This window comes from Gymnoscopelus braueri (genome assembly GCF_963280865.1).
Source record: "Gymnoscopelus braueri genome assembly, chromosome: 8".
Taxonomy (NCBI): domain Eukaryota; kingdom Metazoa; phylum Chordata; class Actinopteri; order Myctophiformes; family Myctophidae; genus Gymnoscopelus; species Gymnoscopelus braueri.
Window position 1 is genome coordinate 34,343,416 of NC_137609.1, and position 113,747 is coordinate 34,457,162.

Genomic DNA, 113,747 nt, shown 5'->3' on the forward strand with positions numbered 1-113,747 from the left:
CATCAGTCAGTCATAACTAATATTGTGCTAGTGATGTGAATGCTGATTTGGTATTCAGTGAATGCAACACTCACGAGTAGTGGACCTTTCCTCATGACTTGATCTGTCCCTGCCAACATTCCTGGGAGAACCTGATGATTCCAAAGAAGAAACATTAGTCAGTCATAACTAATATTGTGCTAGTGATGTGAATGCTGATTTGGTATTCAGTGAATGAAATACTCACGAGTAGTGGAGCTTTCCTCCTGACTTGATCTGTCCCTGCCAACATTCCTGGGAGAACCTAATGATTCCAAACAAGAAACATCAGTCAGTACTAATATTTTGCTAGTGATGTGAATGCTGATTTGGTATTCAGTGAATGCAATACTCACGAGTAGTTGACCCTTCTTCTGGACTTGATCTGTCCCTGCCAACATTCCTGGGAGAAGCTGATCAGTCCGAACAAGAAACATCAGTCAGTCATAACTAATATTATGCTAGTGATGTGAATGCTGATTTGGTATTCAGTGAATGCAATACTCACGAGTAGTGGACCTGTCCTGTCCAAGAGAGCTGGGTGTACCTGAGCAAAAAAATAACACAAACAGCAGAGAATATGAAATATTGGTTTAAATCTTTATTTTGGAAAGAATGCAGAAATCTGAGAGAGCGCATAATAGGCTCTATGCACAGCAGCCACATTGGAAATAAATTGGGCCTCTTCCTTTCTTACTTCACAGGTTATTATAATAAAGGCTCTGTTCTATTGAGTGAAGCAGTGGTTACATTTTTTATTATTTCAAGGACCCCCAAAACTCTGTACAAATGGAACCAAGGGTCCATTTGTACACTCAGAGCACACCTCTAAAGGGGCCATTTGGAACCCCCTCAAGGAACCACGAGGGTCCTTGGACCACACTTTGAGACACTGTTGTAGCAAAGTGTTTCCAGTAAGCCAACGTGCCCAATATCAGCACTCGTTGGAAACACCTATGAAGGAAGTAAGGAAGACACCAAATTTCTTTCCAATATGGCTGCTGTGCATCAAGCCTATTACGTTTGGGGTGCTCGGGTGGCACCGGGGTAATGTTAATCTCAGCAACAACTCACCATCGTTTGATGACTCCATCGCATTTCTTGGGCTCGGTAAGGTAACGTAATTGCTTGAACCAGATGCACCTAAAAGCAGATTCAGTGTGTTGTAATACTATTTCAAAGAATGACGTATGAACATGTGTATGAACATCTCAGTAACAACTCACCATCCTTTGATGCTTGCATCATTGGTGGGGTTGGAAAGGGGGGTATTTCAGAGTTTACATCTAAATACAGAATGACGCATGTCAATCACTAATTCCAACAGAGCATGAGCAAACTACTTGATTTTTCTATCAACTGTTAATGAATGCCAAAACATTTACCTTCTTGTCTCTCTTCAGTCTCCGCCTCAGTCGCATCAGAGTCCAGTTCAGATCCTTAATAAGTATTAAATATTTCATTTTTATCATCATCATCATCAGCATTTTGTTTTACATGAAAATAACGTACCTCGAACAAATCCCTCATACAACTTTTTTTTCAGCTTTCTCTTAGGAGCAACGACCTCATCATCCAACTCCTCTGCATGGCTGGTTTCTGCATAATTCTCAGAGTCCCTGAGATTTTCTGAAAACGGACACTTACAGTTCATACATGACATCATAGATTAAATATATCATTACTCCACACGATACCATTGTATGAAAAGTATAAGGTTACCTGAGGTGAATTTCACTTTCACCAGTCGAAATTTTAGCCAGTCATCTTTTGGCATGACATGATTGAGAAAACAGTATTTGGTCTTTTTTATTGGCCACCTTACTGTCCCCTCAGTCAGATCGAGCCATATTTCAGGGATGACCCCCTCCATTACTTTATCATTCTCCTTCCAAACTGCCCTGGCGTATTGCATGATCTGCAAGCAATAAGGGAGGAAAAAAATGGAATCATGTAGTGATCTGCAAAGTTATTCACGTCCGTCAACATTTTGATGTATAAAAACATTATTAAAGTCAAGCAAAGGCGAATGGCATGTCAACCTGTATCTTCAATGTTCGATGCCATGGCGCAGAGGAATCAGGACAGAACCATTGTTGTAAGCTAGATAGGCCACCTTGCGAATAAGTTCCGTTTCATCAACTTCTCTTCTTTTGAATACAACACTATTCTTTATATACACAATGTTCAAGAGCTTTGACTGACATGGTTTGTCAAAGAAGTCCACAGTGTGGCTCTGCTTTATCACCTGACAAACTACTGTCCCATCTCCTCTCCTCTCTTGAACAAAGGCAAACCCGTCTTCCAACAGGAAACAACTGTCCCTCTGACGTGTAGAAATGTACATTTTTGGCCTTGCGTCTACCGGGGTATTGGGATTCCTCTGGGCGTGCTCAAATTCAAACATTCGTTTGGACACCTGTGCTAATGGGTTTCTTCCAGTCCTCACTAGTCTCTTTAACAGCTGCAAGTGGTTCTCAAAAGGAAAACAACTAATGTCATTCAAAGAACACTTGAAATGATAGACATCTTCGGGAATATGTAACAGACCATGCACATTGTACACATTGAATGTTTTGCCATACAGTAAAGGGCAACTATACACAAAGTGCCTGATAAGTTCAGAGGCATAGTCCAGATAGGCAGCTCTTCTTTGGTCGTCAGAGTCCAGCAGGATGGATACTGCCACGGTCAGTGTCAGGAAATGAACGTACAGCTTTGAAGACACAATGTTTTTAAGTACTATGGGTCCTGTATAGAGAAGAAATTGACGGAACTCAGTGGCTTTCCACCTGTCTAACTCCTCAAGGCCACGGGGCTGTCGCACAAACTCGCTGGGCATCTGGCCTGTAAGCATTTTAAGTTTTTGGGAGATTTCAGACTTCTGTCTCACAGACAGCCTACATACTTTTGGGCCTCTGGTCAGATACACCAACATGCGCCTCACAACACCCAAGCAAATCATATGCATGTAATCCAAAACAAATGCACTCACACAGGGAATGCCAGCAGTGACTAAAGGACTGCTCTCAGTTTGATGGTTGGAATACTCTAAATGAGAAAAGGCATCATCTGTGCGCAATGTAGATGTCAGTTGAACACTACTCTCCTCTCAACATATTCCCCTCTTGCTATACACCTCTCACAACTGTGATATGCAGTATGACCTTTTATGCATTTTAAAAATGCTCTCGCTGGAGCGTCACATACTAAGGATTGGATATTCACAGCATAAGTTTTGTCTTGATATACAAGGCCATTCTGTTTTAGATGCACAAACTCCTCCAAAAAGTCCTTGAGGTAATCATCAAGGGGCTGTGGTTTACTAACTCCACAATATAATGCCACAAAGGGTTTGAAATTGTTGAATGTCACCAGTATCGGCCAGAATTGTAGGTTTCTACTTTTATAGATGGGTAGCCCATCTACATTTCCATCTAAGCTGACAGTGTCATGTTCTCGTCTAAAAGCAGCATTTTGGTGAAGTACACGGGAAATGCCCCGCTCCAACCCATAGTACACATACTGTCCACTGCATTTGGACTGACTGTCAATGGCTTGAGGGGTTTTAAGTAAAGTACGAGCATCTTTGGGGAGTACATGTCCATGATTCCCAAGAATGTGCAACAAGTCAGTTAATGCCCTTTGAGTGATGTTATGTTTAGTATGCCAGTCTCTCAAATCGTCTCCCAGGCTTGGCATTTCTCCATCTGGTTCAGGTTCGGTGTTCAATGTTTCAACTTCAGAATCAGACATTTCAACGTCTGTGTCAAAGTCATAGTCGTTAGCATCAACACCATCATCATCATGAGTAATCTCTGGGTGGTCACGGTCATCATTTGACGCCACTGGGTCGCGGTTTGTCGCAACTGGATCGCTACTGGTCGCCAGAGGATCGCTACTGGTCACCACAGGGTCATCATCGCTGACAGACAGGATGAGCTTATTGATGTCTGCTTTCCTCTTGCGCCACATTCTTAAGTAAGCCATCTGTAACCAAAACCAATAAAGACTAAACAAGATCCAATAACATTGGAAACTAAGAAAAATCCACCACCAACACCCAAACGTCAGAAAACAATCCACATTAACTTGATTTCTAACAGACTCCTACAATAAATGTGAGATTTTTTATATATATATATATATATATATATATATATATATATACACACACACACACACCACAATACTTCGTTAACTACATTATCCTTACAACTACTGTATATAGCAGTCAACAGGAGCTTACTCCTGAATCAAACATCACACTATATCCCAAATCTACCAGCACCAATTCTCCAAAATTACAACTATCAAAACAAGGCAATCATTTAATTGACAAGGGTAGATTAGTATACCCTCTGCCATATGTTGTGTGACTGTTTTGACGAGATATGGTCTTTGCCATGGCTGCATTTTCCGACTACATGCCATGATCTGCCTCATATCAGTATGGCTATGAGGGTTGATCCCAACACTGGTAACCTGTATGGTCAATGAATGACTGACAGTTACAAAGATTGACTGCAGTGTCCATACTTAGGCGAGATGACAGATCAAGCTCACATATTACCTTACTAGGTCAAAATGTACCCGTGTGGGTCACAGCAAAAATGACCCTGAACCAATATTCATCTACAAGACAGAGAAGTCCATTTCAAAACCCACCATCTCAGATGTTTCTGAATTCATTTAGAATTTCCCATAGCTTAAAAAAGGTGGGTTACCTAGCCTTTAATATTGGGTAGGAACCTACAGTTCACATTGAGAAAAAAAAAGAAGACCGCTCAAACAAAATCTTGCATGACTCGAATGATATTCTGTATAGACCCAGCATCTGATTAGAACAAGAGTCCTTCTTAATCAAGTCAGGTTTGATTACATAGCCCCTGGTTATTTACCTGTCTAAATTAATTAGTAATAATGTTAATTCTGCACAACATTATACAAAGTCTGTTCCCCACTGGATTAAAATCAATCTGTGGTGGTAGATGGGTTGAAACAGTGATGTAACCGGTGGTAAATGTTCTGTTTCTTTTGTCTAGGTACAGAAACTAGTGAAGTGTTGGACTGAAATAGTCTTTCCTGCGCCTCTGCCCAGCTACAGTACATCTGTGCCATCGTCTCCACTGTATCCACATTGTTACGTTAACCTTCACATTGTTAAATAATTTTACTGCTTAGCAGCATAAATGTCCTACATACATGCTGTATCGATTTGCAATGGGTATTTTTTAGGTTTAACCACTTTCTGGGATTGCGCAGGGAGTAAAGCTGCCCGAACACTGCGTGTTCGAACCAATCAGCGGCTGCTAGGGGCGGGATCATCCAATCACCTGCCTAGTAGCTTGAAAAAAAGAAAAAACGTCTGTCATCGATTCTGCGACCGGAGTCTCAGATGGGAAGTAGGCTGTGAAACAAATGTGTGTCGCAAGCTTCTTCCATTTGACGGTGTCAGGTTAGGACAATACCCAAAGCTTTAAAACCAGACAAATAGAGCAAACTACCCAGTCACAAACTTACTGTGCTCTTTAGATACCTTGATATTGTGCAATGTGCATATTGAGCTGCATTGTGAGCTTGTAGATCTGCCATTTGGTGTAGAGGGAAATAGGGGCCCAGTAAAGAGCCCTTGGGGATTCTCATCAACACAGAATATAGGGCACTTGTGGCAATAGTTCACTCACCTTGGCAGGACCTTGGCCTGGAAATAGAAATCCTTGGGTGGGAAGTAGAAACTCCTTGGATTGGAAGTAGAAACTCAGTCTGTTGGGTAAAGATAGGATAAAATCAGCCGGTTTATTAACAGTACAGAACACATTTTACACCAATATCTATTGTTGCATGTTGGTATGTACAATAAAACACATTAGAATAGCTGCATCCCGCTCAAAAACGTGGGACAAAGAGGCAACATTGTCAATGTGTTAACTGGCAAACAGCAATGCTTGTATGTTGGGCAAAGATGGAATAAATTCAGTCAGCTTGAACATGCCTGAAAACATTGAGCAGCAAACTATTGCTACCTTCCATCAGTGCTTTGCAGTGTTGAGCTTGTACATCGCCTATCTTTCCACCAATGGAACCAAATGGACCCGTAAGGGTCCATTTGGTTCCATTTGTACCCTCAGAGTTCTGGGGGTTGAGGAAATTGATAAATCTGAGAACCACTGTGCTACACTAAATGGAACCGAGCATTCATTATAATTATTGGTAACTCCTGTGAAGGAAGTGATAATATGGCTGCTGTGCAGTGAGCCTATTATTGTAATTTGACTCCAGTACAATTATTTGAACACTTCAGTTACAAGTTAATTTGTAGATTTTGGCCATTTGAAAATAGCCGATCTACAAGCTCAATGCGACATATTGTGAGCTTGTAGATCTGCTATTGTCAACACAAGTTTTTGTATTTAAACTTGTTAAATGGGACATTTTGCATAATGAGTACTTTTACTTTTGTTAATGTACATTTTTATCACCCGTATCTTCCGTATTGTTCAATAAAAAGCGTTTTAAATCGATCGCCGGGCATTTTTTTACTATGCTTTCAAGTACGCGCCCCTATCGGTTGGGGGGCGTATTGCACCCTGATACATTATTAAAACAATATCGAATGGCCGGCGATCGGATTAAAACGCTTTTTATTGAACAATACGGAAGGTAAGGGTACTTAGACCGATGCGCTTTAACTTGTTACATCCATTGCCGTGGGGTCAGCACTTTATACTTGAAATATGAACGTTGATGTAGATGTAGTGGTTGTAAAGGTTACATTTACCCAAAACAGGAACAAGTAGCGCCATGACGCTTGCGACAGACGAGCGTCATGTGAACCATGGCTATGAAGAGATGCAATCATCTACCAGCTAACCACCATGCTCTCCAACCTCAAACCAAATATAAACTATACTTAATCTTTGAGTTAACATTAATGGCGTTTTTCTGAAGGCAGAAGCATTCAGAAAAAACGAAAGAAAGAACCTCGAAAGTTTGTTGTTTGGCTGTGGAGCTTGGTGCAAAACTTAACATTCTCGGTTATTATGCCCATTTCAAGCTAAAAACAATTGAAAAATGGATTAGCTTGATCATCATAAAGAATAACTTGATAAAAGTTTGGGATAATCGCTTAATTTTAACTCCTTACCGTAGTAATCTCTTTGAGCAGGCGTGCAGACGAAGCAAGTGTGTGAGTGTTTGTACAGGCGACAGCGTTCAGATGAAGCAAGTGTGTGCGTGTGTTTGCTAATCAAGCAGATCAGACCCTGGTGTGTTGATGGCGGAGGGATCTATCTCCAATGATATGATACTGTGGCGGATGAATCAGCCAGTGCCACTGGATGTTAACTGAATAAATATCATGTGATAAAAGTTTAAACATTCGTTAGAATGTACAGCCTGAATTTACAGCCTGAAACAAGACCCTGTCCCTATCCCTCCTCTATCCCTCCTCTGGCCTCTGTGCCAATTCCCACCAGAACAAATAAGCTAAATAGGGTTCAATTGTGTTTAATCATCTGACACATGACCTCAAAGAGATAATTCACCACATTAACAAATCTGTGAATTAAGGTGGAGACTACATGGTGACTTTGGGACTTGAGAACATGAAATGGACAATCTTTTGCAGATTTGCCTGAAATTTTAATTTAATAAATGAAGTGTGTGTGTGTGTGTGTGTGTGTGTGTGTGTGTGTGTGTGTGTGTAATATATATATATATAATATATATATATATATATATATATATATATATATACATTATAAATACATTAAAAAAAAAAAAAAATAGAATATAATAAATATATACAATCTTTTGGAGATTTGCCTGAAAATGTAATTAAGATATGTGTGTATATATGTTACAGGGAAAATGGCATTCCAGGGAAATTGAAAGGGGTACGCTTGTTTTCATGCCCCTCATGCAATTCTGTAGAATCAACGCTAGAGGGCAATGCAAGCCAGACATGAGCCCCACACCACACACGCACGCATGCACAAACCAGCACGCACACACGCATGCGCACACGCGCGCGTGTACACACATACACACACACACACACACACACACACACACACTCTCCAGGGGGCGGGCCTGGCGGGCTATGTTAGTGCAGTGAGTGGCACTTGGGGCAAACGCAGTCCCCACACAACATCATTTACGATTCTGTGCCTATCGGTACATAACTCGGACGGCGCTTAAGTCGACTAGCAGACCATCGGCAGGTCGTCGCGGGCACTCGCGCCTGGAGGCGCTCGGGCGCGACTCCTCTGCCTCAAGGTCTGCTAAGTCGGAGCGCCTTCCGTCATGGTCCAAAACTATACTTTATCAGCGAAAAAAAAGTAGTCCGCGGTTGTTTGAAAAAGTAATGTCCCAAGCTGGAGTCAAACCCCGGCTCCCAGTGGTAGTGGGTGGGGAGTCCAATGATTATCGAAGTGCGCCACTGAGGCTTGTACTAGTGGTGCAAGTAACAAAGTAGATTTACTCAAGTACAATTTTGAGGTATTCGTACTTTACTTGAGTATTTCTCTCATATTATCCATTTTATTTTCAGCGTTTCCCTAGCGTAGCTTCCTGGTTAGTATGTTGTTGTTGTGGTCGTCGTCCTCGCATCAAAGCCCCGCCTCGCAGCACCACCCCGTGCCTATAAAACAAGCGCTCCCCTGTCAATTTCCCTGGAATGCCATTTTCCCTGTGACATATATACTATATTGCGCCACCCCGATCAAAACATTTCCTTCTGGCGTGATGGTTCCTTGGGCCGTGGTGGTACTGCAGGCTCCACTTGGGCTTGCTTGAATGACCCTCCTTAAGACCTCACCGTGGATTTGCTGGGCTTTTTACTCACGGAAGACAGGCGCTAACCCATACTACTCCAGAATACTGTATACATTCCGGCTGTCAACCGTCTCTCCAGTGGTCACCCAACCATTGCTGGTTGTCACGTAGTCTAATTCCTTTGAGCCACTATAAAAAGAATCACTAACTATAAAGAAAACAACATCACATTGATGCACCTGGGACGTATCATTAGTGTTGTAGCCTGCGGTCATAGGGTGTTTCGGGTCTCGCAACAACATACACCCTCGCCCAGGTGACCCAGCCGGGGTTGATCAAGCCCCGACTTACGTCCCAGTAGCTACCCACGGTCAGTCCTATAGGGAAAGACATGGCCACTCATATAAGCCACTATATAAGTATATACATAATAAATAAATAAATATAAATAAATAAATAAATATGTATACAGTCAGGGACGGATTAATCCCTGCGCGGGCCCCTCACTGCTCGGGTTATAAGGCATGTTTGGGTCGAGAAAGCACTTTTAGACATTAGGTGAAAAACAGTCTGTAACTAATGTACAGTATGTGCATGTATTTGAAAGTAATAATAACCACTGCTGTAAAGACAGAGGAGGGGCCCAAATATTTGATATTTGATTAACCATTTCATTTGAGTAAATTGACGATGGTCTCTCTGCTCAGTTCCCCCCAAGTGCGTTACAAATATCTGGGCATATGGATCGATGATATCTTCACCTTCAAGTTCCATTGAGAATCTTAACCTTAAAATAAAACATTGCAGGCAAAACTTGGTCCCACTCTCATTCTTAGACTATATATACAGTATGAGACATCATTTATAGATATGCTGCTGCCACCACCCTTAAGCCCCGAGATGCCATCTACCACTCTGCTCTAAGGTTTATCACAGGTGACCCATATAATACCCACCATTGCACTTTCTGCACCAAAGTTGGATGGTCCCCCTCTCTCTCCATGAGACGAGACCATCATTGGTACATCTACAGTACATTTATATCACCAAGCACTGTTAAAACCAAATACTTTCACCCATCAAACACAATCTCAGGAATACATCCCATTATTGGTCCCCAAGGCCAACACAGAGCTAGGTAAAACAACCTTTGGTTTCAGCGCTCCCTTTACCTGGAGTGAATTACAATGCACATTAAAAATGGATTCCATGTTCTCACTGTGTCAATTTAAAAACTTGACAAAAAGGCTAGATAGCATTAGTCGGGTAGCTAGCTATACATGTAAACAGTCTGGCTGCAATCAGGCAACATTATCCAACCCTACAGTAGTTGTATGTCAAAACGCAAAATTATCAGATCTACAAGGACTGTCACACATTGTGATCTTGTATATCTGCTATATTTGCTGAATGTTTTCCTATTTTTGCCAAGTGATTGTCTACGTTCAGTGAATGTAGTATTTTCATATATTATAACATGCACTAGGGCAGGGGTATTCAACTAGATTAGACAGCAGGCCAAAATTGTTAAATTAATTGAGGTTGGGGGCCACAGGCCTTTGTAAACAAAATAAATAACCAAATGTTCATGGTTAACCGTTTTAACCGGTAACTGTTAAGAAATTTAACCAACGGTTAAATAGTTCATATTTATTGTCTCCGCCAGGCCGAAAGGCATGGCGAGAGTATGTATTACCCCCTGTCCGTCCGTGTGTCCGTCCGTGTGTCCGTCCGTGTGTCATTCTGTCATTCTGTGTACAGCTAATCTCCGGCACCATTGGCTTGATCGCAGCGAAACCCTGCACACACACTCCCTGGATGCCAGAGCAGAACCTCTACCCCAAATGTTTCACATTGGCCGGTTATAGCGCCACCAGGAGGCCGCTTTTTGCAAACACATTTTTTGACAGTACTCCTACAGATTTTATCCAAACATCACGCAAATAAGTACACAGTATCTCTATATGTGATCAACACGGATCTGTCCGATTTTCCATATACCATCCTCATGAACGCAGCGTCCGATTGCGGTGACACTTTGCACGCACATTCGCACTCCGTTGAAGAACACCCTTTTAACATTGCCCTATTATAGCGCCACCAGGAGGCCGATTTTTGCAACACTTTTCTTTTTTATCCTACAAATTGGCGAATTCAAAACATTGCTGGCCCACAATAACCTATCTGACCCGGCGGAGACCTGTGCTCAGAGGAGAACTTTTTCTAGTTTTTCATTTAAATGTTAGTGCAAATGCACTTTTCCCCCCCAACATAAAGTGGTGCCTGGAGGCAGATGCACAGCCATCGTAAGACTGCAATTCTGCCTTGAGTTAAACACAGGGAAATAAAGTACCATGAGCACTTCAAGAAGTTGATAAACTGACATATAGACCTGAAGGCTGTGGGAAAACAGAATAACACCATGTTTTGCAATAAAAACTATGATCTGAATTCATATTTTTTCTTAAATAAAAAATCTTGCAGTTTGATAACTGAGGCAATTATGTACTATGCATGATAATGCGTCATGGCAGCATGGCTGAACTCCAGAGTGACCAGCCAACTACACTCTCTCCATTTTGGATGCCGGAGGCCTGGGCTGCTGTTCTGGCTGTTGGAGGTGGCGTTGGGCTTGAACTGTTGCAAGGGCTGCTTGGATGGCCTGGGAGGAGGAGGCTGACACAGTCGCTGCACTGCTTCCCCGCCCAAGAACTTAAATAATGATAGCTTGTCTGGCTGACATCTCGGAGTGGATGTCGAGACAACACCTGAAGCTCAACCTGGACAAGACAGAGTTGATGTTCCTCCCAGGGAAGGGCTGTCCGCACCGAGACATGGCCATCACCATTGATAATGCTGTGGTGACGTCAACTCGGACTGCGAAGAATCTGGGTGTGACCCTGGACGACCAACTGTCGTTCTCGGCAAACATCGCATCAGTGACACGGTCCTGCAGATTCCTCCTCTACAACATCAGGAGGATTCGCCTCTTCCTCACAGAGAAGGCAGCCCAGGTGCTCATCCAGGCTCTTGTCATCTACCGCCTGGACTACTGCAACTCCCTCCTTGCTGGTGCCCCGGCGTCTGCCATCAGACCTCTGGAGCTTGTTCTGGTGTTCAACCGCCCCAAGTTCTCCCACACAACTATCCTTCTCCGTTCTCTACACTGGCTCCCCGTAGCGGCTCACATCCAGTTTAAAACCCTGGTGCTAGCCTATAGGGCAGTGAAAGGAACAGCTCCTTCTTACCTCCGGGCTATGGTCGATGCTTACACCCCTGCCCGACCACTTCGGTCTGCCGCCACGGGGCGACTGGTTGCCTCGTCGCTCAGTGGTCCTTCTGGCCGATCTACACGGTCACAGCTTTTTTCTGGCCCCACAGTGGTGGAATGAACTCCCCACTGATGTCAGGACAGCAGAGTCACTGCCTATCTTTCTGCGCAGGCTGAAACCCCACCTCTTCAGGAAACACTATCCTTCCACTTCGCCTTGCCTACTTGTTGCTAACTAGTTGTACAAACTCTTTTTTTATTGTTTTATTGGATCTTGTTTATTCGATACACTTATTTGTTTTAGCTCTTGCTCATTTGATTTTCCTATTCTGTCTCATCTGTTTATGAAAGTAGGTAGCTGATATATTGCACTTTTACTTTAGCGCTAGGTATTCTCTTAGTTGCTTGTTTTAGAAGAGAATGCACTTAATACTTTTTTTGGTCCCTACTTATGTTGAATGCACTTATTGTAAGTCGCTTTGGATAAAAGTGTCTGCTAAATGACCGTAATTTAATGTAATGAGTGTCTGGGCATTACGGCTAGTACTGCAGGCCGCCGAGGATGCTGTTGATCTGCTGGGGCTTTATAGCCTGGCTGATAGCCTCACTTCTGGGGCTAATAGCCAGGCTGATATGGTGCACTTTACTGCCGTCACACCAAGCCGTCACACCAAGCACATAACAGCTACCAGACTGGTAGCTGTTACATGAGATGACAGCCAGACTGCTACTCCTTGTAGTAACGCATTTTCTAAATGTAAATTATCAACTAAATCTGGTTGTCAATTGACGTCCGAATGATGGCCAAGCATGAACGTCTTTTCTAAACTAAATATGGTTGTCAATGGACGTTTATATCATGGCCCACTAGAAACGTCTATTCTCAACTAAATATGGTGGTCAATGGACGTTCAGATTCGGGCCTGTCGGGACGTATTTGCACAATGTCATTTATCAACTAAATCTGGCTGTAAATGGATGTCCATATGATGGCATAGCAGCAACGTCTTCTCTAAACTAAATATGGTTGTCAATGGACGTTTATATCATGGCCCACTAGAAACATCTATTCTCAACTAAATCTGGTGGTCAATTGAGGTTCAGATTTGGGCCTGTCGGGACGTATTTGCACAACGTCATTTATCAACTAAATCTGGCTGTAAATGGACGTCCATATGATGGCATAGCAGCAACGTCTTCTCTAAACTAAATATGGTTGTCAATGGACGTTTATATCATGGCCCACTAGAAACGTCTATTCTCAACTAAATCTGGTGGTCAATGGACGTTCAGATGAGGGCCTGTCGGGACGTATTTGCACAATGTCATTTATCAACTAAATCTGGCTGTAAATGGACGTCCATATGATGGCATAGCAGCAACGTCTTCTCTAAACTAAATATGGTTGTCAATGGACGTTTATATCATGGCCCACTAGAAACGTCTATTCTCAACTAAATCTGGTGGTCAATTGACGTTCAGATTTGGGCCTGTCGGGACGTATTTTCACAATGTCATTTATCAACTAAATCTGGCTGTAAATGGACGTCCATATGATGGCATAGCAGCAACGTCTTCTCTAAACTAGATCTGGTGGTCAATGGACGTTCAGATTAGGGCCTGTCGGGACGTATTTGCACAATGTCATTTATCAACTAAATCTGGCTGTAAATGGACGTCCATATGATGTCATAGCAGCAACGTCTTCTCTAAACTAAATCTGGTCGTCAATGGACGTTCAGATCACGGCCTGTTGTAACGTGTTCACCCAATGTCACATATCAACTAAATCTGGTCGTCAATGGACGTTCGGATTACGGCCTGAACGGACGGACGTGATATCAACTTGATTTGGACGTCCACAGACGTCGCTTGCTTACTGGTGAAGTATGTCAATACATACTACATCTATAGTGGTTGGAGGTGGTCTCCCTATCGAGACATTTAGACCCTGGTGTTGGGTAGGACACGAGTAGTAATGCCTGAAGCTCACAAGTGCAATATCTCCCCTGACCCAAGCAGGGAAGTTTGGTCTCCCCACGGAGACCTGGGTTCAAATACCAGGTACATGAAACATATTGCAGCTTTAAACAGTCACTTCAAAGCTTCCTGTGTTTCTAGTGCTTGTGGTTTCCACTTCCCCATTAAAAAACCCATCTAAACAACTGGTTCTCAATGTGGGGTCTGGGGGCCCCCAGCGGTCCTTGGGGGGGGTTCCATGGGGTCCCCGGCTAAATGATAGTTAGGAACTAAATGGAGCCTCATGGGTCTGTAACTCTGAGAGTATACAAATGGACCCAAAGCACACACTTGAGAAAGACACTGAGGGACAGTTAGGGCCTAACTGTCCCAATGAGGTTTGTGCCAAAGTTTTGCAGGATTGGCCCGTTTTGAACAAAATGCCTAAAATCATGAACACAGCGTCCGATTGCCGCAACACTTTGCACTATAGGCCAAGGAAGAAATGCCACCGTACATTTTTCAAATTGGCCTCATGGTGATGCTATAACAGGCAGACTTCTGTGCATCCAAGTCTTCCCAAATAATCCTCTTCTTTCGGATCATCATTTAATAACTTTTGAATTTCCATTACTGGACTACTCGCCATTAGACAAAAACATTCTTAGCAGATAAGAGATAACTGATAGTGCTGTAGCTAAATTTAAGGAAAAATACCATCAGCCTTTAACTCAGTATGTTTCATTTAGTCAGTTTGTTTAAATCAACCTATAGTCCCTCTCAAATGGATCAACTTATTGATAGTGTCACAGGCTTGCTGCAAATGACACTCGACTCAGTTGCTCCGTTAAAAAAGCTAATAAAACAACAGAGTAGCTCATGGTATAACTCTAAAACCTAAAGCAAACGTCACGTAAACTTGAAAGGCTATGGCGTTCAACCAAACAGGAAGCATTTTTCAATTATTTCCACCAATGGGATTTCTTAGGACTTTTAAAATGTTATAAATAAAATATTTGAGACTAAAACCATTTGATTTTCTGTTGCAATTTTATCTAGGTTCACTCCTTTTTTTCCATAATATTTTTTCTCAATGTATTATACTAATACATTGAGACTGTTTGGCTCCACAGCTGGGGCTCTGGTCACAAACTCCTGTTGCTGTCATTCAGTCAACAACTGTGTTTCCATGTAAGGACTGCTCAATAGCTGCACTCAGCATAACTACCGGTATTATTGTTATAATATCCATTAGTGTAGCGTAGCATCATGCTTACGTGAGCATTCAAGGAATGTTACAACTGGCTCACAATTGTAACAAATGGGGAGACACAGGCATGATTGAAACTATAACAAAAATGTCTTTGTTAGATATAAAGTAAATCAACAGAACCAAAGGATCAGCCGCTGCTAGCGGCTCTTCAAGTCAAGTCAATTCAAGTCAAGTAAATGACCGTAATTTAATGTAATGAGTGTCTGGGCATTACGGCTAGTACTGCAGGCCGCCGAGGATGCTGTTGATCTGCTGGGGCTTTATAGCCTGGCTGATAGCCTCACTTCTGGGGCTAATAGCCAGGCTGATATGGTGCACTTTGCTGCCGTCACACCAAGCCGTCACACCAAGCACATAACAGCTACCAGACTGGTAGCTGTTACATGAGATGACAGCCAGACTGCTACTCCTTGATAGGACAGCTTCGCTGCCATGTTTCCAGCCAACGCATTTTCTAAATGTAAATTATCAACTAAATCTGGTTGTCAATTGACGTCCGAATGATGGCCAAGCATGAACGTCTTTTCTAAACTAAATATGGTTGTCAATGGACGTTTATATCATGGCCCACTAGAAACGTCTATTCTCAACTAAATATGGTGGTCAATGGACGTTCAGATTCGGGCCTGTCGGGACGTATTTGCACAATGTCATTTATCAACTAAATCTGGCTGTAAATGGATGTCCATATGATGGCATAGCAGCAACGTCTTCTCTAAACTAAATATGGTTGTCAATGGACGTTTATATCATGGCCCACTAGAAACGTCTATTCTCAACTAAATCTGGTGGTCAATTGACGTTCAGATTTGGGCCTGTCGGGACGTATTTGCACAACGTCATTTATCAACTAAATCTGGCTGTAAATGGACGTCCATATGATGGCATAGCAGCAACGTCTTCTCTAAACTAAATATGGTTGTCAATGGACGTTTATATCATGGCCCACTAGAAACGTCTATTCTCAACTAAATCTGGTGGTCAATGGACGTTCAGATGAGGGCCTGTCGGGACGTATTTGCACAATGTCATTTATCAACTAAATCTGGCTGTAAATGGACGTCCATATGATGGCATAGCAGCAACGTCTTCTCTAAACTAAATATGGTTGTCAATGGACGTTTATATCATGGCCCACTAGAAACGTCTATTCTCAACTAAATCTGGTGGTCAATTGACGTTCAGATTTGGGCCTGTCGGGACGTATTTTCACAATGTCATTTATCAACTAAATCTGGCTGTAAATGGACGTCCATATGATGGCATAGCAGCAACGTCTTCTCTAAACTAGATCTGGTGGTCAATGGACGTTCAGATTAGGGCCTGTCGGGACGTATTTGCACAATGTCATTTATCAACTAAATCTGGCTGTAAATGGACGTCCATATGATGTCATAGCAGCAACGTCTTCTCTAAACTAAATCTGGTCGTCAATGGACGTTCAGATCACGGCCTGTTGTAACGTGTTCACCCAATGTCACATATCAACTAAATCTGGTCGTCAATGGACGTTCGGATTACGGCCTGAACGGACGGACGTGATATCAACTTGATTTGGACGTCCACAGACGTCGCTTGCTTACTGGTGAAGTATGTCAATACATACTACATCTATAGTGGTTGGAGGTGGTCTCCCTATCGAGACATTTAGACCCTGGTGTTGGGTAGGACACGAGTAGTAATGCCTGAAGCTCACAAGTGCAATATCTCCCCTGACCCAAGCAGGGAAGTTTGGTCTCCCCACGGAGACCTGGGTTCAAATACCAGGTACATGAAACATATTGCAGCTTTAAACAGTCACTTCAAAGCTTCCTGTGTTTCTAGTGCTTGTGGTTTCCACTTCCCCATTAAAAAACCCATCTAAACAACTGGTTCTCAATGTGGGGTCTGGGGGCCCCCAGCGGTCCTTGGGGGGGGTTCCATGGGGTCCCCGGCTAAATGATAGTTAGGAACTAAATGGAGCCTCATGGGTCTGTAACTCTGAGAGTATACAAATGGACCCAAAGCACACACTTGAGAAAGACACTGAGGGACAGTTAGGGCCTAACTGTCCCAATGAGGTTTGTGCCAAAGTTTTGCAGGATTGGCCCGTTTTGAACAAAATGCCTAAAATCATGAACACAGCGTCCGATTGCCGCAACACTTTGCACTAGGCCAAGGAAGAAATGCCACCGTACATTTTTCAAATTGGCCTCATGGTGATGCTATAACAGGCAGACTTCTGTGCATCCAAGTCTTCCCAAATAATCCTCTTCTTTCGGATCATCATTTAATAACTTTTGAATTTCCATTACTGGACTACTCGCCATTAGACAAAAACATTCTTAGCAGATAAGAGATAACTGATAGTGCTGTAGCTAAATTTAAGGAAAAATACCATCAGCCTTTAACTCAGTATGTTTCATTTAGTCAGTTTGTTTAAATCAACCTATAGTCCCTCTCAAATGGATCAACTTATTGATAGTGTCACAGGCTTGCTGCAAATGACACTCGACTCAGTTGCTCCGTTAAAAAAGCTAATAAAACAACAGAGTAGCTCATGGTATAACTCTAAAACCTAAAGCAAACGTCACGTAAACTTGAAAGGCTATGGCGTTCAACCAAACAGGAAGCATTTTTCAATTATTTCCACCAATGGGATTTCTTAGGACTTTTAAAATGTTATAAATAAAATATTTGAGACTAAAACCATTTGATTTTCTGTTGCAATTTTATCTAGGTTCACTCCTTTTTTTCCATAATATTTTTTCTCAATGTATTATACTAATACATTGAGACTGTTTGGCTCCACAGCTGGGGCTCTGGTCACAAACTCCTGTTGCTGTCATTCAGTCAACAACTGTGTTTCCATGTAAGGACTGCTCAATAGCTGCACTCAGCATAACTACCGGTATTATTGTTATAATATCCATTAGTGTAGCGTAGCATCGTGCTTACGTGAGCATTCAAGGAATGTTACAACTGGCTCACAATTGTAACAAATGGGGAGACACAGGCATGATTGAAACTATAACAAAAATGTCTTTGTTAGATATAAAGTAAATCAACAGAACCAAAGGATCAGCCGCTGCTAGCGGCTCTTCAAGTCAAGTCAATTCAAGTCAAGTGTGCGCCTGTCAGCAGCAGTGTTGAACTATAGGAATTGGATGTTCCTTAGCCTGGGTCCCGCAGGCCTGTTCAGGGATCCAGCTGTTCACCACCACCTTTTCAAAGGATGACATGTTTGGATCAACTCTATGCCTTTTAGTTGATGACACCTGAGGTACACCCTGTGTCACCTGATGTTGACTGGTGTGGACTACCTGACTCTGGCTGGGGGGGGGGGGGGGGGTCCTGGCTATGGCTGCTGTGCTCACAATGGTATAGGATGCATGGTTTGGGATTATGTTGAATGCCTGCCCTGGCTCGTCTGGATGTGTGGGATGCCTCGTTCTCACTAATATAAGGTTCAACAATAGGGCTTATACATAAAATAGAGCTTATTACAATGTGAACTAACAATCAGTATTAAGCTCTAAACATGCTTACATTTTAGCATCCAAATACTGAATCAAATATGATACTCATCATCAGCTTAGCTGAACTACATGTGATGGTGAAATACAGTTATTTCATTTAGTAATTAACAATTAAAATTGTACATTAAAAGGATGTACAATCCAAGTAGACTATCTATTTCTCCTTCTCACAATAGGCTATACACATAGTCACTAATTGACCAGGATAATATAATGTCATTGCTCAGAATTATTGGAGTGATTATAATACCTTTTCACAGTATTTCTGACTAAGAATAAGAGACACTTTATATTAAGTTAAAAAAAAACATGGCACACACATTTCAACTGTAACTAACAGTCCAACAGTGCCACTCAGCAATTGACAGCAATCTTTGTATGTAGGCTATTAAGTCTAAGAAAGGCAAAATGTTACGCCAGAATTGGGTACCCGGTAATGTTCGTTGACTGCTGTGGCTCAAGCCTTTTTTTCTTTCACTGTTCCATTGGCTGGCTCCATTGGCTGGCTCCTGATATTGCATAATAGTGACCTGGGGTCACAGAATTCAATATGGGTCCAATGGTTTAAATGTTATCACATGAGATTCAACCACTGGTCTGGTCAAATCTAATCATTCAGTGCAAAATAACATCAGACAGGTTTAGGATTCCTCGCTACCGGAAAAATGCACACAAACCACATGTTCATTCTGAAAGGTGCATCATGCCTCCTTTTCTGCTCTCTATATGCAATTCATCACCAAATGCTGGTCATTTACATGTTGCCTCCTATAGAGTCAGTGTGGACACATCACATAACACAACAACAAAAGAGACCACCACTGTGGTTGCAAACAGCAACGTTGCCATATGGCTGTAACTATTAAGTTGCAGGAATCCGTGGCAGGCCAAATTCATCCACCAGAACGCCATCCTTGTCGGTGGTCACGTCACTGGGCAAGTCCTCTGGGACGGAGGGCGACGAAGAGGCCTCATCCAGGTAGGAGCTGTCGTCATCCAGCAGCAGCTCATCACCCAAGGCATCGAGCTCCGCTTCCAGGTCCTCTTCATCTATGTCAGGCGTGCCATAGCTTCTGCTCAGTGCCTCCTGCACCTCGTTGGCATCTTCCATCATTTCTTCCAGCTGGTCCTGAAGATCCTCGATCTGGTCGATGTTCACTTGCCTGTACGCTTGCTTCATTTCCCTGGCACCCGTCTTCATGGCGTCAACTGTGGTTTTAGTGTCTTTGAGAGTCTGGATCGTGTAGTTTGCTTGTTCCATGTTAAATGACTGCTGCATGAGGTTGTCTCTCTGGCCCTCATACATTCTCTTCTGCTTCAGAACTCTCAGTGCCTTCTGCTTCACCGTGTTGTTCGAAGGCCCGTCTTTCATTGTTTTCAGCTGATTCTTGTACTTCACCAGCTCAGCATCTAGTCTGGCAATTTTCTTGTCAATGGACTCGGCTCGAGAGTCCACGTTTCCTATGCAGTCTGTGAGGGTGGGTGGTGCATTCTTGGTTTTTGTGGTCGAGGTTCGGCCAAACATACGATTCATTTTTTATGAGAATGCTGGTGGTTACAGAAAACCAAATAATGTAGATTCTTAGCTGTCTCTAAACACTTAGAAATACACCCAGACAGATGTCAGCACAGCCACGTGGTTTACACTATGTGCTCCATGCCTCCATGAGACATTCTGCTTATTAATACTCTTGGTTCACCGATGCATGTCATATAGCCTCTTAGCCAATCACAATGTGACGTTGGAACTGGCTGACATCACCTGCTCTGCACCTAACGTGCATTTCTTTACCGCATGGCACAGCCATCTAGAACAGTGTTTATCATGTCATTTTGCCCAAATTTGGAGATCCGCACATCATCAATATCTATATTTATAAATGTGTGAAATCTGTGTGTGTGTGTGTGTGTGTGTGTGTGTGTGTGTGTGTGTGTGTGTGTGTGTGTGTGTGTGTGTGTGTGTGTGTGTGTGTGCGCGTGTGTGTGCGCGTGTGTGCGTGTGTCTGACCGATTGGTTTCAGACTTGGTGTGTGTATTGCCGAGGGCGCAATAGTGTGCAGAGCCCGGTGACAACTCTGTCGGATTGGTGGTTGTCCAGAACCGCTTATCTGAACGAAATGCCGGTATGGGCATACATACATACTGTATACTGTATATGGGCATACATACATACACATGCCCATATGTGGGCATATATAGAATTACGGTTGTCCAGACCGATATGCCCATATATGGCATAGGAGGAATGCAAGTTGCATTCCCAACTTGCATTGTTCCTGATCACAGAGGACCTGAGGGAATGATGTGCCGAGGGGGAAGTCAGTATCACCCATTGTCCAGAAGCAAAATCAACACACACACACACACACACACACACACACACACACACACACACACACACACACACACACACACACACACACACACACACACACACACACACACACACACACACACACACACACTTATATAAAAATATTGACAGACAGAAAAGGTCCTGCTATTACATCATGCATGCACTGTGTTAAAAAGTTTCTGAGACCAAGGCAATAGAAACTATATATAGTTTGACCACGGCCCAGCCATCTGATCACGGCAGCCTATCGGTTGCCTTGTTAAGTGGTCAGATGGGTGTGCCGCAAGCAAACGCTTTTGAGATTTGAATGTCCGGACGTGCCGATCTCTGCATTCATCTAGGAATGAACAGATAAGGCACATTAGTTTTAGGACTCAACAGTAGCAGCATACTTTGAAATTGACATGTATTATTGTAAGATTGGTGAAAAGGAATGGAATTCAAATCTCTGATGTCTAAACTTACCTTAGTCTCCCCCTCCCTACTTCCCTCAGTGTTCGGGCCAAAAGATTTCCTCCGGGGACACGGATGAATTACAAGGACTTACAAGAATTACAAGGACATGATGAATTTAGGATTAATTAATGCTTCAATAATGTATTAGTTAAACATTAATTAAGCGTTATTTAAGCGTTAATTATGTACCCCTTATGAACAAGTGTTACCAAAAAAACCTCTCCTTCAGCCCTCCTCTTCCGGTGGTGCTCCTTTATTTTCATTCCTAATAACAACAACTCTACACGTTGTAATGGGGTTGCCGACAGATTCAGCTGCGGGACTCTGAATTTGTCTTGAGAGATTACTATAACTCAGACATATCAGTCGGATCGGCGGTGCGACGTAGGCGTGAGGGCTGCGTAGCGGCCTGAACCTCCAGTAACAAATATAAGAGGCTATTATTTTATATGGCGGCTGTCTGTCTTTAGGTACTACAAAATAGTGTTGTCTTACCTTCCTAAATCTGAATGATTTAAAGGGATAGTTTAGTAACATTATAACTAAACTATGGGGGGGAGAGGAAAACGTTATATACTCTCACGTTCAACTGATCGACTGCACGAGGGACATGCTTGCCAAATACGTTCCTTTTCATGAGTAATGCCGTGTACAGAGTTTTCACTGCTGGGAAGTTGATTTAACGTTGGATATACTTTTTATGGTGTTAAACTGTGCGTGGAACAATGAAAATGGTGCAAACCATGCACATGCATTTATTTACGAACGGTTGGAATTCATCATTTGATACATATTTGATCCGTGCAAATAAGGCTCTACATGCCCTGAATCACTCTGACTGTACTTAGTTGCAAATCTGCACAAAAATAGATAGAAATTGAAGAACAGCTTTGTGAATGAGGCCCAATGTGTTTATTGTGTGTGATGGGGTTCTTAGAGAGAACCTCTTGGTTTGATGTTTGTCACAAATAAAAGATTATTCCTAAATAAGTCATGACTAATAACGAATGATCTGAAACCCACTGTAGTTTATTTAGATATCTACATTTGGGGTATTTTGTATTAATAATAATAATAATAATAATAGCTTGAATTTATATAGCGCCTTTCATAAACCCAAGGACGCTTTACATCAGAACAATGAACAAATAACAAACAACTGAACAAACAAACAAAAAAACAACTATATGCCATAAGCCTGAGAGAATAGGTGTCTTTTCAAGGCAGCTTTAAAAGAGTCCAGTGTTGGAGCATGGCGAATCCCTATTGGGATGGAGTTCCACAGGGTGGGGGCTGCCACACTGAAGGCTCTGTCCCCGAAAGTTCGCATTTTTGCTTTGGGGACAGCAAGGAGGTCCAAGTCTGTGGACCGCAGGGTCCGTGACCGGCTTGGTTTATGGAGTAGGCTTGAGAGGTACTGTGGAGCAAGGGCATTTTGACATTTGTAGGTGAGAAGGAGGAGTTTGTAGTGGATGCGGAATTGAACAGGAAGCCAGTGCAGTTGTTTACGTGTAGGGGTGATGTGCTGCCAAGGCTTGGTGCGGGTGAGAACTCTGGCAGCTGAATTTTGGACATACTGGAGCCTATCCAGGTATTTGTTTGGGAGCCCAAACAGGACTCCATTGCAGTAGTCCAGACGGGAGGTTACAAATGAGTGGATGAGGGTCTCAGCCACAGAATCAGAGAGTGAGGGACGGAGTCTAGAGATGTTCTTGAGGTGGAAGAAGGCCGATTTGGTTATGGATTTGATGTGTGACTGGTAGGAGAGGGTTGAGTCCAGAATAATGCCAAGGTTGCGGACTTCCAGAGATGGAGATAAGGAGCTGCCATCGACATGGAGTAGAACATCTCCAATTTTCTTAAGCAGTGCCTTGGGAGCCACAACCATGAGCTCTGTTTTTGAACTGTTTAGTTTGAGAAGGTTAGTGGTCATCCAGATTTTTATTTCAGTGATGCAGTTGACTAGGGACTGGGGGGGAAGCTGACTGGAAGGTGTGGTGCTCAGATACAGTTGAGTATCGTCGGCATAGCAATGGAAGCTTAGTCCATGGTGGCGAATAATCTGACCCAGGGGGAGCATGTATATGGTGAACAGTAGTGGACCAAGTACGGAACCTTGCGGCACGCCGTGTTTGACTGGGGCTAGGTGTGATCTGGAAGAGTTGACAGTGACAAACTGTTGTCTATTGGAGAGGTATGACTGGAACCATGCGAGGGCTGTGTCTGTGAGGCCGAGATAGGTGGAGAGGCGGTCCAGGAGGATGGTGTGGGAGACTGTGTCGAAAGCTGCGGAGAGGTCCAGAAGAACAACAATGCTGATGTGGCCTACATCAGCAGCCATAAGAAGGTCATTGGTGATCTTTAGTAGGGCGGTCTCCGTGCTGTGGTGTGTTCTGTAGGCCGATTGGAGTGGCTCATAAAGCTCATAGTTGGACATGTGTTGTTGAATTTGGGCGGCAACTACTCTTTCCAAGATTTTGCTGAGGAAAGGAAGGTTGGAGATAGGCCGGTAGTTGCTCAGCTCCTCAGGGTCCAAACTAGGCTTCTTGAGAATCGGAGTTATTGAGGCAGTTTTGAGGCTGCAGGGTACTGTGCCAGCTTGCAGTGAGGAGTTGATGATGTCGATGATGAAAGGGCAGAGGGTGGGTAGGCACGTCTTCACTAGTGCTGTGGGCATGGGGTCCAGAGAACAGGTGGATGAGTTAGCCTTGCTGACCAACTCAGTGACCATCAGAGCATCCACAGCAGTGAAGGAGGAAAGACGGCACGCTGGGAGGCAGGCAGCGACGGGAGCAGTGTCCTGAGGCCGAGGAGTGTGTGGAGTGGGGGAGGCAGGTGCCAGGAGCTGTTGGTGGATGGAGTCCACTTTAGCTTGGAAAAAGTCCAAGAACCTGATGCAAAGGTCAGGGGCACCTGAGGAGTTAGGGACACTGAGGGGGCGTAGTAGTCGATTAATGGTAGAGAACAACAGCCTGGGGTTGTTCTGCTGAGAGCCAATAAGAGTGGAGTAATATTGGGTTTTCATCCTTGTAAGCATCTACATGGTCTTTGTACATCAGACGATGGACAGTGAGGCCAGTTCGTTTGTAGAGCCTCTCCAGCCGCCGGCCAGTGGCCTTCAAGGTGCGGAGTTCCGGAGTGTACCAGGGGGCAGGACGGTTGAAGGAAACAGTCCGGGTTATCAGGGGGGCAAGGGAGTCGAGACTGAGGGATATGGCAGCATTGAAGTGGGTTACCAGGCCATCCACCGAGGTGTTGGAAGGAACCGTAGCCATACGAGTGGCTATCTGGGCAGATAGCGCTGGTGCGCTCACTCTCTTGATGTTTCTGAAGGTTATTGTGCGTCCAGGGTGCTGTTTGGGTACAGAGGCGGGTATTGTGAACAAGATGGCACGATGGTCCGAGATGCCCAGTTCCAGGCACTCCAGGTTGGAGGGAGGTGTGCCAGTGGAACAGACCAGATCCAATGTGTGGCCTTTTTCATGGGTGGGGCCCTGTACATGCTGGGTGAAATTGAAACAGTCCAGCAGCGACAGAAACTCTGTCGCAAATATGTTGGTGCTGTTATCCACGTGTATGTTCAGATCCCCAAGCAGATGTGTGGATGGAGACAAGGCACAGACAGGAGTGAGCAGCTCAGATAGTTCAGACAAAAAGACAGACTGTTTTGTCTTAGGTGGACGGTAGATGAGGACAAACTGAATCTGGGAAAACCCAGTAAGTGTGAATCCAACACACTCAAATGAGGTGACAGCAGGCATGCTGACCTCTTTAATTCGGATGTCTGCTCGGTGTATAACTGCCAGCCCACCACCACCACCCTTAGAACGAGGCTTCTGCAAATATACATAGCCTGGGGGTGTGGCTTTATTGAGTGCAACAAAGTCCTGTTCTTTCTGCCATGTTTCTGTTATTAACAACCATTTAGATATTATGAACCTTTACAATTGACCTATCTACAGTTGTAAATATGACACTGTCTTGTCCTTAATTAATGTTAGCATATAACAATTTCAAGTGACTCAATGGTCTCATCGAACCGGAAAATTAATTATTTTCCAACATTGCACCTGTTGACTACTATTTCATCACCCCTGAGCCAGATGTCATCAGTGGTAAACACACACCTGCTTGCCCAGCTCATTTTTAGTTTGCCCCCACCTGGGTATAGTTTGGTGTTGTCAGACGATAAGAGATGTCCGCCTACCGATCGAAACCTGGACACTTCTGAATGCAGCACCCATTTCGGATGCTGTCATTTCAATGCACTGAATGGGACATTATAATGTTTAATCAGACTATTGATTGGTTTAAGTAGGTGAGTTACTGACCTACCCATGTTTAATCAGACTATTGATTGGTGAGATACTGACCTACTGATGGGGATCAGTAGTGTTTTGTATAAAGTATAGTTTTGGACTGCGTCTGAGCTGAGGCGCGCCGTCTCAAGCAAACTTGAGCCACGAGAGCCACCAACGAGCGAGCTAAAGCGAGCGAGTTGCCGTGCCGAACGTTGCGAAGTTCGCTTGAGCCGACTCAGCGCCGACCGAGTTATGTACCGATAGGCACAGAATCGTAAATCACTCACCTACAGCGAGAACGCAACGCTATGCCCGCTGCCTTTGATTGATTCTGCAATGCAGTTTTATTGTTTTAACTCTCTTATTGTTTCCACACAGTTTTAGCAATGAAAGCTGAGAGATGTCATCATTCTCTAGTTGAGTGAAGCGTTTAGAGACTCACTGGTAATTTTCCAGGTCCTGGAGCTCACAAACAACCTATTCCTCTAGGGCTATTCCTCTAGGGTTTGAGGTTCTCAAACTGTGGGTCGGGGCACCCAGGGGGGTTCCCCAAGTGATTTTCAGTCTAAGTGTATACAGGGTATTTGCACATTTCCAAAGTGACAATTTAAGGACTTTTAAGATCTTTTTGAATACCTGTACAAAATACAAAATAAGACCATTACTGCATCAAAAGTAATCAACAAACTATTCTATAAAATTGTTCCAACATTGGCCAAACTGTCATTTATTACCTTCACAAAAACAATTTGAGATTGTAGAATAATTTATCTGTGGAACCAAGTGAAACACATTTGAATGTAATGCCTCAACTTCTACAGTACAATTCCAAGTGCTTGTCAGGGTGGGGGGGTCCTCAGTTCAAATATGATTATTTTGGAGGGTTGCAGCCTGAAAGGTTTGAGAACCACTGCTCTGGGATGACAGTGTGTCATCACTTTTGCAAGGTAAATTCTCTTAGTGCTCTGACTTTAACTCTAGACGTTCGTCCTGGAAAAGCTAGAAAATGCTAATGAATGCTAAGAAATAACAAATGAGCATTGGAAACAGCTGAGCAGATTTCTGAGGGGTTTTGGATATTAAAATGCATGCATTTATTATGTTGCTTATATGACAGAAGTTTCTCTGCGTCATCTACACAACAGAAACTAATTGTAGCATTCTTAATAGGCTATAGCTTTTCATCACTATTCCTGGCCAGTCGTTTAAATCGGTTCTGGAATCGAACTTGTGACCTTCTCTACCCATTCAGCCACAACAGCCCTGTTTGAGGCATGATATTTTAATACAACTAGATTGTCCCGGAAAAGATGTGCTGTGATTGGCCAGTAGTCACTTTGAGTGGCAGCGAACTTCGCAACGTTCGGCATGGCGACTCGCTCGCTTTAGCTCGCTCTGTGGTGCCTCTCGTGGCTCAAGTTCGCTTGAGACGGCGCACCTCCGTCGCGGTCCAAAACTGTATATTATTGGCAAAAAATAAATAGTCTGCGGTTGTCGAAAAAAGAGTGCTGACAGGGACATTCAACCACGGGGGTTGGGGTCGGCAGTCTAATGCTTAGACGGGCACGCCAATTGACAACGCCCCCACCGTCCCCTCTGGGGGTGGAGTCCTTGTTTTCTATCATGTGGGTTGCCTCCGGGCCTGTCTCTTCCTTCGTCTGACCAGAAGTGATCTTCTTGCACTTAAATGCATTGTCTCAAATGTCCATTTATATTGAGTCGTTTAGTCCTTTAGTTTAGTTTTGTTATGTCAAGTCACATTTATTTATGAGGCACATTTTGACCAAAGGGTTGCAGAGCAGATAGCTATATCACAAATAGAGAAACCATCATCAACGTGGGCGTTATACCATGTATTTATATATGTTACATTATTATTAAGGGTTTGAGGCCTATCAGGCTCGAAGCCTTATTGCATTCCTTGGCTTTCTTCCGCCGTTTTTGCAGTTCTGGCCTAACCTTGTGGTCACTTTTTACGAAACTCGGCAATATGGTAGAGGGCTATGCCAAACGGCCAAGGCCTGAAACTCAAAACCATTGGCCAAAGGGTGGCGCTGTAGCACTCAATTGAAAATGCCAACTTTGAACAGGTACAACTCATGCCCTGTTTGACCTACAGCCATGAAACTTCGATACACACATGCGTCTCCTCATGCCCTGCACAAAACGTTTTACACATGAACTTTGGACCTATACCAACAGATTTATGGGAGTGGATTTTTTGTGAAAACGTTAAGCTTTTATGAGCCAATGAATATTGCAGTTTTATGACAATTATTCATATGCCCCTAACACATACATGCAGACTCACATTTGTTTGAAACTTTACAGTAATGTAGAGGGTCATTCCAAATATCACTGAAACCAATCTTACTCCAATTGGTCAAAGGGGGCGCTATAGCAATTTTTTGAAAATGCAAACTTTAAACAGGCAAAAGTCATGCCTCGTTTGGCCGACAGCCGTGAAACTTGCTTACACATGTGCCTTGACTCATGAGGAACACATCTATCACTTTGACCAGTAAGCTCCGCCCTTAGATTTTACGCCATATTGAGCAGTTTGAAAAACATTTAAACCAAGGGTTTCTGAGCAATTTGCGTGAAACTGTGTCAAATGTGTGAGCTCCTTTTTCACCACTTCAGGTCTGTTGGTCCAATGGCTTGATTGCTTAATCATCTGGCTTGAAACCACAGTGTCGCCAGTTCGAGTCCCACCTCATGCAAACATCATCTCAATTGCATTGCACACAACATGACTATATCAATGAATAAATGAGCAATTGTTAAATGTAACATGAAACGCTTATTTGAGAGTAGTTATTTTCAATGTATGATATACTTCATTCCCCCTTTTGTTTTGTTTTGTTGGATTCTCCTTTTTCACTGACCAAGGCTGTGGATTGAATAGCTCGATCAGTAAAGTGTTAGCCTCATGTTCCGAAGGTCCCCGGTTGAAACCCCACTCATTACAGTTTACATTTAAATTGCATTGTACAAAACATGACCCTGTTAATTCAGACATGTGCAAATTTTAAAAAATATAAAAAAAAAAAAAAAAAATGAGAGTAGTTGTTTTTTATGTATGACATACTTTCTTGTGAAAATAGCCGATCTACAATCTCACAACTTTTCAGATAGCAACGCGTTGTGAGCTTGTAGATCGACTATTTTCACTAGATTCCATTCCGAGGAGACAAAAAAAAACTTTATTGGTAAATGTTTTGTGAACCAGTGATCTAGAGTAGTTAGCGAAACAGAGGCTTATTATTGGTTCATAACGGACGGAAAAAGCTATAGATATCAACAGACACCATCAGGGAGGCCATATCTCTAGCTCAATGAGAAGAGAGGCAGCCTGTGATTATCCATATCCGGAAATTCCGGATCCCATCCGCCTCCACTCTAAAGCGGAAACTAAATGTCCATTTTCTCGGTTGTTGTTTTTCTCATCGCTGATCGCTGTTTAGCATAAACCGCTGTAGCTTCAAGATGGCAGATCCCCTGTGTGTTTACAAACAGTTGAAAAAAACAAAAAAACAACAATAAATCGCTGGCATTGGTGAGTACATTATGATATTAAACTCTGGCATGGAATGTAGCGCCCAATGCCACGTTATTGGCCATGGCCATTTAAAGGGTAGCAACATTAACAAACAAATGAGTCTATAGCTGTAACAATGCTCTATACACCAGGGAACCAGATTACTCATATGCTGTGTTGCTTTTGCCAGGATTCGATCCCATGACCTTGCGGTTCAGAGTCAATAGCTCTTCCAACTGAGCTACCCAGACACAAGAAACAATATAAATTGTCATTTGATGAACTTGCAACTTTTACACTACAGATTTTTTTTACATCACACTCCTATTTAATCAAAAAATCTAAGCTGTGTGATATATACATTTTGAGTTAAGACCATTAATATCAACCCATATCCCTCTGCAATCTAGCAATCAGTGCACCTGGTGATACCTAGCCTGTCAGTCATTGGCTCCTCAATGGTGCTGAAAAGTAACTATGTACATTTACTGAAGTACCAATACAAGTGCTTTCAATGCACAGTACAAGTTTGAGGTACTTTTACTTTACTTTCCATTTTTGTTACTTCTACTCTACTACAATTACAGCATATGACAGCTTTAGTTACTTGTTACTTTGCAGATTTATTTATTAATACAACACCTACAGTAACCACATACAGCCGATCTACAATGTGACGCGTTATGAGCTTGTAGATATATAATAAGCAATCCATGCTGTATGATAACTTACCACACATGAAATCCAATTCTGTCTATCCAATGGCTCAGTCAGTACACTGTCTACCTGCAAGTCTGTAGGTCCCTGGTTAAAACCCCAATTTAACCAGTCCAAATATAATTTACTGAACAAAAATCATGACTTTGTTAAAGTAATACTAGGTAACGTTTTCAACAAAACTAAAGTTAAATTGTATATCTTTTGCGAGTGGCAAAAGTTTCACAACACCCACTCCGTGAATTTCACCCCCGGAAGCCTTTTATTTATATATTTTCTATTGAAAGTGGACTGGGGGGACTTTCCCGGGGAAATGACGTTCCTGTTTGGCCAGGAACTACCGCGCTATAACAAAAAGGAACCTCACGCTGATGTTAAGATAATGTAGGATTGGAAGATCGAAAAAGAACAGAAAAAGAAAGCACAGCTCATGGTAACTAATGCTCCACTGGCTAAGAGAAACGATCCGTAGATAGTATAAAACAATTAAAAGATCGCTTTTTGAAACGCTTCCGGCTTCCGGTGAAAACGAATGGAATTCTGGGTAATCGAGGATTACGGAAATTGTATGCAGTGACGGTAGTGACCAGCAGAGGTTGCTAAAAATCGTTATTTGGGATTCTGCATTGTATAACTTTAATTAATGCATGTTCACTTCTTCTCTCTCTCTCTGCCTGCCTCTCTCTCTCTCTCTCTCTCTCTCTCTCTCTCTCTCTCTCTCTCTCTCTCTCTCTCTCTCTCTCTCTCTCTGCCTCTCTCTCTCTCTCTGCCTCTTCCTGCCTCTGCCTTATCCCTCGAACCCGCTTATTACTGCTTGCAGCTATATTTATTATTTGTAATTATGAACCCATGATTTTCAAGATTTTTTTTTCCATTAATTAGAATCTAGATGTAGACGTTGTTGTAAGACGCACAACGTGCACACAAGTCATGCCTGTGCACACATTCTGAATTAATGTTAATGTAACACCTCATACACGCACATAAACATTCCTGTTTGGTGGTGAAACATTTGGTCCTTCCCCATGACCATGCAATTTGACAAGAACTCACACATTAGATAATGTTTTGTTATTAACGTCTTTTATATACACTGAGCGAGTTGAGGTGGATCTGATTATCCTCCCAGGAAGGAGTTTGTAAAATATACAACCCGTGCAAAAAAACTAATATAGCAGAAAATGCACAAAAATACCACAAAAACACCAAAATGGCTGACTTCCTGTTGGGTTTAGGTCATGATTCCAAGAGGCTTTTTTGTGAGTCTGGACATGATACATGTGCTGAAGTTTGTATATTACAGTTGTACTAACCATAATGTCAGGTTTCATATTTGATTTTTTTAGGGGGCACGACCCATATGCTTTTACATTGTTGAGTTTAGTCCCTCAAAACTGCAATGCATTTGTGCATAGAATAATAATTAGAAAATAAATGTCAGAGACATTCGTTTTTTCTGCTTGCAGCTTTATTTTATATTTTATATAAAGGATTTTAAAAGTAAAAATCCATAATGCATTTCATGACCTACAGTGGGTGAATCATTGCCACTGTAGCCCTGGTGACACAACATTATTTTCATATGAAAGTATTGTTAATGTATGTCTAAAGCCCTGCCTCTACTGCTGCCTCTGCCCAGATAAGGTGTTGTGATTACGTCATGCCATTCGTTGGCACAGGGGATGGCACAGCACTGTGTATAAAACGTAACAACTGGACAATGGATTTAGAGAAGGGGGGAGGTGGTTAGACAGAGGAGCACGATGATGAGGGCTTCTCTAGTCATGCACCTGCTTTCATGCCTGATATTGTTCTCCTCTTTGTCTTCCTCATCATCCTCTTCGTGTGATTCACAAGTACTGTTTAACCTCAACAGAATTTACAAGCCTGGGGACTTGGTTCTGGGTGGCCTGTTTAATATCCACCTCTCCTCTGTCTTCCCTGATCTGTCTTTCACCTCCGAGCAACAGGACCCCATTTGCTATGGGTGAGTGAGTATCACAAATAGAATAGCAAGTAAGAGTAGAGAACAGGGACTTTGTTTTGACGTATGGTACTAGAATGAGTTTATGTTGTATATATCTACAAAGATAATGCCGTGGTGGAAGAAGTACTCCGATTTCTTTACTTAAAGGTAGGGTAAGTGATATTTTTGGGTTAAAACAAAAAGTATTTTGTTAAAAGGTTAAAGCACTATATTCTGATAGTAATCATTGCTATAGAGTGTTTGTTCAGTAACAGGAGTCTCCCTGTCTCTCCAGCTCTTTAATAAACAGAGAATACATTTTCCGGTATCAGAATATAGAGCTATTTAACACTTATTTTAACCAAAGAAAATCACTTACCCTACCTTTAAATAAATGTAGCAATACCACAATGTAGAAATACTGAAAGACCTGCATGTATTCAACATTTTACCAAAAGAAAAATGTGGAACGTTCTTTTTTCTGTTAGTTTCTTCATTGATGCGTTCAGATGGGCCCAGATCATGGCATTTGCAATTACAGAGATCAACAGAAACCCCAACCTGCTACCCAATGTTAGTCTGGGGTATAGTATCTATGATACCTGTTACACTCTTGGAGTTTCATTCAGTGCAGCGTTGGCATTGGTCAGTGGGAAAGAGGAGCAGTTTCAGTTGGATGAGCGCTGTGTTGGGTCTCCTCCAGTGCTCGGAATTGTGGGTCCTGATACCTCAACAAATTCTATTGTCATCTCTAGTGTATTAGGTTTGTACAGAGTTCCCCTGGTAAGTTTACTACTTGAACCTCCTTTTACCATCACCTATACTGTAGATGATGACGTTTTATCATATGATGTACAATGTATGTAGTATCTTTAAAGCATATAGGCCTACAGTATAGAACATATTACGTGTGAGAGGAGCTGGCAGATTTTTAATGTAGTTGTATATTACAGAACAGATGTTTTGTGTCTTTTTCAGATAAGTCACTATGCCCTGTGCTCCTGTCTGAGTGACCGGGATCAGTACCCTTCCTTCTTTAGAACAATCATAAGTAATACCATCCAGGTGAACTTCCAAGTACTGTACATGTTCCACACACACTTGACAAATACCTCCCTCTACTGAGTGTTATTGATACTGCTGCATATCGCCTCTTATTTGCTTGTGTGTATTACCGCTTACTGCTGGAGCGTACAGTCTCTGTTGACAGCATCAAAAGAGAGTTCTTAGACCTTTTCATTGTGGAATCTGTGTATGAAATCCACTCATTTAGACAGACAGACAGACAGATTCTCTCAGACTTATAGTAAATAGTTGTGTTTGGTTGTTTATTGGTTGGTTGTTCATTGTTTTTTATTTAAAGCGTCCTTGGGTTCATGAAGGGCGCTATATGAATTCAAGCTATTATTATTGTTATTATTATTAGTTGCCAAAGGTCAAGGATTTACCACTATGTGAATCATCTAGATCAAGCAATTATACCTCCATTCTTTATCCAATCAGGTGCGAGCTATGCTCCAGATTATGAGACGGTTTGGGTGGACCTGGGCAGGGTTTCTGTATAGTGAAGATGCCTATGGCCGCGATGCAGCCCAAATGTTCCAGTCTGAGCTGGCCCGGTCTGGTTGGGGTTGCCTGGCGTACCTGGAGGTTTTGCCCTGGGACAGTGACCCAGCTGAACTCCAGGGGATTGTCTCCAGGATGAAGAAATCCACAGCTCGCGTGGTCGTTGTATTTGAATATGGGATCCGTACGATTAAACTCATGGACGAGGTAGCTATATGTTCATTCAGGAACTCATATCTGAAATTAGTTATGTTGAAGTGAAGACATCCTTTCATTAAAAAAATGTGTTTGCTATTAAATTGCAAGCATTTTGTTTCATTGCAATGACATTTTATCTGTATTCAAATGAAATTCTCAGTAATTATGTATTTTTACACTTTCTTCTCTGCACAATAAGCAAATAATCAAACCATTGACACATCTCATTGCTAAAACTATATGGTATATTGTTATATATTATATAGTATATTGTATTAGATTGCATTTTCCTTGATGGTCATTATCACTATTTATATTATTATTATTATAATTATAATTATATCATAATTATCATTATTATTATCATCATCATCATCATCATCATCATCATCATCATCACCATCATCATCATCATCATCATCATCATCAGTATCATCATCATTATTATTATTATTATTGTTATAGTTGTTGTTGATGTTGTTGTTGATGATCACAATCAACAGGTGGTAAAGCAGAAGGTGACCGGCGTACAGTGGATAGCTGCTGTGGATTTTATAGAAAACTCAGACGACCTTAGCCCTCGCTACATGCCCTACCTGAGAGGCACCCTGGGTATTGCACTCCGTCGTGGAGAGATACCAGGTCTCAAGGACTTCTTGTTGAAAATACATCCCGACAATAACTCTGACAACAGCCATGAAAATACCATTGTGAGTCTTTTGTTTCATTTCTACGTTCCAAGGTGATCTTTATTGTTACATCTGGTGTACAGGTAAATAAGAGCAAAGATGTGTGTGTGTGTGTGTGTGTGTGTGTGTGTGTGTGTGTGTGTGTGTGTGTGTGTGTGTGTGTGTGTGTGTGTGTGTGTGTGTGTGTGTGTGTGTGTGTGTGTGTGTGTGTGCGCGCACACACACACACACAGGAATTGCTTATGTTTATGAGTGAGTGGTTCTGTTCTTCAGTGCAACAAAGGTTTCATGACAGTAGCTTTACTATCCCTTGTTTTAACTAGTTTACAACATTTGAGTAAAAAAGCAATTGGAAGCAATTATCTTTAATTGTTGTATGAACACTATAATAACTATAACATTATCATATAAAATGTATGGCATTTTAAGGTATTATAAGACACATTATCTGTACAATGTAGATACCTTACATTGGGTCGGGACTACACTAGACAAGAGGAGGTGTGTAGTCAAAGCCCCGCGCATCATCAGGCACCATTATACCAGTGTCAGTTACCTTATGTGGACTATATGCGGTCGACACACACTGGCACTTTGCACCTTAATCCCATGTGCTGTTTTTGTATTATTCACGCACCTTAACTAATGTCCATAGCATATCACGTACAGTATATATTTTGTTTCTTCAGGTGAGGCAGTTTTGGGAGCACACATTTCTGTGTAAATTTGCACCCCTTCCATCAGAGTGGGTGGATGCTGGTGGAAGGGTGTGTACAGGACAAGAGGACCTAGGAACAGCAGACACTCCCCTGTTGGATGTGTCTAACCTCATGGTAGACTATAATGTGTACAAGGCTGTGTATGCTCTGGCCCATGCCCTCCATGACATGTTGCAATGTGTGCCAGGAAAAGGGCCTTTCTCTGGGCACAGCTGTGCCAGTTTGCAGACAATACAGCTATGGCAGGTGTGAGATTAATAAACAAGAGTTTCAAGTTGGATTTAATTTTGAATAATAATGGTTATGTGTGACATTGGTACAAAGCATGAAAGGTTGACATACTAGGTTGGGGCAATTATATTTCATGTTTAAACGTGTTGTAAATACTGCAAGGATGTAGTTAATATATAAACTGTACCTGACTATTGTGTATCTTATTCTTGCACACAGTAGGTTGTTTAAAAGTCTCTTGCTCTTCATAATTTTGGTTTGGTCACCGTTTGTAGCTTGTGTACTATCTGGAAAAGATCAATTTCACCACATCATTTGGTGATCAAGTATCATTTGATGGGAATAGTGATGCCTCACCAATCTGTGATATCATGAACTGGGCGTGGCCCACTAATGGAAGCACAAAGGTTCAGAATGTAGGTGTGTACAAGTCAGCCTCCGCAGGTGAAGAACTCATCCTTGATGAAGACAGAATCATCTGGAACATTGAAACCAAAAAGGTCACTTTCGCTTTCTGAAATAACTTGAGCTCATGATGTGAATGTAATTTAGTTTGGACTGAACCTGATCATTGTTACTATCCTCTGTAGCCTCCTCGGTCAGTGTGCAGTGAGAGCTGTTCCCCTGGAACCCGTGTGGCCAGAAGGAAAGGAGAACCTGTCTGCTGCTTTGACTGCATTGCTTGTTCTGAGGGAGAGGTCAGCAATGAGACTGGTAGGTTTATATTCTGTATGTACAGTAGGTTATCCGTAGGCTGATACTTGTACTTGTTTGTCCCTATAATATTCTCTTCTTTGTTAGATTCTACAGAGTGCACCAGTTGTCCAGAGGACTTCTGGTCCAGTCTCCAGCGTGACCAATGTGTACCAAAGAGCATTGAGTTCCTCTCCTACCATGATGCCCTGGGTATCTCCTTGACAACCATCTCATTGCTAGGCACACTTATCTGTGCCATTGTCATGGGAATCTTCATCTATCATCAAGACACACCCATGGTACGCGCCAACAACTCAGAACTCAGCTTCCAACTTTTGTTGTCACTCAAACTGTGTTTTCTGTGCTCACTTATGTTCATTGGCCGTCCCAGACTCTGGACTTGCCAGCTGAGGCATGCAGTGTTTGGGATCAGCTTTGTGCTGTGTGTTTCGTGTATCCTGGTAAAGACTATGGTGGTGGTGGCTGTGTTCAAGGCCTCCGAGCCTGGGGGTGCAGACATTATGAAGTTTTTTGGTGCTATGCAGCAGAGAGGAACAGTTCTGGTTCTTACTTCCATCCAGGCAATAATCTGCACAGCTTGGCTTGTGTCTGCCTCACCAACTCCTCAGAAAAACACACAATATCAAAGTGATAAGATAGTCTATGAGTGTGGAGTGGGATCAACAATTGGTTTTGCAGTGTTACTAGGTTATATTGGTTTACTGGCACTCCTCAGCTTCGTCCTAGCATTCATAGCAAGGAATCTTCCAGACAACTTCAATGAAGCCAAGTTAATCACTTTCAGCATGCTGATCTTCTGTGCCGTGTGGATAGCCTTCATCCCAGCATATATCAGCTCCCCAGGCAAATATGCAGATGTAGTGGAGGTATTTGCTATTTTAGCATCTAGTTTTGGTCTTTTGGCGGCACTGTTTGGACCAAAGTGTTATATAATAATTTTGAAACCTGAGAGAAACACTAAGAAGTCCATCATGAGTCGCGGTTCCACCAAGTCATAGAAGCGGAAATTCAATGATAATACATGTTCTCTGTATGTGTACAAGTGTATGGAGGTGTCTGATTACTTTTTTAGTAATAGATTCAGTTTTCTACCAGATTAAACTAAATCCAGTCAGAGATGCAAACATCTATTATGTAGCTTTATTGTATAGACATGAAATATTAGCACCTCTTCATTTTTTGTGGGTCAAAGTACTACTAGGTATGTGAGAGACAAATTATGTATAGGTTTAACCCATTAAAACCGGGAAAGCATCTGGGTAACCACTTTAACCATTATTTTATACTTTGGCCAAATACATACATTTTGACATGAAAAAGTTTGAGCACCACTAATAGCAACATATACGTTTTTCAGAAAACTGTTAGGATTTAGAAGACATTTGTATAGAATCGGCCTCAGGTCTTACCCATTAAGACCTGAGGCCAAGTAAAATAGTTTTCTGAACTCAACACTTTCTGACGAAGCAAAATTATTATAGTTATAGGCCAAAACGTGAAGCGCCACCATGAGGCCGATTTGAAAGAACTGGTGCAGAGGTTCTTCCTGATGATTTTTCATGATGCCGATCAGTCCAACGGTGCCTGAGATTAGCTGTTTATGGACGGACATAACAATGTTTCCTTGCATAGATTCACTTTTCAAAGTTAAGGGGGCAAAATGTAATGAGTCTTTCCCAGCAAAACATGAACGAACCTGGACCAGTGAGCCAATGAATGGGGTTTGATCAATCAATCAATCATGTCTAGTTAGATCTGGCCCAGAATATCATCTTATTTCAACTAACATAAATCCATAGAGAAAATACATGTTGTCACTGAAATCTCCTAGACAGAGGATAACTAAATTGTTGTAATGGTCAAATCACGTATTTTAAAATAGTGGCATGTTCTTATGCAAGTCGGATTATTTTCCAGCTTTTGTGTGACACAATAAAATAATTTGCACAGATGTAGGCAACAAGCTGATTTCATTAGAAGATTTTGTGGAGGCATAAAAAAATATCGACATATTCTGATATTGTGAGGACTACCGCAGCATAATATCTGTAGGTGGCCAAATCCCTGTTCAATTGTATTTGCTTTGCTTTGGAGAGCTATGTGCCAGACAGGGTCAATTCAACTGCTTAATTTGGTTGCATTTTGGAGTAAATGCACTTTGTATGGAATGCTGTATTTTGAACCTGAAATATTTTACACGCTGACAATACTTTGGGTTTAGGCTCATGCTTTTTGGTGACTTTTGAAAACTGTTTTGGGTTGGGTGAATTTTGAGAAGAAAACTCTTTATGACAAGGAAGTGTATGTGTACTTGCCCAGCAACGTTTTGATGACATCCTCCTGTGACATTCAGGACTAGGATATCACAGCAGATATGGATATGGGGATGATCTTTGATCATTTACAGGACGTCATCACCAGGACATTGTATGACGCCTTTTTTACGTCAGTTTGGGTGATTAAAGACGTCACTGAAAGATGTCATGATGACGTTGTGATGACGTCCTTTGGTGATGTTCAGGACTAGGCCAGATCACAGCGATTTTTCATCACCAACACAGGCTGTAATAGTGTCTGTTTCAGGTCACCACAAAGCCGTCCAAAGATGTCCTGGTGATGACGTCCAAATTCACGTTCAGGACTAGGCCAGATCACAGCCTATATGGGGATGATTTGGACGTGTTGAGCGGGACGTCATCTAAACAGCCTTTTCATCACCCACACTGGCCGTAAAAGCAGCTGTTTGAGGTCACTACAAAGCCGTCCATAAGATGTCCTGGTGATGAAGTCCAAATCATCCCCAAATGGGCTGTGAATCACAGCCCATCACAGCCTGTGATCTGGCCTAGTCTTGAACGTCACTGAAAGACGTCATGATGACGTGTTGAGTGGTATGTCATCTAAACGGCTTTCTCATCACCCATAATGTCTGTCAAACAAAAAAAGGCCATATGTGTCCTGGTGATAATAACGTCCTGGAAATTCCGTAAAGATCAAAGATCAGTCCTGAACGTCACCGGAGGACGTCATCATGACGTCATTTGACTTGCTGGGAAGAGTTAGTTGGGTGAGGGTTCAAACAAGAATTACTACACTGCAAAACACACTTACACGTCACACTGGGTGGATTAGGTGCACACTAAAACGAACCCACAGCATCAGGGGGCAAGAGCCCTCCAGACAGTTCTCCCCCACAGTGCGACTGTAGTCGCCTCCAACTCTATCTGGGTAGCACAAGAAATTACAAATTAGCAAGTGGCAGTTGGGTTATCGTTTAAATAAAATACAATACAAAAGACATAAAACATTATTTTAAATCAAAACAATCCTTTGCCCGCCTTGCTCAGACAAGCCAGTGCAAACAGAGAGAGCCTAGCAGGAATGAATGAATGAACACCAGGGGAGGGGGTAATCAGTGCCTACTTACACCTGAGTAATTGGACATATTTCTCCTCAGTAATCAACGTTCCTGGATTCCAGCGCCATACCATACCTCAGTCAAATGTGAGCATTCTTTAATAGAAAAGTCATTTAACCATTTAAACCCTCAATACTTTAGTAAACTTGACATTTGGAAATTGGATCTGTACTTGGTCTGCTCCTTTTCCCCTCTACTACACCAAACCTTTTAGTCAAAAATAGCAGTGGCTAATGTGGTTAACATAAACAATTATCCTATCAGACAAAGATTTGGCGGACCCCCTGTAGTAACACTGAGGATCTAAGGGAAATACACATGCTGGCAGATAGAGCGTGAAGAACTGATGCTCTGGACCAGAGCAAACAAGGCCAACAGGAGGAACTAAACTTGGACCCTACGCTTGTTCCCTAGCAACGCAATTCCACTGATAACAACAAAAGAGCTACTGAGAGACCAGTGTTGCCATGTCTGATTATTATAAGCGACCTCTGGCTTGTTTTTCTGTAAAGTTAAGTAGCTTGTAAATATTGGTTAGTTGCGGGTTGCGGTTCTGTTGGGCTTCTTTCTAAAGTGTAGTTGCGTATTTTGGGGCTTGCTTCCTGAATGTTGTTTAAACCAGTGGTTCTCTGTCTAACATTTACATGTCAATGACCCCCAAATCTCTCAAATATTCCACATTTTCCTAGATGTTTTTTTTTCTTTCTTATTGTTCTATTTTCAAATAGCCGATCTACAAGCTCACAACGCGTCGCATCGTGTTGTGAGCTTGTAGATCGGCTATTTGAAAATACTGCTCATTTGGCCAAATTGGCCTAGTAGTCGCTTCTTTTGGGCTTGTTTAATAGACTTGGTTGCTTATTTCTCTCGCCATATCTGGCAACGCTGGTCCAGCTCTCGCGAGATCGAGCCACGTACAGGAGTTATTTAGCTAGCGGAAACATCTTTCATTTTATACTTGTTTTGTTAGATATAATGGCCGCCGCTGCCGTGTGTCTGACACTTTGTAACTCCTGCGTCTTTGCCGTCGACAGAGACAGTTTACGGCCATTTGTGTCCTGCTAGCGTGCAGTCCGCCATTACAACAGAGGTAAGTTATGGAGAAGATAAAGAGCATATGGTACACAAAACGTGATGTATTGTGTTCTCAAGCCTAAAGTCACCAACGGTTTCCTGTGTAACCAACTAGCTCATCGTTTTTTAGTAGGATGGCAGAAAATCGCCGATCTACAAGCTCACAACGCGTAGCACCGCGACGCGTTGTAAGCATGTAGATTGGCGATTTTCTGTGAGCTACATTTTTAGGAAGATGCCGGCGTTTTGTCGTGCTCTGCTCTGCTGGCTGCTTCGTCACCAAAACAAAAACCTTGACAGTTGAACTTGGGCCTTTTCATTTACCCATCGAATAATGAAAGATCTGGTCCCAGTGTCACATACTTATATTATACATACTTACACATTTTAATGTTCTATAATGAAAGATCTGGTCCCAGTGTTACATACTTATATTATTATACATACTTACACATATTCTAATGTTCTATAATGAAATAACTGGTCCCAGTGTCACATACTTATATTACTTATATTATTACACATACTTACACATATTTTAATGTTATATAATGAAAGATCTGGTCCCAGTGTCTATACATATTTTAATGTTCTCGTGTGATACACACTGAATATTTATATGCTACAAGAGCCAGTGCAACCGTTATTTTTTTGTATTGTCTGTAGTATATAATATATTTGTGATGATATTGAATTTTGGTGTAATTTTTTATGTTATGTTGTTGAATTGAATACATAAGACCTTATAATGGAAATAAGACCAAAGGACTTCTTTGGTGTTATCATTTTAAGTGTTTGACTATACTTGTGCTGTTTACATTTCTGTCAATAAAATATTCAATCTATCAATAGTCAAGTGTCTTGCCAAGGACCCGCAATAGCAATATAATAGTGTTATCAATTCCATGATCATTTAATTTGAAGTGTGTATGGTTGGTTCCTATATATTTTTTTAATCTGTCAAATGAAATATTGAATCAATCAGGCAAAAACAAAATATATACAATATTCTCTGTACATTGATCTGCATCAATGGCTTGCCTGCTGCACCATGCTATTATGTAATAATCCGACACGACAGACGACAAGAAATAATCCTCCAGTCTGGCAGGCTTTCTCTTTTCACCTAGTGGTGAAATGTAAAAGAAAAGGTTCAAGCCTAGCTATAGGTTCACCCTTTGTTTCTGTTTGTCATCTGGATGCTTGTAATGCGTTTTACAAGCAAAAAAAAAACAAACATGTGTAGTTAATTCTTAACCTTAATTATCTCCCATCTAATTAGTGTTTTTCCACTCTTGTGCAAATATATATAAAGGCTTGTATTGAATACCTCTCAATCTAAGTGATGATTATATTTTCAGTAAAAAATAGTAGCTTATAGGCTACTGCTGGTAAAGGACATTCTGATTAATATTTAGTGAGCAGAAGCAACAACAACAACAACAACAACAACATTACTGATATATTAACTGGTTAAATGTTTTTGAAGAATTAAAAAAAAGAAAGTTTTAGTATTTAACAGGAGCCCTCTCTGACTTGGATATGAAGATGTGATACTATCATCACGACACACTGATTGTCTGACCATCGATTTCTGATTTCTCCCCAGCTGCTTCCCTGACCCGGGCCGCTTACCCACAATGCACTACCATAAGGTGTGTGTGACTGACACAGAACAATCCAGCCTATTGTAGCGGCAGCTTCACCAGCCACTCCACTCATTCCACACAACAGTACCTGTCTACAAGGATTGGTAGGTATTTCTCTAGTCTATGTTCTAACGTCTGTCTGGTTGCTCCCTACCAGTTTTTCCTTTCCTCTTAATACTTATTTGATTCTGGTCTTGCGCATACCAACAGGTGCCTTTCAGCAAGATGGACAGTTGTTACACTAAACTCTTTAACCACTTATATATAACATTAAAATCAGCGGATTTGAGCTCGTAGATGCAATGTTCACTATTTTTGAAAAAAAATTATATAAAAGCATTTGGCTAAAATGACTTGGGATGCCAGGGTTAATTTGTTCAAATCACAAGGTTAACCTCTGGATTTCTCAAATCACAACATGCTAAGAGGGATTTAGAGAGATGTTCAAACCACCAAATCCAAAACAAAGTACTGTGGCAGCAACTCAACGCAACTTCCCCATATCACATCACAGATTCACAGGGTGTAAAAGGGTGGGTCAAATTATTTTATTTCATATATATGTCCTGATGAAGGCCTGAACAGGCCGAAACGTTGACGAGCAATAAATTCTGGAGCTTTTTGCAACCACCAGTGTGCAGACTTTATTCTTTTTCAAATAATTTTACACACAATGCAATTTTTACTCCAAAGAATTGGAGTAAAAATATCAAATATCAAAACATAATGTGTGTAATAAAGACGAGAGTGCCTCAGACATATCATATAGCAGCAGATATCAAGTATCCATAAATGTATGGGAATGCTGGTGTATTCGCAGTCATAAGTGCCGAAGTAATGAGAGCATGTACTGTAAAGCCTGACGTGGTGACAAGGCTCAGCACCTATTCCGCAGCCTGATGGCATGGCTGTGGACACTGTCTTTTACTGTTCATTTGGAATTGGCATTTGTTGGCATTTGATACTGCACTATCTATCGCCTGCCTGAAGGTAGCAGACAGTGGTTGTGTAGTGAAGTGTCACTGGGACCACCTGTGTAAAAATGGATGCCGTCATGGCAGTTCCAAAAGGTAGACGTTGATCCCTAGCATATATATCGGACATATATATCGGAGCGAGTCCAGATGTTGAGTCACATGAAGTTAACATTTGCCTAAGTTAAGGGCTCTGTTCAGCTTTGATCCTTAACTTGCCCGAAGCAATGAAAAAAAAAACACATATTAAAGAGGCTTGGCTCTTCTTGACCTTTGATATCCTGCCTCCTTAATATAATGGGTGACCATTTTGTGACTATGGTCTGTCAACTGGTCATAGTTCCACAGCCTTTGACTCACTCATGCTGGCACTGTTTTGACTACTGCAGTTGGCATGCAAAACTGCTGAATCATGTACTCTGTTGTCACACACTCTCTTTCTTCTTGCATGGTTCTTGGATAGTAGACTCTTAAAGAATGATGTTACATTTTTAACCCAGCTTACTGTTCAACAAAATATGGAATACACAAAATGTGTTGTTCCAAACTAGACTTACAGCTGAGCTGTATTGGAAATAAAACAAATGGCACATCCTTTTTAAAAGATAAGGCTGTAGCTATCATTCCACTTGTTTTGTTACACTCTACTGTGTACTATCAAAAAGGTAGAAAATCACCAAAAAAAAAATATATATATATATATATATATATATATATATATATAAAAAATAAAAAAAAAGCAGATGGATGTAACAGAAATGAATTTACTTGATTTACTTAGCTGATTGGCTCCCTGCCAGGCATAGTTTTTACTGAGGCTGGGGTTAGGTTTAGGCATAGTTGCAAAAACGAGAACTGGCAATCACAGCGCCTACTGACCAATCACAGCTGGTCTCCCTAGAAAAGCGCCGGTATCCATAAGCACGTGCCTGCACCTCTTGTTCTTTGTATCTCGATTATGATCTTCACATTTGACCTTTTACACAAACCTCAGTCATCTCTTTGGGGCAGGCTACTGATCATTCCCACCATTATTCATGAACATGTCCATAATATTTAATAATGAACTTCCCCATCCAAAGCTAAAGTGACAAGCACCTGAAAAGTTTAGTTTCTCCAGAAGCCCTTGAACAAAAGAAGGAAGATGGTCAATGGTGTTATCAATGATTGTGTTTATATGATAATCTTGCATTTCATATCACACACCATATGCACTACTGTAACCTTCACAAGCAAAGAAAAGGAAGAAAATCAGATTTTTTAAACCGAAAACTGGTTATTCTTTTATTTAAATCAATTAATTGTATAATTAATTTGATTATTTGGTTAATGGTTGCAGCTCTACTACACCTTGATTATTTATTTGTGATGTGAAAGTTTTAAAGGATTTAAAAGATCATTAAACTAAAGTTAATTTACACAGTAACATTTCTTATGAATACTCAAAATAATGTTTGTTGCCAAAGCACACAATAACATCAACATAAGTCTTAATTGTACAGCTTTCATTGCCTGGGAACCTGAAGAATCTGTTGTTGTTTTTGTTGTTGTAGTCTGCTAGCTCGTGTTTCATTTCCTCTGGCAGATTCCAGGCTACAGCTTTCAGCCTGTACAGTTAAACTTTGCCTTTTGTCTCATTCATTCAGTCAAACAGAATAGCCACAGGCTCTTTGTTCCCTCTCTGTACATAGGAAGGAGGTCAGATTTTAATTATTACACAACTAACTTTTGTCTCTCTTTCTAGGCCTTGTCTTTGTGGACTTTGTTCAGAACTCAGCAGAAACATGTCCGGCTCCAGAGACTTACCAGGTGCGTGCGTGGTGGTTCTGTATCCTGTAGCTCAGTGCTTCTCAAAAAATGTCAACAACCCCCAAATGTATGTATTTAGCCATGAACCCCCCAAAAGAGTTTGTTCCAGAGACCTCCATAAGAGAATATTTGTGTTGTTCAAAGAAGTCGGTATTATTCAAAAAAATTCACAATAATTATTTTTAAATGTTAAAACTTTTTCAATATTTTGCATTTGAAACATTTTTCAAACAAAATGTATTCGATATTGGCTCATTCTTCTGGGGGCCCCCAAGCTTCATTCCCTCACTACAAAGAGATCTCTCCATCTTTTGAAAAGCACATCCAATGTTTATCCTTCTTTTGTTTCTTGTGTCGCTTTTATTTTTCATTTCATCTGATCTGATAGTGCTTACACAGTAAAACCCTGAGTGTTAATGTGGGTCCATTTATTTGTACACTCTCTGACACTCAGGATTTTACTGTGTACTCATGGTTCCCCCATGACAGTTGTCTCTGGTTTGTAAGTCTATGAGTCCTTCATGGACTTTTCAAAACTGGCCAACTCGGGCGTCTGGTACACATTTATTGAGGAATTATTTGAATTAATAATTAAAGTGTGAACTTTGGGCAGATAGAAATGATATTGCCCATTTTAAACAATTAATCATAAGACTGCTAACAAAGTACACAGACATCCAGACCACACATACTGTACTGCAGTGTAACTAACTATTACTCATATTGAGGGATGGTTTTCAAAGCAGTGGGAACAGGTTTGTCAGTGCTGGTTTTCTCCACCGTTCTAGCCCATACATTGAATGTAGACGTTCCCAGATATATCAGTACACGGAGATCTCGGAACATTTGGCTATGAGAGAGACTATTTCCTGGTTAACCCATTCAATCCGGGAACGCATACTGTGTACATTTCCGATTTTTAGCTATAACCATTATTTTATACTTTTGGCTTTTCAAAAACGTTGAACATTTGCGTTGAACACATATCTTTTTTTAAACAAAATTTTTAACTGAACTCAAATCTACATGTATATGTCTTCACAATTTTTGAATAGCCATAGAAATCTATGTGCCGTGCCAAGTGTCCTCTACTACGAGTAGTTCTCAACCTTTTCTCGGTCCACTTGAACATTTTAAAAGCTTTCGCGGCCCACCCATCTGACCACTTAACCCAGCAGCCGAAAGAGGTCAGATGGGTGGGTGCATTTTCAGAGCATGTTTATTTTAATCATCAAATCAATCGATTGTGTTCCAACTTGGGATCAATGGCACTAATGTAGTATAAGGTATCACAATAAAAACAAACTTTTTAAGGTTTTAAAGACATTTTCTTTAACATACATTTTGTCTAAATGTCAATGTTGTATTAACATTCGTAGTGTGTTTAGCCAATGATTTTGAGGGCCCACTTGTGATATCCTCATGGCCCACCCAGTGGTCACCGGCCCAACAGGTTGAGAATCGCTGCTCTTATTATGTCCACAGCCATAGAAGGCCCCTGTATGGGAGGGATGTCCGGGATGTCCGGGATGTCGCGTCGAGCCTTCAGCTACGACGACAACCTGGAGGCTCCCATGCCCACGCTCCCTGCTAACATGAGCATCAACAACCTGTGGAGACGGCCAATCATACCGGAGAGGAAGTTCTCTAACCTGACCGAGGTTAGCGGATTTTTAGCCTGCACTTTAAAAAAAATCCTTGTGCGTCTTGTTGTTGTGCAGAAGAATCCATATATAATACACGGAAATGTAATGAACAAATCTTAAATCCACACACAGCAGCTCGTTTAAACGACTGGGCCCACCCAGGAAAATGCATGTGGAATACTTTGATTTAGCAAAGATTTGTTGGTTTGATTTGTGAGATGGATTGCTTTGGCCATTCCAGAAGCTGAGGGGAAAAAAAACGTGGTCCCCCTAGCTCTCTCTTAACCACTGTGAAAACGTTCGCCGAAAATAGCAGATCGACAAGCTCACAGTGAGCTTGTCGAGCTATTTTCGGCAGAGGTTTTTAATATAGAGCGAAAACAGAAGTGTCACTATTAGAGCCCTGTGGGACTCCGCTCAATAACGTATGGGGTTTAGTGGTTAAATTCTTATTTCCTGTGGTGTTTGCTTTGCAGGAGGAGGGGGCTACTGTTTCGTCAAGCCAGACCTCAGTGTCAGACACCGCCCCCATCAGGTCATCAGGGGTAGTGAAAACCAAAGCATCCTCCATCATCATGAGCTCGCTCATCACTAGTGAGATGTCTTTTTTTTTATTTAGATATAATTATATATGTATTTTATTCTATGTTGTACTAAGATGTTTCATAAGTTGTACACACTGTAAAACTGTTACCGATCCGCCTATCTCTAATACACACTGTTGAAGCATGTAATAGGTGTGTGGAGGCGTATTCTCGACATTGTACATTGTTCTTGTCCAGTAGTATTCATTAGTATTATTTTAAAAGTTGAATAAAGCTTTTTACTAATATTCTGGAACACTTTCTGTCTCTCTCTCTCTCTCTCTCTGAGTAGAGCAGACTCATGATAGCGTGTACAAGTTTGAGCAGAAGGCTGGGCTCACTGATACCAGCTACACTCCACACAAGGGACTCACTGCCGAGGAGACGCAATACCACCACCGTATGCCTGACTCCTTCCAGGTAAGTTAGACTCTGGTCCCTGGCACATGCACTCTCTACATGGAAATGGTTCATGTTGTTCGGTGTCTTGCACAAGGACACTGTGTTCACACTGGCAGATGCAAAGCTACCGGCTACCATTAATCTTCAATGTAAGCCAGCGACATGAAGATGCAAAGTGACACCCTACATTTGTTGCAGGTACTGTATGTTGTGATAATTAAGGTTGTAATTTATTGATTGTTATCCAGTGGCTTTAGGGGCTGAGCCGCTCTTAACACATTGACTGCCAGAGTTTATTCATAATGTATTCACCCCTGTGCCAGCGATTTGCGTGTTTTTTTATTTTGTAATTTTTCATTCAAATAAATTGTCTGACTGCGGTTTTAAACACATACGACCGATCTGCCAGCAGAGAGCAGCAAATAGACTTCTTGATCACCTCGCTGACTCGCTCGCCCCCTCCAAACATAGTCAAACAGTCAAATACGTCATAACCGGATGTGACGTTTTCGCAGATTGCCGATCGGCCTAAAGTACGATGTGATACACGACGACGATGACTGTCCGTCACCCAGACTAAAGAAAATAGAAGTGGAGCTCTCGGTTCGTCTTGGAGGACAAGCGCGCTATTTATTAGATCGCATTAATGCGCGATTGGCAGGATATGAGTTAAGGTCTGATCCTAGAATTGCCCCTGGCTACAAGAGAATCTCACTGAACAGCAGCATGTCACCCTGGCTCCTATTTTTGCATTTAATCAATTGAAGCATTTATCTGGAATGCAATCAATACACACCAGGTCATGATACAGATATTTAGTCCGTTTTAACCACACTGTAAGTCATGATAACAGCTCATGTGTATCTGGACCCTTGCAGTTCCCTTTGGTTCCACACAACACCTGAGAATCCTTGAATTCTTGGAGAATCTGTGTTTTACTCACATTCCTTCACAGTGAATGTAGAATCCAAGTACCAAAATACAAAAATACTTTAGTAATTGAATAAAGTAGGGGTCCAAGATTAACAACATCAATGCTATAACAAGACCCTGTTTATAAACGTCAGCACAACTCGCACAGTATAGTATCAAGTTGTCTGCTCAGTACCTCCAAAACACTGCATTTTGGCTCAAACATTATTATTTACACACTTCCGGGACAAACAGTCTCTTGCCGAGGCGAGAACAGGAGTGTCAATAACATTTTCTTTTGTCATGCAGAAGATGCAGATTCAGAGCATGGAGGTAAAGGAAGAGCAACATATGTCATCAGCTCAGTCCACCCCCTCCAATACCCCCCAAACCTCACCTAAACAAAAACGCAGGTATTCACACACATAGCCCTGTTGTAACAATATACAATAAAATGTTAATAACACGAGGCTAATACGTAACGGAATAACGGAAAGGCATTTATATGTACCTACATTTCCACATGTTTACCTGTTTCTTGTCCGTGTCAATGTTGGCCATGTGCCCTAACCACTTACCGTATGTATGTGTGCGTGTGTGCAGGAGCTGGTTCAGTAGTACAGGGTCAGAGTTGAGTGTGGGCTCAAACTCCAGTACGGACGTGGTTGGAGCGGATGCTGCAGCAGCAGCAGCAAAACTAGCAGGTGGAGGTGGAGGTGGAGGTGGAGTGGTCGAAAGGTGGAGCGCGTTTGGACCGCGACCTGTCGACCAGGGATCGGAGTCCACAACCACAGGTAAACACAGACTGAATACACATACGCATAAAAAGAACAAATAAAACTGCATTTTAGGGTATTTTCGGATAATTTAGTTATCTCTGTGCTAAATCACACACAGGAAGTGATTATTCAGTACACCCTTCAACTGTTATAGGCTTGAGATGGAAAAGAAGTCGGTAGATCAGATTGAAAGCCTGCAGAAACTAGAGGTTCAAATCCTTCAGTGCATCCCTCAATTGGATTTGTTCACAGGAGGGGAACCGAGGGTGATCTGTGTCACTGCACAGACTGGTCAGGGTGGCTGTTCAGTGGGGTGCAGAACCGCGAGAAATAGTGTGTTCCTCCGCACGCATTATGCCCTCCCTATGAGGAGTTGCACAGGGAGGGCAGACTGGTGACATCACTGCATCGGAAGAGACAGGTTGTCCATTCTACTCCCTACTTGACTAATCAACCAGCCGGGGTCAGCAGTGACAAGGGTATACAGTATAAGACAAATTGGGAGGGAAAACAAATCCTGAATAAAGGCTTCAAGTACTACAAATGTAACTTGGTACATTTCTGTTAATCGGATTTTCAATTAATAATTTCCACCCGACTGTATATGAATTAATCAGATTCCTGTTGAGGTATTTAATATATTGGCATCTCCACACAACAAGGTTTTCCATAAAACTGCATATCCACCACAAGTGGTGCCGTTATTGACCATCAGTTTCTATAAATGAGTTGCAGCAGAGAGAGTGAGTGTACCGTATGTCTGTTTTAACACTGACATACACTGTTTGGATAAAGGAGCCATTGAATGACCTTCAAACCTAAGGCAAACAGTGATCTTTGCTCCTGTTGTTTTTCCTCCCTACACAAATGCACATTTATTACAACTGTTGCAAAGCAGTGGAATTGTAATGTATGATACACTTAATATTGAATTTGGGATGGTTTATACTGACTGAATTTTTGAATCACTTTTCAGGATGACTTTGGGTAGGTACTGAACAGAAAAAGTATGGACTTTTGATTATTGATCAGTTTCTGAAGGGATTCGAAAATAGCAAAGATCAGCTTCATATTTTTGTCTCAGTTTGAGTGCATTTGCACTGACCTAGTTTCTTTTTTTTGTATGTTTGCAGCCATGCCTTTCTAATGTATGAAAATGTGTATGGGAAAACATATTACAAAACAAAGCCAAAAATAACTCGAATCAAGGACAGCAGCAAACAGAAAGGTCTTTAGTTGTGATTTTAAAAGAAATAAGAGTGGCAGCAAGCCTGCAGTTTTCTGGGAGTTTGTTCCAGATTTGTCTTAGTGACAGAAAGCAGACCTTTCTCAGATGACCTGAGAGATCTGGTTGGTTTATTATATCGCACAAGTATTTTGGCCCTAAACCATTCAAAGCTTTATAGACCAACAGTAGTATTTTGAAATCAATTATTTGACACACAGGGAGACGGTTAAGGATTTAACCCAGTAAGAACGGGAAAGCATCTGTCCTTTTTAGATTTTATGGTAGTTATACTTAGATCTGCTATTATTTTTGATTTGCACAAAATGTTCAAGATTTCAAAAAAAAAACGTGGCACTTGGTGTGTGAGTGTGGTGAGCTTGTATATCTTCTATTTTTAAATAGCTCAAAGTATTAAAATAATGGTTATACCTCTAGCTCAATTCTAAAATGACACAGATGCGTTCCCGGATTGAATGGGTTGAGAACTGGAGTGATATGCTCCACTTTCGTGGTATTAGTAAGGACTTGAGCAGCAGCGTTCTGAATCAACTGCAGTCGTCTGATAGAATTTTTTTAGGGAGACCTGTAATTACACAGTTACAGTACAGGGTCTACTGAAGATGAATGCATGGACAAGTTTTTCTAGTTCCTGTTGAGACATAAGTCCTTAAACCCAGAGCTATATTTTTTAGGTGATAGTAGGCTGACTTTGTGATTGGCAGGGTGCGTGGGCCCTTATCAACCAAGTCAGAATTTTTTTTGCATGGATTTGCTATCAAATTAGGCAATTTATTACCTTTTGTTGCTAGGACTCTAGGATTTATGTATTCATATTATTTATCATGGAAAATGCCCAATCAACCTATTTTCAAAAACTGTGAAAGAAAATTAAAAAAATATTTTAAAATTAGATCTGCTATTTTTAAAGATTTTGCCCAAAATAGGGACACCGGGTTAAAGTGGTTAAATATTCCTGCAAATTAAACAATTTACTTTTTCCTTTTTTTCAGCAGGCTTTGCGTTGCAGGCATACCGTGGTGCCCAAAAGCCCTCCGCCATTGAAGTGATGAAGGCGCAAGCCACTCGATTGGCTGACGACGCACAGAAGGTTGCCCCACCCGTTATGGAGATTCCCACGGTGGAGGGGCGGAAGCGGAGGCCCCACAAACTCAAACCCCGAGACATGAACATCCTCGCTCCCTCTGGCTTCTAGACTGGATGTGCTTAGCTTTCCCAAAAGCAGCTTCATGATGAATTCAGCTTAGTTCCCTTAGAAGCAAACTGGCAACAGTGATCTGTATTCATTTCAATCAATGTATTACTTGTCTACGGCAGTGGTTCTCAAACGTTTTAATTTCAAGGACCCCCAGTTTGCTATGCATGATTAGGCCACAGACCCCCTCTCTTGAGTGTAGAAATGGAACCATTTGGTTCCGTTTGTATATTCTCTTGAGTCACAGATCTGTAAAGGTCCATTTGGTTCCTAACTATCAACAGTTTAGCTGGAATGCCCTCGAGGACCCCACTTTGAGAACCACTGGTCTACAGTATGCAAGACTGTAGAGAGAGTCTTGCGTGGCCAGACTGTTGCCTCCCACAATTTTCAAATGCTTCCGGTCATACAGTTTGGAGCACGGAAGCTCTGATCATGAGCAAGCGATAAAGCGGATCTGACGCCTCCTCCCCACTTCCGTTTTGTCTTTACAGTCGTGCTAATTTGTCCTAATATAAATCAAAATCATCTAAGGATATATAGCTTGCTGCTTAGCAGAAAAAAAAGGGAAAAAAAAGTAGAGATATTTTAAAATATATTTTTGTTTAACCGGAAATGACTTACAGATGCCATCTTCCGTATTCGTATTTCGGGAGGTGTAGTTCCAGACTCTACGGTACAGTATGTAGCATTTGGAGATTTTGGAATAGTTGTCTGGCTACGCAAGACTAGTAGAGATATGACCACATCTAACCATTCCTTGCTAATTTAGAATAAAGTCTGCTTTCTATCACTACGGGGGAAGTTTGAAGAACATGGCCATCTGCAACAAAACAAGCAAATCACTTTTTTTAAAACACGTTTCCAATACCTTTTATTGTTCTGGGTAACCAAGCCCACTTCCAGTCAATCTCCATCTCTCCATGACTTGGGGCTAACAACCAAGTGTAACCTTGCAGTGTAAAAGCACTTTATTTTAAATCCTATACATTTCTTGGTATTTGATCTGTGTTCAGAAACTAGCATTTGCTCCCTGTTTTCCATGCACTATGGTCCCAAGCGTGTGTGTGTATTTAGTGGGTTTATAATTTTCTTTGCTGTATGTGTTGAATGTCCCTCAGACCTTACCACTGCACTAACCATAGTCTGTCTACTCACTTGCGTCTGCTTGTCTGTCAGTGATGACCAAGTGCTAATGTTGGTTGTGCTGATTATTAATTTAATATGCATCTCACTGCCATCATGTGTCTCCTTGTCAATACAGGAAAAACACTGATCATCTTCATCTACCCCATTTTAAATCGTTTCCAATCAGTCTTTACTACACATATTGCCTTGTATATTTATGTAGCACACAATTGCAAACCTGTTGTAAAGGCAATCCATTTCATTGGTCTTGTCTGGTGCTGTAGATCTTCAACTTTGCTCTCACTTGATGTCCCGTCTACATTAAAAAGCCAATTACATGCTTGTAGCTAGTGCAAGCTGGAGATGCACAATAGTCCATAAAATGCTGGTAATGTTTATAATCATTCCTGTGGTGTAAACTGCCATGTTTGATTACGTCTTTCAAAACCCCTTTTATCTGTTTACATACTTAAATGGGCATTTCACCAAGCAAGGTTGGGAGAGCTGACATAAGGACAAACAAATTGATGGAGGCCATTAATGCTGTTTTGAGGTTGAAGCAAGGATGGCTTTATCACTATTTCTCCTAGAACAAATACTTTTTTTTTTTTTTTAATCTCAGAAAAAGATCTCAGGTAGTTGGCTCACTGGGATGTTCCACTTTATTGTTTAGTTGTTTGTTTCCTGTTGCAATGACCAATGTTCCGGTGTATATAGAAGTAAAACAATCAAGAGATCAGAATTTCAGAAACTGATATTATTTGGGTGAAGTTGTGTTTTTGACATTTTATTCTTTTTTTTTTGTTTGTTTAATGCTGGATTTAAATATTTTCACATGTGGGACAAAAGATACATTACAGCTCTTGTGGTCACATGTTTTAATGCTCTCCTGTAACTGTAATTTCCAATTGATCTCTAAAGCTGTTGATGGTAGGGGTTGCTCAAGCAAAATCATACTGAATGGAAAAGTTTGAAGTGCAAGATTTTGTCAAGAGTGCAATTAACCCTGATGAAATGTCTTTGTATCATGGCCAGTGTTGTTTACCCTTGCAAATGAAGTAAAGTTATCGCTTTGTCCTTTTGTCTTAACTGAATATTGTTGTTAGTGGCCGAGGCTACGGTGCCAATCACATTCCCATAAATCTTTTGTTACACTTAAAGTATATGATTTGAGTAAATCACCTTAAAATCACCCCTGACTGTAACATGACACACATTTTGAAACCTGTCCACTGTACTACCATGTGGATTGAAGTATAGGCTGTGTTGTTTCCGACTAATCCTTGGTTTTATTTGTTGTTTGATAAATGTTCATGCGTGTATATGACTGACAACCCCCTGTACACGTTTCCTGTTGTAAATATGGGAATAAATATTCTGTTTAATTCTCATTACCCATACACTGCGTCAGCTATTTGATTTGAGTGAGACGGTGAGAATTTTCTAACTAAGACCCTGGGAAAGCTAGTTCTGCAAATAATAATAATGCAAAAGAATAAGAACACATTACAAGGAAATGACAGCAACGCAAATCTGGAGAAACAAAAGCTGGCCTAGCTTTGTACAGTTTAGCGGGTGTTGTGTGGTCTGTCTATTACTCTTCCTCCGGTCGGTGGTTCTCAAACAAAGTTTGACCAGTTTATTATAGTATATGGTATAGTCTAAACTGGATGAGATCTTACCCGGAGGGTAGAGAACAAGTGGTTGACATCAACGGAACCATGTCCTCATCCCTCCTGGTGAGCTGTGGGGTTCCTCAGGGCAGCATTCTAGGGCCGTTATTGTTCCTTCTATACATTAACGACATGAATGCTGCCTGTAACTGCAAATTGTTCCTGTTCGCTGATGACTCGGCACTCCTGATCTCGGGAGAGGACAAGTTGCAAGTTGAGGAAGCGCTCAGCTCCAAACTCACCAAAATCCGTACTTGGCTTACCGATAACAAACTGTCACTACACCTTGGGAAAACTGAATCCATTCTCTTTGGGACCAAACATTCCCTCAGACAGATGGATGTAAATGATTTCAAGGTCAAAGTCGATGACACAATTATCTCTAGCAAAGAAGAGATTACCTATTTGGGTTGTATTCTTGACAAATACCTGACAGGTGAAAGCATGGCGACAAAGGTGGTCAAAAGAGTAAACCAGAGAACCAAATTTATGGGCAGAGTTTCCTCTTTTGTAAACCCTCAGGCCCTCAGGACCCTCTCAGGGGCCCTGATTCAGCCACTTTTTGACTATGCTTGCACCTCTTGGTACTCCAACACCTCAGTGTCACTGAAGACTAAGCTTCAAACCTCCCAAAACAAACTGATTCAGCTACTCCTCGGACTGGGGCCCATAACCCACCTTTCTCCCACCCATTTTGCCAGCCTAGGCTGGCTCAGGGTGGAAGACAGGGTTAAACAACTAAAAATGGGACTGGTCTTCAAAATTGTAAATGCAAATTTGCCCGATATGCCCCCTTCCCGCATATCTGAGTAAATACCTCCAAAACGTTAGCGACACCCACAGTCACAATACTAGAGGGAGCGTTAACAACAATTTGGCACCACCCACCCATAAAACAAACATGGGCAAATTCTCTTTCTACAGCACTGCCACCCAGGATTGGAATAGTCTAACCCCATCCCTCAAAAAATGCAGTTCGCTGGGCTCATTTAAAAGAGCCTTAAAAACTCACCTTTCAGGAGGCCAAAAGAGGAGGTAGTACCATTTTCCCGTTAGACAGCCGACCCCCCCCCCCTGTTCTTGTACATATAGTTTTACCCCCCCCCCCTTTTTTTAATGTTTTTATTTTTTGTTGTACATAGTGTTATCTTTTTCTGTATTATTTGTATTGATATTTGAACTGTGGTGCCACTATATATTAACCTCACTCCGTCAAATGGAAGAAGCTTGCGACACACATTTTGTTTCACAGCCTTCCTGAAACCAAATGCAAATGAGATTTCCGGAGGGAGGGGGGTTTACCAGGCTAACTATATATGTCTATGAATTGAATACCAAGGCCCTCATTGGAAACAAGACCGCAAGGACTTTCATGAACGGACCTGTTAGACAAAGTATTTTAAATGTAATAATTTTTTGCCTAATAAAATATTCAATCAATCAAAAAGTTTTGATGCAGTAATGGTCTTTTTTCATTTAATTTCTCCTTTTTTTTAGGTAATAAAAAGTCCTTAAATGTTGATCCTCCCCCCCAAATCATGTGGGGACCCACAGGTTGAGAACCACTAGCCTACATTAGACCATCGACCCCCGTAACTCTGATAGTGTACAAATGGAGCCAAATGGACCCTTAACCCTTACGGGTCCATTTGGCTTCATTTCTACACTCTCAGTGTTGCCAATCATTTAGCTGGGGACCCCTCAAGGACCCCTGAGGGCCCCCTGACCCCACTTTGAGAACAACTGCCTCAGGTGACTGAAAATGTCTTTGCAGGGCTTGATCAGACTGTCAGCAAGAACAGTCCGTCGACAACTACATAAAGAGGGGTTGCAGACAGTGCATAAAGGCCTCAGTACATAGACAAACTGGTCTACAGAGATGTGGGAAAAAAAGTGATATGGGGTTTGGTGGCTTTCTTATGCTGTGGGGACATTTTCCTCAGAGAGAGAGAGAGAAAGAGAGAGAGCGAGAGAGAGAGAGAGAGAGAGAGAGAGAGAGAGAGAGAGAGAGAGAGAGAGAGAGAGAGAGAGAGAGAGAAATGTCACCATTAGTAGCTTAGCTATTGATGAATGATGTGAACCACAACCTGCAGAGTAGATGTCCGCCAGCAGGGGACGTCATCTCGCTTCTGAAATAATTCGAAGAGCTGTCCTTAATGCCAGCGTTGCCATGTCCGCTTATTATAAGCAACTTTGGGCTTGTTTTTCTCTGTAGTTGCTTGAAAATATTGGTAGTTGCGGGGGTTGCGGGTTTTTGGGCTTGTTTCTAAAGTGTAGTTGCTTATCTATCATCATTGTTTAAACGCCAAGAAACCCAAATCTAACGTGTATTTGTCCACGGACCACCATATGAAATTAATTTGTGCCAGGGGTCGCGGACCCCCGTACCAGATTCGTGTTTCACATTTTACACTTTTTTCCCACGAGATTTTTTTTTGAAAATAGCAGCTCTACAACGCGTCGCATCGCAACGCGTTGTGAGCTTGTAGATCTGCTATTTTCAAATAGCCGATGCAGACAGTACATGGTTTAAAAAATGGTTTAAAAGTGTGGCCTAAGTTGCTTCTTTTGGGCTATTGTTTTCATAGACCTGATTGCTTATTTCTCTCACAGAACCTGGCAACACCACTCCACTGTATCCCGGACATGACGTCACGCTGCAGGAGTGTGGTGGAGGAGGAGGACTGGGTACCATTACGGTTTAGTCTCAACACAACAGTGTGTGAAGAAGACCGTCAGGAAACTAAAGCATCGTTGAACTGAACCCACTCCTCTCCGTGGAGGTATATATTCACTTACGTATAAAACCAGAACATAGCGTAGGTGTGTTTTTTAAACGACCGGGTGTTTGTAACTCTGTGAAAATGAGCCCAGAGTCGCTGTTGTTGACGCCTCAATGCTAAAGGCTAACTTAATACATGATGTGATGCTAACGTGTTAGCACGAGAGCGAAGTTGTGGCTCCAGAGAGGCCTTGTTATATGTCTTGTGTCATTTACGTTGTTCTCGAGAGAGTGGCCTTTAAATCCTCTGGACATTGAACCAATCTATAACAAACTGACACGTCGCTTGATAGCATGGATAAGAGAGAACGTTTAGTTTCCGTTAACATGGCTAGCAACGGTATTAGTGCGTGGCTAAACGCTAATCAATAAAAAAGAAACATTGAAGTCAGCAGTGGTGGGAAAAGCGCTCACATTTCTTACTTAAGTAAAAGTGGCAACACTTTAATGTAGAAATACTTTGCTACAGGTAAAAGTCCGGAATTCAAAATTTACTTGAGTAAATGTACAAAAGTATTGGCACCAAAAATGTACTTACAGTACCAAAAGTAGAAAGCACTCATTATGCAGAGTGTCCTGTTTAACAAATATGAAAATAGCAGATCTACAAGCTCATTGTGAGCTTGTAGAGCTGCTATTTTCAAATGGCCGAAATGTATATAGGGCTGGAGTGGTTAATGTATGCTATGTAATAATAATCAAAATCTACAAAGTAACTAGTATCAAAAGTTTTCAAATAAATGTAGTGGAGTAAAAGTATTATTTGCCTTTGAGATGTAGTGGAGTAAAAGTATTGAAAATTGGAAACACTCCAGTAAAATAAAAAATCCTCAAAAGTGTACTTAAATACAGTACTTGAGTAAATGTACTTGGTTACTTTACACCACTGCATGGCTAGCAGTATTAGTTCGTGGCTAACGCTAATCAATAAAAGAAACAGCCAAGTCACAAGGTTCAAAGGTTGCATTTCGGTGTGATTGTTAGCTTCTGGCTATTTTATGTTTGTAATGGATGGATTATAATTATGTTCCTCACTTGCAGGATCATATAATGACGGTACAGATAGATTATGGATCGATATGTAGAAGCAAAGTATACATGGTTTGAACATGCACGGTACATCATTATCAGACCTATTAAATTTACCCTTCAACTTCTTGTTTATCCTCCAAATGACTGGCTATGGCAGGGTTTGTAGCAATTGTAGAACTATTGGGCCTTAAATGTAATTTAACTCTTTGTGTACAAACTCCTCACAGGTCCATTTGGTTCCAATTGTACACTGTTAAGACTAGAGTTACAAACCTGCAGGGGTCCATTTGGCCCCTGGTGGTCCCCGGACCTTGATAATCAGTTGTCTAGGGAGGTAGCTATTGTGATGCTGTGTCATCATGACATCAAGCTTTCAAAACAGTGTAAAAAAAAAACAGCTATTGGCTAGAAAAGATACATCACAGTGAATAACATTACCTGACATTGAATAGGAGTCATAATGTTAAAAAATAAACAGCTTTACAGGGAGCCACTAACCGCTTATCAGACTTGCTTATTTAAACTAGACCCAAACAAGACTGTGCTGAACTGAAGTAACATCATATTAGAAAACGGGTAATTCCATGCACTGACATTTGTGTTTCTTTCTCCGGACTTTCAGACATGTCCGACTTTATCGAAAGTGAGGCGGAGGAGTCTGAGGAGGAAGAGTTTGAAGAAAAGGACCTGAAGCCCAAAAAGACGCAGAGGTTTATGGAGGATGACGGTAAGATGAACGGAGAAATATACATTGTGTGGACCATTTTCACGGTCCTCTCAACAAGAAGATTTTTTACAATTAGGAAAAGATTCAGATTAGACATTTGAAGGTTAGTTTGGGGTTAGAGTTTTGATCATGCCACACAATTGTTTTGAGTCATTTTCAATGGCGTCCTTAAATTCTGATGTCCTTACAAGTATTCTAATGCAAAGTGCAAACGTGTGTGTGTGAGGGCGGTTGGGGTGGGCTTGGGACTGTGTGGAGCAAGCCGTGTATGATTTCTGTCATTGAGACGTCTCCTCGGATGTTCCACAACAGACGAAGACGAAGAGGAGAACACAGAGGACCAGGACGAGAGAGGAAACTTGAGGGGTCTCATTGACGATGGAGACGACGAAGAGGAGGAGGAGGAGGCCGGCCCTCCGAGGAGTCGTAGCGGTGGGAGTGCAGCGGGCAGTGACTCCGAAGAGGAGGTCAAACACAGACGGAAGAAGCGCAGTAAGTCTGACTAAACATGAAAACATATACAGACATGCAAAAGTGTCACTTTTCAGCTACAGTCACCTTTTTGAACCCAAATAGGGCAATTGTGTGACACCTGACCCGAAAGAAAACATCATGTTGTCACCTTTTTCACCTCGGGGCTGTTTGCATGCCTGCATATAAGTACATTTAACCCATTAAAGGAGCATTTCACCCCTGGAAGAACTTACAGTCACTCAATGTGAATAATATTTGTAGTAGTAGCAAAATTTGAAATTTGCACCCTATGGCCAGAAAAATATAGAAGTATGTGTGTTTGACTGGGGTTTGACTGGACTGCTGCATTACTACAATGACCATAATGCTTTGGGGCACTGCCCTTCCTTGTGGGGAGGGGAGGCTGCGTGGGGGTGTGGTCTACATTGTAGTCAGGAAATAAGGTGAGATAAAGAGACTATGAGTCAAATGACTCATAGTGTCTGAGGATATGGATACAAATCTAAAAATACAAATAAAACACACCAGTATCATGTTTATGGGTCCTAGACCTAGATAAAAATAGGGGTTTGATGCAAAATCTGTGAAATGTCCCTTTAAGACCTGGAACGCATCTGTGATTTTTTATTTCTTTGGCTATTAAATAACTCATTCAGTGCCAAACTTATTTCTGGCTTTATCACCCCTGTGCCAATGACGTCGCACTCTGGGCTCATAAAAACGTGACGTCGGCGACGTCATTGGCACTGAATGAGTTAAAACTCAAGTCACTTCCTGACTTGCCTATGTAATTGAAATACAAGTCAAATGGGACCCTGGTCAGACAGTGTAGCGAAGTGAGAAAAAGACGAACGTAGCGAATCGGTCTGCATTCCAGGCTAGAATTGAACTGCTTTTAAAGACTACAAGGGCAAATTCAGTAGCATATAACAATAAGTAAATAATGCCAAGCCCCATTTCGGTTCTCATTGCTGTGTTGTAGTAAACCCCAACTATTTCAAAACAAAAAGCGCCAGAGTCTGTCATGAAAAATGGATCAGATGTAACATGCGACGACAAGCATCCATGTGACCGTCTGAACTATGAAACTCAAATATTTTTTTATATCTACAAGCTTTTTAACACCCTGCAGAAATCCATACTGTAGGTTCTCTGGACGTTGCGATGAAATGCACTTGGGAGGCATCAGGATCTACCAGATTAGTTTTGATTCAAAGGTTGTGTCGATGGATTAAAAACTTGATTTGTGACAGCTAGGCTAAATTGCTTATTTCTGTTCATCTACTTTCTTTCACTCATGTAGTGGTCCTGAAAAACTGCTGAGACTTAATTTTCCCTTTTACAGATTATGATGATTTACTAGATGACGACGATCTAGACCTCATTGAGGAGAACTTAGGTGTTAAAGTGAAAAGGAGGGTAAGGCCATATTTCTGTCTTTACTTGTTGTTATGATAGATTAGACCTGCTCGCAATCAATTCCACCTAGTTTCAGAGAGCAGTAAAGGCATAATTATATAATATTCATCACCCATAAAAAAATGCATAAACCTATTTTTTTCCTGCCCTTTTTTCAGAAAAAGAAATATGACCGCTTGAAGACCTTGGACGACGACGATGACGATGATGATGATGCTGCGAGGGACACGATCGCTGGCGAGATCTTCACAGGCGACGACGGGGATGGCGAGCTGGAGGAGGGAGAGACTGTTGATGTGCCGCTTCAGCGAGGCGATGATGAAGAGGGAGAGGATGAGGAGTCAGGTGGGTTGACACAAGGGTTTATTCAGAACTGGTGAAGCTATCAAGGAATATCAAATTTGTCTCATTTTGACTTTTTCTTTTTAGTAGGAATCTTGCACACACAGATCTTTACTGTTCTTTTTTTATCTCCTTGTAGACATCGATGACTTCATTGTGGACGATGACGGCCAACCCATCACCAAGAAGAGGGGCAAGAAATTCTCGGCATACACCGACGCGTGAGTGTCAGCAGAGAAGGGGGAGGTTCCCAAGCAGCTCTAAAATAGTTAACTTTAGCTTGGTTTAGTTTGAAGTGAATAGAAAATGACATATCAGCTGTTGTGTCTAAGAAGCGGGCCTAACAAGTGTTTTAAAACAGCAAATAGAATAACACAAACGGGAAATTAAAAACAAAATAGACTAGATGAGATGTAAGGAGAGAAAAATGCTATGACAATATAGTAAATAAACAGCATGTTGGGGATGGTCCATACCAGTGACATCCTTCTCTAATCCTTATTCATGCAATTTACATCACCGTCCTATGTCGATGTACCCCCAGAGCCCTGCAGGAGGCCCAGGAGATCTTCGGTGGGGACTTCGACTACAACGACTTTGTGGCCGACACCTACGAGGGGGGGGAGGAAGAGGAGGAGGACCAGGATGAGGAAGGCTGGGATCGGCCCAAGAAGCAGACCAAGAGACGGCAGGGCAGGAAGAGCATATTTGAGATCTACGAGCCCAGCGAGCTGGAGAGCAGCCACATGACGGACCAGGACAACGAGATCCGCTCCTCCGACATGCCTGAGAGGTTCCAGGTGTGTGTTCTTGTACTGCGTGGTCTGGTTTGGATATGTGATTTGCCTGATGTATTTTTGTTACTGCTGGTGCTTTGGATCAGTCAATTGCATGTTTGAGATGACACATGTGAGGTATGTTATGGACTTTTGTTTCTTTCATTCCAGTATTAATTTTGTTGACTAAGAGACTTAAGATTTTGATATTTAGTCGACTAAGGCTAAACAATTTCAGATGACTAAATAGGACTAAAACTAAATGGTGTGTTATTCAAAAGTCTAAAGACTAACAGTACCGGTAAATCAGAATTGGCTGTCAAAATTAACACTGGCAGTGTTAATTAAATCTTGTTGACTAAGACTAAAAGACTAAGATTTTGATATTTAGTCGACTAAGACTAAACAATTTCAGGTGACTAAAATAAGACGAAAACTAAATGATGCACTAAGACTAAGCCTAAATCAGAATTTTCTGTCAAAATTAACACTGTTTTGTTTGTTGTCTCTCTCACCCTTTTGTCTTCTGTCACGTAGTTACGCTCAATCCCAGTGAAGTCTGCTGAGGATGACGAGCTGGAGGAGGAAGCTGAATGGATATTTAGACACGGCTTCTCCACCCTAACGATTTCCATGCAGGTACTGAACAACATCAGCTGTAAAAACTGATGAGACAAACACAGACAGATGTCATTTTGTGCTAAGATATACATGTTGTGTTCCCAGTTGCACATGATGCAACCATATTAGAAATGTTCATTTCCAAAAGCTAATAAATAAAAACTGAGGCTAAACGTTTGTTCAGTGATAGGATAAGGATAAGGATAGTATAAGGATAATGTGTTAGCTTGAAGGAGAAACATTTTTATTTGTCTTACTAACTGCTAGCTTATATTAATTGTAGCTCGCATTCCATTTTCATTATCCCACAACACAATCTGTAGATTAAAATGTGACTTAATATGAAACGTCTGTTTCTTAATCAGGAGAGCACGGATTACCTAGACAGAGGGACGACCACAAACTTCAGCAGGAAAGGCCCAAGCACAATTGCCAAGATTAAGGAGGCCCTCAACTTCATGAGGAACCAGCACTTTGAGGTACATACCTTACCTACACTGAACCATATTTCTCTCCTCGTCTCTTCAGACTAACCCATACAATGTGATCTACAGTATACATCGGTATGGTACGCTGTTCAGAAACCAGTTTAATTGTGTGGGTGTCTCTCTTGCCCTGCCAATGTTCCAGGTTCCATTCATAGCGTTCTACAGGAAGGAGTACGTGGAGCCAGAGCTAAACATCAATGACCTGTGGAAGGTGTGGCAATGGGATGAGAAGGTATGATTTATGTATTCTGTAGTCGTTTATTTCACTTGACAACACTTATTTTATTTTCTACAAAAGTCCAATTATAATAATGCTTAACTATAATAAGAAATAATTCTCCCAAAAATGAAAATGATGTCATTATTATCCTCCCACCTTTATGCCATTTAAAATGCATATTAAGTTTCTTTGTCCGCACAACGCAATAAATTTGCAAGCAAAACTCCATAGCAGCTTTCCACAAAACAACAGACAGGGCTCAAAATTAACTTTTTTACTTGGTAGCACTGGTGTTACCAGCTCAAATTTAGGAGCATCAGAAAAAATTTAGGAGCACCCACCAAAATGTAAGATGCACCATAAATGTTATCGATTTTTTCAAATTATTAAAAACAACAATATAACATGAAATGGTGAAAGTAGCCGTACAAATGCATGATGGCCACCTCTGGGCCTTTATGCAATCACCTGGGTCCAGAATTTTAAATATAGTGCACTCTGTCCCTCATCCATCCATCTTGTCAAAGAGACAGAGGTATTAAACCTCTCCAGATGAGAACCCTCCATTGATTCCAATCACAACTTAATCTGTTTTTTGTTAACCTTCATAACCTTTTTGGATAATATAATACGAATTTCTAAGCTATAAAATAATTGCAACGTAAATATAACATGGTTTACAATGCACATTGATCAAGGTTTTTTGTGTTGTCATACATTTCTCAATAGCATAGGCTACACATTGATTCTGAACATCTACAACAGTTTTGAAACTCATTTGCCCCAATACAGCAGCTGTGTGTTCCTATGACTTGATCTTTGCCTTGCTCCCACACACAAGACCATAAAGTGACTCCATACAGCTTTCGCAGTATGAAACTCATCTGAAACCAAACGATTGTGTGTTCACACTTGCCCGTGCGTGTTTACATTCATATAATAGAGATCTACTTCACACAAAGCTAAAGAGCTCTGTGTGGTCTTTTATGATGTTTGCGCTTTTTGTTCACTTACTGGCGTCCTAATAACATACCTTTCTCCCTCCAGTGGACTCAGCTGAAGAACCGCAAGCAGAACCTGGCGCGGCTCTTCCAGAGGATGCAGTCCTACCAATTTGAGCAGATCTCCGCAGACCCCGACAAACCCCTGGCAGATGGCATCCGTCCCCTGGATACCGCCGACATGGAGAGGTATGTATGGTTTAAACATTTAAGAACGCCCGCAAGTGACCGAACCGAGGCGCTCACAGCAAGGGAACTCGGGTCATAAAGATAGATTCATAACACCACAGTCAAAGCTGTGCTGTTTTTCTGCAGGTTGAAAGACGTCCAGAGTCTCGATGAACTGAGCGACGTCTATCACCACTTCCTGTTGTACTACGGCCGAGACATCCCTAAGATGCAGAACTCTGTGAAGGTCGTCAAGAAGAGACTCAAGAAGATCAAGGAGGTGAACGAGGATGGTAAGAAGGATTGATTAAAGGATGGATGGGTGTGGGTGGATGGAAGGACCAGTGATGGAGAGATAAAAAGCTTGTCGTTTTGGCAGGTGAGGAGGAGGAGGTGGAAGTAGAAGAGGAAGAGGAGGTGGAGAAAGGACCAGATCTGAAGCAGGCGTCACGCAGGGACATGTACAGCATCTGCCAGAGCGTCGGACTTGGTGAGTCACACTGCAGCCCCAGCGTTCAGATTTCACTGGTGAATTCTGTAATCACTGGCCAATAGTTATACAGCACAGCCACACTATTTCCTTTGGAATTATTTTAAAATGGTTGATTCATTTATAAAATTAAATAAATGTTCTTCCCCAAAGGTTATCTAACATCTCTCACACTCTCTCGTTCATGTTTCGTGTTACACTCTGCCTCTGTCAGATGGCTTAGCCAAAAAGTTTGGCTTGACACCAGAGCAGTTTGGAGAAAATTTGCGAGACAGCTACCAGCGCCACGAGACGGAGCAGTTCCCAGCTGAACCTGTGGAGTTGGCCAAAGATTATTGCTGCAGGTGAGACCCCCCCCCCCCCCCCGCCGTTCTATCCTTTAGATCTAAAAACATCTCCGCACATTTATTCTCAGACCTTAGTTGAAATTGAGTGTGGAAATGGAGAGGAAGAAAATATCTCACACTGACTGATTGCCACCCCTTTTGTTTATTTCTCTAGTCAGTTCGCCACTCCCGAGGCAGTGCTTGAAGGGACCAGGTATATGGTGGCAATGCAGATCGCCCGGGAGCCACTAGTTCGACACGTTCTCAGGCAGACTTTCCAGGAGAGGGCCAAGGTCAACATCAAGCCGACAAAGAAAGGCAAGAAGGAGATAGACGAGGCTCACCCTGCCTACTCTTTCAAGTACCTCAAGAACAAGCCCGTGAAAGAGCTGAACGGCGACCAGTTCCTCAAAATGGTCTTGGCTGAGGAGGAGGGGCTGCTGACCATAGAAATCTGTATTGATATGATCGGTGTCAAAGGGTTTCCTGGTGACCAGACATACTTTGATGAGATCAAACAGTTCTACTACAGGGACGAGTTCAGCCACCAGGTGCAAGAATGGAATAGGCAGAGGACCTTGGCGATAGAGAGAGCCCTCACCCAGTTCCTCTACCCTCAGATGTCCAAGGAGCTCAAGAACAAGCTCATTGCTGAGGCCAAGGAGAACATTGTCCGGGTAAGTGAGCCTCATATCTGATACTTTTTGCATGATTGTGCACACGCACTGCACATCTCCTTACTCCTGTATCGTAATGCTATCCATTTGTGCTTCTAGTCCTGCTGTAGGCGGTTGTACAACTGGCTGAAGGTGGCTCCGTACAGGCCAGATCAGCAGGTGGAGGAAGATGATGACCTGATGGATGATAGTCAAGGCAAAGGCAGCCGAGTCCTGGGAGTCGCCTTCTCCGAGAGCAGGTGGGTGTCCCACAGGGTGTGATACTATGGTTATTATCGTTTTTTTGTTGATAATAGCACTGGTGATATGTATATGTAATATGTAAGTCACTGTATGCAGGTATGTGTATATATACAGTATATACCTTTTTTGTTTTTATGTGCTTTTTGTTATTGTTTGTCTTGTGGTATATTTGTATTGTTTTTCTGTCTTTAAGTTGTTTTATTGTATGTCTTAAAAAAGGGACAAGCTAAGTAAAATATAAATCATGATGACTTGCATGTCGTTGCTACAGGGATGCACCAGTGTTCTGTGCTCTAATCAACGGTGAAGGAGAGGTGATTGACTTCCTGCGTCTGCCCTACTTCATGAAGAGGAAGAACGCCTTCAGAGAAGATGAGAGGGAGAAAAAGGTAGGCAACAATGGACCCTTCGCTAAGCCCCACCCACTCCACTCTGTGACTGGTGGTGCGAAGTTAGTCACACCCAGGCCTGGCAGCGCCTGGCAAACTTCGCTTCTCACCCATTGACTTGCATGTTAAATGATGGCTTTTCCCCTTAAAAATAATCGATCATTTCAGGAGCAAGAGCTTCAAAATCTCTTCTAAATCTAGTCAACAAGGCCTGCAGTAGGCTATGCACTGGACAAATGTGCATGACATTATTTCAATAAACTAAAAACATGGGAAATGTTAGAGGGAGTAATAGCCATGGATACACGACGGTCGACTGTCACGACCGTCATGGATGAACTTCAACCTGGTGTTTGCACTTTCTCCATTTATGGCCCGTACATCTACATAAACGTTCATATTTCAAATATAAAGTGCTTATCCCATGGCCATGGATGTTACATTTATGTACGGGCTCTCAGAAGTACCCGTATCATCCGTATTGTTCAATAAAAAGCATTTTAATCTGATCGGTGGCCATTTTCTCCATGCACTTTCAACTGAGCGACCCTATCGGTTTGTAGGTGTATTGCACTCTGATACATTATGAGAAAATGGGCACTGATCGGATTAAAATGCTTTTTATTTAACAATACAGAATATACGGGTACTTTTGAGAGTCCCGTGCATAATTTTAGCATCCGTTGCCATGGGGTCAGCACTTTATATTTGAAATCTGAACGTTTATATAGATGTACGGACCGTAAATGGAGAAAGTGCAAACACCAGGTTAAAGTTTATCCATGACTCTAACAGGAGTTTTCATGTACCACAGGGTAAGACTGCAGCAGGAGTAGACGAACAAATGAATTAATATACTTTAACGTGCGGAATCCGAAACAGGCAGCGCTGTGATTCTGAATTTTGTTACGATTTCGGTGATTAGTAGCCTATTATTGACACCACCTGGGCGAGTGAGTCGTGTCGTGTAACTTTCCTGACGTTAAGCTGTGTATGTGTTCAACACACCCGGACCCGGTCTAAGTGCAGATTTCAGCTTGGGAAAAGCAGCCTCCAACGGGTTTGGGTAGGTGGTTCATAGTCACCATTGCGTTATCGTGGTATTCCTATTCTTGCTATTATGTTGCAAATGATTGTGTGTGTGCGCCTGTGCGGGCGAAATAACATTGACAGCTATGGCAGGTGACGAAAGCTTGCCAGACCTATGCCAGGCTAACAACGGTTGCTAAGCTGGCATTGGACAATCGCTTTTGGGGTGGGGTTTAGCGAAGGGTCCATTACAAGACAACAATGTACTCCAGTTGGCTCAGCCAGCCAGCTGGTGCATTTATCTCACAGGAACAGACGTAATCATGACATCACAGGTTCGAATCCCGCTCATAAACTGTCACCTACCCTCCCTTTACTCTCTAGTGTACTGTCATATGACACACAAGTGTTACCTTGGAATTACATTCTTTAAAGAATCTGCTCTGGTACACTCTACAGATTGCCTTAAGCTGCAATGCTTTACTTTAATGCCCTACCAAAGAGACCAAAGATCTACTGTTGAGTCAAGAGGCAATCCCTTTATGAGCTTAGGAAGTCAGTCCTTCTCGACCCCAATGTTTACCGTAATTTCTCAATGGAAGAGTAGGGAGACCACTTCCAACCACTGCAGATGTACCAGTTATATTGTATTAACATACTGTACCTTACAGATTGGTTAGAATTGCATTTAATTCAATGAAAGTAAGTTTCAGGAAAAGAGAGAAAGAAACGGATTCAAGGGCCATGGTCGAGGCAGCTGCATTCTCTGCAGAAAATGCTTGAAAATGCATTTGAACTAGTGCTGCACGATTCTTGCTCAAATGTGAATCATGATTTTCCTCCATAAGAATTGAGATCACGATTCTCACACGATTCTCTTGTAAATATACAAATATTAACGATCTTTTTTCGATTAATTGTGCAGCACTAATTTGAACTTTGTATTTACGTTGTGTTGGGCTGATATTATTTCTTCCTGTCATTCTCAGGCTATTGATATTGAAAACCTGAAGAAGTTTCTGAACGGCAAGAAACCTCATGTGGTGGCTGTTGCTGGAGAGAATAGGTGAGTGTCTGATTCATTGTTTTTATTTTTTATGTTTTATTTATTTTAAACCAGCTTCCTTGCGAGTGGTTTTCTTAGTACTGATGCCAAGCTTGTTTTTCATATGTCTGAAGAGATGCTCATATGATAATGGAGGACATCAAAAGGGCCGTCAGTGAGCTTGAACAAGAAACCTCTATGCCCCCTGTGGGAGTGGAGCTGGTCGACAATGAACTGGCTACACTGTACATGAATAGCAAGAAGTCTGAGGTAAATAATAGACACAAGAGACTATCTCTCACACACACACACACACACACACACACACACACACACACACACACACCACCACCACCAGTGTTTCCACGGAGCCTATGTAAGAATTGTATAACAGCAGGTTTTAGCACTGACTGTGCCAGGTATGTATGTATTCAGTCAAGTGGCTCAACACAATTCGCCAAAACGATCTTTCTGCACCTGAACATTTCTACAAATGATATGCTATGATGTATTTCAAGTCAGCCCAGCGTGTAAAACTTGATGAACACCCACATCCACAGCGTAAACACACTGATGCAGCTAAATATATCGTATCTTGCACCAGATGTGTTGTAATAATAAATGTTTGCCCTCCCTCTGTCTGTGTCCAGGCTGATTTCCGGGACTACCCTCCCCTGCTGCGACAGGCTGTGTCCATAGCCAGGAAGATCCAGGATCCTCTGGTGGAGTACTCTCAGGTCTGCAGCAGTGACGAGGACATCCTCTGCCTCAAACTGCACCCTCTGCAGGTGAGAGATCTGGAACATGGAGGGTGGAGGTCAGGCGGTGCAGTGGTATATAAAATGTACAGTATGATAAGGCCATGCGACATCACTTGGGCCATACCTGTAGTCTGGCATCTTTATCCTGCTGACTATGACTCACGGTATACTTGACGTTACTGCCGACCATTTTCCAAAGCTAGTTTGATTGATTTTCGAGGAAGCCAGTGGATTCCTCGAAAATCTATTTATAAAATATTTCAGTAAAGTATGGAAATCAACTTGCATAGATTTTTAATTGATAAATAATCCACCGCACTAAATATCAATGATGCAGATCTTATTTGGTTTGTCAAATTGCCATCATTATAATATTGCCTTTTAATGCATTTTAAAATGAGGGTTGATTTGAAAAGTCTAGCTGAAAATAGTCCTTAGAGGCAAGATTGACTTACAAACAAAATGTTCATGACTTCCGAACCTCGCAATGATCTTTAGCAAACATTAACTCAATTATTCAGGTAAGTTCTGTAACGTTGTAATGAAAATATGAACAACTCAAAATCTAAAAATGAAGCCATTCATGGATTAGTTCTCAAAGTGGGGTCTGTGGACCCCCAGGGGTCCTTGGCGGGGTTGCAGGGGGTCCCTGGGTAAATCATTGGTAACTCTGAGAGTATACAAATGGACCCGTAAGGTTCCATTCATACACTCTCAGAGTTGCATAATGCATAGTAAACTGAGGGTCCTTGAAATGAAAACTTTTGAGAATCACTCATGTAGGATATACAGTATGGCCAAAGCTCTGAATGGACGATACTTTCTTTGGACGATGGTACAGGCCTTTAACACATCCACCGCCAAGGGCTAATCTCATAATGTACTCACCAGTGCCAAGGTGTTTTTGTTGTTTTTTTGTTTTTTTCATGTCGCCATAGATCTTGTTAAAATCCTTAAGATTGAGCGCTACACGGTCTGTTTACATCCGCGAGATCTCCCTGTATCTCCCAGTGAAAACCACGTGTCAAACGGGGCATCCATGTTTGAGTTAGAGCGGATTACGTTAAACAGTGAAATGCGAGGAGAAAAAACTACAGGAAGAGAATTGAGTTTCAGTTTCGTCTGTAGAATGGGAGCGGGCGTGATCGTCAAAACCGGATCCCAAATAATTCTATTTCCTGTCATCAAACCGGAAACGGAAGTGGATCAAAAAAATTCCGAAAGTGCACCCGGACCGCGCATGCGCGAAAAGACCGCAGCCCGTAGGGCTACGGTCTCGGCGCTTAACAGTTGGATTTAACGGCCCGTAGGACTACGGTCTTGGCGGTTAATGTGTTAACTGAATAACTCTGTAATGTTATCCTGTCCATTTTTGTTTGTGTTTTATTTCCCCCATCCATCAGGAGCAAGTAGTGAAAGAAGAACTGCTCAACGCTCTGCACTGTGAATTCATCAACCGGGTCAACGAGGTGGGAGTGGATGTGAACAGAGCCATCGCCCATCCTTACACCCAGAGCCTGGTCCAGTTTGTGTGCGGCCTTGGACCCAGGAAGGGCAATCAACTCCTCAAGGTGTGTGATCATTGGGATGTCATGTTATGTCAGGATAAACACTTATGGGACAAGCCTGGTTCAGATGTAACGGGCAGGGTTCCCACCGTCATGAAAGTCCTGGTAATATTTTGAAATTAGAAAAACAGTTTTCCAGGCCTGGAAAAGGTTTGGAATTATTCAAATGTTTTGGAAAATGTTTGGATATACATTGTTTTTGGCTATTGATTTGTGTCCCAAAACATGTGTTGCATCACGTGAAATACCATATCGTTGCTGTCCGGCAGAAACCAGCTAACTTTTCCATAAATCAGTGCTATTGAACACCCTTTACGTCTGTGTGTTGGTAAAACATTTTTTTAACCAATGAAGCAGCTAACTCCATTGGATCCTCAAACTTTCTGCTAAACCAGCTAACTCCAGCAAAGGGGGGTGGAGTTAGCTGGTTTTGCTGACTCCAGGCTCCACCCCCTTTTGACCTCCAGCCTCATTGTGAGCTTGGAGGTCCATTCAGCGGTTCTTATCAATGATGAACAAAACCTCCTAACTCCATTTTTATTTTTTTCAGTTTTGTTTTTTTCATTTCCTGAAAAATGAACATTTTGGAGTTAGCTGATTCCTGCCTGACAGCAGAGATATGTAACATGTTAAAATGTAGTGCTGGGCTGCACGAGCTGTGTGGGAGCGGCCTAATGTATATAGGACGTCATGCGACAAAAATAATAGATCTACAAGCTAACGACCGCACCGTGATATGTTGTTAGCTTGTAGATCTGTCCCTTTTGTCTCGTGACGCCTTCGCTACAGTTGGTATGATTGCTACTGGCCTGGAAATTGGTGAAATACTTAAGAAAAGTTATGGAAAGGTTTTGAAAATGAATTGGTAGAGATGTTTGGGAACCCTGAAAACGGTGTGGACTATACAGGAGGTCATGTTATGAGCGAAAGATTGGTAATATGCAGTTGTGTTTCTAAATTCAATCGGCACCGGCTACATGTGAGATTTCCATTCCTGAACTGCATTTTACTCTAACTGCTATACTGCTATATTAGTGTGCCTGTTTATGAAGATCGTCCTTTTAGTTTTCTCGTGTCTTTTCAGATTCTGAAGCAGAACAATACTCGTCTGGAAAACAGGACCCAGCTGGTCACCATGTGCCACATGGGGCCCAAGGTCTTCATCAACTGTGCCGGTTTCATCAAGATTGACACGGCGTCACTCGGAGACAGCACAGACTCGTACATCGAGGTCCTGGATGGTTCCCGGGTCCACCCGGAGACGTACGAGTGGGCTCGGAAGATGGCCGTGGACGCCCTGGAGTACGACGAGTCGGCGGAGGACGCCAACCCGGCCGGAGCCTTGGAAGAGATCCTGGAGAACCCTGAGCGTCTCAAAGACCTGGACCTGGACGCCTTCGCAGAGGAGCTGGAGAGACAGGTGAGTCTCCCTGCGGAGCAGAACTCGCTGCTTTGCTTATAGCTCTCGTTTGTCTTCATTCACACACAATAACGTAAAAGTCACACGGAACCTTTTCTAATTAGCATGGGCTCACTCCCCCAGTCAAATTAGACTGATTTTTGTTTGCTATTATACGAAAACTAAAAAAAATCAGATGACTGAAATATGACAAAAACTAAATGGAAATGTATTCAAAAGACTGACTAAAACTAAGTAAACAGAAAGTGGCATGACGTGTACTGTATATATCACTTGCCTTCACCCATTATGACTGTATCTTTTGTTTGCTCTGCACCTGTAGGGTTATGGCAACAAGGGAATCACTCTTTATGACATCCGCGCTGAGCTGAGCTGCAGGTACAAAGACCTGAGAGTTACCTACAGAGCCCCCAACACCGAGGAGGTCTTTAACCTGCTCACAAAGGAGACACCAGAGACCTTCTATATAGGTAACCCAAACACACATTTTATGTTGTGGCTCCTATAGGCTAAGCTCTGAGTTGAGACAAATTTTGCAAACTGCTGGACGGATGAGTGCCAAAATTCTTGTGCACGCTACCAGTAGTTTTGGGCTGAAATCTTGCCCAAATATACAATTTCATACAATGTAAAAGCATGAAACATACAGCAGAGTTTGTTGATTGATTTAAATTAATTAATTAGAGGCTGTCCCTAAAAAGGAAGCAATAAGTAGTGATATGAAGAATGAGAAACTGCCACTGTGCATGCATTTCTTCTTTTGTTTACTTTATTCACTTTATTATGTATTGAAATACATGCACGTATTTCAGTCATCATTAGAATATCTTTCCTACAAAAGGCAGCTGTAGCAAGCTGCTGCTGTATCCATGACAGTAATCAACACCCTTTCTTTTCTTTAATTCCCAGGCAAGCTGATCACCAGCTCAGTAACGGGCATCGCTCACCGGCGGCCTCAAGGGGAGAGCTACGACCAGGCCATCCGTAACGACTCCTCGGGGCTTTGGCAGTGTCCCTTCTGCCAACAGGACAACTTCCCTGAGCTCAGTGAGGTGTGGAACCACTTTGACAGCGGCTCCTGTCCGGGCCAGGCCATCGGTGTCCGGTGCAGGTTGGACAATGGCGTCCAGGGCTTCATCCCCACCAAGTTCCTCAGCGACAAGGTGGTCAAACACCCAGAGGAGAGGGTCAAGGTGGGCATGACAGTCCACTGCCGGATCATGAAGATCGACATTGAGAAGTTCAGTGTTGACCTGACGTGTCGCACCTCCGACCTTGGGGACAAGAGCAACGAGTGGAAGCTCCCCAAAGACAGTTACTACGACTTTGACATTGAGACGGACGACCAGAAGAAGGAGGAGGAACTGAAGAAGAAACAACAGCGAACACGTCAGTATGACAGAGCAGCAACGCAGTCTGCTGCAATTATCAATTATTGTCATAATTCAATAGACTTTATTTGATTGTTTGATTTGTTTCTCTTATAAACATGTATACATATCTCTATTAAGATCTGTGTTTTCATGCCATGCTAGTGGTAGAGCTATAAAGTTGAGACAATTTATTCAGTTGTTCATATATCTATTTATATATATATCTCATAAAATGACACAAGATGAAGTATTTAGGTGCAAAATGATGGTAGATGCTCATCGCTTAATGAGCGGACATATTTAAATTGATTAATGTCTTTACCCAGTAGTCAAAAGCATTACCTTGAATTTTGGTGAAGTAAAGAATAGCACATATTAGACATTTTTACACAATGGGGGTGTCAAAATGATGAATCAGCGATTAAATTACAGCTATTTGTCTTACCCCTAATTCAGTTGGAAGAAAAAATAACCAGACAGGGAACAGAAAGCAAAAGAGTCAGTAAAATCAGGCAGTAATGACAGAAAACATGGCTTCAATGGCTTTTAGGAATTTGGAACAGATAAATATAATACCTCAGTGTTCAAGAATGAACCAAGTAGATCACAAACCCTATTACACTCGCCATGATAATGTGTAGAAAATGGCTCTCAATGGATGGAATCTGTTAGCCTGCAATCCAGACTGATTCGCTTGTTTGGCAGACTTTTTTTTCTCACTTTGCTTCTCAGTATGGCCATGGTCCTATTTATCTCATATTTCCAAACGTCACCAATTACGTAGGCAAGTCAGGAAGTGACTCGAACATTTGGAACCCCCCCCCCCCCCCCCCCCTCACACACACACACACACACACTGACCAATCAGAAGCCGCGGCGCCTGCGTTCCCGCGGGTGCCCATCTTGCCCCTTGGAAATAGGATCAGTACCAGACTGAGAAGTAAAGTGAGAAGGAAAAAAATCAGTCTGGATCCCAGGCTAGGAATCTGTACACCAACTACATGTTTTCCTCTTTTGTTCTCTCTCCAGCCTACATAAAGCGTGTGATCGCCCACCCCAACTTCCACAACATCAGCTTCAAGCAGGCAGAGAAGATGATGGAGTCCCTGGATCAGGGAGACTTGGTCATCAGGCCCAGCAGCAAAGGGGAGAACCACCTCACTGTGACCTGGAAGGTAAGCACTGATGGAGGGATGTCTGTCGTTCAGGTCTAGTACCTGCTAGTCTTGGGTAGCCATACTACTATTCCAGAATGTCCGAATGCTATAGAGTCTGGAACTACCCCCCCTGAAAGCCGATTCCCAAAGCTGTTAGTCATTTCCATTCACTTAAAACATTTCGGGACATCCGCTTTACTCCCGGATTGTTTTCAGCGCTTCCGTTGTATGACCGAAGCATTTTAACATTTTGGGAGGCTCGAGAGACTGCATGCACACTGACGGTTGTCTCTGGACCATAGCCTTTGCTGTAAACCCAGAATTGATGGTTATCGTCTATATAAAGCCAGATCAAATTCAGAACGTTTGTATATTTGGTCCCATTGTGCTCTGTCTTTGACGGCTGTCATACCCACATTATCCACAAGTTGCAGCCACGAGACAGAAATGTGTTCAGTTTAGAGTGCAGACTATTCTGTAAATACTGTAGAACATAATCATCTTTTTTTACATGATCACTGAGCGATTATTCAAATACTGACATTTTGCCTGATGAATTTCATCACTGAGCGACTATTCAAATACTGATGTTTTATCTGATGGTTGTTGGATTAATCGTTTCGCTTGCAATTGTCAGAACCTTGGTAGTTAGCACAGGCAACATTCAGCAGCTACAAAGTTACCAGAACCAGTGAGCCACAGACCATAGTGCATTTCTTTGTTATGCTGTGATTTGGTAGGTGGGAGATGGAATTTACCAGCACGTGGACGTGAGAGAAGAAGGCAAGGAGAACGCCTTCAGCTTGGGACACACGCTTTGGATCAACACGGAGGTAGGCGCTCACTTGGTATCGTATGCAGTGTTAATTTTTTTCGACTACCTTTTTTCACTGACGAAAACTAACAAAAACTAAATAAAAACTAAGCTATAATGAAACTATGACTAAATATATTGACAATTTGGTCAACAAATTAATACTAGACTAAAATGTTATGGAGGAACTAGTGGAGAAGAGATCCAGTAGAACTAAGACAAGTCATTTTATGCGTGGCTGTGTGTGGGTGTCACGCTCCGAAAATAGCTGATCTACCAGCTCACAACACGTCGTGTTGTGAGCTTGTAGATCGGGTATTTTCAGTAGCTGGTCTACAAATCAGGCATTACAACACCATCAAGGCCTGCCAAAATAAAGCTTTGTTGACTAAATCAACTGTTGATTTAGTTGACTAAAACAAAAAAAAATCAGATGACTGAAATATGACAAACTAAATGGAAATGTATTCAAAAGACTGACTAAAACTAACACTGATCGTATGCAACAAGCTTGTGTGTCTACAGTAGAACCATGGTGGCATTGTGCCAATGCATGCTCTGAAAGAGCTGCTTCTTTCTTCCTTCTGCAGGAGTTTGAAGATCTGGATGAGATCACTGCTCGCTACATTCAGCCAATGGCGGCGTTCGCTCGGGATCTACTAGGACACAAGAACTTCCATGAGTGTTATGGAGGAGACAGGAAGGTAACGTTACGTCACCTTTTTTTTATATACTCGAATTGAGTAACATTGGTACAAAGACTTTTGGCTTTTGGCTACTTTAAATTACAGTTTTGTCTACTTTAACCGTAATTTACTGTTTTAACCGTATTTGTACTGGTGTTTTTCTCATGTTGTAGTTAGATATACTCAACCTTGTAATACTGCCTTTTTTTTTTTTTTTAAAGCCGTGGTGTATATCTGTCATATCTTCAGTGCTGATTTTCTCTCTCTTTCTCCAATAGAAAATGGAAGAGATGTTGATCAAGACGAAGAGGGAGAAACCCACGTTTATTCCATATTTTATTTCAGCCTGTAAAGACCTGCCAGGGAAATTCGTTCTGGGCTACCAGCCTCGTGGGAAACCACGGTCAGTGTCAATGTTTCAATTCTTCTGTTGTCAGAAACAGCTTTGCTTTGGCGCAATGTTTTGGTGTTCTAAATGTTTAGCAATCATTTTCATATCCACTTTGTACATCGAATACATTTTATTTCCCTCAACTTGGATGTTTTAAATGTAGAGTTAATTTAATTATTTGGCATTGCTGTCGCCTGAATAGGGAACCCTTTAAAAAAGGACTTTGCAGGAAAGCTAGTGACATTAAAGCCAATGTTTTGATCTTAACATGCTGCCGTTACTGTCGTGCTTCATCAGGGTTGAATATGTGACCATCACCCCAGATGGCTTCCGTTATCGCTCTCAGATGTTCCCTAGTGTTAATGGACTCTTCCGCTGGTTCAAAGACCATTACCAAGAGCCCTTACCAGGTGTGTAACCATGCTGCTTGTCTGACTAAAATGCAGATATTTATAGATGTCAAGTTATCAATTCCCTATCACACCCTATTTGAACAAAACGTAACAGAAGTTGTGTTAAAAGAGGGCCATGGCACCCCCAGAAGGCCTAAGAATGAAGTCTGACTTAAACCATTCGTCTTCAGTAGATATTGTGAGTTTACGGTATATCATATTTTTATTTTTATGTTAAAGGCATCACCCCAAGCAACAGCAGCAGAACGAGGACGCCCGCATCACTAAACGCCACACCGGCTAATATTAACATCGCAGGTAAGTTACTGGGTTTGAATTCTCCATGGATGGCTTGGCTGGGTGTTCCAACAAACACGATCATCTCTGTTTGCCGCTGGGAAGCTGGTAGGGTTTGGGGGTCTGTGTCGCTGCATTAGCAGCCTCCCTACTGTTCAGTAGGGAGGGGAACTGGGAAGGATGGCGTGTTAGATCCTCCCGGTGAAACTCCTTGTTGTCAGGTGAAAGGAAGCGCCTGGCGACATCCCGTGTATTGGAGGAAACACGTGTTTGTCTGTACCTTCCCCAAGACCAACTAGGTGTCTGCAGTGACGGGGACTACGTGGGGGATTGGGAATTGCCATTATTCCTAAATTGGGAGAAAATTTAAAGAATAAAAATGACGGCAATGATGCATAATGTTTGGTCTTGGGTTTAATCGTTCTCGCACATCTCGGCAAAGTATCCTCCAGATGATTGCTAGAAGAAAATATTAAATGAAATAATGAATAATACTTTCTCTGTTGTATCATTCTATCTCATTCTCACATGCTGTTTTGAATTAGTCTGACTTTTTTTTTCTCCTCGTTTCTTCCCTCCCAGACCTGACGCGAGCCGTCAACGCTCTGCCACGCACCATGACCAACCAAATGTTCAGCGCCATCGCTGCGGTGACGGGCCAGGGCCAGAACCCCAACACCACGCCGGCTCAGTGGGGCTCCAGTCAGTACGGTTACGGTGGCAGCTCCGGCGGAGGTGGAGGCAGCTCCTCGGCCTATCACGTGAGTGTGAGGGGGAGATGTTTTCTTCACAGTAAAAGAGAAATGCATTGCACAGCCATGTGTGTTTCACTAGGTGCTTGCAATGTGAGGGATTTCTAAAGGGCCCATTATACTTGCACACTGTTTTGCCTGCGAAATTAGCAGATCTACAAGCTTTCGCTGAAACATATCGTGAGCTTGTAAATCAGCTATATTCAGTGCTTAACCAATATAAATCACCACCAACCAAGTATAAATCACCACTATGGAAAACTAAACATAATCTTAACTAAATTATTTGACTATATTTGATGTATTTTTTATTTTATTTCTTGTTCTTTTTAAGTGTTTTATTTGAGAACATAACGCAAAGATGAACTCCAGTCATACGTCCCCATTTTCCTTGCAGGTGTTCGCCACGCCCCAGCAGCCCATGGCCACGCCCATGTTGACGCCCAACTACTCGTACACAACGCCCAGCCAGCAGGCCCTGGGCACACCGCAGTATCCCGGCTCCACCCCGCAGCCGGCGCACGCCCACTCGCACCACGGCGGAGGACACACGTCGCACCACGGCGGACATCACAGCGGACACCATGCACACTCGTCCGGCACGCCGTCTTCCACCACCTCGTCCAGGGGCCGAACACCGGTCACGCCACAACCGCAGCCAAAGTATGTAGAGCACTTGTTCTCAAAGTGGGGTCCCCAGCAAAATGAGGGAACAGTTTAAAACACTGAAGCCCTATTTAATTTTGTTTTGCTATTTGAAGATCTAAAAGCTCACCAAGCTTGTAGATTCTAAATCTACAAGCTCAATCTACTCAATAGCTCAATAGGCTATTTTCTAAACATTTTTGACAAGTCTTTGCCAAATGTACCTAGTGCCAAATGTTGAAAAATCTCTTATGGGAGTCCCTGGCACAAAATCATTTCAAACGGTGGTCCGCTGCCAAATTCATATCAATATTGGGTGTACTTGACATGAAAACGTTGAACCACTGATGTGGAGAGTTGAGGTGTGTGTACACATATGCTTGCGTACGCCCACGTACGCATGACACTGTAATGACTGACATTACAGTGTCAGTCATTCAACAGTGTATTACAGTGCATTGACCCTCACATCACACCATCCCGGTACTAGGGCTGTCACGATTATAAATTTAAGTTGAATGGCATTTGGCATTGAACATTGGAATTTTAATTTCTTTGTATATTGAAGTCATATCTGCCCTGTGCAATTTTTTTTATTACGAAGCCTAAAAGGCAAACAGAATTTTTTATTTGATTTATTATGAATAAAATAAAAAAATCTGTTTGCCTTTTAGGCTTTGTAATGAAAAATTGCACAGGGCAGATATGACTTAAATATACAAAGAAATTAAGTAAAATGTTATACATGTAAAAACGTTGTGACGCGTTGTAAGCTTGTAGATCAGTTATTTCTGCTTTTTTTTTTTTATATTTGAAATGTGTGAAATGTTTTCAACATGTAGACGATTATGCAAAAAATAATTGTGATTATCTCAAATAATTGCGATTAAACGATTATGTAATAATTGTGACAGGCCTACCCGGTACTTAACGAATCCCCGTGTCGATTTGGCAGGTCCAGCGCCAGCAGCTCAGCGGTGGACTGGGGCAAGATGGCCGAGCAGTGGCTGAAGGAGAAGGAGGCGGAGGGCAGGAAGAAGACGCCGCGGATGACCCCACGGCCGTCGCCCAGCCCCATGATCGAGAGCACGCCCATGTCCATCGCCGGAGATGCCACGCCCCTGCTGGACGAAATGGACCGATAGGACAGGCAGAGGGGGCGCTTTTGTCCCTGCAGCTCTGCTCCCCCCTCACCCAAGACCTTAGTCCTTCCATTTTTTACCACCTCCTCATCTACATACACTTCATTAGTTGTCATTTTTTCTCTTTCTTTTTTGGTCAACCTTTCCATCCAACCAGTGTGTTGTTGGACACCCCCCGCGCCCCTCATTGCATCCATCTTGTTGTCCACCTGCAGTCAAACATTTACACCATCTCCTGGAACAGTGGTTCTCAAGGTGGGGTCCAGGGACCTTCAGAGTTCAGGGGGCCCTTGAAATTAAAACGTTTGAGAACCACTGTCCTGCTAGCATCATCTCTACACCCTGTATGAGTTTTTTTATGTTCCCTTGTGTCCCATCGGCTTCCTCCTTTTTCAGTTTATCCCTCCTATCTCGCCTGTTCTTTTAATTAATATCTCTCCTCCCTCAGCTTCTGTTGCTGTTTCTGGCCACATGGTATTTTATATAGTAAACATAACACTGTATCATGTCACTCAGCAAGTCATAAAAATGACACAAATACACTTGAAATGACTGACAGCAATTGCAAATAGGACATGGACCTACTGTATATATTGTCAGACGACCTCCGTTATCATCTTCTTTGGTAATTGGTGGCTTTTGTTTGGTTAAGTTAGTGGTTTTGACAGAGTGAGCAATCATGGCTTTCCCCCCTAGTTTCTAGTTTCAAAGACCCACCAGATCCCCTGCCCCCTCCTCATTACGGGTGGATTTTGCCAAACGAGCGCTTTGCCAAGCTGATCAGGAAATAGGCCACATTTTTTTGTTTCATATGCAAAATGAATAAAGACACCCTTTTCCAGTTTGAACCAGAAGCCTGCACTCTTCACATCTGTCAAGGCAATCACACATCACAGATAGCACATGCAGACACACCTGATGACAGATTGGATGGTTGGTTGTCCAGTCTGGTGTCTGTTATGTTATTCACTGATAATTACTTCAAATGAGGTGGCTGAATAATATCTAGAAACCAGGGAGAAGTGACGGCAAAAACATTCATGGCACCTTTAGTTCCTCCCTCACGTACAAAAGCCTGCTACTGGGGTCTACCGATCAGGAATCGTATTATCAGAGAGCCTAATCTGTATTTTGGGCTCATGTAGATAAGGACTTTTTATGTGTTCTCGAGCTGACTGTTAAAGATGGCCTCTCTAAGAGAACTGTATTCCTAATTCTAATGATGGAAATTACCATGTTACAGATAAGTATGGTAACATTGCTCCCATGGCGTTAACTTGAGAGTTAATGGTGGAATAGTGAGGAATTACGCTTAATACTTTTTTGTTACTTTGCTGTCAATTCTTTTGCTGGCAGATTTAACGTGAATGTTCCTTGCTGTGTTGAGTGTCCATGCTAGTTTAGCTAAATTCAGTTTTTAATGTGTTTGGTCTGGTAAGTTTGAAAATCAGTGGATGTTTTACATTTGCCATGTACAGTAGGATTTGATCTCATGGTACATCGTTACTGAACTTCATCCCCCAAGTGACTAGAAATGGAGTAACGTGATGCACGTCATGGCAGGTATTTTGTGCTTCTTGAAAAAAGAGGTGATTACAGCTGCCCATTGAAAAGCAGGGACCCAGATTTATTTAAGCAAAAAATAACAATAAAAAAAACAAAGATCTTACACTAAGAGCAGCAGACAAAACCAGGTAATTATCCAGCTTAAATCCACAACTAGAATATTCTTTAATGTAGTTTTAATAGTGAGTTTGATGTTGGAAAGACATTGATTCTCTTTTGTGATCTCATGATCCATTTCTTGGGATGCCTCACAACTGTTAATGTTCTTTTTTTATTTTATTTTATTACTGTGTCTGTCGCAGTCCAAACAAAATGGTGCCAGTATGCATTGCTGTGCTTTATTTTAGGAGACTGAAAAAAGTAACAGATCAATAAACGTTTATTTTTAAACAAGAAATGGTTTTGAGTAAATTCCAAATTACTTTTGAGCAAAAAGGCATTTGACCTTTCTGTGGTGGATTTTAGACTATCCAGCTTTCTCCCAAGAGGTTGTGATGGGTCATTGATGGTGGTAGGTGATTTCTCTGCTATTATACTGCTGTTGACCTTTTCCACCTGTGATCCCTTTAATAAAAGTGTTAATATGGAATCCTAAGGCTTGTTTGTTGTTCGTATGGACAAAAACACTGCAGCACCCTAACCCAATAAGTGATGGAATACGTGTGTGTTGGAATGTTTTATTTGTAGAATGCCACAAAGTTATGCAATTTAGTCATTTGCCACGTAAGTTATGCAATTTAGTGTTCCTATTTTGAGAAGGAAAATAGTAATGTGAAGATACTGTAGCAACGATTCATGTCTCTGTGGTATTTAATTTATAATATAATCTATGATCCATTAAAATATATTGGTCATCCTTTTTAGCGGAGGCACAAACATACACATACTATCTATATAAAATGTAGATAGAAGATGTGCATTTGGTTAGCCTAAACACACAGAGAAAAAAGTTAGAGCCATCAGGTTTATCCTACAGAGCAGCGATTACCAACTTTTGGGCCGTCAAATAATTGGCAAAACACTGCGATTTTATTGAAAACGTTAATGGAAATGGCATTTTTTTCTTCTAAAACCTTGAAAAAAATATTCATTGTGATACCGATAAATAAGAACCTAAAACATCCCACGTTAGTTTGATCCAAGCCAGAACATCATCACATTAACCCATTGATACCTGGAACGCATCTGTGTCACTTTAGATTTCTTTAGGCTATTAAAAAATAGCAGATATACAAGCTCATAGCGCGGCACCGAGTGCCGCGCTATGAACTTGTAGATCTGCTATTTTTGAAAAATCGAGAAAAAAAAAATTGGGGTTTTTTTCCAATTTTTTTTTTTATTTAGAAGACATTTCTAGAATCTTCTCAGGTCTTAAAGGGTTAAAATGAACCTGAAAATGCATGCAGCCCACCAATCTGATCACTCCGTCTCAAGTGGACAGATGGGTGGGCCATGAACGCTTACAGATTTTCAAGTGGGCCCTGATCCAGAAAAGGTCGGGAACCGCTGCTACAAAGCACCAGAGGTGTAAAGTAACTAAGTACATTTATTCAAGTACTGTACTTCAGTACAATTTAAGGTATTTATTACTTTACTGGAGTATTTCCAATTTTCAGTACTTTTACTTTACTACTCCACTACATCTCAGAGGCAAATATTATACTTTTACTCCACTACAATTATTTGAAAACTTTAGTTACTTGTTAGATTTTGATTATTATTATACATTATACATATTCGTATATAAATTTCGGCCATTTGAAAATAGCCGATCTACAAGCTCACAATGACGCATTGTGAGCTTGTAGATTTGCTATTTTCAAAAGGTTTTATACATTTGAAAACTTGTGAAACGGGACATTCTGCACAATGAGTACTTTCTACTTTTGGTACTTCTGCACATTTTTATACTTTTACTCAAGTCTATTTTGATTACCGGACTTTTACTCGTAACAGACTATTTCTACATTGCAGTATTTGATTGATGCGAGTACATGCAAGTACTTTTTCCACCACTGCATAGCACCCAACAAGTGCTTTATTGTTTCCTGTGGGAGAGTAAATCAATTGGTCACAGATGTAAACACGGTTCATTTCTCTGTCTCCAAAAACAATCCCTCCATTTTTTTTAGATCATGAGAGTTCCTAATGTCAGAGGGAAGACGAGTGGTGCTGAGTACTGAGAGTGGTCATGGGAGACGGTGTGTGCATCACATTAGCACAGAGACACATGACAGCCAGGAGGAGAAAACAAAGAGGCTTTATGTCCGTTGCTGACGTCTTATCCACAAGCAGAAGACATCATTTCTCTTTGAGAAAGAGTGGGGTCAACCACTCTTTGCTATGGGTTGAGGCCTGGTCAATATTCACCAAAGTTGAACTCCAGGCGAAGCAGAGTATGTGAATATGCTTTGCCACTGCAAATGAATCTTCTTGAGTTTTGTAGTTTTTTTTCCCTCTACACTCACATAGATGGAAGTGGACAGGAGGCAAATATTCAGTTTGTGCAGGGCAGTGACCGTGCCCTTATGCCTTTATACATTACTTTTCAAGGGCACCTCTAAAGAAAGACATTAATAGTCTGTCTTGTGTTTGCTTCATGTTGTTGGCACTTCAGTGAATTTTCGGATCCATGTGCTTTTCTGTTTTGCTTGTCGGTCGTGGGTTCGGTCGTCCCTCAAATCCCCAGTGTGGCTTTTTTTCTCCATTCAGCAACAATTAGCTTTCCTGTTGGTGGGTTTGCCTTTCTCCTCTGAGCTTCCAGTGATTCCTGTGGAGTACCAAATGAAGTCACGTGCTGTACATTTCACATTAGGAGACACTTTGAAACACATCGGTAAAATTCCAGCATTCCAAGCAAACAACACAGTAAACAGTTTTATATGTTTGTAAGACAAGTGTTTTTCGACGTGTGGCGTGTGGCGTTGACACTTATTTCATTTGAAAATGCTTAATTTTTGTCTGCTGACATTGTCAATAGACATTTGTTTTACAAAGCCATAGGCCACTTTTGAGAGTTAAGTTCATTAGCTGCAGCTGTGTTGCTTACATCATAGTGTATCAAGCTCAGCCAAGCCCTTTATATAGCTTTGAACCTTTAATTAATGACAGCAAAGTCACATAATTTCCCTATGTTTAGTCCCCCTTTAAAGTTATTAGTACATGGCATTGTCTATTCACTGTTAGTGTTTTTTTTCTTTTGATGGACAGTAGATTGGGTGGACAGTAACAAAGTAGGTCTACATTTAATTGAGTGCTGTTACATAACTACAGTTTTTGAGTATCTGTACTTTGCTTGAGTATTTTTTTATTTTTTTGAAAGCTTACGACATTACATTTCAAAGACAATTTTTTTACTTTTGTCTCCACTGCATTTCTTATAAGCGCCCCGGCGGACCCAACCAATACATGATGAATTAACCACCTATTCCTATTTCAAACATAGTGAAAATTTGTTAGTTAGTGTCGAAGTGTCCTTGAGCAAGACACTGACCCCTAACTACTCTAATCGATAATCAGGTTGGTGCTTTGCATGGGTTCCTCTGATGTCGGTGTGCCAGTGTGTGTGTGTGTGTGTGTGTGTGTGTGTGTGTGTGTGTGTGTGTGTGTGTGTAAATGGCTGAATGTAATGCACATTGTAAAGCGATTGCGAGAAAGGCACTATATAAATGCACCATTTACCCTCCTTTTTTACCATCTACACCAAATGTATTTATTTATTTATTTCAATGCGTCTCAATATGATGCCTTGAGAGCGAGTAGATCTGCTATGTTTGTCTAATGTTCTCCTACTTTAGCCAAATGTTCGCCTATTATGACACGCCCAGAATAGGGACACCAGTGGTTAGGACCTATATACAGTAGGATGGGCAGACTTTGAGAATCAACAAAACAAGTCAATGAAGACACGTGACAATTGTCTATAAACACTGATAAGTGTTGATGCTGTACACAGCTGCTAATTAATGCAGTGGTTCTCAAACTGTCTTCCCTCTTTAACCCTATAGCAGCCTATAAGCTCACTTTGTAGATCTGGTATTTTCAAAACATCTTGAAAAAATGTGAATGTTTTTTAAACATATTTTTGAAACACAAATCTTGTATGGGGATCCCTTGCACAAAATATTTTCAGATGGGGGTCTTCTGCCAAATACATATTCATTTGGGGGTTCTTTATTGAGGAAGGCAACTCACGGATAATATCGCCGACGTTCCTCGACCCGTTCCTCTCAAGCTCCGATAGAACGTTGGCCTCAAACGTAAGAGATGCCACGCGGAAGAATAAGTCCCTGATACCATCCCCTGATGACAAAAGAAAGAAAGAAATACTGTACGTGAGAAGAGAAGTTATGGATACAAAGGAGAGGATCAGATAATTAAGAACTTTGTATCAAATGGAGTGTGTGTGTGTGTGTGTGTGTGTGTGTGCGTGTGTGCGTGTGCGTGTGTGTGTGTGCGTGCGTGTGCGTGTGCGTGTGCGTGTGCGTATTTTTAGAGTTAGGTTTTCAATTAAGAAGGATTCAGGTTGTGCTTAGGTTTAGGATGAGACATTTAGAGGTTAGTGTGGGAGTTATGCCGATTACTTACCAGTTGTGTGCCGCTGTCGAGCACCGACAATACCAGATCTACAAGCTTGTAGCTTGTAGATCAATGGAATGGAGACAAGCATCTATAGCTTGCAGATTGGGGATTTTTTGGGGACACCGGCACTCAACTACAGTAAGTATAAAAGTATAACTGCCTGTGTGTCTGTGTGTGTGTGTGAGTGTGAGTGTGCGTGTGTGTGCGTGTGTGTGCATCTCCCACCTGACTTGGCGGACACAGGCCAGTACTCTGCTTTGATCTCCTCTGACAGCCTGACGGCCTCCTGCTCTACGTGAGCCAGCTGCTCAGGAGACTGCAGAGAGTGCATCAAGCAACAGCAAGGAAAAACACACAGAGAACAGGCAGTTGAACCACAAGCAAACCATTCCATCATTCCACCACGGGACCATGTCTCTCGCTCAGTGGTACCCCGGTGTTTTCAGCTCCACATCCAAAAGATAATTATGATGTCTGCCCGGGAACTGAACTTAAAATAAAATCAATTGTGTTTTGAGCTTGTAGCTTTTCTCCAATGTATGGATTTTTTGGTTGTTGAAATTTTAATTATTTATTTCTTTAATTTGTGAAAAAATCTAATTCCTTTTACTCTTTTTGGAAAATATTCAAACTAATGATTTACTGAAAATACAACATTCGTTATAAATGATTAGTCATTGGGTGGTTGAGTTGTTAAGATGCCACCCACACTGAGGTCCTTCTTGGTACCGACAAGGAACAGCAACACACTGGATGGGTCATTCTCCACCATAGCATCCTCCAGCCACTGCCTACGCACGCACGCACGCACGCACGCACGCACGCACGCACGCACGCACGCACGCACGCACGCACGCACGCACGCACGCACGCACGCACGCACGCACGCACGCACACACACACACACACACACACACACACACACACACACACACACACACACACACACACACACACACACACACACACACACACACACACACACACACACACACACACAGAGAGAGAGACAAAGGGGGTGGGGGGGGTAAAATAAATTGTCATAATTTACATAACTTATAATAATGTATTTCAGTTGCAAAAGATAGCAATAATAAGGCTTACCTGGCATGTGCTAAAGACCCGACATTGCTCAAGTCAAATACCACTATGATAGCTGGGGAAATATGAATGGACAGACACATTAGTAATAGTAGTAATACAAAGAAACGTTTGTGTGTGTGTGTGTGCGCGTGAGTGTGTATCACATTTTTGATGTCCTACATTGTTGTTCAGGAAATCGATGCTTCTATTTTTCAGTGAAAGAGAATATTCACAACATTTACCCTGTGCTCCTCTGTAATATGTGGAAGCGATGCACTTGAAGCGCTCCTGACCTGCCGTATCCCACCTGTCCACACAGACGGAGAGAGGGAACAGAGAGTTAATGGCCCATGCGGTGGTTTCATGGAAAATAATGAATATGTGGAGTGGTCCTACAGTCCCAATGCTGTCCTAACAAGTATAGTAATACACAATACGTGTGAGTAAGTGTGTGTGTGTGTGTGTGTGTGTGTGTGTGTGTGTGTGTGTGTGTGTGTGTGTGTGTGTGTGTGTGTGTGTGTGTGTGTGTGTGTGTGTGAGAGAGAGATGTGTGTGTAAAGTTTCATGATATGCTCACAGCTGTAAACTGAAGGGAACTCCTAGCACCTCGAAGCGCTCCATCTCAAAGTCCACCCCTATGGTTGCCTTGTAGTTCTTGTCAAACGCATTCTTGCAGAATCTTAGAAAGTTACAGGACAGGTAGAAACAGAAATGGCTTGAAACCGTGAACTTTCTCATAACACGGTACCATCACTCTAATTACTAACAGAGAGCTAATCCACCTGTCCACAAAACGACCTCACAGGACATCAAATTATGTCGGTTTGCTTGAAAAGTTCCTTCTTTCTCTCCCACCTGTTCAAACCAAGGAACCCATTCACAAGTCCCAGAAACATACTGTAAAGCTTCATTTATACGCCATCGCACAACGGTGTTGTTTGCCAACTAGAACTGATTTTCAACCTAACAAATGTGATGCACAGAGTATACATTTGAAATTGAGCTATATTACAACTTGAAATTTAGTGTACATTGACCTAGGCTGGGGCAGTAGGTTCATTTTTCAGAAAGATTCATTGATCTCTCATTATGCTGGTTGTTTGCTGGTGTGCACAATCTGTTGGACTACAATGGTACAACGGCAGGTCCTTTCTCTTATTGCCTGCAAAACCTTTTGTTCAATTTGTTGTAATTAACATTTGAATACAGTTATGCACTGACATTTTAAATTGGCCAGAGAATGTGCATTCTAGAAGAACAGAAAAGGAAATGCATATTGGATTATTGTATTTAAACTTCAAGCTTAAATATATTTTCCCATTATTTTAACACGTAATCCCTATATATATAGTTGACCAGGGTCCTCCAGGGCAGGGTCTATACTTGGTTACCTCCTTTTCCCCCTCTACACCAAATCTCTTCACCGAAAATAGACGTTCTAGAAGCCGGGCGTGCATTTTCGCTATTGCTATTTTCGGCGAATGCTCGCCTATTATGACATGCACAGGGGACACTAGGGCAGTGGTTCTCAAAGTGGGGTCTGGGGACCCCCAGGGGTCCTTGAGGAGGTTCCATGGGATCCCCAGCTAAATTTGTTAATACAGCATCACAATCGTTTTAACCACTTTATCCATATTTTGTACGTTGGCTATTCAAAAAATAGCAGATCTACAAGCTCACAGCGAGTCACTATGTGCAGCGCTGCTTTCTTAAACAGATGAGAGAAATAGGAAAATCAAATGAGCAAGAGCTAAAAACAAGCAAGTGTATCAAATAAACAAGATCCAATAAAACAAGAGCTCTTACAAATAATTGACAACAAGTAGGCAAGGCTAAGAGGAAGGGAATGTGACACTCAATCACAAACAAACAGCATCATACTGGATGAATCCTGATAGCTTCCATACCTGCTGATCAGACATGTCTTCCCAACTGCAACGTCACCCACTACAATCACCTTGGCAATGTTTAAGCTGGAAACACAAGAACAAGAGTCAATTTAAATACTGATCCAGTCAGTGTGTTTGTGTGTGTGTGTGTGTGTGTGTGTGTGTGTGTGTGTGTGTGTGTGTGTGTGTGTGTGTGTGTGTGTGTGTGTGTGTGTGTGTGTGTGTGTGTGTGTGTGTGTGTGTGTGTGTGTGTGTTTGGAGGGGGGGTGGGGTCTCACCCCTCTGTAGAGCTCTTCTGTTCTTGGCAGACAGCCGTCACCTGTGGATGGAAGCCATCTTTGGTGTGCAGCGCAGCATTTGGACAAAAGGCCTGCAAAGGTCAAATATAACAGGAACAGGGAGGATGAGAGTGGGGCTGGGCAATTAACTATACATATATCAAAACCGATATTTAGAACCAATAACCGACTTAATCTTGCTTTTGTGTAGGTTAATGGCATAATCGAGAAACAGGTTTTTATTTTTTTTCCTTTCTTATATATCAACAAATTATATATTTATAATCGACTCAATCAATTAGTCTGATTAACCACTTAACCCTGTTATGGGGTTAAGTGGTTAATCAGACAATTTCATTTGGGGGGGGGGGCACAGTGGCGCCGCAGTCGGTAGCACTGTCGCCTCACAGCTAGAAGATCCTGGGTTCGATTCCCACTGGGGACGCTCACAACCCGTTGCACTGCGATGCGTTGTGAGCTTGTTGATCTACTACTTTCACTATTTATTTTTAATAATAGTTCATTAATCGTAAATAAAAAGTCTGATATAATCATGAAGGAATATCGCCCAGATCCTAGATCAGAAATAAGAGAGCTATTGAGAGAAATGTTGGGTTGGTGGGATGGGATGAAAGCCACTTTATTATATACATCATCATAAAGTACTGTAGGGGCTGGATGGACCACAAGGTAAAAAGACATGACCCCCACAGACATTATACACTTAAAAGGGGTTTGAATTATTTAGGTATTCACTTAAATCTCGCTGTAGTTCGGCATAGTAGCTCGTGTGTGTATGTGTGTGTGTGTGTGTGTGTGTGTGTGTGTGTGTGTGTGTGTGTGTGTGTGTGTGTGTGTGTGTGTGTGTGTGTGTGTGTGGGGGGGTGTGTGTGTGTGTGTGTGTGTGTGTGTGTGTGTGTGTGAGAGAGAGTGCGTGCGTGCATGCGTGCGTGCGCGTGCATTTTACCTTAGGGAGGTTAGTAATGATCCGATCTTTTTTCACAGGCAACATAGCCTGAATGAAGAGTGGAGTGACCAAATGCACACAGATATGCACAACCTCAGGTCTTCAGGTGGTCACTCAGACTGACATGGCATCACACACGTTCACTGGAAGAGCAGAAACCCTCTTTTTCAAGTTACAAACACCACTCTAGTGACACTGTCAATTTATGCACAGATGCACTAAATAGTTGCCTGAAGAAAATGTTGGATAATTAAAATGCATAACCATAGTTTTAGGCAATAGATAAAGGTCTCAACATTTTTCATCTGCTTCAAGGATGCCCAGTTTGATGTGCATTAGGACCCCCATTTGATAAAATGTTTGAAGTCGGGGACCCTAATAGCCTACTGTAACATCCTCAGTGTTCCATTTGTACACTCTTGGAGTTATAATATATACGCATAGCATAAGGGTCTATTTGGTTCCTAACTGTCAATCATTTAGCTGGGGGCCCTTTGGAACTCCCTGGGTCCCATGTTGAGGACCACTGGTTTTTCTTCTAGACCAGTGGTTCTCAAAGTGGATTGCAAGGACTCTCAGGGTTCTTTTAGGGGGGTCTAACTTGACCCTTACAAGTCTGTAACTCTGACAGTGTACAAATGGAACCAAATGGACCCCACCGGTCCATTTGGTTCCATTTGTATACTGTCAGAGTTAAGGGTAGACCTTGAAACGTAAAAGTTTGAGAACCATTGTTCTCTAGAGACTGTCTAGACAATTAAATTACCTCCAGACTCTAGAGGTCATTTATCTGTGCAAATGACATTTGCAGCCGTCTCCGTGACAAGAGCTGACAGAGCAAGCATGAGGTAAACATTGTCATTATGTTTGCCCTGTTGTCACAATGGTCTGGTCTCTTAGTAACCATGTCACTATCTCAGCACTACTTAGGCAACCTAGCATGCATATCAGACCCAGACCCTATGTAACATGTCTGGTATGAGGTGCAAATATGAAATCATGAATAGCAGCATTGCTTATATTATTGATTATGTTTTCCAAATGTGGATTCATAATTTGTTAAGTTGGACTACATCCGAGAAAGGTTGTATTGGTGGATTTTGAGGAAGGTTAAATCGGTACTACACTAGGTTGAACACCTGTACTTCGGCATCAGAGAATGAGCAATAAGCATGTAAACTGAATGTGTTTTGTTTTTACGTTTTGTATTTTTTTAAAACCTTTTTTTCCAATAAGTTTTGGTCTTCATTTTATTATATTGTTTTAAAATTATTGTGCTATATACGTATATAAATTACATTTATATAGTACTTTTTCCACCACTGCTATTGCTAGCATGCAAAAATTAGTACATTCATCATGACCACTGATGGACAATCTATGTAGGCTACTGAAAAGATACACTTCTGTAAGTTATTGTGGGACTTTGTGTGAACTGTTTGTCCATGCATAGAGATACAGTGTGATGATGTCTCTTCCCTTGAAAGGCTTATAAATAAAAGACCAGAGGAAATAGTTAGTTTAGACCTGTTGTATTGAATGTAATGTTGACCAGTGCGATTCCTATAGTATACATCACTACAATACAGAACATCCCATAAATGTATATAGGCTACATACATACAGTAGGTTTTAAATGTGTTATGAAGATCCACAAATCTGTACCTTGAAGTTTAGACATATTTTGAAGGCTGTAAGGCTGTTGGGGAAAAGCAAAAAAGAAGACGTGAAAAAACAGGAGGAAAACAATAGTCCAGTTTTCTTAGAAACATTCATCCGGCTACTCCTCTGATCTTTTAGATAGAATAATGTCCATAAATCATTGATCCGTGCGTTCACACTGCAGGAGGACTACTGACTGGAGAGCGATCTGTAGCCTACTGGTCTCTGTAAGATCATGAAACTATGGTAACCATCAACTCCTCCCTGCTGTCTGTGGTCTCTTTGAAAGTCCACCTCTTTTTCACGGTTTGTGATGTGAACTAACCAACCCCAACCTCTAATGAGGCGTGGAGGTATACTATCAACCAACCAGTGGTGGAAAAAGCACTCAAATGTTTTTCTCAAGTAAAAGTGTCAATACTGCAATGTACATATACTCACAAGTAAAAGTCCGGAATTCAAAATGTACTTGAGTAAAAGTAAAAGTACTGAAAACTGGAAATACTCCAGTAAAGTAAAAAATACCTCAAAATTGTACTTACAGTTACAGTAAAGTTACTTTACACCACTGGTATCAACAACAACAACAACAATAACAAAGGATCTAACAACGGATCTAAAAAACAAAACCATGAAGTGTATGAATATTACTATTATCATTATTATGATTATGATGATTATTATTATTATTATTGTTATTATTATTATTATTATTATTATTATTATTATTATTATTATTATTATTATTTACTATAATTGACTAACGTGCCTCGATGAATTGAATACACAGGACCTCAATGGAAATAAGCCATGGGCTTTTTTGGGTTAAATCCTTTTAGCATTCGTATGTATAAATTGGTACCACTGAGCCTTCAATCAATCAATCAATCAATCAATCAATCAATCAATCAATCAATCAATCAATCAATCAATCAATCAATCAATCAATCAATCAATCAAGAGTGCATGTTAATTGATATACTAAAATCATATAAGGTATTATAATAATGCGTTTCTGGAGACATGGCGCCATCTAGCGGAGTCTTTTATCCACTGCATTGATTCGTTGTCACGGTTTACTCTATTGAACAGGCTACATCAAAAGATAATAGAAAACTTTTACATTATTTCACCCTAACACTTTCCCTGCTGTAGTTTAACTTTATTCAATTTGTATTTATCTATTTTTGCCTTGTATTCATAGAGTTAAAGACGTTTTAATTACGCACCGTCCGGTTCTAAACGTGTTCGCTGGTTGGCTGCAGTTTTTTGACGTTTTGACGTACGCGCGTGTGACGCGTTATTCAGGCGACGGTAGAGAGTATAAATACTTTCAGGCCACGATGTCGTTTCTCTGACCGCGCCTGTCCTTCGTGCTGTGCGGATGTGTCTTGTTGCTTTGCATCGAGACTCGTTGTGAGCTTGTAGATCGTCTATTTTTTTTTACAAGTAGCCGAGAGCATATCGGTTTATAAGGTGCTCATGAGGCCTTTAGTCGCTTGTTTTCCTAGGCATGTTTGCTTATTTCTCTCTCAAAACCTGCAACACCGAACGATGCCTGTTGGGATGTACAAGCCATTGGTTAAACAATGCTTTGTTAGTTTATCTAAACTAATGGATCGTGTTTTTCTAGCAGCATGCATTCATAATCTAAACTTAAGTGTGTGAATGTCTGCTGCTAGAATGCTCCATAGTGATTGTATCTGAGGGAAGTGTTAGTCCTCCTCATGCAGGCCCTCCAGCAGACACGTGGATCCCACGCTGGGTGAGATTGATAGTACTTTAAACATGTTATGTAAATGTTTTTACCGATGCATGTAACTGTGTAAAAAAGTATAATGTTGTCTTGTCAGTTATGATGAAATCTAAACTGAACTAAGCTGGAATTACCGGCAGATTGTTTAGTGGTGACTATTTGGTTTTCTGAACACTAGAAGATGGTGACAAGACATCGTTCTGCAATATTAAGTGTGTGTGTGAGGACTTTTCTAACTCGTTCTCAATCTGTTAAATGAATGGTCATTCCTCAGGTGGAGTTGGCCTCGCCCTGGAGCTGCTCTTCTGGTCTAACGCTGACAATGGCTGCCAGCCTGTCTCTAGTCTTAAGGCAGTGGTTCTCAAACCTCAAGGACCCTGAGTGTGGAACCCGCTCAATGAACCCTGGCCTGAGGGTCCCTGGACCTCACTTTGAGAACCACTGGTCTAAGGAGACATCACATCTAAGGTTAGTCTTGAACTGTCTGCAATGAAATGTTAATATTGCAGATGTTTCAGTGATGAAAACTGGAATAGGAAGTGCCATCTTATGCGACAACTGACGATATTCCTACATTTTCTGAGTACTGTGCTAATAAATGCTATAAATGCCAGTCATTATTGAAGTGTTTCATAAATATTCTTGTTTTAATAGGTATAATGCTGCCTTAAGAAGCTGACTGCATTTGCCCACAGAGGTAGGTTCATTGTATGCACTCACATACAATAATAACATTTAAATCTTCATTGTTGTGATGAAACCTAAACTGAATAAGCTGGAATTACCGTCAGAATGTTTAGTGGTGATAAAAGGTTTTCTGAACCATTTGAGATGTTTTGTCAGCATTTTTCCTGAAATGATTTCCATGAGTTCACCCTGTGAACACTTGTGTTTCTCCAGGCTGGTGCTGCTGACCCAGTGCAATGAAAGTACGGAGTTGTGAATGCTGTAAGTAAATTAGATTTTTCTTTGTTAAAATTTAGCATAATTTGTCTTGTCAAATATGATGAAATCTAAACTGAAATAAGCTGGAATTACCGGCAGATTGTTTAGTGGTGACCATTTGGTTTTCTGAACACTGGCTGACAACTTTGCCTTCTGCTCCTTATCTGCATAAAGCCTTTTGAATGTCATTAATTCTCAATCTGTTCTGTTTCTATAGGTCAAGCTGTGCCTGAAATCACTAGAAAGGAGCATGTGTTGGTCTATGCACAGTAGGTAGGTTCATGTTGAGTTGACTGTCCTGAGACATTTCTTTTGGCAAATTTGATCTCTGCCTCCCATGTGTGAAAAGATCTGGCTTGCTTAAGGGCCCAAACTTATTATGGGGCTATTTTGGGGGGAAATATAAAAGAAATTGCAAATCTATAACGAGCTCACAACAAAACATGTCATGACCATAGGCTATTTGTTCAAAGCTTAAGTGGTGAACATGGGGGGGGGGTTCCCTGCTTATTTGACATTTCTAGGCGTTAGGTCATATCAACAGATAATGTTTAATAGACTGCTGTAGTTCGCTTAACCATAAGGTGGTATAACAATGTCCTGTTCCGGGTCTACAAACTGACTTAAATGGTGTCTTAAATGAATAAGACTAGTCAGCCAAATGGGGCCATCTTTTCACACAATGTTGTTGGTTAAGGGGCTTCTTTCCCTAAATGTTGCTTAAATAAAGCTTTGTCGGTGATGATAACTTGAATAGGAAGTGCCATCCGATGCGACAACTGACGATTTTCCTCATGTACTGAGACTTCAAAGCTTGACACATTCACATTCAACTTTAGAGTGAACAAATGGACCTTACAGGTCGACAATTGTAGTTAAATTAACAGGAATGTACTGCGTACTTAATCAAAACCAAGTGCCCACTTTACAGCTGTTCTGTCTTCCTTTTTTAAAGGTGTGATTCAGCGCTCCATATCAACTGAAGTTTGCTGAAGGGAGATTCATTCAGGTATGTGGTGCTTAAATGAAACTGGGGAGTAATTGGGAAGTGGCCACTGTTGACTGTTGTGATGAAATCTAAACTGAAATAAGCTGGAATTACCGGCAGAATTTTTAGTGGTGACTATTTGGTTTTCTGAACATTGGATGGTGACAACTTCGCCTTGTGCAATATTATCTGGATAAAGACTTATGAATGTCTAATTCCCAATCTCTTGTTTCTATAGGTCAAGCCGTGTTCCTGAAGTTAACTAGAAAGCAGAATGTGTTGGTCTATGCACAGCAGGTAGGTTCATGGTGACTGCTTCTGATACACTAGTTTTGGCAAGTTTGATCTCTGCCTTCCATTGTGTGAAAAGATAGCGTTTCTATTTTAGGGCTCCAACTTATGATTATAGGAACTTTGGGGAGGGGGCAGATTTTCAAAAATGGGAAATCTAAACTAGCTCACAACAAAACGTCACGATAATGGGCTGTTTTTGCCTTGTTCAAAGCTTAAGTGGTTAAACATGGTGGATTTCCCCGCTTATCTGACATTTCTAGGCTTGAGTTCTTATACCAACAGATAATGTTTAATAGACTGCATAACTAGTTCCCTTTTCCATAAGGTGGTATAACAATGTCCTGTTCGGGTCTACAAACTAACTCAAATGGTGCTCTAAAAATGAATAAGACTAGTCCGCCAAATGGGGCCATCTTTTCACACAATGTTGTTGGTTAAGGGGCCTATTTCCCAAAATGTTGCTTAAATAAAGCTTTGTCGATGATGATAACTTGAATAGGAAGTGCCATCCGATGCGACAACTGACGATTTTCCTCATGTCCTGAGACTTAAAAGCTTAACATTCACAGAGTGTACAAATGTAACAAAATAGACCTTTCAGGTTGACAATTGTAGTTGAATTAACAGGAATTCAATTAGTGTAGTTGATAAAACTTTAAATTGCCCACTTTCATTTACAGTTCTGTTCTGTCTTCCATTTTTAAAGGTGTGATTCAGCGCTCCATATCAACTGAAGTTGAGATTTCACTGATTCAGGTATTTGATTAAACTGGGGGGGTAATTGAAAAGTGGCAACTGTTAACTGTTGTGATGAAATCTAAACTGAAATAAGCTGGAATTACCGTCAGATTGTTTAGTGGTGAGACTCGGTTTTCTGAACGTTAACAAGGAAGCAGCACTTAAGATTGTTGCCTGTAAAATGATCGATCAGAATTTGACTCTGAACTCTTTCCATAGATCGGACTTCTGCCAAGGTCAACCTGGTGAAGACTATGATGTGTGCACGTATCCTGTTCCTCACAAGGCATATTCGGAAGATGTGTTGTCAAAGCCTGACCTGTCACCTGGCCTTCACAGCCACAGGGAAGAGTGCCCTTCAATCATCAAGAAATGGCAGACCACTTAAGCCCTATAGTGGACAAATTGCAAAAGTAGCCTATCTACAACTGTGTTCAACATAGACAGCCTAGCACTAGACCAGACAATTTGCAAATTTACTTTTGGTACCGGGAAATCAGATTGAAATGCTGCAGGAGGTTCAAACCTCCTGCAGCATTTCAAATGCAGAATGTCTGTCTTGAACAGTTGTAGATGGGCAACTTTTGCAATTAAAACGGGGTTATGTAAATGTGCAGCTTGACCTGTTTGGTGTAGCCTACGCTACCACCCACTTGATTTATAACTTGGTCACTTTTGAATGTTGAAGGGATCAATGGTGTGTAATTCTTGAGAAATTTACTTGATACAATAATTAAATAAAAAAAGTATTTGACAGAATCTAGTTTGTGGTCAGGTTTTTATTAATTTGTTGTATTAAATGATCAAAAGTTAAAAATCCTCGCAAGAAACGCAGGAAAAAAATATTCTGATGACTCCTGCACTGGGTCTCTGAATGGTGGGGGAGAAATGTCATATTTTATACTTCGTATTGATAAAGGGGTGCAAAAAATGGCTAAACCTACAAGCTCCTGACACCAACATTACTGTGAAAAATGTCACATGACATGCCCACAATTGGGGCTCTTGGTTGAAAGTGATTATAAATTTAACTTAAGAAAATTTAACTTAAGAAGCACTAACACAGGCTTGTGACTAAATGCATTGGCACAAAAGTATTTTTTTCCATAAGTTTTGGACTGAATGTTTCTGTAAGTCTATAAAAAAGCAAGCATATTGTACGTCTATTGCCTATGAATGGATATTAAGTTTGGAGAAACAACGGTGAGTATGGGAATATGTGTCGGACCTTCACACGTGTTTGTAAAGTCTAAACGGTGAAAATGAGGTGTCAGCAGTTATCTTGTCAAGCAAGATTCTGTAGTGCATGCCCAAACCTTTCCAAGGACCCCAAATCGCCCTGGCACCCTATTGCAAAATGGCTTAAAAGCCCCAGACCTTAGCAAAAAGTGCCTCTGCAAGCTTGTTGTGAGCTTGCAGACTGCCAGTTTTTGAAAATAATGACATGCCCAAAATAGGGATGCCAGGTCGAACGGGGTGAAAGTGCTGTAGTGGGGTTTCTGGGTATTAAATTAGAGTCCCATGTAGATAATGGTTGGATTTATACGAACCTGCCTACGTTTTTGTCTTTGAGGATGTGCCTCTGTTTCTGGGGCTGATCTCAGACCTGTTTCCAGGGCACTTGTCATTCTGCAGGGTATAACAAGCGCCCTCCGTGCTCATCAAGGTCAGCAAGGTTTATTTTTATAGGCTTGATTGTCGCTTTGAAATAAGTGACCTTCAACGGGAGAAAAAAAAAAGAGAAAAGATGACTTCTTAACTTAAAGAATTTCCTGCTCAAACCTCACAGGCCTCTCTTCTTGGTTCTCACTCGTCTTTCCTCATGATCGTTCCCCTTAGCCATGGATATTTGGCCACTCCTGGTCACACTGTGTCTCTCAATGGCATCTTGACTAACAGCTTTCACCAATATTTCCAAAGCTCAGGAGAAATAAGTTGAATATGTTCAAATAAATGTATTAAAGTAACCATACAAACCTGCTGAATGATAAAAGGGAGGTATGTCCTTTTAACAGGAATAACATTGGTGCAGGTGGCCAGGTCAGTCCCTAGGTCTTCAAGTCTATTTATGTGCCTTTTTGTGATTTCATGCTTTTCTTTTTGTGATTGAATGCAAATGTTACCTTTGCCTTCATTTCCACCGATTGGTGGCCTAGATACTATACACTCCTGGCCAGAATGCCAGGTTGGATGTTAAGTCATCGTTATACTGTCTTTTATATAATTTAATATTTTGTTTTAGTCACTAATGTTACTACTTCTCTGAACTTGTTCTGTACCCCATCTTTACTGTGGTGCGGCGATGACTGTCTGTCTATCTATCAATCATTAAAGTTATGTCACCCTTAGGCAAATGTTGACATGGATGTTTTAAAGGACTTTCTTCATCTCATCGTATAACACCAGGACGAATGCACCACCCATGCCTCGGAAAACATTGGACAAGGCTCCCTTGAAGAAAGCGTTGGCACCCTCGTCACGTGCAATCTTTCGCCAGCAGTCAATGGTCCCAGTGTACATAATGTCAGCTGCTTTGCGCCCAGACTGCATCATCATGCGCCTACGGACAGTATCTAAGGGGTAGGACACCAGGCCGGCAACGGCGGTCACAGACTGGGCGATTGCCCAGCTGACCAAGATGTGTGTGTTCTTGGGATCCGGAAGCATACCCTTGGCTGTGTCATACATGCCAAAGTAGGCGGCCCTGTAGATGATGATGCCCTGCACGGAGACACCGAAGCCCTTGTACAGGCCTTTAGGACCGTCAGACTTGGAGATCTTCGCCAGGCAGTCTACCAGGCCGTTGAACTCTCTCCCGGCGCCGGCCTTGCCAACGTCGGCGGCCAGACGGGTTCTGGCAAAGTCAAGTGGGTAGACAAAGCACAGGGACGTGGCTCCAGCCGCACCACCGGAGGCCAGGTTGCCGGCGAAATATCTCCAGAACTGGGTGTTCTTGTCTACCCCATCGAGGAAGACCTTCTTGTAATTGTCCTTGAAGGCAAAGTTGAGAGCCTGGGTGGGGAAGTATCTGATGACGTTGGCGAGGTTCCCTCTCCAGAAGGAGAGGAAGCCCTGCTCCTTGGGGATACGGACAAAGCAATCTATGATACCCTTGTACTGCTGATCTGCTGCGATCTGCTTGCTGACATGCTGGACCTGAAGGAGGAGCTTCACTCTCTCGATGGGGGCGACAGCGGTCTTAGAGATGGCAGCCGAGACGCCACCAGCCAAGAAGTCCTTGGCGAATGATACAAACGTTTCATTCATGGTTGTAAAGATGTTTCCGAGACGTTCTTATATTCTATATAAGTGAATATAGATATTACGACCAGCTACAGGTACTGCAGACAGCATGGATGCACACAGACAAGAGAAAGACAAGAGTGGGAGCATGCTTTTAAACCTAGCTTCCTCAGATCTCGTCGTCTGCGTCGTCTGCGTGATGTCAAATATGACATCTAATCATGCAGTCTTGCCCAGAACTCTGTATCTGCCTGCCTGCCTGTGTCCCTTTTATGCCCATATATGGATATCCCTGATGTCATCATACATGACATCAGCCGGTGATGCCATCATAGTACCGATGTCATAGAATGGCCTCCAAGTACTACTGCAATGGGTACAACAGGTACTTTGACAATGGGTATTGCATAACTGGAGAGGCATGATAGTATGCGCATTCTGACAGGCATTGTTCCCAATGGGCTAGTAGAAGCTCAGATCAAAGTATACAGTAACATAATGTCATATGTAAAAGCTGTGATCAAATTATACAATAACACAACATCATATAAAAGCGTATATCAAAGTATGACAAGATTAAATAGTGCTTACAACCTCTGCCACTCCCTATTCCCCTCTCCTCAGTGCCTTGATGCTAGCCCCTTTCGGGACCCTGTTTACCTTTTTTGTATTTGGGAAGGCGGTATACCAGGGTCCCTTGTTGGTTAGAACACGCTCTCTCGTACCGGCGGCTACCACTGTCTGGTCTCGGGCGTACAGCTCGTCGCTTAGAAGTTGCAGAGATTTCTCAAAGGTACCAACAAGAGCAATACTAACACGCGAGAAAGCGGCATCAAAAAGCGGGGATCGGCGATGCCGTTTAACATTTTTAATAATTTAGTAAACCTTAAGCTCCTTTCTCACACTCTGCTCCTGCAGCTCCACTTCCCATGTCCCGCCTCCCCGCGTTGTGATTGTCATGCAAGCGTGTAGGAGCTCGCCAATCAGAGGCAGTAACGTAGGACGCGCAGCTTGTCAGTCACCGCGGGGAGGCGGAACATGGGCAGTGGAGCAGAGTGTGAGAAATGAGCTTAAGGTTTACTAAATTATTAAAAATGTTAAACGGCATCGCCGATCCCCGCTTTTTGATGCCGCTTTCTCGCGTGTTAGTATTGCTCTTGTTGGTACCTTTGAGAAATCTCTGCAACTTCTAAGCGACGAGCTGTACGCCCGAGACCAGACAGTGGTAGCCGCCGGTACGAGAGAGCGTGTTCTAACCAACAAGGGACCCTGGTATACCGCCTTCCCAAATACAAAAAAGGTAAACAGGGTCCCGAAAGGGGCTACCTTGATGCCTGAGTTGATGCAGCTGTGAGTCCCACCTGAGACTGATCTGAAGAACGAGCTCCAGACTATTTCCACACACACTGCCTGGCTGTGTTTGTTTCTGGTTTATAGTTTGCGTGCCAGGGTTTTTCAGTTGGTTGTTTGTATGTCTGAGCAGTGTCTCAGTTGTAGTTGAGTTTGTGTATGTGTCTGAATATGATGTGTTTTATATTATTACCTTTTCAGGCTTTTCTTGCCTTTATTGATAGCTACAGTATAGAGAGACAGGAAACAGGGAGAGAGAGTCAACCGGGCACCAGGACTCGCTGTCAGGCATCAGAGCCTATGTGGTACTTACCTTAACCACTCCGCTATCGGCACACCCTAATATTGTATGTTAAGTGTGTTTACTAAAGTCTACGTCAAGTTAAATCTGTTTCTCCTGAGTTTGAAGCCCTGACAGCTTGCGTGTCATTGTTGGCGTGTAATACTGTCATTGCTTTACATACATCTAGAACATATCTGTATGTATTTGACAATACAGATGTTATGTATGCATCCATTTGAGATGTATAGACTATCATAACCATTTTCCCCAAAGGGAACTTCAGTTATAGTAGTTGAAATTCTGTAAACAGATTTATTGATGTAGATTAATGGGGGGAAATTAATGGCAAAACAGTTTAGGCCCTTTGTGGGTGCAGTGAGGGCTAAGTATGCTGAGGGGCCAACAGTTTGCCAATGAGCAAATTCTTAGGGGCCCTGTGTGGGGATAACCTGACACCGTCAAATGGAAGAAAGCTTGCGACACACATTTTGTTTCACAGCGTACTTGCATCTGAGACTCCGGGCGCAGAATCGATGACAGACAGTTTTTCTTTTTTTCAAGCTACTAGGCAGGTGATTGGATGATCCCGCCCCTAGCAGCCGCTGATTGGTTCGGACACGCAGTGTTCGGCCATCTCTACTCCCTTCGCAATCCCAGACCTCCCTGAAATCAAATGCAAATGAGATTTCCGGAGGGAGGGGGTTTACCAGGCTAGTGTGGGGAGCCCACTGGGGGCCTTTAGACCAGCCCTAAGTGGACCTGTACAGAGGACGGAGGCTGTTAGAGAGAATTCCGTTGTATCATGTATGTATCATGGTCAGTATCTTGACAGTATCATGTCATTATCATGGTCAGTATCATGACAGTATCATGGTCAGTATCTTGACAGTATCATGGGCAGTATCACGACAGTGTCATGGTCAGTATCATGACAGTGTCATGGTCAGTATCATGTCATTATCATGGTCAGTATCATGACAGTATCATGGTCAGTATCATGGCCAGTATCATGGTCAGTATCATGACAGTATCTTGGTCAGTATCATGGTAGACTGGTAGTATCATGGTCAGTATCATGGTCAGTATCATGTCATTTTCATGGTCAGTATCATGTCATTATCACGGTCAGTATCATGACAGTATCATGGTCAGTATCATGTCATTTTCATGGTCAGTATCATGACAGTATCATGGTCAGTATCATGTCAGTATCATGGTCAGTATCATGTCAGTATCATGTCAGTGTCATGGACATTGGACAATATCACGTCATGGTCAGTATTACTGGTCACTTAACGCTCAGGTCCTGGACCTGGTGAGACGGAGGAGGAGCCCGGCCAGGAGGCCATCCACAGAGCCTAGTCCCTCCACGTGCCAGAGTATCTCCTCTCCCCCAGTCCCGGCAGAGTAGTTCCGGACAAGTGGATTGAGTGGCCCTGTCTTTCCCTATTTAGGACTGACCGTGGGTAGCTACCTGGGACGTAAGTCGGGGCTTGATCAACCCTGGCTGGGTCACCTGGGCGAGGGTGTATGTTGCGAGACCCGAAACATCCTATGACCCCAGGCTACAACACTGATGATACGTCCCAGGTGCATCCATGTGATGTTTTTTCGTTACAGTAAATACACTTTTTGTTACAGTAAATACACTTTTTGTTACCACCGCACTCTGACTCCTCTGGTGCGATATCCTTAGATCAACAACATTTATACAAAATAATGGGTCGCACTCAGAGTGTTTCTTACATGTCGAATGAACAAACGTTTCGGCTATTCAGCCTTCATGTCAGTATCATGGACAGTATCATGTCAGTATCATGGTCAGTGTGTATTTTTGACTTATTTTCTCCAAATGACTTGTAGTAACTCAAAATAATTACTTAGTAATAATAATTACAGACTTATTTAAAATAATGAGATATTGCACCTATTCTTGTCAACTAATTCTGAATTAACTATGAATTAGACCCATAAAACACCCACTTCTATCCCTACATGAAGCGGTGACCAACACTACACTGTGCCTGTACACTAACGTTTACAAAGTAACCTGTTTTAGTATTTTATTATGGTGTTATTGTATTATCAATGAATGACATTTTATCACACTTCCCTACAGGGTTCATAGTCTACCTTGCACCTTCATGAAACTTATGTAACATTTATCACACTGACCCATGCAAGCCATCGATGTTTAACATACAGTATATTTGTCTTGTGTTGAAAGAGAACTTATATCACACGAGATGTGCAGTGTATGCATTTATTAGATTTTAAAACAAATTCCTTCTTGATTTACAATTTCACAATTTCAGTACTGGATCTCAGACCTCATATTACAGAATAATTTGTTGTTGATAGAATAATTATATCAAAAGTTATAAAATTCATTATATAGTACAGTACAAGTCCTCAACATTAACACGATACAACATATTATTGTTATCACAATTGCTGAAATTATTTTAGTTTAACTTAAGGATAGATATTGTTATATTGTTCAATTTCACTGTCCTATAGAGTAGACCACAAGATTATGGATAAAAAAAAATGGCATTTCCATTTAAGAACCAGAGATCTTGTCTTCATCATCCTCATTCTCGTCCTCTTCATCATCATTTTGCTTTTCGTGTTACCTTGAGCTTCCCAGGTAAAATCTTCAGAGGGAGAGTGTGACCAGTGTAAATGTATGGAAAGAGTCTCTCAGTGAAAGTGTGTGTGAAGGTGTGTATGTGTGTGTTGGTATCAGGATCAGAGAATGACAGCTTTCCTTTGTTCCATTCCAGCTGGACTCTGATTTTCTGGGGGTTCTGTGTCACTGAGAGAGCAGTGACTGACCCTTCTGAGGTCAGTGCTGTGTATTTACCATTATGTAGTGTAATTCTCCAGTATGGTCCTCCTCTGTTACCCTTCCTCTGAAAAGACTCTGCTAACACACCCAGTCTCCAGTGCATATTGTCTCCAACCTCAACATCCCAGCTATGAGTTCCTGAGTTAAAGCCCTCAGAACCCATAACAATGTTATAGTGGTCAAACCTCTCTGGGTTGTCAGAAAGCTGCTGTCTTTCTCCACGACTCACACTGGTCAGATCATCAGAACAGATGTACCATGTACTGGCGGTGTTGGGGTCCAGAATGACAGGAGTGTAGGAGACAATGTCCTTCATCTTGTCCCAGACTCTGTAGGTCAGGTTGCCCAGGTGTTTGGCCACATCTATCAGTGCTCCTGAGACCAGCTGTGGGTCCTGCAGTGTTAACTGGACTCTTTCCACTGTGGACTTGTAGTTGTGCAATGAGATGTGTTCAGCTCTCAGCTCCTCTTCTAAGTCCCAGATTGAGAGTGAAAGGGTTGCTATCTCTCTGTTCAGACCCTCAATCTTCTCCTTCATCATCTGTGTCTTCTCCTCCTCTTCCTCTCTCAGTGCAGCGATGCTGGCCTCCTCTTCCTCTTGTAGAAACTGACGAAGCTTCTTAAACTGCTCCTCAATCTGCCTCTCTGTGTGCCGGGCCTGGACCGTAATGTGTTCTGCTGTTTGGTCACAGTTTGTTTTAAATTTATTAAAGACTTCCAGTTTCTCCAGTAAGAGCTTCAGTGACTTTTGGACTTCCTCCTTGTGATTCAGTGTAGCTTCCTCGATGGGTTTGAATCTGTGGTTGGTGTGTTTCTCTGAATGCAGACACACAACACACACTGGCTGTTGATGTTCCAGACAGAACAGTTTGAGTTTCTCAGCATGCAGACTGCAGAGAACCTCAGACCCTGTTGAAGCTTTCTGTGCTCTCTCCTGTGTGAAGGACTCACACAGGTTCTTCAGAGCCAGGTTACAGAGGGAGGAATCCATCGAGGATATTTGCTTACAAACTGGACATTCATTCATTTCCTTATCGGTTCCCCATTCCTTTAAGCAAGCTCTACAGACACTGTGACTACATTTCAGAATAATGGGATCTTTAAAGATGTCACAGCACACTGGGCAGGTGAGGTTCTCCTGAGATGCCTGGGAAGCCATTTTGTCTCTGAACGAAGCTACGCACACTCAAATCAGGTCAGTCGTGGTGGTAGCACTCTGTTGTCTAGAATGTTCGCTGAAGCTTACTTTCACTTTGAACCTTGGTTCTTGTAGAAGTCCCATTCAGCTGACAGAGTCAGTGTTACAGGTCCCAGATTTGAGACCCATATGCAGATAAGGTTTTTGCTGCTGGAAAGCCGTGGTAGGCCTGTTAAAACAGGAATAGAAGAATGAAGACACAATGAGACGATCTTTCTCCATTTAGCCTTCCTCAGCAGAATCCCAGGCATATTTATTGATTCACAGCCTGTATTAGCTTTTCTCTTTATATTGTTCTTTCCCTTTTCTCATCAATATTTTTACATAGTCACAATATTCTTTTCTTTACATCACATTTCAATGGGTTTCACTGTCACATTTAGTTATAATAACCAAATTTTTACCTAACATTTTAGTTACCTTCATATTCATCAGTTGTATTTGTTTTAACCAAAACCCAAAATTGCAAGGAATGCTCCTTTAAATGTCTGTCATAGACAGTAGTGCACACATTATGTAAATAACAACTAGCATCTTGCTACAAATATCTAAGCACCAGGTGAATATTAGTAGTGACTGAGTTTTTAAATAATTAGGCTTTGGAAAACGTTTTTTAGCTTAACTGGTTAAAGTGCATTAAAATATACAAAAACGTTTTAATTCAATAATACTGTTACCCAAAAATCGTTCTTAACACTACAGACAAAAATAGAATGATCTGGAGACCAAAAACGAAGTCTGCCTTGATTACAAACAAAACAAAGCAGATCCACCATTTTAGGAGCACATGAAAACAACATTTTGGACTAGGTCTCAAAACCACTCAAATTGACACTTAACTTCATAAAAAAACGATCTCAAATGAAAATAATAACTTCACCAACAACTGTATGCAGTTTATGACACTTTAGTGTTGTACAAACCTGTTAAAACAGGAATCAAAGAATGAAGACACATGAGACGATCTTTCTCCATTTAGCCTTCCTCAGCAGAATGAGGAAGCAATGTCAGTCCATTCAAATTGTGTCTCTGAGAAATAATCGCCACACTGCCCCCTAGTGGTGGCAACACTAGGAGAGTCCCACTGTGTGTAGTGTTACTTTGAACACTTGGATTCAACCAAGAAATAATTGTCTATTCTTGTCCATGCAGGTGCATATGAGAAACATTCTTTTCACAAAAATATAATCTTCAAAATAAAACAACCTAAATGTGAACATACATTTTGTGTGTGTCACATGTACTCCTTCTGAAGGTGAATAGGCTATTGTCAGTCTATGTGTGATGTGTGTGGGGGAGAGAGAGAGATAGAGTGTCGTCGTTGAGGACTGTATGGTTCAATTGCTCGGAGGGTCAGCTCTTTTATGTACGTGTTACGTAAGACCAGGGGTGTGGCGTGGTGGGAACCTCGTCTGTTTACTCTGTGTCTACTCATAGGAAGGTGGGTGTGAAAGTAGTATCTGAAATGCTCTGTATTTCTGACGCTACTTTGAACTTGAACACCATACTGGAAATGTATTTTATTTCATGTTTTTTAAATGACCATGAGAAGTATACATCAACAGAGGAGAGGTATAAACCCTGGATATGGTAGGAGGAAGTGAGTCTTGTGTATTAACAACACAAACCCTACCGTCCCTATTCTGGGAATAGGCAGACATTTGAAAACATTCGAGCATCACAATAGTTCAGGTAGGCACGGCAGGTCTCCACGCCCAGTCTCCCCCCCACCCCCCGCCTCACACACACACACACACACACACACACACACACACACACACACACACACACACACACACACACACACACACACACACACACACACACACTATCATTCGCAAATAAGTTAATACATATTGTACGTACACCCAAGGCAGTCAGACCGGTCTCTGCATGTTCAACCTCACCCAGCTCCCTTCATTCTCATTCACTATCAAGCTACTACCTCAATCTAAGGGTTCATTTAGGCAGTATTTTGTTAACCGGACACTGTTCACTCTCATACTTCATGCTCAGCATTGGTCACAGCTGTGTTCCTGTAGCTGTCTGTGATCGAACTCCCTCCACCTCCCCAGTCTCCTCCTGTGCCATTTAATGTATGATTCTGTGGATTGTATGATGTTATCTGTGTATCTTAACTCATGCCCTTGAAGTTTTCAATGTTATGTTCATGCAATAACTCTGTATCTGAGGCTCTGCTTCGGGGGTTAGTGATCTCAGATTCTCTGTCATAATTGCACAGATAATCTCTATTATTTTAGGAGCAGAGTCACATCAAAGTTTTATCACACTTGAATTTCCCTGCACTGTTCATAGTGTTCTACGTCGTACCTTGTAGCTTCATAAAACGTATGTAAATATTTATGTGACTTGTGCAAGCCATCACATAAAATGTTGAGCATACAGTATATTCATGTGATACAACTGAACTCATATCGCACAAGAGATGTTCATTGTTTTCATTTATTTGTTTAAAAGAAATATTCCTTCTTGTTCAATTTTCTTTGCAGATTCATAATTTCAGTACTAGATCTCAGACCAAAATGAATGGATTATAATACCAAATTCTTTGTAGTGGTTGATAGAATATGTCAAAAGTTAATAAATGGCTATAGCATTACACTTTCTACATGCTATGTGATACATTATTATACAGTACAGCACCCTTTGTCCTCAACGTGAACACATAATACACCATATTAGTGTTATCAGAATAATTATCGATATTATCATAGTTCAATTTATGCACAACAACAATATTAATAATAGTTATTATTATTTTTGGACGGTAGATATACAGTGATGCATAACAAGCATGACAGCAAGTTCATTATCTAGGTATGTTGATGACATCACAGATTAGAGTGTTTAAGATAGACTTGTTAGTTTTGGCTGTCCTAGACCACAATATAATATGGATTCTAAATTTGAGTAGAATTCCCCTATAAGAACCAGATGGCTTGTCGTCGTCGTCATCATCATCATCATCATTGTCTTCTTCTAGTGACCTTGAGCTTCCCAGGTAAAATCTTCAGAGGGAGAGTATCACCACCAGTGAAAATGTATGGAAAGAGTCTCTCAGTGAACGTGTGTGTGAAGGTGTGTATGTGTGTGTTGGTATCAGGATCAGAGAATGACAGCTTTCCTTTGTTCCATTCCAGCTGGACTCTGATCTTCTGGGGGTTCTGTGTCACTGAGAGAGCAGTGACTGGCCCTTCTGAGGAGTATGCTGTGTATTTACCGTTATGTAATGTTATTCTCCAGTATGGTCCTCCTATATTGCCCTTCCTCTGAAAAGACTCTGCTAACACACCCAGTCTCCAGTGCATATTGTCTCCAACCTCAACATCCCAGCTACGAGTCCCTGAGTTAAAGCCCTCAGAACCCAGGACATAGCGGAAGACATCAAACCTCTCTGGGTTGTCAGGAAGTTGCTGTCTTTCTCCACAACTCACGCTGGTCAGATCATCAGAAAAGATGTATTGTGGACGGGCGGTGTTGGGGTCCAGAATGACAGGAGTGTAGGAGACAATGTCCTTCATCTTGTCCCAGACTCTGTAGGTCAGGTTGCCCAGGTGTTTGGTCACATCTATCAGTGCTCCTGAGACCAGCTGTGGGTCCTGCAGTGTTAACTGGACTCTTTCCACTGTGGACTTGTAGTTGTGCAATGAGATGTGTTCAGCTCTCAGCTCCTCCTCCAAGTCCCAGATTGAGAGTGAAAGGGTTGCTATCTCTCTGTTCAGACCCTCAATCTTCTCCTTCATCATCTGTGTCTTCTCCTCCTCTTCCTCTCTCAGTGCAGCGATGCTGGCCTCCTCTTCCTCTTGTAGAAACTGACGAAACTTCTTAAACTGCTCCTCAATCTGCTTCTCTGTGTGCCTGGCCTGGACCGTAATGTGTTCTTCTGTTTGGTCACAGTTTGTTTTAACTTTATTAAAGACCTCCAGTTTCTCCAGTAAGAGCTTCAGCGATTGTTGGACTTCCTCCTTGTGATTCCGTATAGCTTCCTCAATGGGTTTGAATCTGTGGTTGGTGTGTTTCTCTGAATGAAGACACACGACACACACTGGCTGTTGATGTTCCAGACAGAACAGCTTGAGTTTCTCAGCATGCAGACTGCAGAGAACCTCAGACCCCGTTGAAGCTTTCAGTGCTGTCTTCTGTGTGAAGGACTCACACAGGTTCTTCAGAGCCAGGTTACTGAGGGAGGAATCCATTGAGGATATTTGCTTACAAACTGGACATTCATTAACTTCCTTATCTGTCCACCATTCCTGCAGGCAGGCTCTACAGAAGCTGTGACTACATTTCAGAATAATGGGATCTTTAAAGATGTCACAGCACACAGGGCAGGTGAGGTTCTCCTGAGATGCCTGGGAAGCCATTTTGTCTCTGAACGAAGCTATAGTCACACTCAGGAAATCAGCCAGCCAGTTGTGGTAGCACTCTGTCGTCTAGAATGTTCCCTGAAGTTTAGAGTCAGCAGCAGATTGAAGTCATCTGGGTCAGTACTCCCTCCTGTAGCTGTAGAAAGACAGGCTCAATGGAAGTTGTGTACTCCTTCTGATGGTGAATATTGTTGTCTGTCTGTCAGTCTGTGTGTGTGTGTGTGAGAGAGAGAGAGAGAGAGAGAGAGAGAGAGAGAGAGAGAGAGAGAGAGAGAGAGAGAGAGAGAGAGAGAGAGAGAGTGTTGTTGAGGACTGTATGGTATTAAATATAGCTCAGAGCGTCTGCTCATATCAGTTTATGTCACATGAGGTCAGGGGCTCAGGGAACCTCCTCTGTTTACTTTGTATGAACGCATAGGAAGGTAGGCGTGAGTCATCAATGCTCTGCATTTTGAACTTCAACACCATACTGGTTCGATGGAAATGTAATTACATTAACAAAACAATCCTGAGGAAGATCCTCTTCCAATTCATTTTTGCATCATGGCTATGACGAGTTGTGAGGCCTCCTCCTTCTCAACATTGTAATCTGCCGTGGTCAGTCAGCTCCTCATCAATGCTGGTGTGCGCTCCCTCTCCTGTGTTTGCCATTAAAAAGAAATACCGTGAGAAGTACAGACGAGGGCTTTCAAAACCTGGATTGGGTTAAAGAGAAGGTTTCTTTATTGTTATAAAAAAAAAATGTGCACGCACGCACACATGGCACGGCTTTTGTTGGTCCACTACTGTGTCCTGGCAGGTTTTTTCCAAGATTTGTTTGAAAATAGCCAAGCTTATTATAAGCTTAAAGTAGTTAACTGGGGACTGTCATCTGAAAATATTATGTGCCAGGGACCCCCATGCAAGATTTGTTTTGTGAAAATGATTTAAAGTGTTCCAAATGCAGATAAAGAAAAGCTGATATTTTCAAATAGCCGACGTATAAAGGTTTAAAGTGTTTACACTGATTTTGAGGCTATATTAACTTATTTTGCTGGGGAGCCCCTGGAACCCCATCAAGGACCCCTGGAGGTCCCGGTCCCCAGATGCCACTCTGAGAGCCACTTGTCTATTGGACTACCCTCTACATTGAAAAATTACGCTAAAGGGTAACCATGCATTGACACCGTGACACCAAGGGGTCCTGATTTTGTGTAAGCGATTCGGGTTGAGCTCGGGGCCACTAGTTTTGGTTCGCTCAGTGTCCTATATATTTATTTGCAAGGTTTTACAGAAAATGCATGATGTTATTATAATTCATGGCAGCCATAAATGAATATTGACTCATGTTTAGCAGTTCAGTTTGCCTGGGAGCTATCCAGTGCTGAAACATATATACTAGCTCTGTCAAATAATGTATAAAGAAAAATCACAGGAACTGTATAAGTTGCCCAGTGAGAGTCAACACGTCCAAGTATAATATATATTATCAAACCCTAATGGTTATTTAGGTGGAATGTAAACTTTTAAAACTAAAGGGAGAAGACGGCAACAATGGCAAATGAAAATATGGGAGTTTTAACAACTGATCTGCATTTCATGTGAAACTATAGAACTTGAACAATCCAAACATATTGCACTCTTTTGGATACTACAGTGTGCCACTGGAAGCTACTTTATTATGGATTAAAAATCACTTTTGCTTGGGATTGACTGCTGACTTTTGGAGAATGTTGAACTATTGAAAATCTATCTTCTGTAAAGAATAGAAAGGACTACAGTAGCGTAGTAGAGTAGGCCTACATAAGACTACTCTCCATGATATAATTATCAGTCCTATCTTGACTTCCCTGTCATGGTAAATCTGTCAGGAACACATCCATGAATATCCACATCTAGAGAGTCCCAGTTCAAAAGCATTCTGATAATTTAGCTGTTCTGCCATCTTGTGGTTGAATTCAGTACTGCTGCAGAATAAATCTGTGACCTTTGAGCACGAGTAAATGAAGATGAAAACTTCAAAGTCATAGCTCATAGGAGCATAACATTTGATTTCCAGTCAACAATTTCAGAATAGAAGTGTTGATCCTGCCAGGAATGGTGTCACCTTCACCACCTTCACCTATCCCATAACCCCGGAGGGTCGTTGGGGCACCACAGACGATCTGTAAGGAATGGTGTCATTTCCCCACAAAGTAGCAAATTATTAATACATTTTTGTAGAAGTGGGACATTTGAAACGTCATGTGTGTGTGTGTGTGTGTGTGTGTGTGTGTGTGTGTGTGTGTGTGTGTGCGCGCGCGCGTGTGCGTGCGTGCGCGCGCGCGCCGTACATGTGTGTGTATGTGTGGTGTGGCTTGTTTATGATTTTCTTTATTGCTAAGTCACTTTGAAGTGTGGTCCACTTAATAATGACCACAATAATATGCTTATTGTCAATATGCTTGCTCTTTTGTATCCAATTGTGTGGAGATGTGTTCTCAAAGCAGCATCATTCAATCAGTAACAGGATAGGTGGGCAACAAGGAAGAGTGGGCACCTCAGTGTTAAATTGGCTATTCTTTTCCAAAATGGTAAAAAATAAAATATTTGGGAAATGTAAAGTAAAGTATACATGATTAGAACATGCTTTAACATTTGACAATAGGTCTAATATTTATATAATTGCTATAAATTGCTGCAAAACCTGTATCCAGTCATTTTGGGGCATAAACAAGAAGTTTTTTGTGTTTTTACTTTTATTTTTATAGAGACAAAAAAAAAGGATACAGGTACAAGCATTAATTGCAGATTAAATACAACAGATCTCTATATCGCTACATCCAGCCCCCCAATGGCTCTTCCACGAGAGCCAGCCCCAAACCCTACACCCCCACACCAACCACCACAAAAAGGATAAAATAAATAATAACTATGACAATACTACCACAATAATCACAATATAATAATTCAAATAAACGTAATCAAACAAAGACAAAGTTAACCAAGAAATAAATAAAATTAATCAAATAAAAATAAATAATTTAAAAATCAAATATATATACGTACAGTATATATATATATATATATATTTTTTTTAAATTTTGGCCAAAATAGTACATTTTACATTGAGGTGCCTAGATGTACCTAATGCCCACCTATCCTGTATCCATTATATCACTTCCCCAATAATCATCCAGGAGGTTTGTCACCATTGCCGTCTGCTCTGCCTCGTGACACTCCTTTATAAAGTTAGACTCTGAGAGTGTTCAGCATGACTTTCATGCTTCATTCATCATATTCATATTCCATACTGGAA

The 113,747-nt window shown here is 41.7% G+C and overlaps 7 protein-coding genes and 1 long non-coding RNA gene across 9 annotated transcripts; 4 read left to right on the forward strand and 4 right to left on the reverse strand.

The window, feature by feature from the left end:
- Positions 1–19,679: 19,679 nt before the first annotated feature.
- On the reverse strand, positions 19,680–20,351 carry LOC308089873 (charged multivesicular body protein 5-like; the record flags this gene model as incomplete). The annotated part of the gene is made up of 1 exon (XM_080434822.1): positions 19,680–20,351. One exon carries the CDS (start codon positions 20,349–20,351, stop codon positions 19,680–19,682), a length of 672 nt encoding a protein of 223 aa, XP_080290948.1.
- An 11,600-nt stretch (positions 20,352–31,951) lies between these two features.
- Positions 31,952–37,272, forward strand: LOC308090796 (extracellular calcium-sensing receptor-like; the record flags this gene model as incomplete). Its single annotated transcript, XM_080436059.1, has 8 exons — positions 31,952–32,175; positions 32,664–32,727; positions 33,133–33,231; positions 33,658–33,927; positions 34,422–34,530; positions 35,514–35,572; positions 36,148–36,271; positions 36,359–37,272. 8 exons carry the CDS (start codon positions 31,952–31,954, stop codon positions 37,270–37,272), a joined length of 1,863 nt encoding a protein of 620 aa, XP_080292185.1.
- A 3,371-nt stretch (positions 37,273–40,643) lies between these two features.
- On the forward strand, positions 40,644–54,490 carry LOC308089867 (putative monooxygenase p33MONOX). 2 transcript variants are annotated; one of them, XM_080434814.1, is made up of 9 exons: positions 40,644–40,782; positions 42,376–42,519; positions 45,134–45,198; positions 46,684–46,859; positions 47,321–47,438; positions 47,721–47,848; positions 49,052–49,155; positions 49,346–49,536; positions 51,760–54,490. In XM_080434814.1, exons 3-9 carry the CDS (start codon positions 45,174–45,176, stop codon positions 51,960–51,962), a joined length of 945 nt encoding a protein of 314 aa, XP_080290940.1. In that variant the 5' UTR covers positions 40,644–40,782; positions 42,376–42,519; positions 45,134–45,173; the 3' UTR covers positions 51,963–54,490. The 2 variants fall into 2 exon arrangements, with proteins under 2 accessions (XP_080290940.1, XP_080290941.1); XM_080434815.1 differs by having other exon boundaries at positions 51,763–54,490.
- A 2,938-nt stretch (positions 54,491–57,428) lies between these two features.
- LOC308089855 (transcription elongation factor SPT6-like) lies at positions 57,429–81,986 on the forward strand. The gene is made up of 33 exons (XM_080434789.1): positions 57,429–57,546; positions 59,200–59,304; positions 59,617–59,796; positions 61,124–61,197; positions 61,356–61,542; positions 61,679–61,760; positions 62,084–62,339; positions 62,853–62,954; positions 63,302–63,415; positions 63,567–63,656; positions 64,692–64,834; positions 64,961–65,106; positions 65,193–65,303; positions 65,518–65,647; positions 65,805–66,306; positions 66,406–66,545; positions 66,821–66,938; positions 68,957–69,033; positions 69,147–69,282; positions 69,663–69,800; positions 71,177–71,344; positions 72,426–72,761; positions 73,084–73,231; positions 73,671–74,150; positions 75,164–75,309; positions 76,032–76,124; positions 76,696–76,809; positions 77,070–77,194; positions 77,480–77,592; positions 77,815–77,892; positions 78,454–78,632; positions 79,021–79,286; positions 80,224–81,986. Exons 2-33 carry the CDS (start codon positions 59,202–59,204, stop codon positions 80,411–80,413), a joined length of 5,265 nt encoding a protein of 1,754 aa, XP_080290915.1. The 5' UTR covers positions 57,429–57,546; positions 59,200–59,201; the 3' UTR covers positions 80,414–81,986.
- A 2,234-nt stretch (positions 81,987–84,220) lies between these two features.
- LOC308089871 (ras-related protein Rab-34-like) lies at positions 84,221–92,555 on the reverse strand. Its single transcript, XM_080434820.1, has 11 exons — positions 92,440–92,555; positions 90,775–90,917; positions 89,808–89,899; positions 89,548–89,613; positions 88,218–88,319; positions 87,883–87,947; positions 87,662–87,713; positions 87,267–87,348; positions 86,783–86,873; positions 86,171–86,278; positions 84,221–84,746 (listed from the first exon to the last, which is right to left on the reverse strand). Exons 2-11 carry the CDS (start codon positions 90,817–90,819, stop codon positions 84,685–84,687), a joined length of 765 nt encoding a protein of 254 aa, XP_080290946.1. The 5' UTR covers positions 90,820–90,917; positions 92,440–92,555; the 3' UTR covers positions 84,221–84,684.
- Positions 92,556–93,793: 1,238 nt separating this feature from the next.
- Positions 93,794–97,894, forward strand: LOC308089876. The gene is made up of 9 exons (XR_013933568.1): positions 93,794–94,201; positions 94,467–94,660; positions 94,847–94,889; positions 95,093–95,140; positions 95,355–95,410; positions 96,093–96,146; positions 96,364–96,422; positions 97,126–97,175; positions 97,377–97,894. It is a non-coding gene; the product is annotated as an uncharacterized lncRNA (long non-coding RNA).
- Positions 97,895–99,527: 1,633 nt separating this feature from the next.
- Positions 99,528–100,424, reverse strand: LOC308089868 (ADP/ATP translocase 3-like; the record flags this gene model as incomplete). Its single annotated transcript, XM_080434816.1, has 1 exon — positions 99,528–100,424. One exon carries the CDS (start codon positions 100,422–100,424, stop codon positions 99,528–99,530), a length of 897 nt encoding a protein of 298 aa, XP_080290942.1.
- A 3,858-nt stretch (positions 100,425–104,282) lies between these two features.
- LOC308090797 (uncharacterized protein) lies at positions 104,283–110,467 on the reverse strand (the record flags this gene model as incomplete). Its single annotated transcript, XM_080436060.1, has 3 exons — positions 104,283–106,069; positions 107,002–107,005; positions 109,091–110,467. The coding sequence occupies 3 exons, from the start codon at positions 110,465–110,467 to the stop codon at positions 104,649–104,651; spliced, it is 2,802 nt and encodes a 933-aa protein (XP_080292186.1). The 3' UTR covers positions 104,283–104,648.
- Positions 110,468–113,747: the final 3,280 nt, after the last annotated feature.

Excerpts from the sequence above, each read along its gene's own strand:
- LOC308089855 (XM_080434789.1), top strand. The coding sequence starts at position 59,202 with ATGTCCGACTTTATCGAAAGTGAGGCGGAGGAGTCTGAGGAGGAAGAG. Across the intron at positions 59,305-59,616 it reads GAGGTTTATGGAGGATGACG|ACGAAGACGAAGAGGAGAAC; the intron begins GTAAGATGAACG and ends GTTCCACAACAG. Across the intron at positions 69,034-69,146 it reads GCTGTTGCTGGAGAGAATAG|AGATGCTCATATGATAATGG; the intron begins GTGAGTGTCTGA and ends ATATGTCTGAAG.
- LOC308089867 (XM_080434814.1), top strand. The coding sequence starts at position 45,174 with ATGTCCGGCTCCAGAGACTTACCAG. Across the intron at positions 46,860-47,320 it reads AGTTCTCTAACCTGACCGAG|GAGGAGGGGGCTACTGTTTC; the intron begins GTTAGCGGATTT and ends TTTGCTTTGCAG. Across the intron at positions 47,849-49,051 it reads GTATGCCTGACTCCTTCCAG|AAGATGCAGATTCAGAGCAT; the intron begins GTAAGTTAGACT and ends TTTGTCATGCAG.
- LOC308089871 (XM_080434820.1), bottom strand. The coding sequence starts at position 90,819 with ATGTTGCCTGTGAAAAAAGATCGGATCATTACTAACCTCCCTAAG. Across the intron at positions 87,948-88,217 it reads GTTCCCTTCAGTTTACAGCT|GTGGGATACGGCAGGTCAGG; the intron begins GTGAGCATATCA and ends CTGTGTGGACAG. Across the intron at positions 86,874-87,266 it reads GTACCAAGAAGGACCTCAGT|TCTCCTGAGCAGCTGGCTCA; the intron begins GTGGGTGGCATC and ends CACTCTCTGCAG.